At 45.1% G+C, this 140,546-nt stretch overlaps 10 protein-coding genes and 2 long non-coding RNA genes across 18 annotated transcripts in view; 7 read left to right on the top strand and 5 right to left on the bottom strand.

Moving 5' to 3' along the window:
• zeb2a (zinc finger E-box binding homeobox 2a) overlaps positions 1-5,768 on the bottom strand; it is a 44,061-nt gene extending 38,293 nt beyond the window's left edge. The window contains exons 1-2 of one of the 4 annotated variants that reach the window (XM_069154496.1): positions 5,554-5,768; positions 4,558-4,690 (exon numbers count right to left, since the gene is read on the bottom strand). In XM_069154496.1, coding sequence (XP_069010597.1) covers positions 4,558-4,630 — 73 coding nt within the window. In that variant the 5' untranslated portion in view covers positions 4,631-4,690; positions 5,554-5,768. Of the gene's footprint in view, positions 1-4,557; positions 4,691-4,804; positions 4,838-5,553 lie in introns of those variants that run through there. The other 3 variants (XM_069154498.1, XM_069154497.1, XM_069154500.1) reach the window with 3 other exon arrangements.
• A 42,323-nt stretch (positions 5,769-48,091) lies between these two features.
• acvr2aa (activin A receptor type 2Aa) lies at positions 48,092-57,969 on the top strand. 2 transcript variants are annotated; one of them, XM_069154446.1, is made up of 12 exons: positions 48,092-49,211; positions 50,324-50,561; positions 50,941-51,056; positions 51,403-51,557; positions 53,115-53,138; positions 53,527-53,670; positions 53,771-53,914; positions 54,148-54,293; positions 54,382-54,496; positions 54,624-54,762; positions 54,918-55,048; positions 55,776-57,969. In XM_069154446.1, exons 1-12 carry the CDS (start codon positions 49,157-49,159, stop codon positions 55,968-55,970), a joined length of 1,602 nt encoding a protein of 533 aa, XP_069010547.1. In that variant the 5' UTR covers positions 48,092-49,156; the 3' UTR covers positions 55,971-57,969. The 2 variants fall into 2 exon arrangements, with proteins under 2 accessions (XP_069010547.1, XP_069010548.1); XM_069154447.1 differs by lacking the exon at positions 53,115-53,138 and having other exon boundaries at positions 48,098-49,211.
• LOC138201200 (uncharacterized) lies at positions 57,021-59,052 on the bottom strand. Its single transcript, XR_011178475.1, has 2 exons — positions 58,944-59,052; positions 57,021-58,107 (listed from the first exon to the last, which is right to left on the bottom strand). It is a non-coding gene; the product is annotated as an uncharacterized lncRNA (long non-coding RNA).
• A 22-nt stretch (positions 59,053-59,074) lies between these two features.
• epc2 (enhancer of polycomb homolog 2 (Drosophila)) lies at positions 59,075-68,441 on the top strand. 2 transcript variants are annotated; one of them, XM_069154445.1, is made up of 14 exons: positions 59,075-59,435; positions 61,553-61,712; positions 62,188-62,333; positions 62,460-62,666; positions 62,855-63,003; positions 63,237-63,366; positions 63,615-63,800; positions 64,000-64,083; positions 64,538-64,671; positions 64,768-65,087; positions 66,422-66,546; positions 66,748-66,904; positions 67,014-67,248; positions 67,343-68,441. In XM_069154445.1, exons 1-14 carry the CDS (start codon positions 59,283-59,285, stop codon positions 67,410-67,412), a joined length of 2,256 nt encoding a protein of 751 aa, XP_069010546.1. In that variant the 5' UTR covers positions 59,075-59,282; the 3' UTR covers positions 67,413-68,441. The 2 variants fall into 2 exon arrangements, with proteins under 2 accessions (XP_069010546.1, XP_069010545.1); XM_069154444.1 differs by having other exon boundaries at positions 66,419-66,546.
• A 2,797-nt stretch (positions 68,442-71,238) lies between these two features.
• On the bottom strand, positions 71,239-74,038 carry LOC138200738 (heat shock 70 kDa protein 12A-like). Its single transcript, XM_069153610.1, has 4 exons — positions 73,757-74,038; positions 73,313-73,537; positions 72,963-73,134; positions 71,239-72,342 (listed from the first exon to the last, which is right to left on the bottom strand). Exons 1-4 carry the CDS (start codon positions 74,036-74,038, stop codon positions 71,309-71,311), a joined length of 1,713 nt encoding a protein of 570 aa, XP_069009711.1. The 3' UTR covers positions 71,239-71,308.
• Positions 74,039-75,023: 985 nt separating this feature from the next.
• LOC138201196 (uncharacterized) lies at positions 75,024-78,819 on the top strand. Its single transcript, XM_069154443.1, has 8 exons — positions 75,024-75,306; positions 75,633-75,680; positions 77,225-77,272; positions 77,615-77,662; positions 77,786-77,963; positions 78,088-78,189; positions 78,262-78,339; positions 78,422-78,819. Exons 2-8 carry the CDS (start codon positions 75,643-75,645, stop codon positions 78,593-78,595), a joined length of 666 nt encoding a protein of 221 aa, XP_069010544.1. The 5' UTR covers positions 75,024-75,306; positions 75,633-75,642; the 3' UTR covers positions 78,596-78,819.
• A 614-nt stretch (positions 78,820-79,433) lies between these two features.
• LOC138201194 (kinesin heavy chain-like) lies at positions 79,434-94,607 on the top strand. Its single transcript, XM_069154441.1, has 26 exons — positions 79,434-79,691; positions 82,231-82,318; positions 82,588-82,661; positions 82,735-82,839; positions 83,291-83,339; positions 83,442-83,497; positions 83,577-83,664; positions 84,143-84,267; positions 84,491-84,595; positions 84,732-84,880; positions 85,652-85,800; positions 86,945-87,114; positions 87,195-87,263; positions 87,338-87,544; positions 87,680-87,826; positions 87,915-88,103; positions 89,152-89,269; positions 89,522-89,598; positions 89,824-89,933; positions 90,314-90,415; positions 90,678-90,738; positions 90,825-90,896; positions 91,397-91,501; positions 91,877-92,093; positions 92,187-92,357; positions 92,847-94,607. Exons 1-25 carry the CDS (start codon positions 79,560-79,562, stop codon positions 92,348-92,350), a joined length of 2,928 nt encoding a protein of 975 aa, XP_069010542.1. The 5' UTR covers positions 79,434-79,559; the 3' UTR covers positions 92,351-92,357; positions 92,847-94,607.
• On the bottom strand, positions 94,589-104,483 carry arhgap15 (Rho GTPase activating protein 15). The gene is made up of 13 exons (XM_069154442.1): positions 104,397-104,483; positions 101,509-101,683; positions 101,364-101,435; positions 100,316-100,456; positions 100,104-100,193; positions 99,668-99,766; positions 99,338-99,473; positions 99,057-99,191; positions 98,702-98,800; positions 97,712-97,789; positions 97,193-97,327; positions 96,444-96,549; positions 94,589-95,963 (listed from the first exon to the last, which is right to left on the bottom strand). Exons 1-13 carry the CDS (start codon positions 104,468-104,470, stop codon positions 95,780-95,782), a joined length of 1,524 nt encoding a protein of 507 aa, XP_069010543.1. The 5' UTR covers positions 104,471-104,483; the 3' UTR covers positions 94,589-95,779.
• Positions 104,484-106,508: 2,025 nt separating this feature from the next.
• On the top strand, positions 106,509-119,240 carry LOC138200737 (uncharacterized protein KIAA2012 homolog). Its single transcript, XM_069153608.1, has 23 exons — positions 106,509-106,514; positions 108,051-108,209; positions 108,284-108,415; positions 108,560-108,706; positions 109,398-109,554; positions 109,644-109,795; positions 109,895-110,030; positions 110,113-110,171; positions 111,244-111,400; positions 111,595-111,768; positions 111,999-112,106; positions 112,199-112,273; positions 112,504-112,571; positions 112,939-112,993; positions 113,072-113,288; positions 114,204-114,302; positions 114,377-114,551; positions 114,669-114,795; positions 115,452-115,810; positions 115,973-116,169; positions 116,957-117,096; positions 118,355-118,550; positions 118,667-119,240. The coding sequence occupies exons 2-23, from the start codon at positions 108,099-108,101 to the stop codon at positions 118,833-118,835; spliced, it is 3,210 nt and encodes a 1,069-aa protein (XP_069009709.1). The 5' UTR covers positions 106,509-106,514; positions 108,051-108,098; the 3' UTR covers positions 118,836-119,240.
• A 1,918-nt stretch (positions 119,241-121,158) lies between these two features.
• Positions 121,159-128,367, top strand: LOC138201192 (uncharacterized). Of its 2 annotated transcripts, none has more exons than XM_069154439.1 (10): positions 121,159-121,414; positions 121,906-122,348; positions 122,428-122,619; positions 122,853-123,049; positions 123,178-123,294; positions 123,392-123,479; positions 123,594-123,778; positions 124,156-124,236; positions 124,481-124,553; positions 125,276-128,367. In XM_069154439.1, the coding sequence occupies exons 2-10, from the start codon at positions 121,949-121,951 to the stop codon at positions 125,512-125,514; spliced, it is 1,572 nt and encodes a 523-aa protein (XP_069010540.1). In that variant the 5' UTR covers positions 121,159-121,414; positions 121,906-121,948; the 3' UTR covers positions 125,515-128,367. The 2 variants fall into 2 exon arrangements, with proteins under 2 accessions (XP_069010540.1, XP_069010539.1); XM_069154438.1 differs by having other exon boundaries at positions 123,172-123,294.
• LOC138201193 (transmembrane protein 50B-like) lies at positions 128,270-136,838 on the bottom strand. Its single transcript, XM_069154440.1, has 7 exons — positions 136,734-136,838; positions 135,316-135,551; positions 132,260-132,372; positions 131,785-131,852; positions 131,085-131,177; positions 129,567-129,624; positions 128,270-128,980 (listed from the first exon to the last, which is right to left on the bottom strand). Exons 2-7 carry the CDS (start codon positions 135,412-135,414, stop codon positions 128,935-128,937), a joined length of 477 nt encoding a protein of 158 aa, XP_069010541.1. The 5' UTR covers positions 135,415-135,551; positions 136,734-136,838; the 3' UTR covers positions 128,270-128,934.
• A 948-nt stretch (positions 136,839-137,786) lies between these two features.
• On the top strand, positions 137,787-140,142 carry LOC138201191 (uncharacterized). Its single transcript, XR_011178474.1, has 3 exons — positions 137,787-137,933; positions 138,881-138,973; positions 139,518-140,142. It is a non-coding gene; the product is annotated as an uncharacterized lncRNA (long non-coding RNA).
• Positions 140,143-140,546: the final 404 nt, after the last annotated feature.

Below are 140,546 nucleotides of genomic sequence, written 5' to 3'. Positions count from 1 at the left end.
AAAACATTAAATCATAAAAGAGCTAAAAAAATAAAAAAAATAAAAAAAAACAATAAAAAAAAAAAAAACAATAAACATCATCAATAAAAAGTATTACTGACAGATCAGTTGGGGGAGGGGCTTAATGTAGGCCGCAGATACATACACCTTCTGTCCAACTTCCATCACCCTCACTCCTTTTCACCCCCCCCCACTCCCTCCTCCTCCTCACTTTCCTCCCTCTCCTTTTCTCTCTCCTCCATCTTTTTCTGGAGCCCTTTTCATCTGGGACGCCGGCGAGCTGAGCGTCCCCGGCGGCGCTCCGAGGGTCTGAATGGTGATTAAGACGGAGCAGAGGAGCTTTTCTTTGTTCTGCCCTCAGGGAGGTGTTTACTGAGGAGGGTGGGGGTGGGGGGTGGAGGGGGGGGGTGCAGATATGAAAGGCATTCAGGTCAGAGACGCATCAGAGGACACTGAGGGGATTACAGGGACATGGACCTGTCTCACACAGGATTACAGGGACATAGACCTGTCTCACACAGGATTATGGGGACATAGACCTGGTCTCACACAGGATTACGGGGACACGGACCTGGTCTCACACAGGATTACAGAGACATGGACCTGTCTCACACAGGATTACAGGGACATAGACCTGGTCTCACACGGGATTACAGAGACATGGACCTGTCTCACACAGGATTACAGGGACATGGACCTGTCTCACACAGGATTACGGGGACATAGACCTGTCTCACACAGGATTACGGGGACACGGACCTGGTCTCACACAGGATTACAGGGCCATGGACCTGGTCTCACACAGGATTACAGGGACATGGACCTGGTCTCACACAGGATTAAAGGGACATAGACCTGTCTCACACAGGATTACGGGGACATAGACCCGTCTCACACAGGATTACAGCGACATAGACCTGTCTCACAGGATTACAGGGACATAGACCTGTCTCACAGGATTACAGGGACATTGACCTGTCTCACACAGGATTACAGGGACATAGACCTGTCTCACACAGGATTACAGGGACATAGACCTGTCTCACAGGATTACAGCGACATAGACCTGTCTCACACAGGATTACAGCGACATAGACCTGTCTCACACAGGATTACAGGGACATGGACCTGGTCTCACACAGAATTACGGGGACACGGACCTGGTCTCACAGGATTATAGCGACATAGACCTGGTCTCACACAGGATTACGGGGACACGGACCTGGTCTCACACAGGATTACAGGGACATGGACCTGTCTCACAGGATTACAGGGACATGGACCTATCTCACAGGATTACAGGGACATGGACCTATCTCACAGGATTACAGGGACATGGACCTATCTCATACAGGATTACAGGGACACCGGTGGTTTGGCTGTTTTGGTTCCGGGTAGACGACCAGAAATCAATGAAACAAAAACATTTCTTCAGCATAAAAATGTTTGAAAGATAAAAATTTCTCCAACAAACTAATGACTTTTGGAAGCAGGAGGTTTCTTACAGAGTGATTTTAGAACATTCTGACTCTAACACCAACAACCAGCCGCCTCTGTTCACTAACATCTGGATTCTGGCTTCAACATCTACACAAATGAAACTGTCAGGCCTGACGGAGGAAAACGACAAGTCACTTCAGGAGGAAGTAAAAACCCCCCAAACCAACCGCAAAGTGCTGAGTCATGCAGACGTCACAGTTCACACAGCTGAGGCGAATGCTCAAATTATCACTGAGGAGACAAGAGACAGGAGGAAACAGGAGACAGGAGGAGACAGGAGACATGAGTCTGACCTCCTCCTCGGTGCTTTACCCCTCTGAGAGCAGGTGAAATCGTCTCACTGGTTTACACAAACAGCTGCAAGAGTTTTCCTCGCAGCTCTTCATCCTCATCATCATCATCACTGAGACTGTCCACAAACTAGGACATGATGTCACAGCTGTTTCCTGTTTAAAGTCAGTTTAAATCTGAGACTTCAAAAACATGAAAATATGACAGAAACAATAGAAAACACAGTCACATGGCCTCCGTAAACAACAGGAGTCCCATGATGTGATGTCACATCCTTGAGTCTGTGTCCTGTTTAGCCCTTTCAAAATAAGACGCACACAGGCCCTGATGTTTGAATCAAAGACTTTAAAAGACGCTGAGTTGTCGCTCTGCATCCTGCTGATCAGATCTGAGTCCGGACAGACTCCTCCCCCCTCCACCCAACCAACCCAACATCCAACCAACCAACCAACCAACCCAACGTCCAACCAACCAACCCAACATCCACCCAACCAATCAACCAAACTTCCAACCAACCCAACATCCAACCAACCAACCCAACATCCAACCAACCAGCCAAAGATCCAACCAAACCAACATCCAACCAACCAACCAAACATCCAACCAGCCCAACATCCAACCAACCAACCGGACAGCTGACCGAATTAACATCCAACAGAACAAACATCCAACCAGACATCCAACCAGACATCCAACCGAATTAACATCCAACCGAACAAACTGGATGTTAAGACATCCGACCGATTTAACATACAAAAGAACAAATATCCAACTGGACATCCGACCGAATTAACATCCAACAGATCAAACATCCAACTAACCAATCATCTAACTGAACTGCTTTAATATCAATGACTTATGATAAAATGTTTCCTGATCAGTAATTTTCTGTTTCACAAAGAAAAACAAAGTTTTCACATTAACGTGTCGTCACAAACAAACACACCTTCATCCTGCTCTTCATCAGACAATGAACTCTCCACAGACCTCCATTATCATCATCATCGTCATCATCATAGACCTCATCTTCATGATCATCATAGCCTACATTATCATCATCATCCAGAGACCTCAATCATCATCATTATTATCATTACAGCCTCCATCATCACAGCCTCCATCATCATCATCATCATCATCATCATCAGCATCATCACAGATCTCCATCACCATCACTATCATCATCATCACAGCCTCCATCATCATCATCACCATCATCATCACAGCCTCCATCATCATCACCACCATCATCATCACCATTATCATCACCACAGACCACCATCACCATCATCATCATCATCATCACCATTATCATCATCACCATCATCACCAGCATCATCACCATCATCACAGCCTCCATCATCATCATCATCACCATCATCACAGCCTCCATCATCATCATCATCATCATCATCACCATCATCACATCATCACAGCCTCCATCATTATCGTCACCATCATCACAGCCTCTAGCATCATCATCATCATCATCATCATCATCATCATCGTCATCATCATCCACAGACCTCCATCATCTTCATCATTATCAACCAAAGACCTCCATCATCTTCATCATCATCATCATCACAGCCTCCATAAACCAGAACCACTCAGATTTGTTCAAAGTCTCTGAACTCAGAGCAGCTGCAGTTTAAACAAAGATCCAAACACCAAACTTCATCCAGAAAACAGAGGATTTAAGAAAAAGCAGCTGGATGTGACAGACAGGCTCTCAGATCCTGTTCCACCCGGCCTTCATCGGATCCCCCACCACCAACCCCCTCCCCCCCTTCGGGACCCCGAGCAGAAGAGCCGCATCCCGAGAAGGGCAAAAACCACGACGGCGTGAAGCCGAGACAGAAACTCGTCTAGAAAAATTCTGGAAAAGATTTGAACCTGAAAACATTTCAGTTCAGATTGTAAGAATTTAGTTCACAAATGAAAATTATTAAAATGAAATCTGACTCTGTTTCTGAGTGTAAAAGAAATAAAATCAACTTTTAACAGAAAACATTAAAAGTCATCATTTAAAGGACGGACTGCGCCTTTAATCCGCCTGAAAAGTGTTAATGAGGCTGTAAAATGTATTTTTAGTGTGCGGACATTTTATTGTTTCTCAGAGAAGAAGAATGAAGCCGCGGAGAAGAAAAACAGACAAACTGCAGCAGACGGACGTTCAAGGTTTCTTAAATCAGCCGCTTTTTAAACGGAATCCGGAACGCCACAATTAATTCACATTAAAACTACAAATTAATTTTAATTTTCTTGATTTAAATGTTTTTGTTTCTGTCCTCCTGCAGAGGAAACAAACAAACAAACAAACCTCTGAAAATAAAAACTCAGTGAGGATTTTAAAAGAATCAAACTGCAGAAAATGTTAATGTTTTTAATTTAAACTGAATAAAAATGTATATTTTCGGTTCGTTTTTAATTTCTAACTTTAGTCTGTGACGGTGTGTTTGTGTCTGAGCCGCGCGGAGCCACAGGTCCGCACGCGGAGCTCCGAAATAACGGTTTTCCTGTCAGACCTCCACCCGGCGGGTACCGGCGGGTCTCGGATCCGCTCCATCACACACCGGCCCTGGGACGCTCCCCACGGTCGCCCCCACCCCTCCGGACCTCCCCGGAGTCCCGGTATAAAACTTTTTGTTCGGTGGCGGACTCCCGGGCAGCCGGGCGGGGACCTCCGGGCCGGTCGGGCGGGGACACGGCGGGCGCTGCTACGGGCTCGTTGCGGGCTGTGTGTCGGTGTGTGAGTTGTCTTACCGTGCTTCCTCCGGGGGTTGGCCTGTTTCCTCCTCTTGCAACGGGGACCCTCCGCCATGATCTCCTGCTTCATTGATAAGTCTCTCCGGTCCGCATGGGCTCCTCGATCCGGCTCCGCTGCTCCTCCCGCTCCCTGACAACCAGCACACACAGTATAAATCCCAGACCGGGTCCTCTCCCGAACCTCCACTCGGCACTTTGACAAACTTTCTGAAATCCACTCCAGCCGCAGACAAACTCTCCGCACTTTCTGCGCACTTTTCTCAGTCACTTTGTTTAGTGGCGCACCGAGCGGTCCTCCGCCCCGCGTCCCGGTCCCGATCTGAGCCGAGAGGAGTCTGAGCTGGTGTGACAGAGGAGGAGGAGGAGGAGGAGGGCGGACACACACACACACACACACACACACACACACACACACACACACACACACACACACACACACATCGACTCTAAACTGAAACAATAAACTTGTTGATTTGTGGCTGTAAAAGAAGTGAAGAGTTAAAGATCATCATCATCATCATCATCGATCAGTCATCAATAAGTGGATCAGAGCTGTGGGACGTTATATAAACTCAACATTCAGGCCTGCAGTTGTGTAACCGACTCGGAACCGGATTATTTTCTGATGGAGACCATCAGAGTTGCGGGTCTCTGCGGGTCTCTGATGCTCCGGCAGCGGGGCGCGTCTCCGCAGCCCGCTGCAGACCGGCTTCCCTCCTCCGGGTGTCTAAGCAGGGAGCGGCAGCGGCAGGACGCCGGGACAGACCTCCTCCTCCCCGGCCGGCCGGCCCGCCTTCGCCCGCTGTGCGGGCAGAACACCTGCATCCCTCCATCCAACCACCTGGAGGCGGGAGCGCGCGCTTCTCTCCCTCACCTGTCCGCTCAGGTAGAGCAGCACAGGTAAGCCCGCGCTTTGATTGGCTGCGGAGAGAAAATAGGCAGCGGAGCAGAGAGGAGGAAGAGGAGGAGGAGGAGAGGAGGAAGGCGACCTACCGGAGAGGCTCCGTGTTTCCCGCTGGAGGAGAAGCAGCGACGAAGAAACGGCAGAAAGAAACTGCTGACCCCCTAAAGGACCGGAGTCCTGCAGAGACCCGGACCCGGTGAGTCGCAGTGCTGGAGCAGCGTGCAGTCCGGGAGGGGAGCGTCGGTCCAGGCAGCAGGTCGGGACTGATCCGGTGTCTGTGCCGCCTCCCGCCGCCTGTCACCGTTTTTCTTTCTTGCAACATAAACAGGCGCGAGAGCTTCAAGCAGCACGCGCCACCTATCTTCACTAGAAGGGATAATTAAGCCCCCCCCCCCTCTGATCCGGGTCACTTTTGTTTCTTAATTGGAGGTCTGAAAGCGGCACCTCGTGCGGCTCACCTGATTGGCTCACAGGTAGATTACCTGAGCAGGTGAACCCTCTAAAAGGCAGTGCGCGCTCCACAGAGGAGGAGATCAGGAGCATGCGCGCTCGGTGCTGTGCTCCGCCTATGATCACAGGTGTTCCTCACCTGCTACAGGTGACAGCCCGGAACTGACCGTCAGGTGTTCGTTTTTATTTTGATTGGCAGGTGAAACCTATGGTCTGATTTTAAAATATCAAAAACTGATGACGTAAAATAAAAGAGTGGATAAAACATTTAAAATATGCTTAATGAAATTATTTTATCAAAATAAACAAACTTTAATTATGTAAAAGATGAAAATTACCTAAATACAATTTTAATGAAATAAAAACAAACTTAATAAAAATATAAAACTTAAAATAAAAGATATTAAAATGGATGTCTGATGAAATTCTCAAATATAAACTAATTAATTCAACAAACGACTAAATAAATCAATAAATATAAACAAAAATGTACTTTTTAAAGAATAAAATGTTAATAAGATTATTTATTCATTGATAGTTAGAAAACTAATGTAGAACACACACAAACACACACAGCTGCTGTCCCTCCATAAAACTAATCGATCAATAATCTGATAATGTCATTGGATCGATCATGTGACAAGTATTTCCTCCTCAGACTGTGACATCATAAACAGCTGGACTGAAGAAGCCAGACACAACATACAATACTGAAGTACACACAAATAACAACACAAATCAATAAACTGTCAGTCAGAAAAGTAGAAAGTAAAGGTCAAAGGTCACACGACTGCATGGTCAGGTGAAGCTCACCTGTCAGAGGAGGCAGAGGTCATATGACTGACCCCCCATCACCGATGAATCACCAGAAACAGGAAGTCTCATCAGCTGTCCAATCAGCTCCTGCTGTTATCGTGATGTCATCGCCTGCAGGAGGAAGTGGTTCAGTTAGTTTGTTGTTTAATAAACAATAATTAACTTTATTTCTAACAGAGCTGCTTCATTCAGACCAACTCTGACCTCTGACCTCTTCATCTGCATCGGCCATCAGAACACCTGCCATCCCGTGACCTCAGACAGGTGGATGATAATCTGTGATGAGACATCTGGATTACCTTAATCTGTGTTGGTTTCAGGGGCTGTGGGGTTTAAAGGGGTATTACACTAATCACAGTGTAAGTGTTCCCATTAGGCTTACAGCAGCGGGGTGTGGTGGGGCGCGGGGAGGAGGGTGGGGGCACATCTGGCTCCACTTACTGTCTGAACCCCTGAACCTCTGAGACTTGTTCCTCTTCATTCTAGCTGCTGTTTCCAGGACTGTAAAGGTCAGAGGTCAGCAGTCAGACTGACGTTGACTTGCAACCTGCAGAGATTCAGGTAGACGAGGTGGAACAGGGGACAGCTGGAGACAGGTGTGATAGGTGGAGACAGGTGTGGCACGTGGAGACAGGTGGGACATGTGTGACAGGTGTGAAAGGTGGAACAGGTGTGAAAAGGGGGACAGGAGAGACAAGTGAAACAGGTGGGACAGTTGGGACAGGTGTAGACAGGTGTGAAAGTGGAGACAGGTGTGACAGGTGGAGACAGGTGAGACAGGTGAGATCGGTAAGACAGGTGGGACAGGTGGGACAAGTGAGACAGAGGAAACAAGTGAGACATGTGGGACAGGTGAGACAGGTGGGACAAGTGAGACGGTGAGACAGGTGAAACAGGTGGGACAGGTGAGACAGGTGAAGACAGGTGAAACAGGTGGGACAGGTGAGACGGGTGAAGACAGGTGAGACCCATAAGACAGGTGGGACAAGTGAGACAGGTGAGACAGGTGGGACAGGTGAGACATGTGTGACAGGTGGGATAGGTGGAGACAAGTGGGACAGGTGGGACAGGAGAGACAGGTGAAGACAGGTGAAACAGGTGGGACAGGTGAGACGGGTGAAGACAGGTGAGACCCATAAGACAGGTGGGACAAGTGAGACAGGTGGGACAGGTGAGACATGTGTGACAAGTGGGACAGGTGGGATAGGTGGAGACAAGTGGGACAGGTGAGACAGGTGGGACAGGAGAGACAGGTGAAACAGGTGGGACCCATAAGACAGGTGGGACAAGTGAGACAGGTGGGACAGGTGAGACATGTGTGACAGGTGGGATAGGTGGAGACAAGTGGGACAGGTGGGACAGGAGAGACAAGTGAAACAGGTGGGACAGTTGGGACAGGTGAAACAGGTGGGACAGGTGAGATAGTTGGAGACAAAATCACGACTGTTTGCTGTCCTGGCTCCTAAATGGTGGAATGAGCTCCCCACCGACATCAGGACAGCGGAAACTCTGTACATCTTCCACCACAAACTAAAAACACACCTCTTCTGACTTTACCTTGAACAGTAGAACTTTAGTAGCACTTAAAATGACACTTACTGACAGAACTTTGTAGTTTGGCTTTCTTGAAGAAATTGTATTTTCTTGATTCTTGTTGTTCTGGGTTTTGTACCCTCATAGTTGAAATGCACTTATTGTAAGTTGCTTTGGATAAAAGCGTCAGCTAAATGAAATGTAATGTAAAAAGTGGGACAGGTGGAGAGAGGAGAGACAAGTGGGACAAGTGAGACAGGTGTGACAGGTGGAGACAGGTGAGACAGGTGGGGCAAGTGAGACAGGTGTGACAGGTGGGATAGGTGGGATAGGTGGGACAGGTGGAGACAGGTGAGACAGGTGTGAATCAGACCTGATGTTTTTATGTTTCAATAAACATTATTGATCCTCAGCAGGAACTTCAGCAGCTGATCAGTTTCCTGTTTCATCATTACTAGGTCGTTGGACATTCTGACAGCAGAAAGTATTTTATTTTGAAACTCTCCACAGTGACATGTTATCAGAGCTGTGAGGTCAATTTAACCCTGCGGCGGCACCTGCAGGTTAATTAAGACAGATTCCGTGGAGGCGGTCGTCTCAGGAAGAGGACAAATAAAAGTTAGTGATTTATCTAATTGGTGAAGTTGAATAATCACAAACACAAACAGCTCAACACCTGGAAATGGAACAAGAAGATGAAGAAGAAGAAAATGAGGAAGATGAAGAAGAAGAGGATGATGAAGAAGGAGAGGATGATGATGAAGAAAAGGATGATGAAGAAGAAGAGCATGATGATGAAGAAGAGGAAGATGATGTGGAGTGTTCATCTGAAGCTTCACTAATAAAAGCAGCTCCTCCTGTTAATCCTCCGGACCTCATGTGTGACCTCTGACCTTCATCACAGGACCAACCGGGTCTTTGTTGTGGAAGAAAAGCAACAGAAACAGTTTGACTTCCAATCAGAGGAGGATTAACTGTACCTGTGAAAGGGGAGGGAGTAAAATGTGGGAGAACCCTGTTGCTATGGCGCCACAGTTCAGGTGGTTTTCAGTGACCGTTTTCCCTCCGAACATCCCAGTAGAACTTAAACACAAACGTAAATCCACCTGAAACGTCTCTGAAATGTTTCCATCTTGAAAATCCACAAAACATTCAGATCAAAAAACTTGATTATGATGATGAAGATGGTGATGATGATGATGATGATGGTGATGATGATGGTGACGGTGATGATGGTGATGATGATGAGTGATGATGATGATGGTGGGGATGGTGATAGAGATGATAACGGTGATGATGGTGACGATGATGTGATGATGATGACGGTGATGATGGGGGTGATGATGATGATGGTGGGGATGGTGATAGTGGTGATGACGGTGACGATGATGATGTGATGATGATGACGGTGATGATGATGATGATGATAGTGGTGATGATGGTGACGATGATGATGGTGATCATGATGATGGTGATGATAATGGTGATCATGATAATGGTGATGATGATGATGATAATGGTGATGATGGTGATGATGATGACGGTGATGATGGTGATGATGATGATAATGATGCAGTTTTAGGTGAGAAGGTAGGTTAATGAGACACGTCACATGAAGGATGTCTTGAAGTAATAAATAATATTAAAATGTTTGTGATTTGAGTCTGTGAGGAGAAACGCTGTCTGTGGGGAAGATTCAGTCTGTAGGAGTCACAGATTAACAGCAGCTCAGGTGTTCCTCACAGCGTCGACCTGACGAGGTCTGAGTGGGCAGATGAATCCTTCACGGGGGGGGGGGGGGGGCAGGTCGTACTGTTTCACCTCAGTCTGCTTATTTTACAACCCTGTTTTCAGTTGTAAAAATATAAATTAAATAAAAACCTACTTGGATGATTTTTAAATGATTGAAACTCGTATTTATAAACCAAAGACAACATATCAAATGTTGAAGCTGAGAAATTTGATTGTTCTTTGTGAATTTGATGTCAGCAACACGTCTCTATAAAGTTGGGACAGGGTCATGTTGACAACTGTTTTTATCACCTCTTCTTTTAACAACAGTCTGTCAACGTTTGGGAACTGAGGAGACCAGTTTCTGGAGTTTTGAAAGTGATATGTGGTCCCATTCCTGCCTGATACAGGATTTCAGCTGCTCAACAGTTCAGGGTCTCCTTTGTGGTATTTTTCATGTCATGATGTTCCAGATGTTTTCAATGGGTGACAGGTCTGGACTGCAGGAGGCCAGTTTATCAGCGGACTCTTCTACTACGAAGCCATGCTGTTGGAATACGTGCAGAATGTGGTTGGACGTTGTTCTGCTGAAATAAACAAGACCTTCCCTGAAAGAGACGTTGTCTGGATGGCAGCATACAGTATGTTGCTCCAAAACCTGAATATATCATTCAGCATTAATGCTTTCTTCCAGATGTACAAACTACTCATGCCATGTGCACTAATGCATCCCTGTACCTTCACAGATGCTGGCTTTTGAACTGAGCGTTGCTAACAAGCTGGATGGTCCCTCTCCTCTTTAACCTGGAGGATGCAGCGTCCACGATTTCCCCAAAAAATCTCAGATTGTGATCCATCAGACCACAGGACAGTTTTCCACTTCACCTCCATCCATCATCAATGATCTCGGGTCCAGAGAAGGCGGCGGTGTTTCTGGATCATGTTTCTACCTGGTTTCTTCTTTGGAGAGTTTTAACCTGCATTTGTGGACGCAGCGATGATCTGTGTTCACAGACGATGGTTTTCACAAGTGCTCCTGAGCCCACGCAGTGATTTCCACTCCAGAATAGTGTCTGTTTTCAATGCAGTACTGTCTGAGTTGATGTAGGAACCAGAGTCTGGTCGTGGTCAACCCCCCTCGTACTGTTCGGACTCCCGGAGGATCGCGAGGAACGAGACTGTACGTGACAGAAAGTTGTCGGCGCTGCTCTCTCGTCCGTCTGAAGCGCCTGCGGTGGTTCTTTCTCTGCATAAAACACGTCCACCCACATGTTGGTCTGACAACAGTCAGCGGAGACAATGAGGACGTCCCACATGCTGAATAAGCTGTCAGGCTGAGGATGGAAGAAGAATGAGGAACATTGCAAACAAATGCAGTAGCAGGAAGTTGCTGGAATATTTAGTGCAGAAGAAGTCTCCCTCCAACAGGATCGGTTTTAATCAGACGGTGCGGGTTCAGCAGGGAGGGGGGTGGGGGGGGGTTACACAGGAAGTGCTGCAGGGTCAGTTCAGGTGGAGCCGCCTGGCCCGGTTTGATCTCTGTTTATTAGTGTATGTAAATTAAGGTTTGATCATGTTCAAAGTTAAAAAATTTCCCCTCAGGGATTAATAAAGTAAATACTTACCTACCTACCTACCATGTTCATTAATGTGTAATATTGTGTATTCATGTATAATAATGCGTATCACACTACCGACTAACAGATATATTTTACAGTGTGTCCGGACTTCTTATTTTTAACAGTGTAATGCTCTTGTTTTTGGAGCCAGGTGTGTTTTTCTGGATTAAACTCAGTGTGAGGGCGTCTACGCTGATGATGATGTCACGGCGAGCTGCTGTGTGATGGGTGGGGGGGGGTTGATGATCAGTCAGTGTTGACATAAAGGGTGGGTGTGGCCTGAAACATCAGAGGAAGAAACAGAAAATATAGTGACAACACATTAAAGCAGTTTGACATGATACCAAAGAGGGTGGGCGGAGCTAATACTGATACCAGACACTGATACCAGAGAGGGTGGGCGGAGCTAATACTGATACCAGACAATGGTACCAGAGAGGGTGGGCGGAGCTAACACCGATACCTAAAACTGATACCGGATACCTGATACTGGACTCAATAAAAACCACAGAGTCCGTCTACAACACGGCAGCCACAGAATGGAGGGTGGACTGGACCGGACCGGACCGGGGAATCTGGGTTGTTGCCCACTTTGCCCAGCTGGTGGTCCAGTTCATATGAAAAACTCTTCATATGAGACCTTTAAAGATCCGCTGGGATGCCAGGTCTGACATCAAGAGTGTGTGTGTGTGTGTGTGTGTGTGTGTGTGTGTGTGTGTGTGTGTGTGTGTTTTTGAAGTTATTCAGAGATGTTTGTTGTTTGTTTGCTGTTTGTTGTTGTTGTCTTGCCGGCAGCACATGGAGCAGGTGGGTCAAACATGTCCATATGGAGAACACACACACTCCATGGTTATATGGTGATGAAGAGGAGGACCTGTTGGTTATAAAGTGATGAAGAGGAGGACCTGTTGGTTATAAAGTGATGAAGATGAAGTTCTGTTGATTATAAAGTGATGAAGAGGAAGTCCTGTTGGTTATAATGTGATGAAGAGGAGGTCCTGTTGGTTATATGGTGATGAAGAGGACGACCTGTTGGTTATAAGGTGATGAAGAGGAGGTCCTGTTGGTTATATGGTGATGAAGAAGAGGACCTGTTGGTTATAAAGTAATGAAAAGGAGGTTCTGTTGGTTATAAAGTGATGAAGAGGAAGACCTGTTGACATAAAGTGATGAAGAGGAGTGATGAAGATGACCTGTGAGTTGAGGTTTCCTCGTGGCAGCAGCAGAACATAAACTCTGTTCAAACAGCAGACCTCTTGGTCTGATCTGGGATCTGCAGCACATACGGTGCCGCCGCCGCAGCACATGCAACCTTTGAAGACGGGACCATCTGCCCGCCGCCTGCAGCCTGCGCTCCGTCAACACGCCGTCTGTTCCCCGTGTTGACTTCACCTGTTTGAAGCAGTGTTGAAATGGAACAAACACAACAGGAAGCTGTTGTACAACTCAGTTCCACAAACCGAACGCACAGCTTCTCACAGGTGAAGTCTATTGAAGAGGAAGTTCATCTGACGGTTACCTCGTTTCAACACACAAGGTGTCCCAACACCGGTCGCTCAGCATCCTCATGTGCAGGACACCAAAACAGCTGAACACGGGACCGACTGGACATGTGAGGACGCTCGTCCTCGGAGGTCCGCTGGGCTGCAGACGGCAACATGAGAAGGAGGAACCTGACGAGTCGGCCTGTTGTTCGGTTGACCATGAAGATCATGTGACCTGTGGGAAACTGTGATGACATCATCGTGACCTCGTGAGAAAGCGACCGCGCTCACAGACGGGGCCGTTTGTCCTCTGGTGTCAGGTCAGAGTCCTGTGCTGCCTTTAACAAAACTTGAAATAATACCTTGGGGTCCTGAAACACGGCATCCGTGATCACAGACCTCAGGTTCTGACTCTGAACACTTCCTGACTCCACATGTTGAACACCTGACTGACCAGGTGAGGAGGAGGCGGAGTCATTGAGGCTGTGGTTGTTCTGTAGAATCTGTGTGCTGAAACACGTGATCTGAATTCTAAAGACATGAATCTTATTATTTCTATTTTTCTTTGTGTTTGCTGACTCCGTCGTTCAGATGTGCTGACGGAGACAGACGGGGACGCTCTAATTGTTCAGAGGAGGAGGGGGAGGTGGAGGAGGATGAAGAGGTGGAGGAAGAGGAGGAGGAGGATGAGGACGAGGTGGAGGAGGAAGAGGAGCAGGAGGAGCAGGAGGAGGAAGAGGAAGACTTCACCTCAGGTTTGAGGTTCTTGCTAGTTTGGAGCGGTCTGGAGCAGGAAGTGACCATATTTGGACAAGCTGGGGGAGGAGCCAGCAGTGGACCTGACAGATCTGATTGGAAACCTGACGATACTACGTCGCGCCCACCGATAGATGCACCACAGGCCTGTCAATCAAACAGACACGCCCCCAAAAACAGGTCTTTTTGAAGCTTATTTTCTAATGAATGAGGGATTCTTTTCAGATGGACCTCCAGAAAACTAAGAAGAAGGAGTGACTTTAGCTAACAACACCGAGATAACTGCTGGAGACATTTTATTCACTTTGTATTTGATGAGAGAAGTTGAATGGGAGTCGATGGAGCCGGAGGCTTTTTGGAGCCGACCTCTAGTGGCACTCGGTGGTATTGCAGCTGTCTGCAGCAGGCACTTCTGCATCGGCCTCATTGTTCAGACCTGGAAGGTCACCTCTGTGACCTCTGTCCTCTGACCCGCAGGATGAAGCCTAGGTCCGACGGTCGAGAGCCTGTCCTCTGACTGACTGGCTCGTCATTGTGTGTGACAGGTTACTGAGCACGCTCAGACCGCCTCCTCTCTACTGGAGGCTAACAGAGGCTCATCAGAGGAATTCTGGGGGAATTTATGCACCGTCTCCCGGCTAATTGAATTAGACGCATGGTGTCGACAGTGTGTCCATTGTGGAGCTGCACAATGTCGGGCTTCATGCGTCCAGAGCTCAGGGTGGAATTCTGTGCCATTTAGAGACACACACACACACACACACACGCACACGCACACACGCGCACACGCACGCACACACACACACACACACACACACACACACACACACACACACACATACACACACACACACATACACACACACACCACCAACAGCATCGCGACCACTGGCTTTTTATTGTGCAGCAGTCAGTGATCTGCCCGAGGCTCCATCACTAGACCATCATTAACCAAAGGGCGGTGGGGGGACCACAGGACCAGACCGGGGGTGGGGGGGAGTCACCTACAGGGCAGGAGGGGGGAGGGGGGTTTGACCGTTGGTGGACATCTGAATGTGACTGAATGATGGAGGAATTTTAATTAGTTTTAGAGTTCAGAGCTGATTTTTATTATTGAATAAAACACCAAATACTAAGTCAATAAAATGTCTCCAGCAGCTATCTTGGTGTTGTTAGCTAAAGTCACTCCTTCTTATTAGTTTTCTGGAGGTCCATCTGAAAATAATCCCTCATTCATTAGAAAATAAGATTCAAAAAGACCTGTTTTTGGGGGTGTGTCTGTTTGATTGACAGGCCTGTGGTGCAGTCAGGTTACAGCTATCGGTGGGCGGGAGGTAATATCGTCAGGTTTCCAATCAGATCAGTCCGATCCAACGCTGGCTCCTCCCCCAGCTCGTCCAAATATGGTCACTTCCTGCTCCAAACCGCTCCGAACTAGCAAAGATGGTGACGGACAGAATCTGAACTGGAGAATTCATAACGTTCACAAACCAACGATGACATCACTGATAGTTGACGCTTACTGTGAAGTCTTTTTGATACGTGTGATGTATCACGCCAGGTTCTGTGACTATAGACATACACGTATGTTTAATTTATCTGTATGTTGGCATTAGTATTTGAACCTTCTGTGCTGAACGCTGACATGTGTTACGTGTTTGTGTCACGTGTTCGTGTCCCGTATCCCATGTTCGTGCCGCCAATCATCGGGTCTGTCCCAGTTCTGGAGGATGTGTTCTGTCCCGGTTCTGAAGGACGTGTTCGACCAAAGCAGCAGCAACAACAGACGTCTGTGTGCGACCCGTTTGCCTCCCGGCTCGGCACCAAAACCACTAATGAGCTTGACTTGTGGCGGCGAGCAGTCACAGGACGCTCATGTGATGGCCATCATTCCAACACGACACGTCAGAGTCTGCTCCGTGTTCGTCCGTTAGTCCAACAGGTGTGACCTCTGACCTCTGACCCCCAGACTCAAAGCAGCACACGGATCTGTCGCCTCCTCGCCAGCTTCACATCCAGAATCACAGATTCTCTGAAGTTTCTAAAAACACAAACCGGACTCAGACCAGATCCCGTTAGATTCAGACGTTCACGCAGTAAGAAGAACCGGGAACCAGGAACCAGCGAATGTTTTCCTTCAGATGGCTCAGAAGGTCAGACAGACAGACAGAGAAACAGACAGACAGTGTGTCATGAATTCCTCGTCTCTCTACAGTCGAGACTTTATTTCTGCTCAAACTTTGTTTACAGATTCACAAAAACCCTGAAATCCAGCGGTTGTGTTGAAAGGACTTGTGAGACCTCCAGCCATCCCTGAGCGGGGGACGGCGCCAACAGACGCTCTTTTGTGTGGTCGGGGTCCGGGCCGGGCCGGGCCCGGCCGGGCCTCGGGGCTCTGATTCAGAAGGCGTCTGGTCTTCAGTGATGAACATCACAGACACGCACGGCTCGGCTGATCGTGGAGCGCCGCGGGTCATCGTGAGGAGGAGACAACCTCTGACCCCTCATCTGACCTCAGCAGCTCCGACCGACCCACGCTCAGATCGCTGCTCAACAACACCATCTTCAGTCTGGACCTGGACCACGACCAGAACCATGACCAGAACCATGACCAGAACCACAACCAGACACAGATGTTCTGATGTGACCAGGTGGATGCACAGTTCACGTCCTGCAGCAACACAAACAACTGAACTCTGCAGTCAAACAATCACACGGTTAAAACACGGAGGGACACCGATGGACACGCAAAACAAGTGTCTGAAAGCATCGGACCAGGTCTGGACTGTGAAAGGATTCTGCAGGACTACGGCGTCTTCTCTGGGTCGGGGTCTTGGATCGTCCGGTTTGACGGACAGAAGAAACGTTTTCCTTCCGCAGCAGGAAACAACAGAATCATGAGGTTCATATTTTCAGATCAAACACGGAACATCAAAAGACTTCAATTAACTTCACTTTGATGAGAACTGTGATTTCATTATTATTTAGATTTAAAAAAGGGGAATTCTGCCCAGCAAACTAATAATTAACTAACATGTGTCCGTTATAAACACGGATTTCCACAACATGTTCACAAACGTGAAGAGTCTCAGCTGAATGAAAGTCCGCTCGTGTTTCTTCAGTTGAAGAATTGATGTTAAATTTAATTTGTTACTTCGACATGTTTCCGACAACGTTTCCGAAATAGTTGGACGCTGTTTAAAATGGAAATGAAAACAGAATGTGATGATTTGTAAATGACATAAACTCATATTTAAGTTAAAAAAGACCAAAGACAACATATCAAATGTTGAAACTGAAAAATATGATTGTTTTATGAAAAATATTTGCTTATTTTGAATTTGAGACTATGAAAGACTGTGTGGGAAAATAGTGCAACAATCTCAGAATAATGTTCCTCAACGTAAAACTGCAAAGAATTTGTGGATTTCATCATCTACGGTTCATAATATCATTAAAAGATTCAGAGAATCTGGAGGAATCTCTGAACACAAGGGACAAAGCTGAAAACCCATGATGGATGGTGGTGATCTTTGGGCCCTCAGGCAGCACTGCATTAAAAACAGACACTATTCTGGAGTGGAAATCACTGCATGGGCTCAGGAACACTTGTGAAAACCATCGTCTGTGAACACAGTTCATCGCTGCATCCACAAATGCAGGTTAAAACTTTCCAAAGAAACCAGGTAGAAACATGATCAAGAAACACCGCCACCTTCTCTGGACCCGAGATCATTGAAGATGGACTGAGGTGAAGTGGAAAACTGTCCTTTCAGCAGAACAACGTCCAACCACATTCTGCACATATTCCAACAGCATGGCTTCGTAGTAGAAGAGTCCGCTGATAAACTGGCCTCCTGCAGTCCAGACCTGTCACCCATTGAAAACATCTGGAGCATCAGGACATGAAAAATACCACAAAGGAGACCCTGAACTGTTGAGCAGCTGAAATCCTGTATCAGGCAAGAATGGGACCACATATCATTTTCAAAACTCCAGAAACTGGTCTCCTCAGTTCCCAAACGTTTACAGACTGCTGTTAAAAGAAGAGGTGATAAAAACAGTTGTAAACATGACCCTGTCCCAACTTTATAGAGACGTGTTGCTAACATCAAATTCAAAATGAGCAGATCATTTTCTTTTAAACAAAGTTTTTCTCTGTTTCAAAATTTGATATGTCTTTGGTCTATTTGTGATTTAATGTGATTTTAAATGGGTTTACTCAGTTTACAAATCATCAGTGTTTTTATTTCCATTTTACACAACTGTCCTGGAGGCAGATTTTCAAAAATAGACTGTTTTGTTGTTCAGGTTGTAAAAACCTCTCAATGTGATTAGAAATAATTAGATTTTTTTTCTGGAAGCAGAATGTAATGATTTCTGCTGCTCACAGATGAGTCAGGATTACTGGTGGTCATCAGGGCTCTGTTTTAGGACCATTAAAAACTCCTCCAACATATTTTTACATCTGCAGATGATGTATCTTCATCTTTTTTAAATTAAATTAAATGGACTCCACTTGGAAAGTAAAACTTTCTCTGAACAGATGTAAGATTTTGATTCTTTGAAAACTATAAAAGATTTTCCAAAACCAGAAAGATAAATGTGGCAGATAAAAATACAGAGACTGAAATCTTGTTTCCGAACAGCCTCTCAGCTCAAGTGGGACTGACAGGAAGTGGTTGCTTCACCTGACCCTCTCAGGACAGTCTGGCTGGAAACCTCTGCCAGTGACCACATGGGCAGAAGAGGCGGGCCTACAACACAGAGGAGGCAGAGCTAAGACACAGAGGAGCCAGGGCTACGGCACGGAGGACCCGTCACATCAGCGCTCATTAGAGAGATTTAATCACAAACACAAGACACTGCTGTGATCCAGATTTACTGAGATAATCAAATTGAGAAGTTTCTGCATGAATCATAAAACAACTAGTTTACTCTTGTCATGAAGGAGGAGGAGGAAGGAGGAGGAAGGAGGAGGGAAGAGGAAGGAGGAGGAAGAGGAGGAGGGGGAAGAGGAAGAGGAGGAGAAAGAGGAGGATGAGGAGACTGTTTTCTGAATTCTGCTGGAGATCCAGTGAGGTCAGGAAGACCAGGTGACCTCAGGAGGTCAGACAGGTGAGCTGTCCTGTATCGGATCAGCTGAGTGGCCGTGGAGCAGCAGGACTGTAAATCCTGCTCTCTGATTGGATGATTAAAGACTCAGTGGAATCAATGAGGACGTCCTCATCTGAACGTTACAGTCGGATCAGTGATGGAAACACAGATCACACGTACGGACCTCTTCAGGTTCTTCAAGTTTCTCAGGGGTTCCTCAGGTTCCTCTAGGTTTTTCAGGTTCCTCAGGGTTCTTCAGGTTCCTCTGGGTTCTTCAGGTTCCTCAGGGGTTCTTCAGGTTCCTTAGGGGTTCTTCAGGTTCCTCAGGGTTCTTCTGGTTCCTCAGGGGAACTTTGTTTTGTGACACTATGATGAAGCTGATGTGATGAAGCTGATGTGATGAAGATGAGTCAGTAACAGGAAGTGGTTTCACCTGTCTCCTGCTGGACAGTCAGATGTCTTTATGTGTTTATTATTATGTGACTGACAGTTTAATCTGAGTTCAGAACCCCTCCCCACCCTCACCCCCCAGGTTTTTATGAGGATTACTGTCCACAGATGAAAACAGAGGATTAACAGACTGAACATCAACATGTGTCGACTGTGTGACAGTCTGACATCACACACTGTGACATCACACACCACCTCAGCTTCACATGTGTTATCCAGCATCATCATCATCATGTTCTCATATTTAATCAATATTTCATCATCTCATCATTGAAGTAAATTAAAGTTTGTTTGTATTAATCGTTCTGATCAATAAAGTTTGTTCAAACTTCGCCGTAATTGAAGTCTGTTGACATGAAGCTCCGCTCAGCCAGCCTGAAGGGCAGACCAATCAGAGACCAGTGGGCGTGGCTACGTTACATTTTCTTATTGTAGTTGCAGCGGTGGAGCTCGGCCCACACTGCTTGGTTAAAGCTGGACCAAGACCCGATAAAGTTTATTTGAATCTTCAGATGATGAAGATTAAACAGCTGTCTTCAGGTCCACTGCTTTACAAAATAAAAGTCTGATTGTTTCCAAAATAAAAGTCAGAGGGCCTGATTTATAAAGATTTGCGTGTGTAAAACCACATGCAAACTCGCTGATCCACTAACATGCAGTGAGGATTGAGTCTTTCAAATGTGCAATTTAGCACTTGTCCATTTTGCGTGTTTGCCTGCATGCATATGTAATATTGGCCGTTTCTGCTTGAAGTTGCAAAATACTGGGAGGGAACTTGCAAATAGAACAATTTAGCACCCGCAACGATATTTATTAAACCTGAAAGTAGAAACAGGAGAAGTGATTAATGTGTATTTTAGTCCGACTGACGGTATTAATCAGATGAACATCAGGAGAGACGGCTGCTCTTATTGTGAAGGAGACGCGGGAAACCCAAAAATACGTAGAGAACGTGTTTTACACCCGTTAAACATTTTTGAGATGACAGAGGGAAACATTATTCAGACATATCGTTTGTCCAGCGATGACATTTCTGAGTTATTGACTGAACTGAATGATGATTGACAGACAAACCAACCAAAATACCAGCAATTAAAAAACTTCTTTCGACTCAGCATTTTCCTGCCTCTGGGTCGTTCCAGCATATCGCTGCTTGGATATCCCACCCAGTCCCGTTATTCAGGTGAGCTGTCACAGGGGCTGAAAGTGTCCCACAGAATTCACAGGACGCTTCATCAGGTTCACGAGCACTCACGAGGAACTGAATGAAACTAATTCACCTGCTCACCACAGAAAGATATGGACCTGCTAATCGGTGTTTGTTAAAGGATCTCATCCACTTTCTCTCCTCTTATGAAGCCTTTTTGTTTTTCTGCTTTTTGTTTTTCCCACATTGACTTTCTTGCTAATAATCTCCTATCTAGCGTTTTGTTCTTGTTATATTTCTTAATTTCAATGGGATCAGATTTCCTTTTGCGGTTGCTCTGTTTTCCATTGCTGAAATCACTTTAACACGCAGACCCCTCATTTAAATACAACGATTTGCACCCGATATCAGTGATGCAACTACTCAGTAAATCACCCGCAAAACGGGTGCAAAATATTTGTGTTATTTTGGAAAAAACGCGCAATTTAGTAGCTTTATTTGAGATCTTAGTAAATCAAGCCCAGATTGTTGCCGCTGCTCTGAGCTCAGTGTTCAGTTGGTGGTTCAGAACGTCTGCAGAACACCTGAACCGCTCCAAAGCAACGGAAACCTCGTAAAGTCAACTTCACTACCGGGTGCTCCAATAAAACGTGGTGTCTGCGGCGGCTCAGCAGGAAGCCCCGCCCACCTCATTACCGCCCCGTTAACGCAGAGGGTTATTTTAGAGGACGGGGACAAAAGACATGTAAAACGAACATTTGTAGTGGATGTGAGGACATTTCTGAGGACATGTCGTCGGTGAGGCACGCTTTGGAAGGCTGATTTCAGGGACATGTGAGGACTCTCAGGACAGTGTGTCTCCATGAATCCCAACTGTCTGTCTCTCAGCCTGTGGAACCTGAACTGCGTGAGGAGGACCATTGAGTGAAAGCTGTCAGGTCGGAGGACTCCAAGCGGTGGTCCTGTGGTTGCCGTCGGCGACAGTTGTCCTCAGAGTGCAGCCGGGTTTATCTGCCGCTGACGCGGCGTCCTGCCGAGCGCCATGTTGGCTGCGTGGGTTTGAATCCCGGCCAGAGGAACTTGGCAGCGGCGGCTCGTCGGTTATTAATATTCCTGACTGCCTGAGAAAATAAACTTCCTGTGAGAGACGGTTGCCATGGCGTCTCAGAGTTGACACAGCAGAGCGACTGTAGCGTCATTGTTTGCGATCAGAAGCCCGGCCGCTCATTATATTTCACACTTTGTGCTGCTTGGAGAGGCCGTCTGTGGAGGACAGGGGACAGGAAGTGTCCCACTGAGGGACACAACAGCATGTTTGTCTCTCGGGGACATTTCTCACAAACCCACAGGCCAAATCTCTTCTGCTTCCTGACACCGTGACCTCTGACCTCTGACCGGCTCACCGGCTCAGTGTCAGTCCCGTCCCTCCAGTTGGATCGGGAGCTGCAGACGCTGTCCGTGTCCACAACGTCTACTGCAAGGAGGGGAGGGGGGCGGAGCCAAGCACAACTGTATGGAAACACAGCAGGATGAAAGGAGGCGGAGATGTTCAAAAACATCTGTAACGTTGTGTTTTCTGTCTTCATGGAGGATGTGGAGCTGTGGGACGGGACAGAGACGTGAGACGTGAGACGTGAGACATGAGACATGAGACACATACACAGGCATAGACATGAGACATGAAACAGAGACATGAGACATGAAACAGAGACACAGACATGAGACAGACACAGGCATAGACATGAGACATGAAACAGAGACATGAGACACAGACACAGGCATAGACATGAGACAGAGACATGGGACATGGGACAGAGACATGTTGAAATCGTGATGCGTTCAGGAACACTCTCTACGAACTTCATCAACTGCAGTCTTTGGACTTCACTGATGGACAGACAGCGAGCGGAGGGGACGTCTCATGCTGTCCACGTCCAGCCGAGTGGACATGTGCTGACTGGATGTGAGGACAAGCAGAAAGCTGCTTCGTGACCTCTGAGACCGACTTCCTCCTGCAACAACAACAAACATTCATATATTCCAATTAGAGCGTTTCCCTCCAGCGCTTCTGTCCGCGTCGGCACATTCAGGACTTCTGCTCTCTAATTGGCCGACGTGGCGTCACACTCTGTTTGTAAAGCAGCTGATCCAAAGACACCGCAGAGCACCACAGAAGAAGAGCAGCTTGACCTCCAGGCTGATGGTACCGTTTCTCAGACCAGACCTGTGTTTTAAACTACCCAGCATGCCTCAGTGGGGAGGGGGTGGAGGGGAGTGGGGGGTGTCTCTCAGCCTGTCCTCAGACAGACGACTAAATTACAGCCGAATTTCACCTAGAGAAACGATGACGCCTGAACGCAGCACGGCAACCAGCACTTATCCAGCTTCAAGGAAACCACGGGGACACGAGGACGGACACGGATACAGAGAAGGAGACGGAGACGGAGACGGGATGAAGGAGACAGAGACGGGGATGAAGGAGACGGAGACGGAGATAGAGACGGATAAGGAGATGGAGATGGATAAAGAGAAGGAGACGGGGTCGGAGACGGATACAGAGAAGGACAAAGACAAGGACAAGGACAAGGTGAAGGAGAAGGAGACGGATACAGAGAAGGAGACGGGAACGGAGACGATAGAGAGATGGAGATGGGGATGGACATGGAGAAGGAGACAGTGATGGACACGGAGACGGACAAGAAGACGGGGATGGACACCGAGACGGAGAAGAAGGCGGGGATGGACATGGAGAAGGAGAAGGAGCAGGAGACGGAGATGGATACATAGATGGGGACGGGGATGGAGAAGGAGAAGGAGAAGGAAATGAGGACGGACACGGAGACGGACACAGATAACCTGAACCAGAACCTGAACCAGGTGTCACCCAACTTCACTTGGATGTTCACACCTCTGGAACCAAACCTGTGTGTGTGTGTGTGTATGGTGGACCCGTAGACCCACACTGTAACAGGGTCAGCAGTCCGTTGTCTCCAGATTAAGGACCGTCTGTCTCCTTGCTGCAGATTATCTGTCTCTGACACTCAGGTGCCGTCCTGCTCTCAATCCTTCCAGCTGCAGAACAACATCTGTCTCTGATTGCTTTTTTGTAAGAACTGATTAACACAAAGCCTCCGCTGACCGTCCTCCACCTCCACATCAAAAGTAAACCTCAGAGCTCACACACACACACACACACACACACACACACACACACACACACACATACATATATATATATACACACACACATATATATATATATATACACTTACATATACATACATACATACACACATATATACATACACACACACACACACACACACACATATATACAAACATATATATATATATATATGAACCACGGAGGTTGCAGCATGAATATTCAGGCCACGGGCCGACCCGTCTGATGTGAACCTCACCGGGACGCATTCATGTGCACACATAGAAATGAAGCTCCACTGATCTGGTCCCGCCTTTTACTCAGGTACTCAACATCTGGATTCTGGATCAGATCCTCCACATGTGGATTCTGGATCAGGTCCTCCACATGTGGATTCTGGGTCAGGTCTTCAACATCTGGACTCTGTATCAGGTCTTCCACATCTGGACTCTGGATCAGGTCTTCAACATCTGGATTCTGGATCGGGTCTTCAACATCTGAATTCTGGATCGGGGCCTCCACATCTGGATTCTGGATCGGGTCTTCAACATCTGGATTCTGGATCAGGTCTTCAACATCTGGACTCTGGATCAGGTTTTCCACATCTGGACTCTGGATCAGGTCTTCAACATCTGAATTCTGGATCGGGGCCTCCACATCTGGATTCTGGATCCGGTCCTCCGCATCTGGACTCTGGATCAGGTCTTCAACATCTGGATTCTGGATCGGGTCTTCTACATCTGGATTCTGGATCAGGTCCTCCACATCTGGATTCTGGATCAGGTCCTCCGCATCTGAATTCTGGATCAGGTCTTCAACATCTGAATTCTGGATCAGATCTTCAACATGTGGATTCTGGAATCGGGTCTTCAACATATCGTGAAGGCTTTCTCAGGTGTTTCAACAATAACACCTGAGAACAAAATGCTAACAGTTACAAACACAACATTTAATCACGGAACTGGCACCGGAAGCCTCCCACGGGCCGTTTGACGTTTACAGTTGGTACTTGTCGTGTCAGACATGTTCGTAAAGATCCTTGTGATTTTATGAATATAAACCGTTTCATTCGGTAAACCACCGAACAAACAGCTAATGACGTCACTCACCGGTAAAGCCTCGTAGTTCAGCAACGGTCCATAAACGTCCACAGAGCCAGTCCGGTTTGGTCAGCAGAGGTCCAGTGAAGTTATTACATCCATAACAAACACAAACCGCTGCATCGTTTCAAATCTCCCGGCAGACGTACATGTTAACTGGCGTCTGATTGACACCTCACTGAGCCAATAGGAGCTTCCGTTTCCTGTCTTTAGCCTTCATTAGTCAATCACAGTCCGTGTCGAACAGAGGTGGCTTCCTTCTTCTGTTTAATTACAGATGCAGCCAATCGGAAGTGACGCTGATGATGATTGATGCTTTGTATAGCCAATAAGACTCAGTAATGAGGAGCCTCGGCTTCAGTGGGCGGGGTTTATACCGGAAACAAAGACTATCAACATAAAGAGTACTCCCTGTCAGTCAGGCCTGTAGTTGTGTGCTCTGAGTTTAGTTTGCTGGTTTATATCATGAAAATAAAGTCTGGCGGACATTTTACAAACTTCATGGTGCTCATCTGTGTTGCTGTAAATAGTTTGATGTGTCCTGTTTTATTTAAATGATATTTTTTCATCACACCACTTGTTATGACTCCAAACGTCCTCTTTTTGAAAACCCTAGGAAAAACAAGTTTCCTTGTTTTCTAAATATGGATTCTCTTTGTCCCACAAAGACCTGAGTCGAATTAAAGGAGCAGACGTGATGCCATCAGCTGAAAAATTTGATTTAAATCTGTGAAAATGTCCATGAAGTTCAATTTGCTTGTTTGTTTGTTTGATCTTTTGTTTGTTTATTTGTTTGCATAAATAATATTGAACGGAATAGATTTAGAAATCAGAAAGGTCAGGTTCTGTGGTACTGAAGCGACACAGACTGGACTTGAACACGTGGCTGAGACACCATATTACCTGGAGAACCTCCCCGCCGATCCGTTCTGGGATCTTCCAGCAAACGCAAACATGTCATCAGTCTGGAAGCAGCGTTTGGTTGTTCCAACACAGCAGCACTCTTATTGGCTGTGAGGTGAGTTAGAAGTGAAAAGGCTCACTCATCATTAATTCATCACGTGTGATTATGAAAAGCTTCATTAGGATGTGATGTCATCAGAAACAAACAGCAATAAAACAACAACATTAAGCCGCGAGACAACACGAGTCAGACGGAGGCTGAACGAGCTGCTGCCGTGTTAATTAACACTCTGTTAATTGAAAACAAGGTTTGTAATCGTAACATTAGCAGCATAAACAGCATTTCTTCCTCCTGCGTATGAATAATGCACAATCAGTTGTTCCTATTAGTAATTCTTCTCATCTGGAGTTAATTTCATTATGTAAATTAGCTGCAGGCCTCGTCGAACCTCCACTTTGATCCGTCCTAATTGTCCCGATCATCAAAGACGGAGTCACCGCTCACTGGGAATAAATCTACACTCCTCCTCTTCTTCTTCTGCTCTCCTGGAATCAAATGCAAATACGGAGAGGTGATTAAAATTTGATGTGTCTCGGTATGTTCAGCTGGATGCATATTCATCCCGGAGTCTGGAGGAAAGACTGAATTAAAGAGGAGAGATGAAAGAAAAGTCTGAGCTGAGCAACTCCGATCACATTCCTATTCCTAATCCAGATTCAAATCCAGATTCCATCAAATCCAGTTTACATCAAATCCAGATTACATCAAATCCAGTTTACATCAAATCCAGTTCACATCAAATCCAGATTACATCAAATCCAGATTACATCCAATCCATATTACATCAAATCCAGATTACATTAAATCCATATTACATCAAATCCAGTTGACATCAAATCCAGTTGACATCAAATACAGTTGACACCAAATCCTGATTCAAATCCAGATTACATCAAATCCAGATTCAAATCCAGATTCAAATGCAGATTCAAATCCAGATTCAAATGCAGATTCAAATCCAGATTAAATCATAATCCAGATTCAAATCCAGATTTAATAAAATCCAGATTCAATTAAATCCAGATTCAGTCGAATCAACAATCGATTCAATCCATCCATCATCCATCATCCACCATCCATCATCCAGCATCCATCATCCATCATCCACCATCCATCATCCACCATCTATCATCTATCATCCATCATCCATCATCCACCATCCATCATCCACCATCCATCATCCATCATCCACCATCCACCATCCACCATCCATCATCCACCATCCACCATCCATCATCCACCATCCACCATCCATCCGTATGTAGAACCAATGGTTGGATGCTCTGCTGGCTGCATGTTCCTGTGTTTGTTTCCTGTGTTTGCTTCCTGTGGTGTCACATGTCTTTTTTCCAGCTGAACATCAGACTCTCCGGGGGGAACGTTGCCCCAATTTCCTAATCTGATTTCGATGCAGCTCGTCTGTCTGAAAGGCTTCACTTTTAATTTCACCGTTTGTGGCTGAAACCACCTCAGAAAGGAAGAAAAAAAATAAAACAGCGGTGGTAGAAATGAAAAATTAAAAGAAGGTGTTTTCACAGACTGGAAACCCCGACAGTGTTTATTTACACATTTAATCTTCCATGATCGGTTTGTCTGACAGCTTCTATTTGCCTCGTGGCCGAAACCTCGTAACTCCTCAGCGACAAGTTTCCAGGAAATAAAGATAACAACAAGAAAACCTTTGTTTCCTCAATGACCATAAAACCTCTGTGGATTCTGTAGGAAAGTCTCAAAAGCATAAAAAACAAGTTGTTTCCAGCTGCAGAATATAAACATAGTTTTTATTCAAACAGAGTGTTTCATATGGAGAAAATAACTAATGTAAAACAATGCAAACATGTATCATATATTAAACCATGTTTTAGTGGAGGTGATGACGGGATGACACCAAACCATACAAGATACATACAAATCAGCCCCATTCAGTGTCCACATACTTTTGGCGGGACTCACTTTAAGCTGCTTCCTCAAAACCATGCCAATCAGATGAACTACGTGTCCAAAAGTATGTGGACAGCTGATCCTCACACCGACGTGAAATAGATGGGGATTGTCTTGAAGGGTGTCCACTTATTTTTGGACATATCTAAAAGTACATAAACCCGCATTAAAAAAGTATGTCGACACAAACGTCTGCATACAAATATGATATTTATAAGCCCGCATGCATAAGATTTCAGCATAAAAAGCTGGCTGTGATCAGCAGCATCTTTCTGATAAACAGATTTTCCCATCATGCCCCTGTTTGTTTTGGCCCTTGATGACATCATCAGGTGAACAGCAGCAGCAGATTGTTTTTTTTTTTTTTACCTTTTAAGTCGGCATTAGTATGAAAATAAAAGCCTCTTATAGCCTGAAATGAAAATCCTCTGAGTGTTTGAGCCGCGGCCAACAGAGCGTGTTCAGGTATCAGTTCGGTTTCAGCCCCACAGGCCGACACGAGGATGATGATGATGATGAAACATCCTCCCCCTCCTCCTCCTGCTTGGACACACAGCTTCTTGGCACACTCACTAATTAATTAAAGAGATGAATGTTGGAGTTTACGTGGGAGCGGAGCTGCAGGCGTCGCTCCGCGTGCACTTCACTGTGTTTTGGATGTGCGGACGGAGATAAATCCCGATTCTTCCTCCACTCGGACAAATACATGAAATGTATCAGAGAGCAGGTTTGCGAGTGGAGAGGTGAGCTCACGTAGAGCAGCTTAAAGCATGAAATCCTCTGTGAGTGGGAAGCACTCTGCAGCAGCGAAGGTATAAATAGTGCTCGCGGTGGAAGTGGACGGCGGCGCGGCGGCATTAGAAGCGTATTAAGTGCAGTGGAAGCAGATAAGCTCCAACAGATGTGTTTGGGTGTTGACATTGTTTGTATTTGAAATCTGATAGATCAAAAATGTTTCACTCCACTAATAGGCTTTTATTTTTGAACATTTTGGATTTACACCCCCCTCTCCCCCATGATGTCAAAGGACCAGTCCGCAGATTTACACAAACTTTACAGTTCATCAGCTCCAGTGTTTCATCAACACTCTGTCAGACGCTCGTCCTCACGACCTCCTGCAGGGGGAAGATAAACCGACGTGGACTCATCCTGACGGCAGAGCGTCCGGCCTTCAGACACGATGCTGTTCCTGAGGACTTTATCTCAGACACACGAGTCCGTCCTCCGACATGCAGCCGGTTATCTCTCCACTGCTTCGGGTCCGACAGACTGACAGCCCCATCCGCCTGTCAACCGCCCAGAAAACCACAAAACCATCTGTCCGCACACAGGACCTTCGTCTCCAGTCGTAAACTACAACTCCTGGCTGCACATCCGACTCAGCCGGCAGCTCGAACCGTGAAAGGAATCGAACCGTAGAGCAAAAGAAACTAAACACAGCGACCTGTAAGAACAGCGGAAGTCGAACTGAAGACGTCGTCTTTCACCGCCACGATATACAATCAGATCAGAAACGGATGAAAAGCAAGCGTATGAAGTCATGTGACAGCAGAAAACATAAAGGACCGCCTCCAACACACTGACCTTCATTTCACAACCTTGTTTCAAGAGGAGTTGGGACGCCGTGTAAAATGTCAATAAAAACGATGTGATGATTTGTAAATCATGTAAACTCATATTTCATAAAAGATATTAATGTTGAAACAGAGACATTTTATTGTTTAATAAAAAATATATGCTCATTGTGAATTTGATGTCGGCAACACGTCTCTATAAAGTTTTGGCAGGGTCATGTTCACCACTGTTTTGATCACCTCTTCTGTTAACAACACTCTGTAAACGTTTGGGAACTGAGGAGACCAGTTTCTGGAGTTTTGAAAGTGAAATGTGGTCCCATTCTTGCCTGATGCTGGATTTCAGCTGCTCAACAGTTCAGGGTCTTTGTGGTATTTTTCAAATTTCAGGATTTATTTTCGAGGAGCAGAACATTTCGAACACCGCCGCTTTAAATCCTCTCACAGACGCGTCTGTTTATGACCCAACGGCTGCATCACCGTGGAAACCGCTGACAGCGGATCATGTGACTCAGCGGTCAAACACAGAGGGTCGAAGGAGCGCCGCATCAGCATCTCTCAGCCGATCTGAGTCTCCTGACATCGGCCCTGAGGTCGCCATGGTAGAGATCAAAGGTCAGAGGTCACATTCAGCTTGGGAAGTGTCCGTCAGCAGAGATCTTCATCCTGACGGCCAGAACACTCTTCATCAAAACGAGCAACTTTATTTACACTTTGCAATCAGACAGGAAGTGGAGGGGCAGACTGCGGTGTGTGTGTGCGCGCGCGTGTGTGTGTGTGTGTGTGTGTGTGTGTGTGTGTGTGTGGAAGGCGGAGCTCCTGAACGATGTTAATCTCTTCCTCTAATTAAGTGAAGCAGCCGAGCGCAGAGGCTGGATGTTAATGAGCAGCTCCGCCCCTCGCCGCTGTAATGAGCCTCATTAACACACACACACACACACACACACACACACACACACACACACATACACACACACACACACACACACACACACACACACACACACACACACACACACACACCTCGCTCCGCTTCCTGTCAGTCTACCTGTCAGCACTCGTTCACAAACTCGATCAGCATCAGACAAGAAAGAGCAGCGAACACTGACTGCTCCTGAACGCCTCACCAAGGACATCCTCTAAGCTTCATCGCTCCTCAGAACAGGAAGTCCTCCTGTCTGCAGAGTCACCACCACTTCCTGTTTCCTGTAACGACTATAGAGACTTTATCAATAATTAATAAACGTCCTGTCACTCAAACAACTAAAACCTGCGGGACAGACTGGTAACCCCCCCTCCCCCTCCCACACACACACACACCTCCCTCCCTTCCTCTCCCTCCCTCCCTCCCCTCTGGACAGAGACAGGGACCTAAACGCTGCCGTTTGTTCAGATCGAACATTGTGCAGCATCGTCTGTTGTCATGGCAACTTCCATCAGGAACCAGTCACTACAGATGTTGTGTGAACAGAGGTCGAGGACGGACTCTGGTCCTCATTAAAACTCTGAGACTGATGAAGAGCAAACTGCTGCCAGCTCGTCTTCATCACTGGAACACAGGAATCATTAAGAAACTCTGATCTGCAGCCCGAAGACACCACGAAGCTCACGAGTCCATGAAGGACAGAGGACGCTTCCACTGAACATCCACCAGACCCCCGGTGGCCCCCCACACCCTCCGGTAGCCCCCTTCCCCCCACCAACGGTGGTCCCTGTCAGCAGCGTTGCAGATGAGCATTGGTCCTCAGATGGCGACCCCTGAAGAAGAAACTGAACTTCAGACTCTTTAAACTTTCATCTCTGATTCGACTCATTTAAAGAGGTGATTGTCACAAAACAGTCGCTGCAAAGATAATAAACACAAACAATGAAATTAAACAAACACATTAAAAATGAACAAATACATAAAAAATAAACAGATACATTAAAAACATGCAAATACATTAAAAATAAACAAATATATTAAAGAAATAAACAGATACAATGATAATAAACAAATACATAAAAATAAGAAAATACGTTAAAAATAAACAGATACATTAACAATAAACAAATACATTAAAATAAACAAATACATTAAAAAAATATACAGATACATTAAAAAATAAAGAAATACGTTAGGAAAATTAAAAGATACATTAAAAATAAAAATATATTTTAAAAATAAACATACACTAACAATAGACACACATTAAAATATACAGATACATTAAAAATAAAAAGATACATTAAAAAATAAAAGATAAATAACAAAATTAATAAATTAATGAAAACAACAACGACCTCCAGCTGTTACTGTTTAGTTTTCTTCTGTTCATGAACCTCTGCCCACTTCTGAAGCTGCACATTCACCTGTTCATCCATCAGAGGAACCTCACCCCCCCCCACACCACCTCGGACCCCCTCACACACACACACACACACGCACACACACACACACACACGCACACGCACACATTCACACACACACATGCACACACGTTCACACACACACACACACACACACACACACACTAACATACACGCACACACACACACACACACACACACACGCACGCACGCACGCACGCACGCACGCACACACACACACACTCTGCAGCTCACACAGCGTCCTCGTTGTCATCCGTCTCTTCTCTATAAAAAGACATCCAGAAGAGACAAACAAATGTGTTTTTGAGCAGCGAACAGATACAGATTTGATCTTCGGGCCCTGAGGAGGCGCTCTGGGAGTGAAAGGAGCGCCGGCACGGCGGTTATGAATGTGCGTTTGATTTCATAAAGGACGTGACCACACTGAGCTGCTTGTTGCGTGTCGTCCAGATGTGCTGCCCTTCAGATGGAGCCCATCAATGCCGCCCTGTTCGCCTTGTTCCCCGCACACTGACGGGCCTCATGCTCACCGCGGCCCCGGAGGACAGCGGGCCCTGGTGGGCACCGTCGTGGATGGACCCGACCGTCCAGCAGGGTCACGGACAGAACACATCAACCGGTCCTCTAATGGACCCGATCATAGTTGATGCTCCACGTCCGAACCACAGACGGTTTATGAAAGAGTTTGTAGCTTCAGCTGCAATACCACCAAGTGCCACTAGCAGTCGTCTTTAAAAAGCCTCCGGCTCCGTAGACTCCCATTCAACTTCTCTCATCAAATACAAAGTCAATAAAATGTCTCCGGCAGTTTTCTCGGTGTTGTTAGCTAAAGTCACTCCTTCTTATTAGTTTTCTGGAGGTCCATCTGAAAATAATCCCTCATTCATTAGAAAATAAGCTTCAGAAAGACCTGCTTTTGGGGGCGTGTCTGTTTGATTGACAGGCCTGTGGTGCAGTCAGGTTGTAGCTATCGGTGGGCGGGACGTAGTATTGTCAGGTTTCCAATCAGATCGGTCGGATCCACTGCTGGCTCCTCCCCCAGGTCATCCAAATATGGTCACTTCCTGCTCCGAACTAGCAAGATAGTGACGGACAAAATCTGAACTGGAGGCTTCGGAGCAGCAGGTGTTGCTGCACCTGTTCCCACCTGGAGCTCCACTTCCTGTCAGTGCAGGTGTATTAACGACAACCACCTTACTCCGACACCACGTTCTTACACACTAACACTGTTCTGAGAGCATCACCGGTTCACTCTGTCACCATGGAAACATGCAGTGCACTATGCCTACTGGATAGTGAAACTCTTCGTGGCTGCAGCAGAAAGAACCAGCTGGCTGTTTTCAAATAGTTGCAGCTGCTCCTGAACGCAGCACGACTCCAACACAAGCGTTTACATTTCACTGAGAGTCTCCGTCATGGCCGTGAGACACCATGACTGTCCACGTCCACGATCATCCACGTATTCAGGTTTTCTTTCTGTCTGAAACCCCCGCGTCACCGTGACGACACCTGTCGGTTTGAAGCCTCGAGTCGGTACTGGTGCCTACTGGTGCATACTGGTGCATACTGCTGTGTACTGGTGAGTACTGATGAGTACTGGTGTGTACTGGTGTGCACTGGTGCCTACTGGTGTTTACTGGTTTTTACTAGTGTATACTGGTGTTTACCAGTTTTTACGTGTGTGCTGGTGTTTATTGGTGTTTACTGGTGCGTATTGGTGCTTACTGGTGCATACTGGTGTTTACCTGGTTTTTACTGGTTTTTACTGGTGTGTACTGGTGTTTACTGGTGCTTACTGGTGTGTACTGGTGTTTACTGGTGCTTACTGGTGTGTATTGGTGTGTACTGGTAGTTTGAATGGAGGAATTGTTCAGTGGATCTTTGTGGATCTCAGATGTGGATTAAAGTCCCCCTCAGCTCAGCTCGGCTCTGCTCGGCTCCTGTGTGTGTGAAGATGAGTGCGGTCTGATAATCTTCATCCTAATGCAGAGACACCTGTCACAGCTGCAGAGTGCATCCCATAATGTCTCTGTAAGCAGATTAGGTCCTCTAATGCCAGGTATTTGAGGAATATTCATGCAGCTAAGTGCTTATGTAATGATGTAATGTCTCCGAGCCTCCTGCCTTTTTGTTTTTGTCCCCCCCCCACCCTCCTCCTCCTCCTCCTTCATGGACTGAGGAGCCCCGAGGCCTCCTCACCCACATCAAAGCCTCCGAATCAGAGCGGGAATATCTCACACACACACACACACACACACACACGTATTTACACATGTAGAAATCTCCTGATCAACAGCAGCCTGACTCTGTTGATATTTGTCTCACTCTGCTCAGAGATTATCTGCTGCACACAAACACAATATATAATTTACATCAGATAAAAGCTTTGCTGAGCACGTTCTCCGTCAGGAGAACCCACTTCAATAAGAACGTCTCCGGAGATCTTCTTTCAGTCTGCTGCAGACGTTCTCAAATCTGCAACTGGAACTCATCATTTTAAGAGTGAATCGTACTCGAGGGCACTTCAGCACGCAGACAGGAGGAACCGGAGACTGACTCTGGACCAGCTGACACATGAAGGAGTCTGCTTCCTCATCAGCCGGACTCCGCTGTGTCTCCATAAGGAACGTTCTGGTTCTGCTTTGTAAACCAGGATTCACCACTTCCATCAATTTGTTGCTTCACCATAGCAACGGACTTTTGTGTGTTGTTCCTTCAAAGTTTGCTAAAATTCATACCAAACTGATATGAAGGAAAGTTCGTTGTTTCTTCAGCTGATCACCAAACTTCAAATAAGACACACCCATTGATAACATCATCGCGGTTAAGTTCCCAATATTTTCTGGTTCCCAACGACAAAGTTTGATTCCAGATGTTAAAATGTTTAGAACGGTTCTAAATCCAGTTCAGGAACCAGAACTGAACCGGGTTCTAAAGTTTTCTCCAATATGTCAAATTTAAAAATTAAAACTCTTAAAACTAAAAACTCTCAAACTAAAAGTCTCAAACTAGAAACTCTCAAACTAAAAACTCTCAAACTAAAAACTCCTTAAATTAAAACCTGTCAAACTGAAAACATTCAAACTAAAAGCTCTCAAACTAAAAACTCTCAAACTGAAAACTCCTCAATTTTAAAACTCTCAAACTACAAACTCCTCAAACTAAAACTCCTCAATTTTAAAACTCTCAAACTAAAACCTTTCAAACTAAAAACTCTCAAACTAAAAACTTCTCAAACCAAAAACTTTCAAAACTAAAAACTCCCCAAACTAAAAACTCCTTATACTAAAAACTCTCAAACTAAAAAGCGATCAGATGGTAAAACTGCTTGTGGGAAATAAAAACAGAGGTTTCTTTGGGAAACATTTAGTTGTTCCGTCTGCTGCTCCGATGTGATGGTGCAGGACACGATGGTGTTCAGGTCTGGATCAGGGGATCGTATTTACTGGGTGGTGCCGGTCCGATCGGACCCGGCTGGTCTCCGATGGCGACTCGTCTCTGATTTATCGCCTGTGTTGAGATTTTGAGCGCACACAGTGGTCTTCTTCACTTCAGTGTACAGCGTCGTCAGTGTCCACGCAGCTGTGACCAACACTGTCGCCTCTCTGCCGTCCCACAATGCCTTGCTTGTGACGGCCAGTGGGGGGAGGGAGAGAACGAAGGGGCTGGGGGGGGGGGGACTGAGGAGGCCTGTCTTCAGACTTCAGGCAGGTAGAGACTCAGAGACAGACGTGTTCACGTCCACATCTGGTCGCAGCGTCACGTATGTCGGTGACGAGCTGCTCCACCTGCGACAGACAGGAAGTCTGAAGAGCTTTTACTTCCTGGTTCTCACCATCACTCTGCTTCAGGTGAGTCCAAACACGTCCAGGTGCATCCTCACCGAACTGTCCTCCAGACGTTGGACAGGCTGAAACGTGTCTGATAATCAGATGTAGAAATGATCTGGAGGACACGTGGAATCAAAGAGACACTGATCTGAGATCAGACTCCACTTCAAACCTCGAGCTGCAGCCGAGAATCAGAAAGTCGGAGAGACGGAAATATTGATGCAGGAAGTTAAACACACAGAAGTCATAAAAGTTTCATCATAACGAGAACGAGAGTTTCATAACCAGCAAACTTTACACACGTTCAAGGATTTTATTGACAAATGACCGAATAAACAGGACAAAAGTTTCACGGTTTCATTCAAATATTGTTGGACTTTTTAAGTTTGAACAATATTTGTTCTTCATCAGATATAAAGATTATTTATAGAACATGCTTCTGCAGACGTGATCAGCGCAGGTGCACCTAGTCGCAGGTGGTCCGTCAGTCAGGAGACGTGAACAGAGGAAACCGCTGAGACGGTGCTGATCTCTTATCAGATGTTCCTGTGAAGATTCGTTCTGCTGGATAAACCTCGTCTGTTTGAACTGAACATTGTGACCAACAATGAAACCAGCAGAGCTCTTTGTCTCACTGTGTTGACGCCTGAGGAGGAGATCCAGGACTGGTGGAGGAGGAGGAAGGCAGGAGGTGACAGAAACAAAAAGAGGATGAGACGAACAACAACAAACAGCAGCAGTGATGAAACAGCAGCGACACAATCGACCTCCTTAAATCTCCATTCAGAACGTCGGCTGGCGTCTAATCCAGGATCAGGAAACAATGTGGAGACCTCACAGAGCAAACCCACACAGCAACATCTGGAACATCTGGAGAGAGGACGCGGCAACATAGGCAATATCTGCAGAGAGACGCAGCAACATAGGCAACATCTGGAGAGAGAGACGCGGCAACATAGGCAACATCTGGAGAGAGAGACGCGGCAACATAGGCAACATCTGGAGAGAGAGACGCGGCAACATAGGCAACATCTGGAGAGAGAGACACGGCAACATCGGCGACATCTGTAGGGACACAGCAACATCTGGAGAGAGGCGGCAACATCTGCAGGGACACATTTGGTTATAAAGACAGAAGACTCGGGGAATCTAAAAGGTGCGACAGGTGAAGTCGTCTTTGTCTTTTCGTCCCCCCCAGAAAGTAGTTCCACGTGTCTGACTGTTGATTGACAGCTCTGATTCCTCTGAACACCGACAGGAAGGACGTTTGAAATGATGAGATGCTGCAGCGTGAGTGGATCGGATCAGCGGCCTGCTGCCGAACTCTTAAAGGACCAGTACACCGTTCCTCTGGACTCGGTGATGATATTCGGCCTGCGATCACCGCCGGGTTCCCGCCTGTCACTCACAGCCTCGCTCCGTCGGCAGCGTTTGAAGTCGTCTCCACAGAAAGCGAGTGAGACGAGTGTCAACCGATCCGACGGAAAGTGCATTTTAGATTGCAGTTAAAGTTTGATCATGCGCGTCGTTTTTTTTTTTTTTAACACTTCTGGGTTGAAACTGAATTTCTTGTCTCGACTGTCGGCTGCAGATTTCCTCCTCAGCAGCAGATAACTCGGTCGCCAACATTCAGCTGATCGATACGTCTGATCGGCTGATCAATACCTCAGATCAGCTGGTCAATACGTCTGATCAGATTCAGTGACGCTGCATCAGATCTGCAGGAAACACGTTGGAAGATGTTCATGAAATAATAAAAAGTTTTTTATTTTGTTCTTCGGTCGACACGTCACACTCTAACTCTCCTTATTGTTGTTTATTTGTTCGTGACAATGATAAACAAACAAACAAAAATGTAAAAAGTTTCTGAGTCTGAATCTGATGTTTGTGTCTTCATTTTTAACTTTTACTTTTTTTTATTCAATTCTTAATTGTGAATAATTCTTATTTTTTTTTACAATATTGTGTGTATCTGAATTTAAGTGTTGTTTTATTTGTTTATTTAGTTTTCTGTTGTTTAATAAACTAATGTCATATTTTTGTGTCTTAACTCATTTGAATTTCAGTTTCATGTTTTTATATTTTTATGGTTTTTTTTTTCTGTCAGACCTAAAAATGTACCTAAAATCTTTATATTTTTAGTTTGGATGTGAAACATTAGCGCCCCCTTCAGGACAAACGTGGCATGATGAACACAAACTGGTGATTTGGTTTAGAACCAACATGTTTCTGTATTTTACTAAAGATTCACTGATCAACAGGATTATTCAGAACAATCTGCTAGAAAAAGAGCTCGCAATGTTGAACTTCCTGGATTTTCCCAGCATCCTTTGAATCTCAGCGCACACTGCTACAATAAAACTGCGCCCCCTGCTGTCCAGACTGAAAACCCACAGAGGAACACTTAATTTACTATGGACAGAACATCTAAACTCTGGACCGGGACACGAGGATTAAAGAACTGTACTTACATGAAAGAAAACAAATCCAGGAGAACCAGGAAGAACCAGATCAGTCCAGAACACCAGGAGAACCAGGAGGAACCAGAACAGTGCAGAACACCAGGAGAACCAGGAGGAACCAGATCCGTCCAGAACACCAGGAGAACCAAGAGGAACTAGATCCGTCCAGAACACCGGGAGAACCAGGAGGAACCAGATTCGTCCAGAACACCAGAACACCAGGAGAACAAGGAGGAACCAGATCCAGGTACAAACCATAATCCAGGCACTGGTAGACTTCTGTAGACCAGCTGGGTGACTAACAGCAGCTGGGACTGATTGTTAAACTGGGAGCAGTTGTAGTGGGCGTGGCCAGCAGGTCAGCAGACTGAGGAGTCACACAGTGACCTCTGGTGGGCGGAGTTAGAGACACAGGAAGTGGAACAAACTAAACTCAAGCAAGCAAACATTCATTTTTTAATTCCTGATTCTTAACTCTTTTCACCACAGCAATGTGTTGCCGGTTGCGTTGCTGGTTGTATTATTTGTCGTGTTGCCGGTTGTGTTGTCGGTTGCGTTGCCAGTTGTGTTACTGGTTGTGTTGCCGGTTGCCGGTTGTGTTGCCGGTTGCTGATTGTGTTGCTGATTGTGTTACGGGTTGTGTTGCCAGTTGCATTGCAGGTTGCTTTGCTGGTTGCGTTTCTGGTTGTGTTGCTGGTTATGTGACTGGTTGCGTTGCCGGTTGCGTTGCTAGGGTCCTGCTGCGGTGGCTGTGTTGCTGACCGGAGGACACGCCTGCCGGTCGTCCCCGGCGACGCTCAGAGACAGCTGAGCGCAGACGTGCTGGTTGGACTGGATCGGGGGATTAGCTGTTCCAGGGAGGGAGGAGGGTTTGTTGGCTCCCTTCGTCCCCCAGAGGATTGTGGGAATGAGGAGGGAGGGCCTCGAGTAAAAACAACCTCCACCCCCATCATCTCTCTCTCTGTCTCTGTGTCGCTCGCCCATGTTGGTATGCAGAGCGATGGCAGCCGACCAAACTCGTAACCCGGCTGACATCCGAGCAGCACGAGACGTACAGAGGACCGAGACCAGGAAACAAACTCAAGTTACAGCAATGAAAAATGAAAACTAACAGAAACATTAAATTAGATAAATGTCACCTCATGATTGGAAATTCATTTCTCTCTTGTAAATAGTTCTAACTTATAAACTAATAATTTATTAAATTAAGTTTTTTGGGGTTTTTTTAAAGATACGACATGTAATAATAATTCACATTTATGGATAATTACTGAAGCAGTTTTATGGAAATTCATGACACGTTTTCCTTCAAGTTTATTTTTATGTAATAAACAACTAAATTGCATAAAGTCTGAATTAGTACAGACGAGTTTTTATCTAAATATAGTTTTTACTCCGACTGCTTTTGTTTATCTTTATATTTTTGGCATGAATGGGCCTCCATAGTGATCCTGGTGTGTAAAGAGCAAAGAAACAAAGAGCTGTTGGAGAGGAGGAGGAGGAGGTGGAGCAGGAGCAGCTGATGGAGGACAGACCGATGAACAGAGAGGAGGAGAAGAGCTCCACCTGCAGGACAGACTGAGCAGCAGCAGTCCGGGACACCAGGAGGCTTTAAGGACTTTTCTCTCCTCCTGAAGAAACATCTGCCAGCAGGCGGAGATTATCTCCATCCACATTTTAATCAAGTTTGACGGAGCTGCAGGTTCTTCGAGTCTTCTGAACACCGACTGTCAAACAGGAAGTAAACACAACGGGATTAAAAGTCCTGACGGTGTTACACTCAGAGCTGCTCCTATTATTGAAATGAAAACGTTCGACAGTCTTTTATAATTTATAATAATTCTCTTTCTGTTGTTCCCTGCAGGATTAATAACGTTTTGTTTATTTTCTTCAATCTCTGGACTGTCAGGAACCACTGAACGCAAACTATATGTCTTGCAGCAACACCTTTTCAAAATAAAAGTCTGTCTGTCTGCCTCCCAGCAGGTTGAACTGTCCTCCTCGGTCTGATCCGTGTTCAGTGAGGTTTGACCTCTGACCTTTGACCTGAAGGCGTTTCCTGTTTAGCTGTGTGTGTGTGTGTGTGTGCGTGTGTGTGGGAGGGGGGGTTCTATCTACAGTAGAAACAGTAGAAACACAATCCTGTCCTTATAGTCGCACACACACACACACACACACACACACACACACACACACTGTCCTAATCCGTCCGACCATCTGAACTGTTATCAGCTCTAAATATTTTGATTCCTCCTAATCTGACCCTTTTATCAGATTAACACAGATTTGCTCTCTCACTTCGACTCTTCATCATCTCACACACTTTTTGTCTCGTGACCCTCCCCCCTCCACTCCCCCGTCCCCCTCCCCAGCAGGTTAATGGCATCATGGGAACATAAACAGCTCAGTCTTCTGCTGGTTTGATAGATTTGAGATCTGATTCCTTTAAGCACACGACGTGATGACATGAAATCCCTTCAACATGCAGGTGCAGGATTAAATCCGACCGACATGAAAACATGAACACGCGAACACACAATCACACGGACACGAACACACGAGTGGGAGCATGAACAGAGAAAGACAGCAGCAGAATGGAGGTGTGGATCAGACCAGAGTCCGGATCAAAACCGTCCCCCGTCAGCTCCGTGACGGAGTCCCGACGGCCGAGTGTTTTTGTTTGAAAGTCAGAAGTGCAGCTCGGCGTCTCCTTCCTGCGAGTGTTTGTTGATCGTCAGAGCGCCTGCAGGCATCCCGCTGGGTGAAATCACTACATCACACTCACAGGACAACCTGTACTCTGTTTGGGCTCATGTGGAGAAGTGCTTCCACTTAACTCGGATGATGATGAAGCTCTTTCTGCTGCCGCGTCTCCGCCCCCCAAAATAAAAACCGCCGACGCTCCTGTTTCATGGTTTTCAATAAAAACTGCACATTTGAAACTAAATCTGATGAGAAGAGTGGAAATCGGCAGTTTAAACCCATGAATGTCGTCTGTTCATCTGAACTCTGAACACAGATATATACGATTTTACTGTAACTGTTGTTAGAATGTGTAGAATCCTTCGATAACACGACATGTTCAGCTCGCTTTAATTCTGACGTTCACATCTGGGTTTAAAAAGTCTGCAGTGATTTAACAAATTGCCATGGTCTTCCCCCGCAGAGGGATGATTCGTGGTCCAAAAGGACCCAGATCAGTTACTTAGAACCAAGACACTTCTAACCTGCAGCTGAGACCATCAGACCCGGCCTGACCCGGTCCACAGAGTGCTTCAGAACCATGATCCGGGTTCTCGCTGCTCCAAACTTCTTCCGACTGATGAAGAGCTGTTATCTGATTCATTTAAAAACTGTTTTACAAACTGAATTTAAATCACCCTTATCGCCGCCGTTGCTCTTCTTTTTCTTTTTTTTTTTTTTTAAATCAACATCCTTTCAGAGGCGATTCTCATTTCTGATATGAAAATATTCCAGTTTTTTTTTTAATGATCAGGTCAGTTCGACCTTCTGTGTTGAGAAACAGGACGTTTGAGCTTTGAGGGAGAAGAAAGAAAAAGAGCAGCAACAATCACAGAGGGAGGAAAGAGGTGAGAAAACAGTATGAGATCAGAGAGTTTACATGAACACCAGGATCACCAGGATCCGGGTCGGGCGCCGACTCTGCTGCACATCAATAACAGCTGGAGGGAAGTGTTGGTCTGGTGTTCTGCTGCTCTCCGCGTCCCTCAGAGACGTTCAGCTCTGAAGTTCACGATCTGAGAGGAGGAGTGTGATAATACTCATTTCATGGGCGCAAACGCAGAAAAGCAGCGTCTCTTCTAATCATAGCGTCCCGCCGGGGGTTCACTCAGCATCTGCTCCACTTTGATTTCCCTGAGCAGAGCCGCAGGACCTGCGCCGCCTTCATGTTCGAATACATTATGAGATTAGAGTGAAATAAAAAGAAATAAACTCGCAGTAAAAAGCTCGCATCTGTTTAATGTGAGCGCATCGTCCACGTTCCAAACATCACTGACTGTAGCAGTTTATTACAGTAGAGACGCAGTAGAGTTACAGTAGAGTTACAGAAGAGTTACAGTAGAGTTACAGTAGAGTTACAGAAGAGTTACAGTAGAGTTACAGTAGTCGCTGGAGAGTCGCAGCAAAGTTGCAGCGACCTGCAGAAGGGTCGGGACTAAGTGTCTCCAACCAGTAGCTGCTGGTTGAATATGTTTGTTGACTATCAGTTTGTTATTGTTCTCATAAGAGAAGTTGACTGAGCGGTTTCGGTGGAGCTCAGGTATGTGAATAATAAATGTTCCTAAACATAAGCAGCTCTCGGAGGATAAAAGGTCGCGGATGGAGGACGAACCTTTGAGTCCGTCTCCGAGGAGGACGGAGGACGAACCTTTGAATCCGTCTCTGAGGAGGACGGAGGACGAACCTTTGAGTCCGTCTCTGACTGGAACCTGCAGAGATTTCAGCTCCTCCCGTGTTTCATTAACTGAGTGATGAAGAGGCGCTCTGTCTCCTCCTCTTCCTCCGGCGCTCTTTAATTTCACGTTTCTGTGTTATCGGGGCTCGGAGGGTGAGCGGAGCAGATCGCGCTCTGATTGGACGACAGCTCAGAGTCAACACAAAGAGCGGAGACGGACGGCAGCTCCTGCGATAATGAGACAGCTGATCGGGAGCCGCAGGAGGTCAGGAGGTCATCGATAACGTCTCCGTGTCCCGACACTCGGCCGTCTGCGACGTTATCGACACTTCCGACACAAAGCTCGACCTTCAGACCTTCATCACCTTCATCGTCTTCGTCACCTGCTCTTCCTCTCCCACTGAAACTTCTAAAGCTTCCTCACACTTTCAAATCTTCTGCTGTGTCTTGTCCTTTTGTCCTCCATCCAGGGAAGTTTGGATTCATGTTGTCCCTGCAGAGACTGTGGAGACAGCGCCCTCCGTCTGTCTCTGATGTCCTCCTCAAAAGAAATCTGCAGAGAAAATAAACTAAAGCAGATTCTTCTTCAGATGGAGACAGAAAGCCAGGAGTGTTCTCTCAGTGTCCTCTCAGTGTCCCCTCAGTGTCCCCTCAGTGTCCTCTCAGTGTCCTTTCAGTGTCCTCTCAGTGTCCCCTCAGTGTCCCCTCAGTGTCCCCTCAGTGTCCTCTCTGTGGACACTCTGCATCTCTGTGGACACTCTGCGTCTCTGTGGACACTCAGTCTCAGCTCATGGACTCGCAGCCATTCGTCCTTGGAGGATAAAGACGCCACAGGACGTCCCCTCGCTGCCAGCTGTCTTAAACAGACACCAGGTCTCTTGTCGTCCTCCTGACTCGGTAACAAAGGCGGCGCTCAGTGAGAGCAGGTCCACACGAGGAGGACAGTGTCTGCGGCTGAAAGCCACTGAAGGACCTCCCGGGCGGCGGGACACAGGAGCAGGAAGCGGCGCTCAGAGAAGACGGGTGTGTTTGGTTTTAATGTTGGCTGCAGTGCTGGGCGGCCGGCGGGGAGGAGACGCTTCCACTGCTGAAGCAGTGTCGCTTAGCAACAGCACCTTCTAGGGGGATAAAAGCTCAGGAAGTCCCCGACGGCAGGACGGACGGGACGGACGGGACGCCAGCGGAGACGCGGCAGCGTCCAACAGTAAGATTAATACGAAGAAATATTATTAACTCTTCACGGACACGGGGACAGAAACCATCCTCAGAGTCACTGATGAAGATGAAGAACAGCCTCCATCTCCTCCTCTTCTTCCTCTTCCTCCTCCATCTTCATCACCATCTCTATCTCCATCTCCTCCTCCTCCTCTTCCTCCTCCTCCTGCTAATTGTTCCGTGTTGAAAGGACCACGAGATAAATGTTCACCTGCAGCTCAGACATCTGTCAGAACAGCTGGTGTCTGAAGGAAGGGGGCGGAGTCAGGGACACACCTGAGACCCTGATTGGTTCCGCTTGTTTACCCCGACAAACATTTAAAAGAGTTCTGAGCGGGATCAGACCTCCACATGTTGGTCCGTTAGTTACTGTTGATTTCACCCACTTTAAAACAGACAAAGACGAAGAAAGGAGGAAGTGAGACGTTTTATTTTTTTGTTTTATTCTTGAAGGAAATAAAACCAACAGTTCAGCAGGACACAGTGATCCTCTCTTAAAACGCTGACATGTTTTCACTCGCTGAATGAATCTCTGTAATAAATCAAACATGAATAATTAACAAAATAAAAGCCTCCACATGAGGTCAGGCAGAGAAACAGCCTCCCTTTGGTTCCCATAATGCACTGTGTCATAATGTTGGCAGCCTGAGCCGGGCGTCACAACAAAGAGAGCCGACCTTCACACTGTTTTATTCATCTGACGTCGGATCAGTGTGACATCACAGCTGGAGTCACTTCCTGTTCACACGTCAACTAAACATCGTGGAAACGCTCGACAATCAGCCGGAAAGTTACCGCCACCAGGCTTTTATTCTGATAGGATTCGCAGATACAGGCTTTTATTCTGATAGGACACAGATACATGCTTTTATTCTGATAGGATATGCAGATACAGGCTTTTATTCTGATAGGACACAGATACATGCTTTTATTCTGATAGGACACAGATACATGCTTTTATTCTGATAGGATTCGCAGATACAGGCTTTTATTCTGATAGGACACAGATACATGCTTTTATTCTGATAGGACACGCAAATACAGGCTTTTATTTTTAGGACAAACAGAAATGCAGGTTCAGTCCAGCTGCAGCTGTCTGCTTGTAATCGGGTTCTGGACCTGCAGCTGTCGCTGTGTGATCTGGTTCTGTACCTGGTTCTGGACATGCAGCTGTCTTTGTGGGATTGGGTTCTGGACCTAGTCCTGGACCCGGTTCTGGACCTGCAGCTGTCTTTGTGTGATCGGGTTCTGGATCTAGTTCTGGACCCAGTTCTGGACCTGTAGCTGTCTTTGTGTGATCGGGTTCTGGACCTGGTTCTGGACCAGCAGCTGTCTGTGTGTGTGATCTGGTTCTGGACCTGGTTCTGGACCTGCATCTGTCTGTGTGTGATCTGGTTCTGGACATGCAGCTGTCTTTGTGTGATCGGATTCTGGATCTAGTTCTGGACCCGGTTCTGGACCTGCAGCTGTCTCTGTGTGATCGGGTATTGGACCTGGTTTTGGACCTGGTTCTGGACCTGGTTCTGGACCAGCAGCTGTCTGTGTGTGTGATTTGGTTCTGCACCTGGTTCTGGACATGCAGCTGTCTTTGTGTAATCGGGTTCTGGATCTAGTTCTGGACCCGGTTCTGGACCTGCAGCTGTCTTTGTGTGATCGGGTTCTGGACCTGGTTCTGGACCTGCAGCTGTCTGTTTTATTCTTGATGGTTTCTTCTTCTTCTTCTTCTTCACCTGTTTTCTGTGTCGCTGAGTCAGAGGGTTCCAGATGTTTCCAGATGTTTCCAGCTGTTTCCAGATGTTGTCAGACAGGTGCAGTAAATGATGACGTTTAATCCTGGACAAGATGAAGAGTTCAGTCTGACTCATAAAATTACTGCACCTGAACGCCATAACCATCATCATCATCATCACCATCCTCACCATCATCATCATCACCATCATCATCCAGTCCCATTTATCAGCTTTATTAAATGCTTTATTGCAAAGTAAAAACCAAAAAATATCAAAAGTATTTCATGCCCTACAAGTAGAAAAGTAAAAGTGCTCATCATCTTATTTAAAGTGTTGGATGTTTATAATTTGTATTATTAATGTGTTCACATGTACAAACCAACGGACCAAAGACAACATGGTCCAGCAGGGGGCGTCAGTGGACCACAGTCAAAGAGAGCAGACCAGCAGACCTCAGAGCACTTTGTTCTATCTTCAGCACGACACAGTTTGAACGTTCTTCACAGAGACGATGAACCAGAACCGCTCAGAGAATATTTGGACCGCCATCTTTAAACTGGCGCAAAGGCTCATTCCACCCAAAGTACAAAAGAACAACGAGTGACAAATATATGTTTATATACAGTTTATATTAGTCCTTTAGGTTGGTTCCTCTGGTTCTTCAGAAGGTTCTCGTGGTTCTTCCAGAGATTCAAGTGGTCTTTTAAGAGGTTTTTTTTAATGTTTTTTTTTTTTTTTAAGGTTGTTCTGGGGGTCATTGGTCTTCTTCCAGGAGGCTCTCCTTGTCCTTTAGGGGGTTATTGTGGTTCTTCAGGAGGTTCGGTGGTCCTACTGTTCCTTTAGAAAATGTACATGGTTCAAGAGGGTCTTGTGGTCCTTTATACAGGACGTGTCGGGGAGGGGGGGGGGGGGGGGGGACAGCTGAGGCCCCATCTGTTCACCTGCTGTATCTCACGCAGCTGCTCATCCTGCACGCAGCCGACACGCTCTGACACGCAGCAGGACGCCGGACCCTAGAGGATCATCTCGTCTCGAAGCTGGAGAGCTTTAAAATGAGTTCTCCGCTCACATCCGTCCGGTCTCTGACGTCCTTTCACAATAAAAGCTCCAGAGAAACAGACGGTTCAGAAGCTGCCTGATAATCTGTTGGATATTTAAGTTCATTCATTTCAGTTTTTACGTTCAGCCCTCGGACGTCCCGACACCGTCTCAAACAAGCCTGTCAACAGATTTCCCAGCATGCACTGTGACGTTAGAGTTTTACATGATGGGAACCTGCTGCTCGTCTTAAAGTAAACAAAGTCCTTAAAGTTAGAGGTGGTGCAGGTTTGTGGGGCTCCGATGGTACAGCAGAGTTTGACGGGTCGGAGGGGAGTGGAGGAGGAGGAGGAGGAGGAGGAGGAGGAGGAGGAGATATGCGGTGAGATATGCAGCAGGATAATCTCTCAGCTCACCGTCACATTTAGATCTTTAATTTAAAAGTTAACGAGCCGAGGAACGCGGAGCAGCTGAGGAGGAGTTTCAGTGTAGTCCAACACCAGCTGCGTGTTGTCTGAATCATTAAGAAGTAAACAACAACAACGGGAGTCACGTCGCTTGTGGACAGCGGTGGAGGTCTGTTGCCATGGTGACAGTGGACGGCTGCGAAGCTGCTCTCTCCGTGTGTTTGTACGGTCGTTGACCTTGAAGGGATCCTCTTGTGTTGGTGTCACCTGACCAGAGAGGTCAAAGTTCAACACGTTCCAGCAGCTGAACTCCCGAGACGCCCACGCGGCGCTCAAACCTCCCGAGCAGCAGTGAACGCAGCGTCACTGCGGATTACTGTGGATTATAGAGGGATTATCTATGATGGGTCACGATTGATCTGGAACGGCCGTCAGTGATCAGATGCAGGTCGCTCTGTCACGGAAATCTGCTCGCTTCATTTACACAGTGTGAGAGGGAGCTCAGTGTCAGGCTTCAGAGAAAATGTTAGCTCCAGTGCTAACTGTTAGCTCCAGTGCTAACTACTGCCACAACCTAATAATCATATGGATTGAACTATTTCATGGAGCTAGGCTAATAATCCCCCCCACCTTCAGTCTTTGTGCTAAGCTATGCTAACCATCCCCCCCACCTTCAGTCTTTGTGCTAAGCTATGCTAACCATCCCCCCCCACCTTCAGTCTTTGTGCTAAGCTATGCTAACCATCCCCCCCACCTTCAGTCTTTGTGCTAAGCTATGCTAACCATCCCCCCACCTTGTCTTTGTGCTAAGCTATGCTAACCATCCCCCCCACCTTGTCTTTGTGCTAAGCTAGGCTAACCGTTCCCCCTGTCTCGTCTTTGTGCTAAGCTAGGCTAACCGTTCCCCTGCCTTCAGTCTTTGTGCTAAGCTAGGCTAACCGTTCCCCCTGTCTCCAGTCTTTGTGCTAAGCTAGGCTAACTGTTCCCCCTGCCTCCTGTCTTTGTGCTAAGCTAGGCTAACAGTGTTCCCTTCTCCAACAAGTTAAATAACTGTAATTACAGGTTAACTGTTAAACAGCGTCTGCGGTTTTGCGGACGTGTTTTTGGTCTGAACTTTTCCCGGTGTGCTCCGGGTGACAAACCGCGGTGACACCGCAGGTCTGCGGGTGAAGGAACCGCAGATTGACAGCTCACTGTCCTCTCTGACGTGGGGGCGGGCCTTCTCCCTCAGAGCGGCTCAGGATTGGTGGAGAAATACGGGTCGAGCTCCTGTCACGCATTCTATTGGCTACTGCTCGTGTCACTCACCGTGTCCTCAAAGCTGTGACACAGAGGATGAAAAAAAAAAAAAAAAAACCCAAAAACAAACTAATCTGAGTGTGGCGGCCATCTTGCCTCTGCTTCCCGTTCAGTCAGAGAGTGGAAGTGAAGCCGGAGAAGAGCCCGGCGGCAAGGCGCAAACCGCGGATATTTACGCGTATTCAGTCCGGGATAATTAACACGGCGGTTCCACCACCATCCAGAGGAGACGATGCGCGGTTGCGGTCTGTGGCTCAGCTCCTCGTGTGTATTTAGGAAACCCGCTGCGTAGCTATGCTAATGGTTAGCCGGGCAAGCTAGCTGTTCGATGGCCGAACTGGGGTCGTCAGAGGCGGATTGAGGACTTGAGCTCCGGCCGGTGACAGCGCGGCTGATCGTGGACGGATTCCGGTTCCCACCGCCGTGAGGCTGCTGGAGCGGCTCATTTTGCACGCTAACAATGTTGTGAAGAGTCCGGTTAACTTCTCTCCTTCGATGTTGACGGTCGGTCCGGTGAAAAGTGGAGGATTTTGTAAATAAAAGGAGGACTTTAACGGCAGCCGGAGCCCGACGTGACCCCGCTGTGGAAACGCACAAAATCACTGCAGGTCGATGAAAACGTCCTCAATCGTGCCTGATAACAAGTGATTTTTTTTTTTTTTTTTTTTTTTTTTTTTTGCGCTATTTTGGACCAATTTCGACTTCAATGCTAGTTGCATAACCGGCCCTGACATCACCTGCAGGTCCCCGGTGAGCCGGCCTCTCGGCTGCCAGTGGTCCCGGTGAAGACACCTGACAGCCGGACGATGGTTCGTGGTTGCTCGGCGGGGCAGTGTGTGAGCAGATCCACCTCTGTGGCCGGGCCTGTGCTCACCTAACCGGGTTGTCCCGCAGCTCTCTGCTGACGGTCTGCCTTCACGGGGCATTCATGAGCCACGGTGAGCCAGGTCGGGCCTGAATCAGCTGTTCGGACCGGGACATGGTGCCAGGGACTCTGTGTCCTCCGTCCGAGTCAGAGCCGGTGTAAAGGGACGTTAATCCCGGTCTGTGTTCTCTGCGGGATTAGAACTCAATAAAGGATTTTATTTTCGGATCCACGATGGGATCAGCGACCAAACTGGCCTTCAGTGTTTTCCTCATCTCGTGCTGCTCAGGTGAGTGTTCACACAGGTCCCAGGTGTGATGAACCTGCTGATATCTCTGATCGGTCTAGTGTAAACACAGCTGACACACTAACGCCAGGAGTACTTCAGTACTGACCCGAGTGTCCCAGTTCACATTGTAGTGTTATCATTCATCAGAGGTGACGTAATGCGTGATGAGGTGATCGCGTGTTTGATCCTGAATGTGACTGAACGTCCTGTTCAGATATTAAACCTCTTTCACTCTTTGTTCATGTGTTGATATCCGAGTGAGTTTAAAACCAGTTTCCACTACGGCTCCATCCCTACATCCTGCTGACTTTTCACAATAAAAGCCTTGAAGCGAGGCTCCTAAGCAGAACATCTGGACATGAAGCTGCTGCAGTAAAACATCTGGATCACAGCTGCACTAAAATATCTGGATCACAGCTGCACTGCCCCCCTTCCCTTCCCCCACTGTGAGCTGGATAATGCACACTTCAATCATTCATGCTCTGTGTGTGTGTGTGTGTGTGTGTGTGTGTGTGTGTTGCGTGCAGAACACAGTTCATACATGTTTGATAACATAGGTCACATTTAAAGGACCATTCCCCTGTTTTCTGACAGAGTTATTCCCAGTGCGGTTCCCAGTGTTGTCACCTGCACAACATGTTCCTGATATCATTCACGCTACAGAGATAAAGAACGCGGCCCTGCAGACTGGATCTGTGTTGAAGAATAAATCAACAGACTCCAAGGGAGAGATTAACTCTGTGGGTGGAGAAAGAGTTTCCACAAGAACTTCAGTGTGTCTGAGTCTAGAACATTACAGCTCATCCAGAACTTTCATCAGGTTTCATTGGTTCTGTCAGGTTTCATAGAAGGAGAGAACTGATAGAACCATCTGTAGAACCGTGAAGGTTCCACAGAATGTTTCCTGATGATGTCAACTGATGTTAGCATGAATAGTGAGAACAGTATCGGGCCGAGTACAGAACCCTGTGGAACTCCAGAGCTAATTAACTAAAGAGATGTTACTGATGGTCGGCAGAGGTCGGGGGTCAGCTGGGGATTCAGGCAGCTCCTCAGCATGTCTCCATGTGGAAACCTGTTTGTTCCCTCTGACACACCTGTCTCCTCCGCAGGTGCCATCCTGGGCCGCTCAGAGACTCAGAAGTGTGTCGACTACAACTACAGCCCTTCCTCCTCCTCCTCCTCCTCCTCCTCCCTGCTCGGGGGTCAGGGGAATGTGAGCGGGGTGGTGACCTGCCCTGGGAACAAGGATAAGAGGGTCCACTGCTTTGCCACCTGGAGGAATGTGTCAGGCGTAGTGCAGGTGGTCAAACAGGGCTGCTGGCTAGATGACCTCAACTGCTACGACAGGTAGGTGCAGGACACACACACACACACACACACACACACACACACACACACACACACACACACACACACACATTCAGTCCTCTCTGGAAGGTGTGTGTGTGTGTGTGTGTGTGTGTGTGTGTGTGCGTGCATGTGCGCGAGCCAAGTGTGTTTCCTGTCGTGTTTCCACACGTTGTTAAACTTGGAACGTCATTAAATAGAGTCTGAATGAATTCTTTATCCATCCTCAGAACGGATGATCATGTTCTCCTGTTCTACTGTTCTCTTCTTCTCCTGTTCTCCCATTCTACTGTTCTCCTGTTCTACTCTTCTCATGTTCTCATGTTCTCCCGTTCTCCTGTCCTCATGTTCTCATGTTCTCATGTTCTCCTGCTGACAGGACGGAGTGTGTGGAGAAGAAAGATTCTCCTGGAGTGTTCTTCTGCTGCTGTGAAGGAACTTTGTGCAACGACAAGTTCTTCTACAGTCCCAACAGCAGCCAGCCACAGATCCCCAGTAAGAACCACCTGTCCTCCTGTCCACCTGTCCTCCTCCTGTCTTCCTGTCCTTCTCCTGTCCTCTTCCTGTCCTCCTCCTGTCCTCTTCCTGTCCTCCTCCTGTCCTCCTATCCACCTGTCCTCCTGTCCTCCTCTTGTCCACCTGTCCTCCTGTCTGTTGTTTTTAATATAATTCTGTTTACATTTTGAAGCCTGATTAAACTATAAATATATTTATATACTTCCTCCCAGTGCTGTGACCTTTAACCCCAGAGTGACATCACGTCTCTGTATTCTGCTGTTGTTCAGACTTTATTCTGACTGGTGTCTCTGTACTCTACCTCTGTCCACGTGTGTTTCCGTAGCGACGAACATCCCAGTGACAGCGAGGCCGTCGGCAGTGACCACTCTGATGTACTTGCTGGTTCCCATCGTGGCCGTCACCGTCATCATCCTTGTGTCCTTCTGGATGTACCGACACCACAAACTGGCCTACCCACCTGTCCTGGTGCCCACACAGGTGAGACGCCTCACTGAGCAGAGGGGACATGTTGGACACGAGATGAAGACGTGAAGCTTCATCAGCAGACATGAACAAATCATTGTCAGTCAGGCCCCTTCCCCTCTCTGAGACTCCACCCCACAAACAACATTATTATCAGTCAGGCCCCTCCCCCTCTCTGAGATCCCACACACATTATTATCAGTCAGGCCCCTCCCACTCTCTGAGACTCCACCCCACAAATAATATAATTATCACTCAGGCCCCTCCCCCTCTCTGAGATCCCACACACATTAATATCAGTCAGGCCCCTCCCACTCTTTGAGACTCCACCCCACAAACAACATTGTTATCACTCAGGCCCCTCCCCCTATCTGAGACTCCACCCCACAAACAACACAACATCATTATTATGAATCATGCCGCCTCACATGCAGATGGTAGGTAGACACTACAATTTACATACGTCCCCTGAATGGCTCACGTTTCTTGTGGCAACATAGATCAACAGCGGTCACGGAGGGCAGCGAGTGCATCTTCCCCACGTGTACTTCATTGGTCACGTATCTCGAAAATGATGACATCATCTAAAAGAGGCTCGCGTCACAGCCTGATTGGCCAATCCACTTGCACTGTGTAAACTTGAACTGGCCCGGTGCCGGTGATTCTGTCGGGCCTCGCTATCAGAATCGGAAAAGATTCATCCGTTCAGGTGTGACAACGCTGCCTGGTTCTGGTTCAACCGGGTTCTGGTTCTGGTTCAGTCTGGTTTGGTTCAGCCCGTTATGTCTGCCTCTGATCAAACATACTGTAGACTGGAGATCCCTCTCTTTCTGAACAACGTTTGGTCCTCAAACCGTCAACAAGTGAAGTTGGCTGCACTCTGCGGGTCATGTGACCCGCGCTGACTCGGGTGTGTCCAACCCACAGCCTGTTAATAAAAGTGTTCGTAGCGTCCAGGTCTGAAAAATGGTTCCGATGCAGAAGTGTCTTCAGCTGCAATACCACCGAGTGCCACTAGAGGTCAACTCGAAAAATCCTCCGGCTCCATAGACTCCCATTCAACTTCTCTCATCAAATACAAAGTCAATAAAAGGTCTCCAGCAGTTGTCTCGGTGTTGTTAGTTAAAGTCACTCCTTCTTATTAGTTTTCTGGAGGTCCATCTGAAAATAATCCCTCATTCATTAGAAAATAAGCTTCAAAAAGACCTGCTTTTGGGGGGCGTGTCTGCTTGATTGACAGGCCTGTGGTGCAGTCAGGTTACAGCTATCGGTGGGCGGGACGTAGTATTGTCAGGTTTCTAATCAGATCGGTCAGATCCACCGCTGGCTCCTCCCCCAGCTCGTCCAAATATGGTCACTTCCTGCTCCAAACTGCTCCAAACTAGCAAAGATGGTGACGGACAGAATCTGAACTGGAGAATTCATTACGTTCACAAACCAACGGGTGACGTCAATGCTGGCTGCTGATTGGTCCAAACAGAACAACATGTGACGCTGTTTGTGCCTCCGAGTGGTGCTGTGCTGCATCAGTCCTCTGTCTGACTCTGACCTGTTTCTCTCTCCACCTCGCAGCACGCCTTCCATATCATGGTCGAGGTAAGCAAACCAAGCGCCCCGCAGCCTCCCGGAGAATGCTCCATCACCTCTTATTTTCCTCCTCTCCCAGTTTCTGCGTTTGGTTTTTGCATCCATATGACGTTTTCCTTTGAAAACACGCGTCACCGTTGGTTCTTTGAGTTCTCGTTGGGCTCCGTCATGCCTGTTGTGTTTTGTGAGGGACGGATGGTGTCCCCGCGTCCTGCCCATGGACCGTGATGCATGAGCGATGTGGGCGGGACCGACACGGTGTGGAGGGGGAGGGGCTCACACCTCACCCTCCACCCCTCCTCCCGGTCCACACCGGACGTGTCCTGCCACCGAGCCACCGAGCCACTGAGCCCTGGCTGTCACTGACATGTTGCTATTTTCACGTATGTTCCTGCAGGACCCCGGTCCCTTGCCCCCCTCCCCCATCCTGGGCCACAAGCCGCTCCAGCTGCTAGAGATCAAAGCCAGGGGGCACTTCGGCTGCGTGTGGAAGGCTCAGCTGCTCAGTGAATACGTCGCTGTCAAAATCTTCCCCATACAGGTCGGTGTCCCCTCTCTAACCTCTGAATTGTGTGTGTGTGTGTCTGCTGTGTCCCCTCTTTGACCTCTGACCTGTGTGTCTCTCTGACCTCTGACCCCAGGACAGACAGTCGTGGCAGATCGAGTACGAGATCTACACCCTGAGCGGGATGAGACACGAGAACCTGCTGCACTTCATCGGAGCAGAGAAGAGAGGCGGGAACATGGAGCAGGAGCTGTGGCTCATCACCGCCTACCATGACAAGGTAACACTGCCCCCCGGTGGACGGACGCGGAACTGCAGCACACACATTCCATAAGAACTCCATTTACAATTAATACATTAGATCAATAAATTAATGAAAGTGATGGAAACATCACGTCGTAAATGAAAAGATAGTTTGTCCTGAGTTTACTTCTCTTACACTCTGTCTTTTGTGTCTCTTTGTGTCTGTCCTCCCCGTCCTCTGTCTGTTCTCCCTGTCCTCCCCATCCTCAGGGCTCTCTAACAGACTACCTGAAGGCCAACGTCCTCTCCTGGTCTGAACTGTGTCTCATTGCTCAGTCCATGTCTCGAGGTCTCGCCTACCTGCACGAAGACATACCTGGACACAAAGATGGACACAAACCTGCCATCGCACACAGGTACACACATGCACACACACACACATACGCACACAGATGAGAGATGGAGTCCTGTCTGACAGGATGTGCCTCTCTGTGTGTCTTTCAGGGACTTTAAGAGTAAGAACGTCCTCCTGAAGTCCAACCTGACGGCCTGTATCGCCGACTTCGGCCTCGCTCTCCGGTTTGAGGCGGGAAAATCTCCAGGAGACACACATGGACAGGTGAGTCCACCTGAGACTTTGGATGTCTCTCTCACAGCCACAGACAGACCTTCTTCAGATCTGGGGACTGGACCTGAGATTGGACCCGTGACCCAGTGTGACAGCTGTGTTCCTGTCTGTGTTTCAGGTGGGGACCAGGAGGTACATGGCCCCGGAGGTCCTGGAGGGAGCCATTAACTTCCAGAGGGACGCCTTCCTGAGGATCGACATGTACGCTCTGGGCTTGGTTCTGTGGGAGCTCGCTGCACGCTGCAAAGCTGCCGACGGTAAGACACATGTAGGATGTCCTGCTGGAGACAGACGGACGAGCTGCTCCTGGTTCAGGTCCGACCCTCCACAGCACAGACCAGAGAGTCACTCCCCTCAATTACTAGTCTCTGTGGTCCAGGTCTAACTGTCTCTGATGGTCTCTCTGGTCCAGGTCCGGTGGATGAGTATATGCTGCCGTTTGAGGAGGAGGTAGGACAACATCCGTCCCTGGAGGACATGCAGGACGTGGTCGTCCATAAGAAGCTGAGACCGACACTCAGAGAGTGCTGGCAGAAACACTCTGTGAGTCACACTACATTACCCACAATTCACCACTGCAGTCCCCAGAATGTAGTCTGTGGAAACCGTGGGGACTACATTACCCATAATGCACTCAGCAGGTGTTTCTTGGTCTGATGGTGTGTTCATGCAGCTGGAATTTTAGAACGTCCAATATCACCCAAACCTCGTCCGTCCAAACCAACACGGAACCAAACGGACCTCAGCGGCTCCGTCTTGTTTGGACCCTATACGTGTAGTCTTCCCAGCTAACTGCAAAGTATAGGCAAACCTTGTCTGCCCGTTTCAGATTTCTTCTTCAGTGTCACGTGACGTCACACTAAGCCTCTGAAACTCCTCCCACTTTCCTCCTGCGATATTCGTTCAGGTGAATTATCCCACTCAGAGGTCCGAACGTTTTCACTTCCCAGCTACGCATGAACGCACCCTGAATCCTGATCCAACTGTTGTAGCTGTCATTGTGACTGGAAATGTGGCTGGTTTGGTGACTGGTGATGTGGTTGTCATGGTGACTGGTGATGTGGATGTCATGGTGACTGGTGATGTGGTTGTCATGGTGACTGGTGATGTGGATGTCATGGTGACTGGTGATGTGGTTGGTAAGGTGACTGGTGATGTGGATGTCATGATGACTGGTGATGTGGTTGTCATGGTGACTGGTGATGTGGTTGTCACGGTGACCGGTGATGTGGATGTCACGGTGACCGGTGCTATCCTGGTGTCTCTGCAGGGTCTGGCTGTGCTCTGTGAGACCATCGAGGAATGCTGGGACCACGAGGCCGAGGCTCGGCTGTCGGCCGGCTGCGTGGAGGAGCGCGTCGTGCAGATGCAACGACAGATGAACATCACGGCGCCCGAAGAGATTGTCACGGTTGTCACCATGGTAACCAATGTGGACTACCCACCTAAAGAGTCGAGCCTATGACGAGGCTCAGGACCAATCAGAGCGGAGCAGGGACTCCAGTTTCTCTCTGAAAGCAGACTGGGGTGACCCGCTGGGGGTCAGGTGACCCGCTGGGGGTCAGGTGAGTCAGACTGATGAGGGTGTCTTTATGCTGGAGAAGAACGTGGCAGACAGACTCCACCCTCTGACATCAGTTCCTGTTTTTTACTACAAAATAAAAGACTTTTTTTATGATAATGTGATGAGGGTCAGTATAAAAGGGCAACTTCCTGCTGAATGATGCCAATATGAAGCAGCTGCTGAATGTGTGACTCCGTGCTGTGTACATACAGATTATTACTGTGATCATCAGGTTATTGATCCTGCTGACGTTTATGTTTCAGTGAGATGAAGTCAGAGGAAACAAGCAGGATGGATCACCTGTAAACCAGGTCAACGTATGACTGTGTTGATCCTTTAACGGACAATCAAACACACGTCTGTCTGCTGCACCAAACTCCATTCAAGAATCGGTGCATTTAGCGTCCGAACCAGGAGAGACGTCCCGCGCTGTTTTACTGATACAATGATGTGGATCAATATCCATCGATCATCACTTTGACCTGTTTTAGTCGGAAGTCTTGAATTTGGCTCCAGAAGACAATCATTTGAAAAGTTTATAGAACCAGAACCACTCGGCCTGCTGATCAATAAAAACTGATCAGGAAACTGCTGATAAATCGTTTTTTTGACCACTACGGTTTTTTTTTATTGAACAGGAACTTCCAGAGGAGATTCCGGTTCCTCAGCTCACTTGACAGCTGCAGCCAGCGTCATGTGACACCCTGTGATGTCACTTGCTGCTGATTGGTTCATTACCAATGTGGTGCCGACACAACGTGATGTCACGTGTCAGATAATGCGACGCAGCGTCGTATCGGCAGTAAAACGAGACATTCAGGGTCACACAGCAAGCGTGGGACGGTAGGATGCTTCATGTCTGTTTCTTCTGACAAGAAATGGATTGGACGGTTCGATACTCCGCCAGAAATTGGATCATGTTTGTAAATATGAATGTTTCAGACGTCAGCATGATAGAAAAAAAACTTTTTAATGTTAAAAATGGTTTTATATGAAAACAAAGGCTTTTATGTTGAAAGTTCACAACACTAACTTCCTGTAGAGGAAGACCTGTGTGTGTGTGCGTGTGCGTGTGCGTGTGTGTGTGTTCGATACCTCAGACGACCCTACTGGTGCTCAACACTAATCATGACATCATCATGACATCACAGTTCTGCCTGGTCGTCACGGCGACCTCAGACGGCAGCAGCTGACTCTTCTGTTCATGATTGATCATCCTGCTGATCAGCTGATCAAATGATGACTCGACTATCAGGATATTTTGATACAGTCTTTGGATGGATCAGCTGATCGTTCCAGATGTTATGGATGGATGGATCAACAGAACCAATAAGCAGCTTCGATCTTTGATTGTTTGTTTGTTTGTTCGGGATGTTTGAATAAAACAGGAAGTGTGACCAACTGATCAATAATGTTCAATCAGATTGATAGCAGACGTCACACAGCTGAATTCTCATGTTTCCATCAGTCAGTGAACGCCACAGCATCGGTCTCAGCTCGTCCATCAATCGGCCCGATCAGAGACCGTTCCGTTTAGAACCGAGATGGTCCGTTTCAGAACCGAGGTGTTCCGTTTATCCCCGAGACGTTCCGTATCAGAACCGAGACGTTCCATTTAGACCCAAGACGTTCCGTTTAGACCCAAGACGTTCTGAGTCCAAACAATGCCGGTCCTGCGCTGCTGAATGAACCTCAGTAAAGTGGAATGTTCCTTTAAAGGCTGCTGGACTCTGCAGCTCTGTGTCTCTGCTGTTAGGTTCTGGTTCCGGTTCTGTTGAACATGTCAGGTCCAGTAGACCCTGAATGGGCTGTGCTGCGTTCACTGTCTGTCCTCTGAGGATGTGTTGGACACTGTACAAAAGACCTTGTTGTGCTGTTTGAAATAAAGTGATTGACAGCTCTGCGTCGCCTCGGCTCGTCCGTCAGGATGTCTGCACACACATTGTCATAGCAACAGCTCAAATCCTGCGTCCCGATCACACCTCTTCACGTCCTGACGCAGAGACACATGCAGCTCCGCCACTTGAAATGCCCCGGCCTGCAGGTAGGAGGACGACACCCAGTGTGAGACAGGAAGCAAAGCTTCAATCAAACAACAACAGGAAGTTCACCTGGGAGGAAGTCTGAGGATGTGACCCGCCCTCCAGGATGTTATCAGAACCCACACAGGAAGCACAACACCGTCCACGCCAGGAGTCATGTGACCCTGACGACTCGCAGGAGGCCAGGTGGTCTCACATGTTAACGACCGGTCTAGGGGGCTTGGGCGAGCGACCATGCAGTGATTTCCACTCCGGAATAGTGTTTTTAATGCCTGAGGGCCCGAAGATCACCACCATCCAATATTGGTTTTCAGCCTTGTCCCTTGTGTTCAGAGATTTCTCCAGATTCTCTGAATCTTTTATTGATATTATATATACAAATTCTTTGTAGTTTTACGTTGAGGAACATTATTCTTAGATTGTTGCACTATTTTCCCACACAGTCTTTCACAGAGTGGTGAACCTCTCCCCATCTTCACTGCTGAGATTCCGCCTCTCTGAAATCATCTTTTTATACCCAATCATGTTACTGATCTGTTGCCATGGTAACCTCATTAGTTATCAGATGCTCCACCAAGTGTTTTTTTTAAACCTTTAAACACATTTTTCCATCTTTTGTTGACCCTGCCACAACTTTTTTGAGACGTGTTGCTGCCATCAAATTCAAAATGTGCAGATATTCTTCATACATTTTCTCCATTTCAACATTTGATGTTGTCTTTTTTGTTTTATTTTTCATTTAAGATGAGTTTACATGATTTTCAACTCATCGCATTGTGTTTTTATTTACATTTCACACAGTCCCCAACTTTATTATTAATACTTTCGTCACCTTTAGATACGAACGTGTCTCCAGGGGCTGCGCGCGCACCTTCAGACTCCGGTTAGCTCGGGTTAGCTAGCTGTGCTGCCGCGGTGGCCGACGGGATTGCTCCACCGCTGGTGTGGACATGTCCGCCATGTTGTCGGCGGCGCGGGGAGCAGCGTATCCCGGAGAAGCTGCCGTTCGTCCCGTTAAACCCGTTCACTGATGAGTCCTGCCGCTGGGCACCGGAGCAGTGGACACCGATGAGCTCTTCTACGGCGGACACAGCGGATTCACGTCGGTATCGGTGCGGGTTTGTGGCGGGAGTCACGGTTCCTTCGGATTGACGCAGATTTGGCGCAAACAATGAGTAAACTCTCGTTCCGGGCGCGAGCGCTGGACGCAGCCAAACCGCTCCCGGTGTACCGCAGCAGAGACGTGCCGGACCTGACGGACTGCGTGTCCATCAGCCGGGCCGTCCCGCAGATGCCCACCGGGATGGAGAAGGAGGAAGAGCTGGTACGGACGTGTTGGAATTTAAACTGACAGTTAGCTGTTAGCATTAGCTCTGTGACACGGCGGGATTCATGACGTGTTTACGTACGGTTCTGTCCGTACGCTGTGTGCAGGCGCGGGCGGACACATGTGTGTACGCAGGTAACGTGAGGTCTACGTTGAGAGTACGTCGTCGGCGTAGCGCCGGTGAGGTTTGAGCGCCTTGTGTTGCTGTGACGTTCAGATTTGTACATAGTTGCCATGGCAACGAGCGTCACAGCCGGCTCGATGCTGGCTAACTGCTACAGTTCGCTGCTAACCCGAACAGGTGCCGGTAGTTCTTTAATGTGACGTCACCAGGCGGCCAGGTGAGAGAACACACGGAGAACAGTGATCAGAAGCGGGTCGACATCAGTCTCTGCTGCTCACAGATCTCGGAGCGGCTTCTGAACCGGCAGTTTTTCTTCTAGCTGTGCAAGTTCTGTTAAGAGTTCTCTGAGTTCTGTTAGAGTTTTGTTCTGTTAGAGTTCTGTTGGAGTTTTGTTCTGTTAGAGTTCTCTTAGAGTTCTGTTAGAGTTTTGTTCTGTTAGAGTTCTGTTGGAGTTCTGTTGGAGTTTTGTTCTGTTAGAGTTCTGTTGGAGTTTTGTTCTGTTAGAGTTCTGTTGGAGTTTTGTTAGAGTTTTGTTCTGTTAGAGTTCTGTTGGAGTTTTGTTCTGTTAGAGTTCTGTTGGAGTTTTGTTAGAGTTTTGTTCTGTTAGAGTTCTGTTAGAGTTTTGTTCTGTTAGAGTTCTGTTAGAGTTTTGTTCTCTTAGAGTTCTGTTAGAGTTTTGTTCTGTTAGAGTTCTGTTGGAGTTTTGTTCTCTTAGAGTTCTGTTAGAGTTTTGTTCTGTTAGAGTTCTGTTGGAGTTTTGTTCTCTTAGAGTTCTGTTAGAGTTCTGTTGGAGTTTTGTTCTCTTAGAGTTCTGTTAGAGTTTTGTTCTGTTAGAGTTCTGTTAGAGTTTTGTTCTGTTAGAGTTTTGTTAGAGTTTTGTTCTCTTAGAGTTCTGTTAGAGTTTTGTTCTGTTAGAGTTCTGTTGGAGTTTTGTTCTCTTAGAGTTCTGTTAGAGTTTTGTTCTGTTAGAGTTCTGTTGGAGTTTTGTTAGAGTTTTGTTCTGTTAGAGTTCTGTTAGAGTTTTGTTCTGTTAGAGTTCTGTTAGAGTTTTGTTCTGTTAGAGTTCTCTTAGAGTTCTGTTCTGTTAGAGTTCTCTTGGAGTTTTGTTCTGTTAGAGTTCTCTTGGAGTCCTGTTAGAGTTTTGTTCTGTTAGAGTTTGCTTGGAGTTCTGTTAGTGATCTCTTGTGTCTTCTGTCCTCTTGTGTCTTTTGTCCTCTTGTTGTTCTCAACGAGTCCTTCGAGACGTCAGTGTCTCTGAGCATCAGAGGTTTTTACACAACGCTTTATTTTGAAAGGACAGAATGAAGACTTGGCAGTCCACATGTTTTACCACAGACTGTATTTAAAAGTGTTCATAGTATCGTCAGGTTTCCAATCAGATCAGTCAGATTCACCGCTGGCTCCTTCCCCCAGCTCGTCCAAATATGGTCACTTCCTGCTCCAAACCACCCTGAACTAGTAAAATGGTGATGGACAGAATCTGAACTGGAGGCTTCATAACGTTCACAAATCAACGATGACATCACTGCTGGTTGATGAGTGGTTTTATCTCACAATGTTCTTGAAAGTGAAAAATAATCGGTGGCTCCGCCCCCTCAGGTGGGCTCCAGAATTTAGTGGGTTGTTCTTCAGTTCATGCTACGAACAAACAAACCAGAACCAGACCTTGGTGCCGGACGTGGTCACAATAGAAATACTTATTATCTTATTGTCATTAGACCCTGTACAGGTCCTGGATCAGACACTGTCCTGGTCCTGGATCAGACCCTGTACAGGTGCTGGATCAGACGCTGTCCTTGTCCTGGATCAGACCCTGTACAGGTGCTGGATCAGACCTGGATAAGACCCTGTCCTGGTCCTGGATCAGACCCTGTCCTGGTCCTGGATCAGACCCTCTACAGGTTCTGGATCAGACCCTGTACGGGTCCTGGTTTTGCATCGGACTGTGATTGAACCTGGTGTGGGTGTTCATGTGTCTGCTGTGTTTCAGGAGCACCATCTGCAGAGGGCGATCTCCGCCCAGCAGGTTTTCAGGGAGAAGAAGGAGAACATGGTGATCCCCGTACCTGAAGCAGAGAGTAACACCACCTACTACGACCGCCTGTACAAAGGAGAGGTCAGGGTTCCCAAACAGTTCATCCACATCCAGCGTGAGTACTACACCTCAGCTACACCTGTACTACTCCTCAGTTACACCTGTACTACACCTCAGCTACACCTGTACTGCACCTCAGCTACACCTCAGTTACACCTCAGTTACACCTGTACTACACCTGTTACATCTGTACTACACCTGTACTACATCTCAGTTACACCTGTACTGCACCTCAGCTACACCTGTACTACACCTGTACTACACCTCAGTTACAGCTGTACTACACCTCAGCTACACCTGTCCTACACCTCAGTTACAGCTGTACTACACCTCAGCTACACCTGTACTACACCTCAGTTACAGCTGTACACCTTAGCTACACCTGTACTACACCTCAGCTACACCTGTACTACACCTCAGTTACAGCTGTACTACACCTCAGCTACACCTGTACTACACCTCAGTTACACCTGTACTACACCTCGGTTACACCTTTAATGTGTGTGTGTGTGTGTGTGTGTGTTCTGCAGCACTGGGTCTGGACCTGGAGCAGCCAGACTACGACATGGATTCTGAGGACGAGACGCTGCTCAACAGACTGAACAGAAGGATGGAGCTAAAACCTCTGCAGTTTGAGACCATGGTGGACCGACTGGAAAAGGCCAGCTCACACCAGGTAACACGCACGCACCCGCTAAGCTGGATTCATGAGCAGGGTTCTAACTGTAGTATCTAGTGGGCGGTCTGGATGTTTGTCTGTAGTTGCTGGTTCTGACCTCTGCGCTCCTGGTTCTGGTTCCAGCTGGTGTCGCTGTCGGAGGCGAAGCTGCTGCTGAACGAGGATGACTACCTGCTGAAGTCCGTGTATGATTACTGGGTGAGGAAGAGGAAGAACTGCAGCGGTCCGTCTCTGGTTCCTCACATCAAGCAGGAGAAGAGAGACGGGTCCACCAACAACGACGCCTACGTGGCCTTCAGAAGGAGAACCGAGAAGATGCAGACCAGGAAGGTCTGTCTCTGATGTCTCTTTAATGTCTCAGATGTCTCATTAATGTGTCTCTGATGTCTCTTTAATATCTCTGATATCTCTTTATGTCTCTCTTTGTCTCTCGAATGTCTCTTTAATGTCTCAGCTGTCTCTTTAATGTCTCAGATGGTTCTGCAATGTCCCTCTAACGTGTCTTTGCTGCGTCTCAGAACCGTAAGAACGACGAGGCGTCCTACGAGAAGATGCTGCGTCTGAGGAGAGAGTTCAGTCGGACCGTCACCATCCTGGAGATGATCAAGAGGAGGGAAAAGTCTAAGAGGGAGCTGCTGCACCTCACTCTGGAGGTCCTGGAGAGGAGGTGAGGAGAGAGGAGAGGGGGGGGGGAGGGGAGGACTCCCCATTAAAGAGCCCCTTCACATTAACACCATGTTTTTTTCCAGTATTGATAACATCACATGTTGTTTGTCTTAATACAGAGAAAATCAATAATTGTGTCCAGTAGAGTTTAAATATGTGATTAGAGCTGAGAGGCTCTGTGGACCCTTCATCACCTCCTCCTCCTCCTCCTCATCAGCTGGTGTCTCTGTGCAGGTATCAGATGGGAGACTTCAGTGGAGATGTCCTCAGAGAGGTGTCGCTCCCCCTGCTGGAGAAACCAGTGTACAGCACCCCACTGACCCTGAACAGCAGCAACAGACATAGAGGAGACTGTAGGACCAAGGTACACACAACAACGCACAACAACATACACAACACCACACAACAGCAGACACAGAGGGGACTGCAGGACCAAGGTATACACAAAAACACACAACAACACACACAACATCAGACACAGAGGGGACTGCAGGACCAAGGTACACACAACAACAAACAACACAACACACCACACCACACCCAGACACATTATGAGGACATGTCTGTACTTCAGTGTGTCTCAGTGTCTCTGTCCTTCATGTCTCCGTTCAGACTCACAGGAAGCAGCTTCCAGACGAGCTTATCAGACCAAAGAAAAAGAACATCAGGAGGGACAGACTATGTCCTCCACAGAGACGTCCCGGCCGACCGCCCGGCCCCTACACCGTCAACCAGGGGGACATCAAGCAGTACGACTTCCACAGCTCAGGAGAGGACGAGTGTCCATCACCACCGCTGGTCAGCATTTCGTCTGTCCAACATGTCTCACTCTGTCCTATCTCAGTCCAACAAGTCTCACTTTGTCCTATCTCAGTCCAACATGTCTCACTCTGTCCTATCTCAGTCCAACATGTCTCACTCTGTCCTATCTCAGTCCAACAAGTCTCACTCTGTCCTATCTCAGTCCAACATGTCTCACTCTGTCTTATGTCTACAGTCCCCTCTGTCGTCCTCTGAGGAGGAGAACACCCCTGATGGAGTCTTTGTCTTCAGGAGGACAGCCGGCTGTCAGTATCTGTCTGTGAGTTTCTCTCATTTCAATCTAACGGTGTTCACGCTCGGTCATCTGAGACACACCTAGGTCAGAGGACAGAAACACAGCAGCGGTGGAGCTCCGCCCACAGTGAGACACACAAAGGACAGAAACAAAGCAGAGCTGGAGCTCCGCCCACAGTGAGACACAGAGGTCAGAGGACGCAAACACAGCACAGACTCTCACACTGAGCTGGAAACAAACGGCTGCTCAGAAATCCGGTCAAATAACATAAATAGAATATTTTCAGCTGAACTGCTGAAACAGGGGGCGGAGCTATAAAGAGTCACTGACAGAGAGATCAAAGGTACACCGCAACTTTTCAGAATAAAAGCCCTAGTTTAAATCTTGAATGATGATTGATAATGTAATGATCGATCACGTGATGATCGATGAGCTGTGTTCTGACCACCTCGGGTTCTCCGTGTGTTTGTTTCTGAAGCCTCGTACAGAGCAGGTGGGCGGAGACGACGGTTTGGAGTTCCTCCCTCTGCGCCTCCGTCACTCTCTGACTGAACTGTCCCTGCCTCCTCATTGGACAGGACTGAGCCGTCGCAGGACAGGACGGGGGGGCAGGTAACATGATACAGTCTGGTCCACATTGTCTGTCCAGTCCAGTTGAAGCTGAACCCATTTGTCTTTCGCCAACACTACCTTCTTCCCTCTGATCAGGATCATTCTGGACCGAGCCTCCTCAGGTCTTGATCCGGTTCTGAAGCAGCTGGACTCATTAACACATCCAGTGTGCAGGACCAGGATCGGTACCTGCCCTCTCGGTGACCCAGTAATCCTGGACCAGAGGCCTCCCCTGACCTCCGGGACCAGTCGCCCCTCCCTAACTGACCTTCTGAGCAACATCCAGAACCTGAGGAGGTTCTGCTTCAGACCCAGACCAGATCAGGGGCTTAGGGAGGCCAGCAGGACCACAGGGGCCCCGCTGGAGGAGACCCGACTCACCTGTCGTCTGACACCTGTTCACCGCTCTGGAGCAAGTGAGTCACCGAGCTCGTCCTGAATCACCTCTGATCTGTCTGTCAGAGACCGGATCAGGTCCTGGTCCTCAGGTCCTGATCCTGTTCCTCAGGTCCTGGTCCTCAGGTCCTGGTCCTCTGGTCCTGGTCCTCTGATCCTGGTCTTCAGGTCCTGGTCCTCTGGTCCTCTTCATGCGCACGGACACCTGCACGCAATGTTCCTTTTATAAATCACAATCCACGTGGAAATGTTGCACGTAGACCAGGTGTTTGTGGACCAGGTGTTTGAGGAACAGGTCTCGGTGGACCAGGTGTTTGTGGACCAGGTCTCGGTGGACCAGGTGTTTGAGGAACAGGTCTCGGTGGACCAGGTGTTTGTGGACCAGGTCTCGGTGGACCAGGTGTTTGAGGGCCAGGTGTTTGTGGACCAGGTCTCGGTAGACTAGGTATTTGTGGACCAGGTCTCGGTGGACCAGGTCTCGTTGGACCAGGTTTCGGTGGACCAGGTCTCGGTGGACCAGGTTTCGGTGGACCAGGTTTCGGTGGACCAGGTCTCGGTGGACCAGGTCTCGGTAGACTAGGTATTTGTGGACCAGGTCTCGGTGGACCAGGTCTCGGTGGGCCAGGTTTCGGTGGACCAGGCCTCGGTGGACCAGGTTTCGGTGGACTAGGTTTCGGTGGACCAGGTCTCGGTGGACCAGGTGTCTACACACAACAACAACATTAAACTATTTCTGCACAATATGAGAAAATATTAAAAGCTGACGTTGTGTTCTGCAGCTCTTTAACTGATGCTGTTTGATGTTATTTGGATTTTTAAAGGATGATGATCAGTTTCAAACGTTAACGCGGTGAAAAGCAACGTGTTGGTGAGAAGACGTATGATATAATGAGCGTAATTAAATGAGAGCGATATAGATTTGCTTCTATCATTTAAAGTTCAAAGTTGCTGATGGAATAATTATAGGACACGAGCAGAAATGATCCTGCTGGTTAGAAAGTTACTGAGAAGGTGGACTCGTCGGAATAAGATGAGATATTAAGTGCGAGAGGCTTCGCTATTCGTATCAAGTCGTCTGTCACACTTACTTTCTACAATCTGGCTTCAGTCCACCACCTCACCGTCCGTCTCCTGAACATGCGTACGGATTCGTTTACACAATATTTACCGTCGGGTTTGTTTCTATAAATCCAGAGTTTTGGGGAGCGGCGGACGCCTTCTTCAGGCTCGGCATCGGTTCTAGAGGAGGCCCCGCTTCTTTTCTGTCCTCCCCACTTCCTTCTCTCGTGTCCTTGTTTTATTGTCATGCTTCACGCGTCATACATGTACATGTGGTTCCCGTGTGTACCAGCAGGGGGCATCACAGAGGAGCAGTACCACAGTCACCAGCAGCAGCTGGTCCAGATGCAGAAGCAACAGCTGGAACAGCTGCAGAGCAACACGTGTGTTTACAGACACACAGCAGAGCACAGGACGCAGGTAACATGTTAACAACACACGTGTTCGCTGTTTCATGTCATCATGTATGTTATAAACAAATAAATAAACAACAGGCAACATGTTAATAACACCTGTGTCAGCTGCAACCTCTCCACATCTGTATGAATACTAAAAACCTGTTGTGGTCCTGGTTTCGTCCGTCTGTTTGGACTGATGACGTGTCCTGGTTCTGTCCCCCAGTCCACCAGGCCCGGTGAGTCTGGTTCCAAGACTCTGGACTCGGCCAGCGCTCAGTTTGCAGCCTCGGCTGTGATCACTGCTCCTCCAGCAGCTCGGGGTCACATGACCAGCGAAAACAAACCCTACAAGAGCAGCGTGAACGGAGTCCATCCTTCAGGTGAGCCTCTGACCTCTGACCTGTCCATGTGTCCTCTACCCTCTGACCTCTCTAATGGTCACGTGACCCTCAGGTACGAATGTTTGATGACGTCATCGTCTCTCCTCAGGTCCCTCCAGGCCTCCGTACTCCTCCTCTCTCAGCAGGCCGGGGCTTTCAGCTCGGGGGTCATTGTCCTCTTCGTCCTCCTCCCATCAGTCTCTCCCCAACCAGAGGAGCCAGGTGGGGGCCATCTCCCCCGCCCACCCCCACGCTGCTCGGCCCTCTGCCCCCCCAACATCTGCCTTAAAGCTCGCCACCGTCGCCGCCAGCCTTGACCGAATGCCCAAAGTCTCCACCGCCAGGTAAACACCGCCTACGTACACCTGTGCAGATAAACTCCACCCACATACACCAGACTCCAACGCTCTGTTATAAATCTATTATTTGTCCTGACAGAGATTCTAATGAGCCGGAGAGACTTCTGAACGGACTGTCAGAGACCACGCTGCCCATGGAGGTCACATAACACCATCTCCCATCAGCCCCTGCTCCTCCCATCAGCCCCTGCTCCTCCTCCGTGTATGACCGGTGAATGTGACAAGCCGTGACCTCCAGAACAAGAAGAAGGCGTCTGAGTAGAACCAGAACATTTTACCGAGTGTGGATATTATTGTTGTTATTATTATTATTATTATTATTGTTATTATTGTTGTACAGTTTGTAAATGTCTCCAATGTAAAATAGTTTCATCAAGTTTAGTTTCTGAATCAGATTATTATCATGTGACTGCAGAACCAACTCCAGAATGCTCTGTACGCTCGCTCTGATTGGTCCATGAGGAGACCTATACGCTCGCTCTGATTGGTCCATGAGGAGACCTGTACGCTCGCTCTAATTGGTCCATGAGGAGACCTGTACGCTCACTCTGATTGGTTCATGAGGAGACCTGGCTCCGATTGGTTATTTATTTCTCATGTTTACATTTTATATTTCTTAAAAAAAAATCTCCTCAATGAAAATCAGATTCATTTGAAACAAATTTTTTGTGACGTCTATCAGGATTTCATTTTCATTTTTTTAAGTGTTTGTAAGAGTCTTCATGGCCTTCTGATCATTTAAACTCATTCAAATAAAAATCTGCATCTTGTAAGAGAGCCATGGATCTGCAGCTGAAACAGGAAGTCCATGATTCTGGCGCTGAAACGGCGACAGGTTTTATTCTTCTGACGTCGTCGTGTGGAGATGCAGACGGACTTCGGTTCAATTCTTTGTTCTCTTGAATCATTTTATTTGGAAATGAATTTCCTGCAGAGTAAAGGAGTATTTCCTGCAGTGTAACGGAGTATTTCCTGCAGAGTAATAGAATACTTCCTGCACAGTAACAGAGTATTTCCTGCAGAGTAACGGAGTATACCCTGCAGAGTATTCTTTTTGTTTTTAAAGGGAAAGATCAAAGTTTATTGGTGAATAAAAGATGGAAATGATTTCTATAAAGTGATGAACACATGAACATCAATAATTATGATGCAGCGAAATTAAACACTTTTATAGATTTCATGCTGAAGTAATTTTACTTTATTAAAGTATCCGAGTACTTCCGCTCCGACCGACTGTTCCGTCAGTGAAACACTGATCGATGAAGTGATGACGTGCAGGAGGACTACATCTCCCAGAGTTCCTTTCGGCTCGGTGCTCCAGGGTGGACCTGTGTGATGTGGGTGTGTTCATTCAGCCTCACAGGAGACACACTGACCGCTCATCGGACCCATCCAGCGGCGGGGTTCGGTGTCTGCTGCCCGGTGGACGAGGCGTCGGTTCGGGCTGCTGTTCGTGGATCCGGACGGTGTGTTTTCCTGCGCGTTTTCCCGGACGGTGTCGGTGATGGACGCGGCGGAGTGCGGGGTGTGCGGGGTGAAGGTGATGTGCCGCTTCAGGCCGCTGAACGACGCGGAGCGGAGCCGCGGAGACAAATACATCCCGAAATTTAACGGAGAGGACACGGTGGTGGTGGCGGTGAGTCATTACCGGCACTTCACCGGAGACAGCGGCACACAGCAGCAAACTTTTTTGACACGTGTTCCAAAGTGAGCAGATATTTTTCATAAAACAATCAAATTTGTCAGTTTTAACATTTGATATGTTTTCTTTGTCTATTTTCAATTAAATGTGGCTTTATGGGATTTGCAGATCATTGCATTTTTTTCAATTTATATTTTACACAGCGTTTCCAAAATTTTTGAAAGTGGGTTTATATTATTAAATATATAAAATTAATAAATGCATCAATTTTACAACATTTTCTATCGAACTTCCTGGAAACAGTGATTCAGATTGTAACCACCGTTTGGTGCCGATCGTCAGTAAAATGGAGGAAGTGTCCTTTTCCTGCTGCTTCTGTTTGATTTTAAAGGACAATTAGGATGAATTAGTTCAGTGAAAACTGAAAACTATCCTTTCAAAAAAGACACTCTTTTATTGTTGAAATATTTTAAAATAACTTAACATGAATGTCTTCACGACATGAGTGTGTTCTGTATTTCTTGTCTGTGTACACAGAAACTGAGCTTCTGTTTATGGAGAAATAAAAGCTTCAATTTTAACACCAAAACTTGACTTTATTGGATAATTCCTTCACCATCAGTTCAGTTGTACATGTTGCATGTTAAAGTTACATTCAGGTTATTATTCATGGAGGTTTATCGTGTGACATTTTTCTGTGTGATTTCCACCAGTTCCAAAAACCAAATAAAACAAGTCGAAGTTTTCTCCTTTTAATTTGAACTGGACTGAGAAGATCTGTGTGACAGATAAACTTCAGTTCAAATCACACAGCTACTCGATCCAGAAATACAAGTGTAGAAAGGACACGCAGACGTCTGGAATAAAGTCCATCAGGTACATATGTTAACATCACATTTCCATTTATCTGTTTATACACAACACAAACAGAACATTTCTTACACTGCTGCCTTTATTCAGTCCCTCCAAGAGGTTGTTTTCTGATTGTTTTGATCAGAAGTATTAGATTTGGTGATTTCCTTTAAAAAATTCATTATAATTTGTAGAGTTTAGAGGGAGTTTTTGGCAGTAAAATTGCTAGAGTTAGAAAAAAATTGCAATTTGAAGTAAAATAATTGCGATTTTTTTTTTTTTTTTAAAGAACTACCTGATAAAGAGATAATCTGACTTCCTGTGATAATTATCCTGTTGAAATATCTAATGTGTGATGTGTTTTTCTTCCTGTGTTGAACTTAGAGAACCATCACGGAACTTAAAGTGATAAAAAGAGTGTAAAAGTGACGTATCTGTCCAGAACCTGTGATTTAATATAGAACGAAGACGTAGTCAGGTTAAGATTATAGTGCTTTGAAATAAAGTTAATGTTAAAAGACAATTCATTCAGTTTATTAAGGTAAAAGATGCCTCGTAAATATACTGTTAAAAACGCAGAGGAATAAATAGGTTTTAAAAAGTTGCAAATTCATAGTTGCAAACATCCTGTTTTATTGTGAAGGAAAAAGGAAGTTGGTTTGCGTGTGAGTTTGACACTTGTCGCTCATCGTTTGACGTGTGAGCCTGAGGAGATGTGAGAGAGAAGAGAGATGATGGCGCGAGACCGGAAAAGTCTGCTCACCTGGACCCACAACTCTGAACTAAGTGGCGCACTTTTATTGTTCTTGCTCGTTTTGAGTGAAACCACCGAATAGTTTTGGGATTATTTTCATTTCTGCCTGCTTGTGTGTGTTTTTGGTCAATTTGAAATCGGAGGTTAATCTATTTCATTGTTGATTGTTTTGTTTGCCAATTGAAAAGGACACTATTTCCTGTTTGTATGATTATTTTGACAACTCGCTGGGCTACACAAAGATTACATCTGCCTTCAAAATAAGAGCTTTAGATTCTGTTCACAATGTTTTTTTAAGAAAAAAATTGCAGGAATTTTGCAAATAATGAGGAGATTTCTTGAATTTGTGTTCATTACTGTGATTTCTTGGAGGGACGGATTATTTTACATCTCTGAACATTGTGTTGAGTTTATGTTTAAAAAGACGTCCTCACCACGTCCACAGAGGAACTACACTTCAATCAAACCGAATCACTTGACCAATCAAGCCTGTTCACATCTGGATGCCACAGCCTGGGCTTTCAATCATTTGGGTTGAATAGAGTTCATAAGTCTGCATTATTTAAAAAAAAAAAAAAAAAAAAAACCCCGTACAAATAAAATTACAATTATTAAAATGTGTCGGTGATTAAAATCGTAATTCAAGCAGTTTGATCAAATATAAATAAAAACCCTGTTAAACAGATGAATAAAAGTGAAGCAGGTTATCGTCCGGACTCTTCCTGTTGAAGGAGAGCTGCAGGAAATATATAATATATAATAGAACTTTCTTCTACATCAAACTACTCGTTTCTTCTCTACGTTGTGGTCATGAAGTCAAGCTCAATGGATTCTGTTGATCCAGAATCTTCGTCCGTGGCAGTGGCTTTAATTTCTGTGAAGCCGAACGTGATTTTCAAAATGACGTTACGGTTCAGGTCACGTGTGGTGTCGGGCATGCTAACAGCAAACGAGCCAAGTTTTTCAACTCCCCACTCGTCCACGTACAGCGGATCTTTTCTCTCCGTGCGGTAAAATGTAAAGCTCATACTTTTCTGCTTAAACTGTGCTGGACTGAACCTCAAGTCTTTGGTTTCATTCCACTTCACATCGGCTTCAACATCCACCAGCTTCCAGAAAATACAACACTTCTCCCCCACGTCAGTTTGGATCTTCCTCTTTGCTTCATGTTTGGATGCATCAAACGGCACATCGACATCGACCCCGTATGTGAACGCGCTTTTGCGGCTCGCCACCGCCGCTGGGTTTCTACCAAACATCACGGCTCCCTTCATGACGGCCTCTTGGGGCCCGAGAGGACACAGAACTCTACACTGACCATCAAACTGACTGCGGATGTGTTGACGCAGAATCTTGCTCTGAGAGTAGCCGCCCACCAACACAATGTACTCGATGCGGAAATCTTTGCTTAGGATTTCTCTGAGACTTTTAGTAATTCCCTTCAGGCTCGCATCAAAGAAAGACCTCATCTTCTCTCTAGAGAGTTCAATGCACCCGTCCTTCCACGATGCACTTCGCACGGTTCCAAAGTAATCTGCCATGTCTCGCCCCCCCTCCTCCCTGACCTGCTCCGATAGGTTATACGGACAGCTGATATCCACAGCCTCATCATTTTCTTTTAAAATCGTGAAATCATACAATATTTCCTGCAGCTCTCCTGGATAATTTTTGATATATTTGCCCCAGACAACATCACCAAAGATTTCATTAAGGAACCTTTTGAATTCTCTGTTCACAGTTTCTCCACCCATGTCATGCCCGGAGGCCTTGTGCAGCTCCTTCAGGGCTCCTCCATGCAGAACTTCATGTACAGTGATGTCAATGGTTCCACCTGCAGCACAGAGGACGTGATTCAAGTTTACAAACACATTTCATTACAGCAAGAACCATGATATCAAACTCGTATCAGTGTGTTTCGGTGCTTTCAGACCGGAGGGACTATTTCACCGTCCCAAGAAAGTCTGGAGAACTGTTTGGTCCGAAAACGCCTTTTGTGTTCATTTTATTTGCAACTATTCTCCACTGTTTCAAATATTCAACCCAAAGCTGAGCCAGAAATATATGAACATAACTAGACCACATCTGCACCTTCACATCTACACCAAACCTGAAGCTTGGTTTGAACCTTTGTCTGAACTTTCAAACCTGAAAACATCCTTCGTGGAACTTGGTGGCAGAAGATCAAAACAAAAAGAGTTGTTTAAAAGGCGACGATACCATCACTGAGTTCTGGTCGCAGTCTTGCTGGTTGACATGAACACGTTGTGACACATGAACACGTTGTGACAGCAGATCACGATATCAGAGAGCAGCTGTGATTTGATCGTAAATGAACGCTTCGTGTCATATTCTGTCGGTACTCAGAAGACTGAGTCTTGTAAACCAAACCGTGAGGCAGAAAGTGAGTAGAATCTGAAAAGCACGAGGTGACCTTTAGAGCGAACACTGTACCTCCACAATCAACGACGATGTACTGTGTTCCCAGAGACTCGTCCAGACAGACTTTCCCGTGGTTATCAGAAATGAAACCGTCAGCTGGCAGCTTCCTGCACCAGACCGAGGCCGCCTCCGGTTCCAATGCGATGACGAACTTGAATTCCTCTCCTGTGTTTGTGAAACCAGCCTAAAAGTGAAAGGATAAATACGTCCTGGTCACGTGAGAAAACCTGCACTGCTGAACCCTCTCCCCCCTCCCTCTCCCCCCTCCCTCTATCACACACACACACACACACACACACACACACACACACACACACACACACACACACACACACACACACACTTCATGGTATTCATCTCACCGAGCTTGCGGCTTCTCTCATGAAGTGCTTGGCTGAATGATCCCAGATGGCCGGTACCGTCAGCACCCAGGTGAAGTCCGAGGCGATGAACTTCTTGCCCTCTGTGTTTTCTGCGATGGTTTTCAGAGCGTCGTCTTTGATGAATCTCAGAGCTTCTGTGAACACTTTCAGGGCATTCATTGACTTCCCATTTACAGCTTTAATGTTTAAATCCCTGTTCGGTTTCTGGAAGTAATAGATTTAGATATTAGTTCATAAGATGGGACTTTGTTTGTAAAGACTGTCTGACTGCAACTGAATCTGTTACTGTGGGATAAATGTCTGAAGTTTAACTGGGCAGATTTATTATAGATACAGTATATTTTATGGTTTTAACACAAAACATGTGATGCAGACCACACAGTCTTCCCAAAACTAAAACATATCATCAGATCATTTACTCACTGTGCCATAGAGGGACATTTTGAAGTTTTCGAAGAAGAAGAAGCTTCTGGCTTCTTCGCCGCGCATTTTAAGATAAGCCTTCTGAGCTTTGTAACCAAAGCTAACAAATTCTTCATGATCATTAAAAAGGATGCAGGTCGGCGCTTTCGAGGTCCTCAGTGAGACCTCTGAACCCCACAAGTGTACATGAGGATCAACGTCTGCCTGTCTGGAAGTCAGGCTGTAAGCATATCCACTGTACGTAGTGCCAAAGTCTATCGCGATGATGTACGGCTCAGCCATCGTTCAAACTCTGCTGCAGTGCAGGAAGTGCAGCGCATTTATTCAATTTTATGGGTGGTGATCTCTGGACTCGAGTTCAGGCGCTGCCCATAACCTCCACGAGTTCAGGCTCTCTGGTCTCCGCCTACAGCCTCCGTGTCTTCAGTGCTCTGTTAGTCCTGGTGTCTGACTGACTGAACGTCGTCACCAGACAAGACATCAGACATTCAGCAAGATGAGTTTTCTTGGAGGCCACAGGTAAATTCAGTTTCACCTGCACATTCAAACCTCTGTTCAAAGCGTTCAACAGGAACAACACTGAAACCGAAGTACATGTTTCTTCAGTTTGATGTGATCTGACAGGACGAGTCGTGACTGTACGAGATGGTTCAGTATTTTATGTAACCGTAATGTTTCCTTTTTACCTCAGAAATCCTCGTCGAGAACAAAACCTACAGGAGCCGAGGCGAGACGACGAAAGGCAAGTTAATTTGTACAACACGTTTCAGCAGCGAAGCAAGTCAGAGTGCTTTATAAGACCCATTAAAAGCTGAAGTAAGCATTCACGGTCTCCTATGTGATGTCTTTTACGAGATATCAGAAAGCTGCTGTCACTTCACTGGTTTCACAGATGAACAGATTACATGGATCAGACTGTGTTCAGCTGCACTTCGACTCTTCAAATCATTTTACACTTTTAAATCGGTTCCAGAGTTATATTTTCTTAAATTCACCTTTTTTATGAAATAGATACACAGGAGGAGATTTGTGGCTTGCAAGATGTTTAAAGGTCATCATTTTGGGAAATGGCTCACGGAGACATCAGTTTACAGAAAAGTGATAGGAGGAAGTCCGAATGTGTCTCTGTGTTATATGAACAAAATGAACTGGGACATGGATGTGTTTGTACGTCTGAACATACCAGTAATGCACCTGACTGGCAGTTTAGAAAAGCTCTGAATGTTCAACAGTGATTTCAATCATTCATCTGTTTCATCACAGTAACTTCTGCACAATGTTTTTAACAATTGGGATGAAATGGAAGAAAAATTCGGCCAACAACTTCAAATGGCAAGGTAAACTATTTGACTATGACACTCAGACCAGCCATCTTATTGTAAGCACACTGCATGAAGTCTTCCGGCTCAACCAGTGAGTTTTATTATTGTTGGGAGTGTTTGTAGATATTTATTGAACTTGTTCAGCAAGAACTTTTTACGTGCTGCATTGTTTTTGTTCAGATCTGCTGTGGATAAGGAAGAGGAAAACCTGGAATTAGTCAAAAAGAGGTAAAGATCACATTTACTGTCCAAACTGCCTCCAAATAATGAAACGTGTAATCAGGTTTTCTTAAGTCATCCAGTTTCGTCTTTTTTTATGCAGCGAGGGAGGATAGCTATCTGATCACATCAAATATATTTTTATGGTTTAAGAAAGACAAATGTGTAACTTCAGCTACCAGAAGGACCCATTGGTTTCTATCCATTCTAAATTGTGGACAGACACATTTACACAATCATCCATCTGATAATGTTCACAGGATCAGTGATTTAATTACCAATTTTTGGTCTGAAGTGTTAACCTAGTCTTATTTATGTTGTTTTTTGTTTCACAGACTGGATGAGATGGAAGCATTTTACAAAGTGCAACTTCAAAAGGCGGGGTAATTATATTTCCTTAAATAGTTAGCAACCACATGAAACGGGTATAAATCAACTAAAGCTCAACAAGCAAAGTGTGGACACGGAAAGACCTGGATTAATAAAATGCAGCCCAACATTGTGTTATTTCAACTGCATTTTCAAAAAAGTTGGTTTAAAATGTAAATATAAACAGAATGTTTTGATTTGTAATTCACAAGAACTCGTATTTAACTAAAACAAAAAGACCAAAGACAACACAAAATTTTGATACTGAGAAATTGTATTGTTTTATCCAAAATATCTGCTTATTTTGAATTTGATAGCAAGGGGTTCACCACTCTGTGAAAGACTGTGTGGGAAAATAGTGCAACAATCTCAGAATAATGTTCCTCAACGTTAAACTACAAAGAATTAGTGGATTTCATCATCTACGGTTCATAATATCATTAAAACATTCAGAGAATCTGGAGAAATCTCTGAACACAAGGGACAAGGCTGAAAACCAATATTGGAGGGTGGTGATCTTCGGGCCCTCAGGCAGCACTGCATTAAAAACAGACACTCTTCTGGAGTGGAAATCACTGCATGGGCTCAGGAACACTTCTGAAACCCATAGTCTGTGAACAGAGTTCATCGCTGCATCCACAAATACAGGTTAAAACTTTCCAAAGAAGAAACCATAGAAACATGATCCAAAATACCGCCGCCTTCTCTGGACCCGAGATCAGATAGATAGATAGATAGATAGATAGATAGATAGATAGATAGATAGATAGATAGATAGATAGATAGATACATAGATAGATAGATAGGTAGGTAGGTAGGTAGGTAGGTAGGTAGGTAGGTAGGTAGGTACTTACTTACTTTATTAATCCCTCAAGGGGAAATTTTGTCGTTACAGCAGCGGTATGTACAGGGCAAGTTTAAATTTAAGATGGATTGACGTCTGGTGGATCACAATCTGAGATTCTTTTTGGAAATCATGGATGCTGCATCCTCCAGCTTAAAGAGGAGAGGGACCATCCAGCTTCTTATCAGCACTCAGTTCAAAAGCCAGCATCTATGATGGTACAGGGATGCATTGGTGCACATGGCATGGGTAGCTTGCACATCTGGATGGAAGTATTAATGCTGAATGATATATTCAGATTCTGGAGCAACATATGCTGCCTTCCAGACAACGTCTCTTTCAGGGAAGGTCTTGTTTATTTCAGCAGAACAACGTCCAACCACGTATTCCAACAGCATGGCTCTGTAGTAGAAGAGTCTGCTGATAACCTGGTCTCCTGTAGTCCAGACCTGTCACCCATTGAAAACATCTGGAGCATCAGGACATGAAAAATACCACAAAGGAAACGCTGAATTGTTGAGCAGCTGAAATCCTGTATCAGGCAGGAATGGGACCACATTTCACTTTCAAAACTCCAGAAACTGGTCTCCTCAGTTCCCAAGCGTTTACAGAGTTTTGTTAAAAGAAGAGGTGATAAAAATAGTGGTGAACATGATCCTGTCCAACTTTTTAGAATCGTCTGTCTCACTCACCTTTTTTTGTATTTTTAAACAGTTTGGCTGAGATGGAAAAATTTTACAAACAAAAACTTCAAAAGGAAAGGTAAATATATTTAAGAAAATACTTTTCAAGACACATTAAACAGGTTTTCAATCCACAGTAGCTTGATATACTCAGTGCTGACACAATGACACCTGGACAATTTAATGCAATCTAAAAACTGTGCCGTAACTTTGACCTCCACAAAACCTGTTTTATTAAAGCTGTGATTTACTTTCTGATCTTTCACTAAGCTGGATCTGTTACTAACATTCCCACCAAACCGAAAGACGTGTCTTTGTTCCAAACATCATGGAGGGAGCTGTATTTCTAGAAAAAGTTCAGGAAATTATTCAGTTTTGTGCAACAACAGCATTCTTACACGCAGCATTATTTCCTCCGCAGATCGGCTCTGAAAGACAAAGTCGAAGAACTGAAATCATTCAAAGACAGGTAGACAACATGCAGCGAGTGCAGCGAATGTTGCCTCACAGACTTCCAGTGTTTTCTTTTAGAAGTAGGAGGAATCTCTTTTTACACAGTTATCAAATCAAATGCTACCTTTTACTTTCACAGAATGGCCGGGGAGGTCGCTCTTCCAATAAAGACAGGAAACTCTGAGAGTATGAACAGCCCAGTCATTGAAACCAGACTTAAAGAGATGTACGAAGAGCTGTGGCAGGAGTGGCCGAAGATCAAACCTTTAGCAGAATCAGAATGTCCTGATGTAGACAGGGTCACACGACATATTCAGGTACGTATTTTCTTATGCCGAGACTCCTCAGTAGCACCGACTTCATTCTTCTCCAACCCCTCTAATGTTCAACTGAAGTCACGGTTTATCTTGTCTGATATTTGGTTTACACTGATGACCGTAGGATAAGTTTCGACAGGCAGCAGCGAAAATGAAGGAAAAGATGAAGCTGATAGCGACAGTGTTTGAACTGGAAGAACAAATCACTGGACCAACATCTCAGAAGGTACTGGACCAGAACACTTTCAGTACTGCAGCTTCTGCTCCACGGATCACTGAGACGTTTCCTTTGTTCCAGGTTACACAGTACAGACGACTGACAGTCCAGAACCTGCAGCTGGTTCTGTACCACAGCAGGAGGGGCGATGCTGCTCAGGTTCGTTGTAGGATGTTAACCTGTTCTTGCGTTAAAATCAATCCTGTTTTACATGTAAAGGTGAATTATTTGTCCTCCACAGACTGAACATGAAGATGACAAAACACTGCAGTGTTTCCTCTCTCGATGCTACTGGTTGGCCGGCTTGATGGCTTTAAACAATCCTCCTCTTCAACCGGACTGGGAGAGTCACCGTCCTGGGATGGGCTGTTGGAACATTTTCCCACGAAACCTCAGAGCTGCTTCTGCCCTGTAGAGGAAGAATATTCACGGATCACAAACTGCAAAGTTGATTTTCTGTATTTTTCAGTTGTGAATTAGATTTACAGCACTTTATTTTTTTAGTTTTCAGCTCTGATGATGTGAATCAAACGCTGAAGTATTTCCAGTTTTAATTCAACAGTTGCTTCAGCCTGAAAGAAATAATGGATCTCATCATTTACTGCTGAAGTATTGATGAACTTGATTCAGATATTTGTTCTTAAAACCACATTAAATAAATTTCATTTATAATGAAGAATTCTCTCGCTCCTTTTATCAATGCTTCAGTTTAACTTTTTAAAATCCTGTTTTTGAAAACTCCTCATAGTGGCTTTGATTCAGCTTTTGTAGTTTCAGGTTGTGATGCTCTTGTCAAAAATGTAAAAAAAATACTTTAACATTTTTTTTTTTTTTTTTTTTTTTAATGATATCAATAAGCTCAGTTTCACAAGTCTCACTCTTCTTACAACCCCCATTCAGGATAGCTTTGTGGTTTCACTTGAAGCTGCGTGGTGAAGGGTTGTGCCTGGCGCATCACAGTGGTGCTTTATACTATATTATTATTATATATATATCATATTGTTAACAATAATAATAATAATAATATTTCATGCTGAAGTAATTTTACTTTATTAAAGTATCCGAGTACTTCCGCTCCGACCGACTGTTCCGTCAGTGAAACACTGATCGATGAAGTGATGACGTGCAGGAGGACTACATCTCCCAGAGTTCCTCTCGGCTCGGTGCTCCAGGGTGGACCTGTGTGAGGTGGGTGTGTTCATTCAGCCTCACAGGAGACACACTGACCGCTCATCGGATCCATCCAGCGGCGGGGCTCGGTGTCTGCTGCCCGGTGGACGAGGCGTCGGTTCGGGCTGCTGTTCGTAGATCCGGACGGTGTGAACCGGAGCTGACCGCCCGGTGTGTTTCCCTGCGCGTGTTCCCGGACGGTGTCGGTGATGGACGCGGCGGAGTGCGGGGTGTGCGGAGTGAAGGTGATGTGCCGCTTCAGGCCGCTGAACGACGCGGAGCGGAGCCGCGGAGACAAATACATCCCGAAATTTAACGGAGAGGACACGGTGGTGGTGGCGGTGAGTCATTACCGGCACTTCACCGGAGACAGCGGCACACAGAGCACCGTGTTTACCGAGGCGTCACACCCTGTGTGTGTGTGTGTGTGTGTGTGTGCGCGCAGCAACAATAGAAACACCATAGAAGCAGAATCCGAGTCTCCGGAAGCTCTGAAATGTAAACAAACTGCTGTTTTTCCGGTTAAAATGTATCAGATTGTTGAACTGAAACATTTCTTTGTCGATCATTTTCACTTCATTGATAATCAGGTGAAGATCAAACAGGAAATCAGGAGGCAACATTATTATTATTAATGCATCAGTAAATAAAAAAAATACTGAAATCATTCATTTCAACTGAACAAAGAGGACAATTATCTTATCTTGCTTGTTTCTATATGATCATTTAATTTGTATAAACATAATCATTTCATCCAGAATTTTCTGGTTTCATTGTTCTATAACTGTAATCGGCATTTTATTTTGAAAAATGATAGAAATGATCAGAGCGGTTTAGAATGAATATTATTTGATATGATTTGATTAATCGATGCGTCACGTCAGCGATCAAAAATCACCTGGTTAAATGTTGTGGCTTTGATTTTGAAAGGAAGTCCCTGTTTTGGGTCTTTTCAATAGATGTGTTGTATTTTGATTGAATGAATTTAAATCTGCTCTGCCATCAATCAATCTTTCACATTGTCAGACAGGAGGGGAAGTAACTGTCAAAATAAAAGTCAAATATATTTCAAAAAAGAAAACAACAAAAATCATTCAACATTAAAAAAAGAAAGAAAATGTATTAAATAAACATTAAATGGGCGAAAAGATTTTTCGCTAAAGTTTATATAAATAAAATTAAAGTACAAAATAGAAGTTCAGAAACTGTAAACAAAGAGCTGCAGTGACAGAGCATCTTTTTGAAGTGAAAACGTAAAAACTGTCAGTTAAATAGAAATTGAAATAAAGTTGAATTACTATTTTAATCTAATGAAACTAATGAATAACACGACTCTGGTTTTGTCCTGATGGAGGTCACATGACTTTGACCCAGTTTTATTCTTCAGGTTTCAGTTCACATGATGATGACGATAAAAAACACAAAAACGATTTATATTAAATATAACGATGTAGATTTATCGTAAATATAACGATGTAGATTTATCGTAAATATAATGATGTAGATTTATATTGAACATAATGAGGCTGCTGCGTTATCCGTGTAAGGAGGAGAATCTTTTCAGTCTGTTGCATCTCTTCTTTAACAAGGCGTCATTATTTTGGGAACGGTTGACAACGACGTTGTTTGTTTCTAAAAGTTTTTGTCTGAAAAACCTCAAAATGACCAAAATGAGCAGCGAGAAGACGAAGACGACTTCGTTCATCCTGAAAACATCAGCAGAGTTTTAATTTGATACAACAAACATTTAGAAACACTTTAAAACAACAACATCCAAGTCCTCCCTAATTTTAACATTAATTACCCAGAATCCCGCTGGTCACCCCGAATAAAACATCTCTTTGGATTTCTCGTCGTCTTTATTTCAGTCGGGTTTTGTGTTTCCTGTTTTATTTTGAAGCCTCTTACACCCTGCGTCCAGGTTCACTTCACTTCCTGCTCTGGTGTGTTTGGCCCTCCTGGCCTGATTGGTTTCACCTGTCCCTCATTGTCCTCCTCTCTGTCAGTTTGGCGTTTTGTTTGATTCTCTGTTTGTGAGTTTAAGCGTCGTAGTTGTGATGAGTTCTTCGTTTAGTTGTCTTTGCGTTCTTTTGATTGATTTCCAGACTTTCACTGGTTCACCCTGGGGGAGGGAGCTGTTGCAAGGTCTCATGGGAAATATTCTGTCTCCATGACAGCAGCAGCTGATAGAGGTCATGTGATTGACAGCAGAGGATCAATATACGTCTTCAGGCCCAGATGTAGCTGTCAGAAGAAGAAACACTGATAAACGTTTTAGTAAAAAAACATTAAAAAAAAAACAGCTTCAAAGACACGGAATGAACAGGTGTGTGTTTGTGTGTGTTTGTGTGTGGTTGTGTGTGTGTGTGTGTGTGTGTGTGTGTGTGTGTGTGTGTGTGTCCTGCATCATTCAGCAGCAATCATCTTTCTTCCATCTGATTGGTTCAGTTATTCCAGTCGTCTCCCAGAGGGTTGCAGTCACCATGGCGACAGTCATCTTATTGAAACAGACTCATGATCAGTTTCTACACGACGGAACACTTTACAGATCAAACGGCAGCTTCGTGTGTGTGTGTGTGTGTGTGTGTGTGTGTGTGTGTGTGTATGTTTGTTGTGCTGACATTTTCCTGCTCAGTCTGAGTGGACGCTGATAAAACCGTCCAACTGTCCTAAGATCAGTTTAATGTCAGCAGGATGTCTCACTCTGACCGTTTTTATCAGACTGATTATTTTCATGCCGAAACACGTGAGTGTGAGCGGAGGTCTGTGTCACGTTCGGTTCGGTTGGACTCCTTCACAGCAGGAGTGGGCGAGGCCAGGACGCTGTGGTGATCTGACAGATGTTAAAACAGAGGCTTTTATTTTGGCGGTGTGTTTCAGGGGAAGCCGTATGTGTTCGACCGAGTCCTCCCTCCGAACACGGAACAGGTTCAGGTGTACGACACCTGCGCCCGCCAGATCGTCAGAGGTCAGTTCATCACACACTGGGCCACCTTCACATGTTGTTGCTTACTTCTTGCTTACTTATTTATTGTTTATTTATTTATTCATTCGTATTCAGGCTGACGTTGTTCATAATAATATTATTATTATTGTAGAAGTTCATGTTTACTGAGTAAACATAAACAAAAATGATGTCATCTGATTTTGAAGAAAAAATGTTTGAAACAACAAGCAGTCATGTTTTTTTGTTGTGTATTGCTATGTGTTTGTTTATTGTATATTGTTGTGTTTCAGATGTGTTGGGAGGATATAATGGCACCATCTTTGCTTACGGTCAGACGTCGTCAGGAAAGACTCACACCATGGAGGTCAGTCTGTGTGTGTGTGTGTGTGTGTGTGTGTGTGTGTGTGTGTGTTTATCTTGTTGTTTGTTGTTGTCAGGGGACCCTCCACGACCCTCGTCTGATGGGGATCATTCCTCGTATCTCCAGAGACATCTTCGACCACATCTACTCGATGGACGAGAACCTGGAGTTTCATATCAAGGTGACAGTGATGATGTCAATGATGACATCATCACTCAAAAAACATAAAAATATGAAACAAGAATGAATGAAACCTTAAAGTGGTTTAAAAACCTGTTTGTAAAAAAATGTATCAGTCAGTTTATGAAAACATATACGGAATAAATATTATGAATTTGGTTTATAAAATATATATATATACTCCGTAGTGTCGTCTGTCTGTGCAGAAGGAAGTGAGTATGAAGGGTTAATGGGACCTGAATCAGTCCTGCAGAGAAGCAGTGATGCGTTCACTGACCCACCTGCTCTCCATATGTTCACCGTTCACCCGCTGCTGTCGACACAAACTGTTCATCAGCACCTTTCTCAGTCTCTACGTCGCTGTAGCAACAGTCATGCTGTTTTATATATTATTATTATTAGTTTCAGATGATTTCTAGAACTCACATTCTGTGCTTTGTTTCTGTCTGCAGGTCTCTTATTTTGAAATCTATCTGGATAAAATCAGAGACTTACTGGATGGTGAGAGACATCTGACACACTTCCTGTTTTCAAATTAAAAGACAGACTGTGTTATTGATGTGATGATATGATCAGCTGTTGATGGATGACTTCCTGTTTCAGTGTCCAAGACTAACCTGTCCGTTCACGAGGACAAGAACAGGGTTCCCTTTGTCAAGGTACCTGTCACATCAGCAGATAAATACATGCAGTATCAGTACTGCAGTATCGGTACTTTAATGATGTGTTTGCTGTCAGGGCTGCACGGAGCGGTTTGTTTCCAGTCCTGAGGAGGTGATGGATGTCATCGACGAGGGGAAATCAAACAGACACGTCGCCGTCACCAGTGAGTACAAATACTGCTGTAGTACTACTGATAATACTGTAGTACTGCTAATACAGCTGTAGTACTGCTAATACTACTGTAGTACTGCTAATACAGCAAGAGTACTACTAATACAGCTATAGTACTACTAATATTGCTATAGTACTAAAAATTCTACAGTAGGATTACAAATATTGCTGTATTACTACTAATACTGCCATAGTACCACAAATACTGGTACGACTAATACTACTGTAGTACTGGTAATATTGCTATAGTAGTACTAATACTACTGTAGTAATGTCGTCTAGTCTTTGTCAGGGAGTTAAAACATGTTCCGTGAGGACACTCCAGGACCCGGTCCAGGTTCTTCTCGTGTTCTTCTCGTGTTCTTCTCGTGTTCTTCTCGTGTTCTTCTCGTGTTCTTCTCGTGTTCTTCTCATGTTCTTCTCGTGTTCTTCTCGTGTTCTTCTCGTGTTCTCCTCGTGTTCTCCTGCAGACATGAACGAGCACAGCTCTCGCAGTCACAGCATCTTTCTGATCAACATCAAGCAGGAGAACGTGGAGACGGAGACGAAGCTGTCGGGGAAACTTTACCTGGTCGACCTGGCAGGCAGCGAGAAGGTCACGCTGCTCCAATAGCTGTCAATTACTGTCGTCTGTTTCTGCTTCAACACAATGTTGTCCTCTCTGTCCTTTCTGTCCTCTCTCTGTCCTTTCTGTCCTTTCTGTCCTCTGTGTCCTCTCTCTGTCCTCTCTGTGTCCTCTCTGTCTTCTCTGTCCTCTCTGTGTCCTGTCTGTCCTGTCTGTGCTTGCTAATGTCTTGTTGGTGGTCTTCCTTGTCCAGGTGAGTAAGACAGGAGCCGAAGGCGCCGTGTTGGACGAAGCCAAGAACATCAACAAGTCTCTGTCCGCCCTGGGGAACGTCATCGCTGCTCTGAGTGAAGGAACGGTCTGTCCTCACTTCATGTCCTCACACTTCAGTTCACTAACAAGCTAATGTGCTAACGAAATGTGTTGTTGTCACCTGTGGGTCACCTGTTGATCACCTGTGGGTCACCTTCCGTGTCTCTTGTGTCTGTCCTCAGAAAACCCACGTGCCCTACAGAGACAGTAAGATGACCCGGATCCTGCAGGACTCTCTGGGAGGAAACTGTCGGACCACCATCATCATCTGCTGCTCGCCTTCTGTCTACAATGAAGCTGAAACCAAGTCCACCCTCATGTTCGGACAGAGGTACCGTACAGGAACATACCTGAGAAGACCCCAGTTATTTAAGTAGAACCAAGTGTTATAAAACTCCTAGAAACTTCCGAAAAAATTATCAACATAATTTCCTTCACAGTGAATAAATGCTCTTTTTTTTTACACTTTAACTCTCCACTAACTGCTAACTGGAACTGCAGCAAGCCGTGTTTCAGAATAATAGGTTAGGTTAGGTAGTTACTTTATTAATCCCCGAGGGGAAATTTTTTCGCTACAGCAGCATACAGAAGCAATAAGATAATAATAGAAATAATAGAATAAAATAATAGAATATAATAGAATAGAGTAATAGAAATAATAGCGCACTTTGTTCAACAGGTTGAGAACAAAAATATATAAATCATGATATTAAATCGCAGCATTTAAAGGGTCAAAGTATCCACAAAGATTCCTCGGACTAAAAGTTCCTCCTCGTGAAGAACATTCTGTGACGTTTTCTAAGAATTTCCCAGAAAGTTCAGAGTAGATCCTTGTAAAGATAAAAGTGGACCTGGACTTGTCCGGCGGGTGGGTAGCGACCGGGACTCGGAGGCTCAGCAGTATATCAGATAAATGGTCCCATGTTTAGGCTCTTCAGTGTAAACAAATATTTTTAAACTTCCTGTCAGCATTAAAACACAGTTGGCTTCAGTTCAGCAGGTTTTGACGTCCATCAAACAGCATTAGAAACTAGCTCCGCCTCCAAGCAGACGACACTGAGATCGGTGGGGCTGAAGCTGTTTGTCGTCTCCTGTGTTTCAGAGCTAAAACCATAAAGAACACGGTGTCTGTGAACCTGGAGCTGACCGCTGAGGAGTGGAAGAAGAAGTACGAGAAGGAGAAAGAGAAGAACCGCAGTCTGAGCGTCATCATCCAGAAGCTGGAGAACGAGCTGAAACGCTGGAGGAAAGGTAAAATACAGTGAGGTGAGGAGGACTGTGGAGGTCAGCGTGTTGTTCTCACTCTGACGTGAACCATCAACAAAGTTTAGTCCAAGTTTTGGGTCGAATAGTTGGTGAAACCCTGCAGTTGGTATTATTTTCATACTTCGACAGAGTTTTTTTTTTTTTTTTACAGGAATTATTGTACAACCCTGTTTCCAAAAAAGTAATGACACTGTGTACAATGTAAATAAAAACAGAATGCAATAATCTGCAAATCCCATAAACCCATATTTAATCACAAATAGACCGAAAGACAACATATCAGCTGTTGAAACTGAGAAATGTAATTGTTTTATGAAAATGATCTGCTCATTTAGAATTTGATGTCAGCAACACGTCTCTATAAAGTTGGGACAGGATCATATTCACCACTGTTTTTATCACCTCTTCTTTTAACAACACTGTAAACGTTTGGGAATTGAGGAGACCAGTTTCTGGAGTTTTGAAAGTGAAATGTGGTCCCGTTCTTTGTGGTATTTTTCATGTCCTGATGCTCCAGATGTTTTCAATGGGTGACAGGTCTGAACTGCAGGAGGCCAGTTTATCAGCAGACTCTTCTACTACGAAGCCATGCTGTTGGAATACGTGCAGAATGTGGTTGGACGTTGTTTTGCTGAAATAAACAAGACCTTCCCTGAAAGAGACGTTGTCTGGATGGTAGCATACATTGCTCCAAAACCTGAATATATCATTCAGCATTAATGGTTCCTTCCAGATGTAGAAGCTACCCATGCCATGTGCACTAATGCATCCCTGTACCATCACAAATGCTGGCTATTTAACTGAGCGCTGATAACAAATTGGATGGTCCCGCTCCTTTTTAACCCTCTTCTACACAACAGCAGGAGCATTAAGAAACATATAAATAAAAATTTAGTGCGTCAGATGGCAGTGCAGACTGCAAAACTTGGTTTCACAGAGTCTTTAGTTCCCAGGTGAAGTTTTGAACCAGCAGCTCCGTCTCTGTTCCTGATGTTTACTGATGATCCACCTGCTCAGCTCTGATTGGACAATGGATTTCAGGACTTTAGTTTTTTATTTCTTCGATGTGTTAAACTCTTGAACTTCCCTCTGGGTTTTCTGCTGAGTGAACCTCTCTTAACTCCTCCAGGTGAGTCTGTACCTGTGGAGGAGCAGCTGAGCGGCAGAAACAAGAAGACCACCAGTGAGACGGCAACAGTGATTGACAGCTTGGCCCCGCCCCCCGCCCCTCTGTCCCATGAGGAGAAGACGCAGTACGAGACGCTGATCACCGACCTGTACCAGCAGTTGGACGACAAGGTGAGTCTCACCTGTTTCACCAGCTGGAAGGTGACGTGTCCACATCTGAAACTTACAAAATCTGCCGACTCATGTTTCAGGATGACGAGATCAACCAGCACAGTCAGACGTCGGAGACGCTGAATCAGCAGCTGATGGACCAGGACGAGGTGCGTCTCACGCCGCCGTCCGTCAGTCGTCTGTCCGGGAGTCTCAGGTTAACTGTGGACCGTCTCCTCCTCAGCTGTTAGCCTCCAGTCGCCACGACTACGAGCGGGTGCAGGAGGACATGTCCCGGCTGCAGAGGGACAGCGACTCAGCCAAAGAGGAGGTGAAGGAGGTGCTGCAGGCGCTGGAAGAGCTCGCCGTCAACTACGACCACAAGAGCCAGGAGGTGGAGAACAAGAACCGCTGCAACGAACAGCTGAACGAGGAGCTCGCTCACAAAACTGTGAGTCCATTGACTGAGAGGAGGGAGGGAGGGAGGGAGGAAGGACGTTAAAAAGGAAGAAAGGATGTTAGGAAGGAAGGAAGTTATGATGTTGTGATGTTGTGATGGTGTGATGGTATGGTTGTGTGTCTCCAGGTGAGTCTGGAGGCGGTCCAGAGGGAGCTGTCCACTCTGCAGGAGATCAGCTCTCACCATAAGAAGCGCTCGGCAGAGATCATCAGTCTGCTGCTCAGAGACCTCAGTGACATCGGCAGCGTCCTCGGAACCACAGAGCTCAGAGCCGTGAGACTCCGCCCCTCCTCGTCACACCGAGCCGTCATGTCTCCGTGGAAAGTCGCCGCCCGTGTTCACAGCATGTGTGTCTCCCCAGATGACGGAACTGAGTGGAGTGATGGAGGACGAGTTCACCACAGCTCGTCTCTACATCAGCAAGATGAAGTCGGAGGTCAAATCTCTGGTGACCCGCAGCAAACAGCTGGAGGTCAGCCTGACCGAGAACACCTGCAGGATGGAGGCTGACGAGAAGGAGCTCAGCACCTGCCAGCTGCTGGTCTCTCAGGTAAACACACCTGAATTCCGAACGCAGCTGGACCTGAGGTTACCATGATAACTTCAGGTGTAACTCTGGGGTTTCAGTACTACGATGCCGGTTCACTTCTCCCCGGGATACGTCGCCACGGTAACGGATGCTGCAGAGCTGACCAGGGTCCAGAGCAGCTTATGTTAGAGATGTCAGATCAGAACGTATCGAAGCTCCGCCCACTGACCAGTTAGTGTTCTCAGAAAGACGTCTTCACTGCAGTCAGATCTCTGAGGTGATGTCATCAACCTTTCAACTGAGACTACACATCCATGCAGTCAGAGGCAGTAAGCCCCACCCCCTTCATGTGACGCTCAGCGTGACCTCATTGGTTCGGTTAAGTGAAGCCAGATAACGGAGATATCCTGGATATGAAGCTGCTTCAGACCTCAGCTCTGTAAACATCAGAGCACGACTGTACTGATGTGTTTTATAGCCGCAACAATAATAATAAACTGTACTGGGGAGGTTGTTGTTTGTTTTTATCATTGTTATTGTTTATGGTATTGTTTGTGTTGTCTTAGTGTTTGTTTATTTGTTATAGTTTATGGTTATCAATGTTTGTTTGTTGTCCATTCTTGTTTAATTTGTTACTGTTACTGTTCATGGTATTGTTATTGTTTTGTATATGTGTTATTGTTTATATTATTGTTTTCATTTGTGTTACCTTAGTGTTTATTTCGTTTTTGTTAGGGATTTTGTGTTGTTCTTTTTTGTTTATATTGTTGTTTGTTTTATTTGAGTTTTGTGTTGTTTTTTGCTGATGTTTGTTATTATAATTTTGTGTTGTTTGTTTTTGTTGATTTCATCGTTTGTGTTATTGTAATTTTTTTGTTTTTGTCATATTTGTTTTATAGTAGTTCTGTGTTATTTGTTTTTGTTTATGTTGTCATTTTTGTTTGTGTTATTGTAGGTTGGTGTTGTTTGCTTTTGCTGGAGTTGTTGATGTTTTGTGTTGTTTGTTTTTTGTTGATGTTTGTGTTGTTTGTTTTTGCTGACTCTGTTGATGTTTGTGTTGTTTGTGCAGCTCCAGGCGAAGCTGATGTCTCTGACTGACGACCTGCAGAAGATGGAGCAGAAGAAGAGGCGGCTGGAGGAGAGTCAGGACTCTCTGATGGAGGAGGTCGCCAAGCTGCACGCTCAAGGTAAGACATCATCACCGTGGTAACAGGAAACACTGTTCTCTGATTGGCTGTCAGAGTCGAGACGATAACAGACGCTCAACTGTAAAAAGAGCTTCAAGTGATTATATCCCAAATAAGAGTGTGTGTGTGTGTGTGTGTGTGTGTGTGTGTGTGTGTGTGTGTGTGTGTGTGTGTGTGCGTGCGTGCGTGCGTGCGTGCGTGCGTGCGTGCGTGTGTGTGTGTGTGTGTGCGTGCGTGTGTGTGTGTGTGTAGGTCATATGCAAGAGGTGACAGTGATGGACAAAGAGAAGGAGCACATGAGCAGACTGAAGGATGCCGTGGAGATGAAGGTAAACATCATGTCTGTTGGAGACCAGCGTGTCCTGCTAACACGTATGATGTCTGTAACACGGCGTGTCAGCCATATCTTCGTTCGTCCTGAAACACGTGGTGAGCTGCTTTAAAGATGCAGACAAGAAGTCAGAGTTACGCCAGTGGGAGGAAGCAGCAGACCGACCGTTTAAAGTCTTTAACAGCGAGCAGGTGAACTGAAGCCCTGCTGCTGTGTTCCACAGAGAACATTGGAGGAACAGATGGAGAACCACCGAGAGGTTCATCAGAAGCAGCTGAGTCGCCTCCGAGACGAGATCGAGCTGAAACAGAGACACGTAGACCAGCTCAAAGAGTACGTTAGTAATTATTCTGCGTTAGTGATTATTCTACGTTAGTGATTATTATTCTACGTTAGTGATTATTCTACGTTATTATTCTATGTTAGTGATTATTCTACGTTATTTTTCTACGTTAGTGATTATTCTACGTTATTATTCTATGTTAGTGATTATTCTACGTTATTTTTCTACATTAGTGATTATTCTACGTTATTATTCTATGTTGGTGATTGTTAGTCTACGGTAGTGATTATTCTACGTTATTATTCTATGTTAGTGATTGTTATTCTATGTTAGTGATTACTCTGCGTTATTATTTTACATTAGTCATTAGTCTACGTCAGTGATTATTTTGTTTTTATTCTACGTTAGTGATTATTAAATGTGTTTTTAGCGTGAGTCAGGCTCTGCAGCTGGAGAACAGGAAGCTTCAGTCCGACTTCGACAAACTGAGAGCTGAGGATCAGAACAAAGACCAGAAACTCCAGAAACTGCAGTAAGTGCTCACCGTGCACTTTCTTAATTTCGCTGTCGTTACGTTTCCTGCTTTTGTTCACGTCTTCAAAATGTACGTGAACGAGAAGAGAACGTGACGTGTTACTGTCGGGATAAGCGTCACATTACAACATGTTTTCTGGTTTCTTTTTCACCGTCGGAGCATTTTTTTTCTTGAGATTCAGGTCCTTTTGGATGTAAATGTGACGTCCCGTCTTCTTCATCATCGTCATCATCATCAGTGTTGTGTTTGTGTGATTCAGGTTCCTGAACGAGAAAAAAGAACAAGCCAAAGAGGACCTGAAGGGTTTGGAGGAGACAGTGGTACGACTCTTTTACATCCATCGTATCTTCTCTGTGCAGCGGCGACACATCTGACATCAGCTGACGTCTTCTGTTTCCTCCAACAGGCCAAAGAGCTGCAGATGCTGAACAACCTGCGTAAACTCTTCATCCAGGACATCAGCACTCGAGTCAAGAGCGTAAGAAAGTCCGCCCGGCTGATCCGAGGAAACGGTTGTCCTCTGTAGCTCCTCCGGATTTCAGTGTCTGAGCTGAACTGATCGTGACGGTGCAGATAAACGTGGTTATTTCACACCGTGTTTCTTATGTGACGAAGCACGTATTTTTTTAAAAATTGCTGAGTCATACAGTATCCCACAAACATGGTTCGGATATTTCCAAATTCTAAACAATCTCCTTGACACAATTTTAAAGAGAAATCTCTACTGACAATATTTCATGGTGAGATACAAGACGAAATGATTTTTTTTTTTCCCCTCATATAAAGATAAATATACAAAATCTCTGAAGTATTATCTGATTAAATGATGATAGTTTTGGATAGCCTGGACTGTCCTGAAAAACCAAGATCCAGCATGAATGGTTCGCCCCAAGTCCTCGTCCAGGTGGTGGGGACTTTGAGGCATTTAAAGGATCAGTGATGAAGATGAACATCAGCTTTGTTCTCCGTTGTCAACAGAGTTCAGAGAACGACAGCGACGAGGCCGGCGGTAGTCTGGCTCAGAGACAGAGAATCGTCTTCTTAGAGAACAACCTGGAGCAGCTCAGCAAGGTTCACAAGCAGGTCAGTGAGGACAGCATCGTCTGGTCACCAGGCCCCGCCCACTTCATCTTCTGTTGCTCACCTGTCAATCTTCACATCCACTTGAATTCACAGCGTTTATATCTGCATATTCAGCTAGACGATGTCTGGGCGCTGCAGGTTTATGATGTGTGTAGTATTCATATCACAAATAGATGCTTTTTCTTGCTTTATTATTTTTTGGCTCATTGCAGCTCTCCGGATGTTTTATAGTGCGTCTCCGTTTGTTTCTCCACCATGACCTTGCTCTGTTTACGGTCTCTTTTATCAGCTATTATTGACTCCTCCCCTCCTGTGACCTGGTGTCGGATAAAACTCAGAACCTGCGCGGTACATTTAACCCTTTGTGTTGTCCAGCTGGTTCGGGACAACGCGGACCTTCGCTGCGAGCTGCCCAAGCTGGAGAAACGTCTGCGGGCCACAGCGGAGCGAGTGAAAGCTCTGGAAACGGCCCTGAGGAACGCCAAGGAGTCGGCGGTGAGGGATCGCAAACGCTACCAACAAGAGGTGGACCGCATCAAGGAGGCTGTCCGCTCCAAGAACGTCTCGAGGAGAGGACACTCGGCTCAGATCGGTGAGGACCGCCGCTCACAGGAAACCGAGCAAGCAGCTGAGTTTGACCTTCAATGTATCACGTTTAACTCACCTGTCACCTGTCTCCATGCAGCCAAGCCAATCAGAGCCGGACATCAGCACCATCAGCATTCGTCCTCCTCGCCATCCATCAGGCCGAGCATCAGAGGAGGGGGGGCGGCGTCCAGTCCACGTCACCACTCCGCCCGACAACAACCACCTCAGCAGCCACGCCCCCATCAGAGCCACAGCAAGTAGGCTCCAGGTGAGACGCAAGTAAAGCCATGGCAACCACACGGCAACCGCACGGCAACTACATCAGCCACACGACAACCACAGCAGCACACGGCAACCATATCAGCCACAGATCACATTCACATTTCTACACAGGACTCAAACGTCGTCACGGTGAAACTTTATTTACCTGTTGCCATGGTAAATCTTTATTTACCCGTTGCAATAGTGAGTTATTATTTACCCGTTGCCATGGTGACTCATAGCGTTGGTGCTCCACTGTCGAGGCTGTTTTCATGAACTCGGAGTGAACAAACAAGCCGTCGACTGAACTCGGACTAGATTTCTAAACTTGAATATAAATGTCAGGTTACATTTCACCGTGTCTGCTGTAACTTTATTCTAAATGTCCAGTAAAATGTTTCAGATCTGCATTCTGCTGTCAGTATGATAAACAGTTCGATCCGTCGTATTGACTTATTGACTTATTGACAGTCTTTATTACTTCCTGTCTCCACAGGCAGCAGCTCCTGTTCTCACCACTCTGCCTTCACTGGAATCCGACTCCTCGTTTCCACAACTCTCCTCTGAACTGCCAACAAGTGCTTTCTGTCCTCTGACTGTCTTCTCTTCTCTCTGGTGCTCCGAGTCTGTCTGACACATTTAATGAAGGTTTCTCTCTGCAGTCATAGATGAACACATTTTAATATTGTTCTCTGCTTTTAGTTAGAAATCATAAAAATAAAAGCAGCAGAAACAACATGACAGCATGAGTTAAACAGTTTAACTTATCAGCCTCAACTTTAACTTTACACTCGAGAATGTTTACACTGAAATTCATCATTTTGACGTAGAATTCAAGTCAGAATTTTCAGAATAAAATCAGACTCAGCCCAGTAATGCACACAGAAAGTATTATATTTCCTGCACAGTATTTATTCATCAGTCACAGTTAGTCGACGTGATGTTGAAACTTCTGATGTTGTTTGACATCATTTAACAATTTAAACACACTGATAACTCCAAAATAGATTCCCAGTGACTTCCTGTCCAACACTTTTTAAAGATTAATGAAAAATGATCTCAATGAACTCAAAATAATCTCCAGCAGAGATTTTAGGAGTCAGTCATAATTTAACAAATACATTTATTAGATAAATTTGTTGCTCTGAAAGACATTGATGTTAGAATAAAATGTCAGCATATTTGGAAAATTTACTTAAAACTAAAATAATTATAAAATTTCTTTTACATTTTTTTTCTCCCACTATATTTTTAATATTCATTCCATTCTGAAATATTAAACATTTTTCTCATAAAATAACAAAATATTACAACTTTATTTTAAATTAATTCAGTCAATTTGTTTATTGTATAGTTTACAAGGTTTATAATAATCTCTTTATAATAATATTGTGAGGTTTCTTAAAAAAAAAAAATACAACTTCTTTCAGTTGCAGTATCAGTCCTGAGAAGTTAAATGTTTTGACTTTATAAACCAGAATTATGATCCTGACTTTGAATGAATGAAAACATCATCATTTTAAATGGATTTTTAAGCAGTATGTTCAGTATTGTTATTATTTCATGAGTTGACATTTTCTGATCTGAATGGTTTGTCACACTGATATTGATTGTGTTTTCATTTATATTATTTCTATTTATAAATATAAATTTCATATTTATTACTGAACTTTTATTTTATATATTTAATTTATGGAAAGTTTTTTTTTTTACTGTAATATTTGGGACAGTATTGATTGCTGAGTAGATTTATCGCAGTGAAAACAGTGTTGCATCATGAACATGTCGACTGTGAGAAGCAGCAGTGTTTGTGTGTCTGTGGCTTCATGTGTTCACAATGCAGTTGTTGTGAAGTGAAATAATTCTGCTCACTTCACCTTGTTGGGCTGTTTATTATTATTATTATTATTATTGTTGCTATTATATTACGACTGACACATCTTAAAGTGACAGTATCAGCTGATGGCTCTATGTCTGCCAAATATTGTGAAGGGGTAACAGGAAGTTACTGCAGATCAGCCAATCAGATTGTTGTTGCTGTGTTTATGGTCCCTTTGCTTTAACCCCGCCCCCTCTGTGACGTCTGTAAACCGTAGATTGAGCGTTCAGGAGAACCGATGGAGCATTAAACAGAGACGTTTGTGTTTGGTAATGTTTTAATAACACCTGTCAGTTAAGTTGACATCCTGCTGACATGTCGAAAACATGCAAGTGTTAAACCTGACACACATTGATGAAAATAAAGTGTTAACTGACAGGAATCACAAGTTTGGGTTCTTCTTCTTTCACTGTTTTGAAACTCTGAACTCTTTCTGCTTGTTTTTGTGCTGCATTCAATTTCAATTTGTTTCTATTCACACAGGTTATTTCAAGGCACTTAACACAGTAAAGTTCTTACAACAGAACGTTGAAGCATTATACAGAGGAACCCAACAATTCAACAATTCCCACGTAAGCTATATAGGAGGAAAACACTCCTCTTTAAAGGAGATAAACCTCCAACAGAAGGAAGAAAAAAACTCTTTTAACAGGAAGAAATATCCAACAGAAGGAAGGAAAAACTCTTTTAACAGGAAGAGACCTCCAACAGAATGAAAAACTCTTTTAGCAGGAAGAAACCTCCAACAGAAGGAAGGAAAAACTGTCTTTTAACAGAAGAAACCTCCAACAGAAAAAATGAAAAACTGTCTTTTAACAGAAGAAACCTCCAACATAAGGAAGGAAAAACTCTTTTAACAGAAGAAACCTCCAACAAATGGAAGGAAAAACTCTCTTTTAACAAAAAAAACCCTCCAACAGAACATCCTCAAAAAGCCACGCTGAGCCGTCCTCCACAGGTTCAACATGTAAGCTGCACATCTTTGTTTGTTTTCCCCAGCCGGCAGTTCTTTGACATTTAAAGCTGCTAAATGATGGAGGAATGACCAGATGAGGAGGCCTTCATGACGCGGGCTGTTCAAGGTGGATGGTTACTGACGTCTCTGCTCTTTCTCCATTTCTTTTAGTGAAATGTGTTTATCATCTTGGTTCGGTGGGACTCCAGACACGACGCTCAGCAGCTGAGCCAGGTATGGATCTTTGTTTACCACCCAGGTGTGCACATTATAAATATACAGCTGCATGATATGAATTTAATCTGCACGCTGTAAATACACTGTTGAACATGCTTTATTCAGGGTTTTTGACCCGTTTAAAACCAAAACCGTATTTTAGAGTTTGGTTTGGCAGATGCTGATGTACAGAGTCAATAACGTGTCATTGATTAAAAACCTGTTTGTGTTGACAATAAATGAGTTGCATCATTAGTTCTCATCAGAAAACATCCATTTATTTTTTACAGTTCAAATAAGAAACGAAAGACTTCTATTGCTTTTAGTTCAGATGTGTAACCGTGAGTCCGTCCGACGGTCTGCTCCAACTCATGACCTCTCACTTCTTCTCTAGGTTGAAGATCTCTTGGCTCTCAATGAGGATGAACTCCACAATCTGGTTCTGATACACCATATTGACTGCCATGTTTCCTGCGTCCAGCTCGGGCCACATTAGCGTCGGGCCGAACACGATACTGATTCCCTGAGTGGACATCAGGTTCTTCTTGGAAAAGGCCAGAACTCTGAAACAGAAAGTAAAGCTTAAAATCAAAGCCAGCAGGTCAATGGCCAACTACGGAGGACCTAAGGGTCAATCCGCAAAAGCATTTCAATAACACACAAAAATTTCACTAAATGCAAAAACATTTCACTAAACGCAAAAATATTTCTCTAAATGTGAAAGTATTTAAAAAAAAAAAAGCTAAAACATTTTACTAAACGCAAAAGAATTTCACTAAACACAAAAATATTTCTCTAAATGCAAAAGAAATTCAAAAAAATACAAAAGCATTTCACCAAATGTGGAAAACATTTCTCTGAACGCAAAAACATTTCATAAATGCAAAACACATTTCACTAAAAGCGAAAAACATTTTGCTAAACTCAAAAATCCTGAATCGGTGACACTGCCACAGCCAGCAGTTCACACTGATAAAACAACGTGCCCACTTGTTGTCTTCCTCAGCTTTGATAGCGTTTGTAGTTCAGGTGTGTCAGTGTACCTGAGCAGGTGACTGAAGAGCAGCTTCATGGTGTCATGGTTGGCTTTGGGCAGCTGCTGCATCAGTTTCTTCACCGCCTGAACTTTGTGTTCAGATTCTTTGATCTCTGTTCAGACAAACAGCAGCATCTTCAGTATTTAGTGGGAAACAGATGTAAACTCACAGTGACTGTGACCTTTGACCACAAAAATGTTATCAGTTCATATAGTTCAAGTTAAATTGAACATTTGTGACAAATTTGAAGAAATTCCCTCCAGACATTCCTGAAATATCGCATTCATGAGCATGGGCCAATGTGATAGCACTTCGACCTTGACCTTTGACCTTCAAAATATGATAATTTCATCGTTGGTACAAGTGAATGTTTTTTGCCAAGTTTAAGGAAATTTCCTCAAAGCGTTCTTGAGAACGGGACAGATGGATGAGAGGGATATGAGGTCACTGTGACCTTCAACTTTGACCTTTGACCACCAAACTCAAATCAGTTCATCCTTGAGGCCGAGTGAACGATTGTGTCACATTTAAAGAAATTCCATCCTGGCGTTCCTGAGATATCGTGTTCACGTGAATGTGTGGAATTGAGGTCACAGGGACCTTGACCTTTGACATTTACCCCACGGATGTTCCAGAGTTTAAACTCTGAGTTTCCAACTTTGAAATGTCAAAGTAGCAGATTCATAAACCAGTTGTAAATAACTGGGTGATCTCTGATGGAGGTAGAAACCTTCCCTGAGTCCCTGTTTACTCACTGATGACATCCACGAACGACTGGAAGAACCTGAAGGGGAAAAGCGGCTCCGGAAGCTCCCGGAAAAACATCTTGAGGGCTCCGGTGACGACGTGGATGTCCTCCCACTGACTGTGGTCCAGGTCCAGGGCGTCCTCTGGGGGCCGGACCACATTACTGATTAACACAAAGCCTCCGCTGACCGTCCTCCACATCAAAAGTAAACCTCAGAGCTCACACACACACACACACACACACACACACACACACTGACGTTAGCAGGGACGTTAATATTTCTCATGTTTTCTACATGATAGAAGCAGCACGTTCGTCTCAACAAGCGCAGCAAGATTTGTTACTGAACTTTTCATCTCAAACTTTTAACACATTTATGTCGTGTTTTTTTCATTCAGTTTTAAAGGTAATGATCATTATCTGGATCCATACGTTCTGGATCCATATGTTCTTGATCCACATGTTTTGGATGCATACGTTGGGAACAGTTATCATTAAACACACAGAACTGATGTGTTGAACTGACCCTGATCGACAATGAAGCGAAGTTTCTGGATTGTGGCCAGATTCCCGCTGACTCTGTAGATCCCATCAGCCTCCAGACCTGAAAACAGAAACACACTTTAAGTCAAAATCAGGAACTGATGTCAGTCAATAGGTCCAGATGTAGTGACTGGAGCCATATGTTCTGGATCCATATGTTCCAAACCATACATTCTGGATCCATATGTTCTGGATTCATACGTTCTGGATCCATATGTTGTAGATCCATATGTTCTGGATCCATACATTGTAGATTCATATTTTCTGGATCTATATGTTCTGGCTCCATACGTTGTAGATTCATATATTCTGGATCCATACGTTCTGGATCTTTATGTTCTGGATCCATACGGTCTGGATCTATACATTCTGGATCTATACATTCTCAATCCATATGTTCCGGATCTACATGGTCTGGATCTATATGCTCTGGATCCATACATTCTGGATCTACACATTCTGGATCCATATGCTCTGGATCTATATGTTCCAGATCCATGTGTTCTGGATCTATATGTTCTGGATCTATACGTTCTGGATCTATACATTCTGGATAAATATGTTCTGGATCTATACGTTCCATACGGTCTGGATCTATACGTTCTGGATCCATATGTTCTGATCCATATGTTCTGATCCATACATTCCGGATCCATACGTTGTAGATTCATATGGTCTGGATCCATATGTTGTAGATTCATATATTTTGGATCCATACGTTCTGGATTTATACATTCTTGATCCATACGGTCTGGATCTATACGTTCTGGATAAATACGTTCTGGATCTATACATTCTGGATCCATATGTTCTGGATCTATATGTTCTGGATCTATACATTCTGGATAAATACCTTCTGGATCTATATGTTCTGGATCCATACGTTCTGGAGCTATATAGTCTGGATCTATATGTTCTGGATCCATCTCATCTCTTCTTTTCACTGTGAGGGATGTTTCGTTAGTGAACATACCTCGTTTCTCGACGGCATCCAAACACACGTGGATGAACTTCGGTACTGTGGTTCCTTCACGTTCACAGAGAGTCAACAGATGGCAGCCGAACACTCGATCTGAGACCAACAGAGAAACCGAATCAGTAATCATTCACGTTCTCCAAGGTTTCAGAAACAGATTAAAAAAAAACTGATCGATTTTACAGCAGATTTGACCTTTAATCAGTTTAATAAAATCCAAATTTCAAATTTTAATTCCTAAATTGACTTGAGACATTTTTAACACTTTGAATTACACAACAGAAGACACACAGAGACGTTGAAGCGGCGTATGAAAAACAAAACGACATCTTCAGGTGAAATAAACAGAAACCTTTGATGAGGCCTTTCTCCTGCAGCGTTTTCATGGACGGACGTCTGCTGATGAACTTCTTAAGTCTGTTTTTCACTCCAGTCTTGTCGGTGCTGTCCGAGGCGCTGTGCTTCAGCTTGGAGCTGCCGAACATGTCTACAAAAAAAATGTAACATGAAAGAGCTCCATTTTGGTCCGCTTGTTTTCAGCACCACCACCTGTAAATATGTCTGACAATCATCTTCTATACTCTACCGGCGCCAAATGATCCACGATGTTAGAATAATAAGTGTTTGACTCACTGATGGAGCGTCTGTGGACCGGGTTACTTTGCTTGGGGTTGGGGGAGGCGGAGCCATATGCAGGAAGGGAGCTGTGTCTGGGCAGGTACTCTGTGCTGTTTGATCTCCGCAGAGGAAAACCTCTGTCTTCTTTGGTCTGCACAGAAAAGAGTGACAACCAGTCAGAGGAAGACTATCACTAATAATCTGAGTTGCATCGCTCACGATTTCTGTTGGGTTTCAAAATGAGACACTGACATGGACATTTTCTACATGATGAATCCAAAAGACAAAGAATACACTGATTTCTAATGAAAGTGATGATCATTTTAAAATGTAGAAAGTTCTTACTGAGGCGTCGACACTCTTTCTGATTGCGTCGTACCATTTTCCGGCTGTGGAGTAGCTGTCCGCCTGGACGAGGTACTCACTTCCTGTGTTTGTTATGATCTGGGCCAGATGAAAATGATGAGTTAAGTCAGGGACCGACGACAGACTGTCTATAAAAGTGGACGTAGTTTCCGGCTCTGAAAAATGAGAAAGTGTCTTGAGCTGCAATACCACCGAGTGCCACTAGAGATTGGCTCCAAAATGCCTACGGCTCTATAGACTCCCATTCAAATACAAACTGAATAAAATGTCTCCAGCAGTTATCTCAGTGTTGTTAGCTAAAGTCACTCCTTCTTATTAGTTTTCTGGAGGTCCATCTGAAAATAATCCCTCATTCATTAGAAAATAAGCTTCAAAAAGGGTTCATTGTTAAGTTTGACAGGTTTGTGTTTGTTACCTGGAACACGTTTTTCCTGCTCGATTTCTCCGTCGTCCACTCGATAACAGCTCCATTCAGCTGAACCACATCCGTCTTGCTTCCTGTTTTCTGAACACAGACGGTGGCATCGCGGTCACACAAACCCCGCACCCCCGAAAACCATTAGACATGATGAAACTAGAAATCAAACCATCAGCTGGAGAGGACGTAGAGGTGGAGTAGTTTCATACCTGAGCAGTTTCTTGTTTGTCTTTATTAAACAGCAGCTGGTTGGCGTTGAGCATGGTCCACACTGTAGCCCAGTTCTTCCGCTGCTTCTTCCCACTCTCTGAAATTTTAGCCATGTTCAGTTGTTCACCTTTCAACTCCACCTGGGAACACACTTATCATGAGAACATACAGGAACCCCAGAGAGGATCTCAGACTTCTTCGCTTTGTGCACACTTCAATGTGTTGTACATTTAATTTGAGCTGATGTAATTTCTCATCAAACTCATCCCAGTAACCCAGAATGACGAAGTGAAAACAGGTTTTCATAGTTTTTTTTTTTGGCAAAATTGATCAAAAATCAAAACCTGAAATATGTCATTTTGAAAAGTATTCAGACTCTTAACTGTGGCTTTAACCACAGACTGGATATAAAACCACAGACTGGATATAAAACCACAGACTAGATATAAAAGTGTTCGTAGCCTACAGGTCTGAAAAATGGTTCCGATGCAGAAGTGTCTTAAGCTGCAATAACACCGAGTGCCACTAGAAGTTGGCTCCAAAAAGCCTCTGGCTCCATAGACTCCCATTCAACTTCTCTCATCAAATACAAAGTGAATAAAATATCTCCAGCAGTTATCTCGGTGTTGTTAGCTAAAGTCACTCCTTCTTATTAGTTTTCTGGAGGTCCATCTGAAAATAATCCCTCATTCATTAGAAAATAAGCTTTAAAAAAACAAACATGTTTTTGGGGGCGTGTCTGTTTGATTGACAGGTCTGTGGTGCAGTCTGGTTACATCTATCGGTGGGTGGGACGTAGTGTCGTCAGGTTTCCAATCAGATCAGTCAGATCCACCGCTGGCTCCTTCCCCAGCTTGTCCAAATATGGTCACTTCCTGCTCCAAACCACTCCGAACTTATAAAGATGGTGACGGACAGAATCTGAACTGGAGGCTTCGTAGCGTTCATAAACTAACAGGTGACCTTACTGCTGGTTGATGACCTCACTGCTGGTTGCTGATTGGTTTGGAGACATGAATGTTGTGATTATAAAAGTTTTGTACTAACCAGCGATTCAGACATGGCCGGTCCTGCAACAGTGACGTTGTGCTGAGACTGATTCCTTCGATGTCGAGAGATCTACAAAAGAAAGATATAAATTAAAACCTGAACTGAAGCCCTCTAGGGTGGCGGTTCTCTGGGTTCTACGTACAGGGGTCTGAGAAAGGTCCGACTCCTTCAGCACCATGGACTTGGACTGACTCAGCCTGTCTCCGGAGCTCTGACAGTTCTTAATGCGCATCTGAACGGCTCCCGGCGCTGCGGTGCTGCGCTGTGGACGCTGACTCAGCAGTGACTGTTCAACGGCACTCTGGAGGTTTGTGATTCTGTGAGTGACCAAACAAAAAGAAGTCTTTGTCGGATTTTCATAACTTTGTGGTCCATTTATCTCTTGCTCAGTGTGTCCACCAACACTTTGACCATCTGGGTTTTAAGGAAATGCCTGCAGCCTTCAAATCAAGAAAACAAATCAAAATTTCTCAAGATAATTCTACTTATAGACGTAGTTTGCAGTATTTCAAACAGTTTCCAATAAATATCCATAGTATGTGTATACTTTCGTAATATACCCGATGTAGACACTTTTGTTGTAAAAAAAAAAAGAGTACATTTTTATGCCCCCACACAGCCTTGATCTCAGCCTCATGCAGTCAGTCTAGATTACAAACAACCTTAGACAGAAAACTTTAAGGTTTTCTATCTATAAATGGCAGCAGAGATCAAAATAACTGCTGGAAATATTATGCAGATGACACCAAACAAAGAAGCTCATCCCTCCTTTATTGATTTTACTTTTATTTAAATTGTGTGGTTGAACATTCAGTTAAATTAGCATCCCGAAGAGGACTGTGACTTTTTCCTGTTTGGGTTCCTGTTTGCAACTTTGATTGCTTCACTTCAGTTACACAACATTTGTCCTTCTGCCCGTCAGCTAGAAGAAAACAATCTCAGCAACGAAAGGCAGGAAGTACAAAAATACAAATGAGACAGAGCTCAAAAGATAAAAATAATAATAAATAGAAATATAAACGTGAAAAATCGGTGATTAAAGATTAAAAATACCTAGAAATAAGAAGATGAAACATTTTAATTGCACATTTTACTTTGTCGGTTAGCTCCAAGGAAAACATAATATAGCAATAAAATGCACATAAAAAGAAGACGTGTTTCAAAGTGGTAAAAAAACCCAACAATTAATCAAAAATAAAAACACTACAAGGTTTTAGAGTTGTTCTAATATCGGCCCTGAAAAGAAGTTTAAAACAAAGTCACATGTTTTCATTTCCACCTGAATGTTTTTTGAAACAGATGACTGTAGCTGTGTTTTATTATTTGGACAGTATGATGTGACCACAGTGTGATGAAGTCTTAGCTCATCCAAATTTCAATGCAAAACAGCACCACAGAAACAGATTTTTTTTTTTTTAAGGTTATCTCAAGGATTCTCCGTCACATATCTGGTATAAAAGGCTATGAGTGTTGACGGCTTGTCATGATTACGTCATAAATTTGGGCACTAATGAAAGGTGACGCAGCAGTCGCTCATCTGAGGGGAAACGTCTTTCATCTTGCATTTGAAGTGTAACCGATGGTCCTATTTTAAACAGTCCGCCGGTGTCTGGCAGTAATGGAACATTCATTCATTTAAACTGTCCTCCTGTATAAAGGACAGATACTACACGAGGTACGTGTGCAGACAGCTGAATAATGGATGAGTTGAAGTTGGATCTAAAAAATGTAAATTTGTCATACAGTCGTTAAAATGAAGCAAAATCTGTCAATTTGCAAATTTAGTAGAGTCTGAATTTCAGTATTTACCCAAATTTTCCACTTTTTTTTAAAGCAACGCATTTTTACAATAATGAAACAGACAGTTCAGTGTTTGACAATAAATATCCTCATGACATCACACCCTGCTCATCACTAGAAATATCACTCCGCCATCTCCATGGCGATCTATAATTAGAATAGAATTTCATATAATATGTAATATAATGTAGTTTCTACTTGTTATAGGTCTATTAAATGACCCATCTGGTGAAGCTCTTTTGGTCCTTTTTGGTCGCTCCGAGCACCCGTACCGTAACACCATGGATAGTCGCAAACTTACAATCCTAGCGGCGGCTAGCTGGACCGGTTTGGTTTTAACACACGACATGGTCCTAAAATGTTAAAAACACATGAGTTCATGGATATCTTTGTTCATCAGATGTCTTTGTTCATCAGATATCTTTGTTCCAACCAGACTGAGCTAGCTGAGCAGTTTAGTGTTTCTGTGTTCTGTATTTATTCAGTTAGAGACTAGAAATCCTCTCTGTTGCTAGGTGGTTACTCAGGGTCTGACTACTTCCTGGAGTAGTGAACATTGTATACATTACATAAGAGACTGCTGACGCGACTGATTGTTTTTATTACCATGTGTTGCCATGGAAACGTAGATCACACTAACAAAAAGTTTTATATTTTGAGACTAAATTGCTCCACAATGTGAACACATTTAGATTACATGTTTTATTTAGTTGGTAACTTCTTGTATGATCACAATATAACGCTCGAGGGTGTGTTTTAACGTTGTCATTGGCACGGCAGTGATTTGGTCAGGACCGAGGCGCTTGCACTAAATTATAAAACAGCCGCTGTCAAAAATATGAACGTACCTCCTGAACTAACACGATGAAAACTGAAGCTTCAACAACCGGAAACAAACTGAAACCCTCCAAAAAAAGGAAGCTGAAGCTTCAGTCATAACTGAAGTCTCATCACAGACACACGCTTTCTTTTACTGGAAGAAGTAACTCTAGGAAAAATATTCAAACGAAAACAATAAGCTTTTTTAGTGGCGTGTATCAGGAAATGTTCCACCTGTTCCTACGCACTCAGTGAGCGGAGGCCGACACATGAAGAAATACACAACTTTTAGTCGACTTCAATAAAATGGAAAAAATTTACAGACAGACAGAAACACAAACCGACCATGAAGTCGAGCAACTGGCTGAAAAAGTCAGGACTAAGGAAACAGACGGTTTCCTCTGATCTTACCTCGTACCCGCCATCTCTGAGTGTGTGTGATCGCAGAAGAAGAGTGGAGGCCTGTTAGAGGAAGTGTGATTCATCACGTGGTTTCTTCAGATCAGTCGTCTCTCACTGCTGCAACCTCCCCGTTTCCTGACAGAAGAGAAATTTAACCTCAGTCTCAGTTTGTGAGGTTTGTCACTTCTGTGTATATTTGTGCACACATGTGAAGTAGTTTTACAATGTTGCCACCCAGGAGCGCTCGTCAGTATTAATCTCATGCAAATTCACTGAAACACGTCTTGGTTCAATGTCAAAGAGCCCCAGGGAGGTATGAAACGTGAATAGTTCCACACTGCGCAGCTTTAAAAAGCACTTCCTGTGTGCGTCAGTCAAAGCTTTGCTCAGTCAAAGCTTCAATGAGGTTTAAAAGAACTGTGATCAATACTAAACTCTACATGTTAGTGAGAAGAGATGCAAACTGTCACACCATCAGCACATCCTGCTGCTACGGGTCGCTGGGGTTCACCTGTTTGCATCATAATTACAGATAATAACAGACTGGATATAAAAGTGTTCGTCGCTTCTGGAAAAATGAGGCCGATGCAGAAGTGCCTTAAGCTGCAATACCACCGAGTGCCACTAGAGGTCGGCTCCAAAAAGCCTCTGGCTCCATAGACTCCCATTCAACTTCTCTCATCAAATACAAAGTCAATAAAATGTCTCTAGCAATCTGTGGTCACACCGTGCCATGTTGGTTCCTCACCCCGCCTTAAACAGCTCACTTTTCCCCACAAACAAACTCTGCGTCAACACAAACAACAACTCACCTAATTGGTCCAGGCCATGGTGATGATGGCCGAGTTTACATCGTCATGTTGGAACCTGGCAGACCTGCGTCTTCTGCTTCCTTGGCCGCAGCCCTGATACAACGTTGAAGACGACACAGATGAAGACACAGTGGAGAAAATCAGCTCAGAGAAAAGAGCTTCTTCATAGCTGACATACTTAATCCTAATCACAGGACAGACTCCGAAACTACCCATGCCATGTGCACTAATGCATCCCTGTACCATCACAGATGCTGGCTTTTTAACTGAGCGCTGATAACAAGCTGGATGGTCCCTCTCCTCTTTAACGTGGAGGATGCAGCGTCCATGATTTCCAAAAAGAATCTCAGATTGTGATCCATCAGACCACAGGACAGTTTTCCACTTCACCTCAGTCCATCTTAAATGATCTCGGATCCAGAGAAGGCGGCGGTGTTTCTGGATCATGTTTCTATCTGGTTTCTTTGAAAAGTTTTAACCTACATTTGTGGATGCAGCGATGAACTGTGTTCACAGACGATGGTTTTCACAAGTGTTCCTTCGCCTACGCAGTGATTTCCACTTCAGAATAGTGTCTGTTTTAATGCAGTGCTGCCTGAGGGCCCGAGGATCAAAGATCAAATTTGTTTTGAACTTGGTTTTGGACCAGTTTGAGCTGGTTTTGTACTTAGACATTTCCCTGAGTGATTTAATTAATCAAACAACTGAACAGTGATTTAGTGAAAACTGAATAAAGCAGTAAACTGCTTTTGATTTGTGTTTCAGACTGATTCATAAGAGTAAATTTCCCTTGTCAGTGATAAAGAGCAGGTTATGGATCTGCCTGTCTTCACTTCCAGTATTCAGGTGTGTAATTTTAGTAGCAATAGGTCGTCTGCTGTGACCTCTCTGGTGTGACAACTCAAACTACAGCCACACTTCACACAACTCATCACTGTATGACCCAACGGCCTCATGGGATATTTGACCAACAAACACCTCAGGAAAACAAATAAAAAAATTCAAACTCTTTGTTAAAGTTGGGAAGTTCATGGTTTGGGGTAAAAAAAAAAAAAAAAAAAAAAAGCTGGGTAAAAGCAAATAAACAAAAATTGATCCCATCTTTGGCGATGTGTGCATCTGTATGGAGTGTGTAACCTGGAACATGTGTGTGTGTGTGTGTGTGTGTGTGTGTGTGTGTGTGTGTGTGTGTGTGTGTTCAATCCTTGATCCTCGGTTGTGTCCTGAGTTAGTACTTTGTGTTTCTGTTGCCGTGGCTGCAGCAACACACATTTTAAAACACAGACAGAGGGGTAGTGTTTGAGGCCGACTGCAGGTACGTCCAGTGTTTTGTCTTTTATAAAACATGACGAGGAGCAGATAAACTAGATCTCTCTTCCTCACTTTTCTTTTCCTCTGGCAGTTGTTTCTCAGGATTATTTTCAGGCTTCTGATCCTCGAGCGCTTCACTGTGAGCTCCTGGTGAGCTTGTAGTGTTCCCTCTCTGAGTTTGAACGGCAGAACGATGCAGTGAAGCCTGCTGATTCCTGACCGTCACTGGATGTCCGGTTTGACACCGAGTGCTCCTCGTACTTTCAGTACAATGTTCCTTCAGTGGGCGTCTGTGTTTTTTTTATATCCAGCTGTTGCGTTGAAAGCAGTTCTGTAAACTGGTATGTCGTAATGTTGAGGCAAAATGATGAACTCTGCTCCACAACGATCGTTTTCCACATCGTCTCCCACAGCTCTCCTGTTTTCTGCCGTGAATGTTTGAGCCTCTTTGAGGTTTTTCTTGCTGTTGCCTCGATGGCGGTCTCTGGTGGACAGAATATTTACTGCAGCCGGCCGACTTCTGTCACCTGCTTGATGACCAAACTGCAGGCAGGTGTATGTAAAGACTCTATGAGAGACTTGAAGCTGCAGATCTCTCTGCTCTCCACCAATACTCTGCTGAAAATGTAAGCATGTAATGTTCACTCGTATTTAGTTTCATTTTCCTTAACACTGTTAATATTTTTATCTATACATTAATCAAACTTCAGTTCAGTTGGTAATTGTTTCATTTAGAACTTCGTAATTTGGATTCTGTTTGTGCTGCAAGAAAAAAGATTAGAGGGAAAACGAAGGTTCAAGCCGGTTCAGAGAAGGCAGCGGTATTTCTGGATCATGTTTCTATCTGGTTTCTTCTTTGGGGAGTTTTAACCTGCATTTGTGGATGCAGCGATGAACTGTGTTCACAGACAATGGTTTTCACAAGTGTTCCTGAGCCCATGCAGTGATTTACACTCCAGAATAGTGTTTTTAATGCAGTGCTGCCTGAAGGCCCGAAGATCACCACCATCCAATATTGGTTTTCAGCTTTGTACCTTGTGTTCAGAGATTTCTCCAGATTCTCTGAATCTTTTAATGATATTATGAACTGTAGATGATGAAATCCACTAATTCTTTGTAGTTTTACGTTGAGGAACATTATTCTGAGATTGTTGCACTATTTTCCCACACAGTCTTTCTCAGAGTGGTGAACCTCTTCCCATCTTCACTGCTGAGAGACTCCGCCTCTCTGAAATCTTTTCATACCCAATCATGTGACTGATCTGTTGCCATGTTAATAACCTCATTAGTTGTCAGATGTTCCAGCAGGTGTTTTTTTTTCATCTTTACACAACTTTTCCAGTCTTTTGTTGATCCTGTCTTGACCGGCTGCCATAAAATTCTAAATGAGCAGATATTTTTCATAAAACAATAACATTTCTCAGTTTCAACATTTCATATGTTGTCTTTGGTCTATTTTCAGTTAAATATAGATTTAAGAGATTTGCTCACATTTAACATCAAAATCATTGCTTTCTGTTTTTATGTACATTTTACACAGCATCCCAACATTTTTGGCAACGGCCGTCCCCGAAAATTAAATGTCCCCATGAAGGACATGTCTCTGTCCCTGCTGAGTCGGGGTTGGGGTCGACTGGTCTCGTCCGGCAGAGACACCGGGAGACGCGATGGACGGCTGGACGTCTGCTTCACACCGCAGGTACACTGTCAGATCTTCTCCTTGTGTTACCATCAATCAATCATTATATAATAATCAATACCATCCATCAAAAGGACTATTACATCTGGAAGTCGAAGGAGTCTCTGCTGCGTCTGTCCCACAGCGGCCGGCTGCTTGTGGAAGCAGAGGCGACCCTTCCAAAGACTTACAGCACTCGCAGGGGGCCACTTCTGCTCTACTCCCAGGTGTGTGTGTGTGTGTGTGTGTGTGTGTGTGTGTGTGTGTGTGTGTGTGTGTGCGTGTGTGTGTGTGTGTGCGTGTGTGTGTGTGTATATACATGCAGATCTTATACAGTGAACTCGGTTTTCACGTTGTTCCTTCTGTCTCAGGACTTGGTGACTTTGGAGAGCAGAAGTCACCCAAAGACCAGAGACGAGAAGCAGCGGGTGGTTCGACGGCAAACTCGACAGGTGGAGCAGCAGCTGAGCACCGTGAAGGATCTAACGGCGGCCATTTTAAAGTACAGCAATAATCAGGTAGGTGGTGCAGACCTAGAATATCCTTTTTAGCTTTACTGTACACAGTATGAGGTGCAATCAGAAAGTTCAGTGTTCCTGTTGAACGCAGCACAGCGATGCACACGCAGCAGCAGGAAGCAGCAACCTTCATGAGGAAGTATTCAGAGTTCAACAGCATCACCTTGCCTGGCTGCTTCATCGCCGTAGACTTTCTGAAGCATTTCAAGGGTCTCTGTTGACCGTTTACAGAGTTTAATATCAAATCTGATGTTTTCTGTGATCTTCGGGCCCTCAGGTGACACTGCTTTAAAAACAGACTTGATTCTGTGGTGGAAATGACTGCATGTGCTCAGGAACACTGGGCTTTAAGCGGGTGAGTTGAAGATTTTCTGTTCCCCAGAAATGTCTCCCAAAATCTGCTGTTTCTCTGCTCCAGTTTCAGGTCCTCCGTGAAATCACAAATGTTCACGTACCAGCGGTCACAAAAACACGTGGAACTCAGGTGTTGCTGCTGAGCGCCGTTTTCCACAACAGGAGCCGTTCATGAACTTTTTGATTGCACCTTGTATGTGTGTTGTATAATGTGCAGACCCCACCTGGTTTCACTTCAGATTTAATGTTTGTTTCGGTGTTACGCTTTTATCCATCACCTGCAGCTTTGTTGTTGTTTTTTAACGGATAACCTTTAAGTACATTTCTTCTCCTGCAGTTCAGCTCCTCGAGGCCCGCCCCACCACTCCTACCTCCCCTTCACTTACCTCCAGCTCCAGACCCTCAGCGTCCAGGTCCGGAGCTCAGTGTGCATTTGAACAGCCCGTTGCTTCCTGCGGAGAGAAACAGTGAAGAACCAGAGAACCATCTTGAAGGTAGAAAGATGGCAGATGGATTGATGCAAACTGGAAATTCAGCTTGAAACATTGTAAATGTACCCGTCTAAAAGTACACGTCTCCGCAGATGAAGATGGGGAGCACAGCAGCAGGAGAGTCAGGCTGGACCTGTTCCTCCACGTACCCACCCCACCGACGGAGCCTCGGCCCCGGGAGTACCGTGCAGCGCTGACCCCCGAGGAAAGACGCAGACCTGTGGTGACGAGAGAGCGACTGCAGGTCCATCCGAAGCTTCTTTGTCTTTGGAAACGGATGCGACTTGTGGGTGTGATGCTGCTTTATCGATGTTAAATGAACAGTGTTCGGTGCCGCCTGCAGGCTCACTTGGAGGCGAGTCCGCGGCATGCCGAGATCGACCGCCACGGCACGGGAGTGAAGCTCCGTCATCTCAACCGGAACTGTGTCGGTGACGCGGCAGGCGGCGGAGGCAGCAGTGACAGACGTGGGAGGACAGGTGTGATGAGAATAATAACGGAGCTCGCTTCTACTCAACATGTTGATAAACACCATGCTCTGATTGGCGTCCCTCTTCCCAGGCTCCTTCCTTCCTCCTCTGGAAGTCTGTCCCGGATCCAGCTGGGAGGACACCGACCAGGTGAGACAGCAGTTTCAAAGAAAAATAGTCACTTTATTAGGAACAGCAGACTGACTCTGGGTCGGCCTCCTTCGGCTCGCAGCTCCTAAACCTTCCTCTGAGGTTCTCATCCGTGTTGCTTCATCACATTCTCTCTGCTCATCTTCTGTTCTACCACATCCCAAAGGTTTTCTTGCTGGATTCAGGTCGACTGACTGTCTGACTAAAACTGTGACATGTATAAATTAGGTTTGGTACATGAAACTAGGAGAGGGCATGACTTTTTTTAATGACAAAATTTTGAATGCAGTCTGGTGGTATCTGATCAAAGGATCTCAGCTTTTGGTACTCAGTGCTGTAGAAACATTTCAACAGTTGAAGTAGAAACTCAGACAGGCTGTGATGTTCAGACCAGGAGCCAATCAGCATCCAGCATCAGCGTTACCCCTTGGTTTGTGAACATTATGAAGCCAGCGTTGGATCTGACTGATCTGATTGGAAACCTGACGATACTATGTCCCGCCCACCGATAGCTGTAACCTGACTGCACCACAGGCCTGTAAATCAAATAGACACGCCCCCAGAAACAGGTCTTTTGGAAGCTTATTTTCTAATGAATGAGGGATTATTTTCAGATGGACCTCCAGAAAACTAATAAGAAGGAGTGACTTTAGCTAACAACACCGAGATAACTGCTGGAGACATTTTATTGACTTTGTATTTGATGAGAGAAGTTGAATGGGAGTCTATAGAGCCGCAGGCTTTTTGGAGCCGACCTCTAGTGGCACTCGGTGGTATTGCAGCTTCAGGCACTTCTGCATCGGACACATTTTTCAGACCTGAAGCTACAAACACTTTTATAAACCGCTTGTGGTTGGATTGTTGGCGTTAATGAGCCCGAAGTGTTCAAGAAAAACAGCAGGAGGTTGTCTTAATGGATTCATGCTGCTGATTCTGGCCGACCAATCAAAATCTTTGTCTTTGTCGGTCACTGCTCACCTGAACCCCCCTCCCCCCATTACTGTTGGCTTCTGTTTCTGAGCTATTGTTGCTACTTAATGAAAGAGGAAAGTTTTGTTTTTGATTATTGCAGGTGGGACATGAGGTTCTGGGCGGTTCTGACCAGCGTCCACTTCCCGCAGCAGAGAGCCGGACTGTTGTCTCCAGACAGGAAGTCCAACCTGAGGCAGGAAGAGCTGGACTCCATCAGCAGCCTCAGTGTCTTCCTCTGCTGTTTCCTTGGATGGAAGGTGAGGAAGAAGCTCAGTGAGGAAGACCTGATTTAGCAGATTCACTCACTCCCATTCATTAAAAAAAAAAAAAAAAAAAAAAAAAAAAATTCCCAAATCTGAGGAGACAGAACTTAAACAAAACAACTCTGCATCAGTCTGAGTGACCACCAGGTTCATCACGCTGCCTTCTCTCCTGCTGTCCTCTCCTCCAGAGTCTCCTCCTCCTCCTGCTGGAGTGCTGGCTGGTGTTGCAGGACGAAGAGGTCTGGGCCGGCTGAGCTCTGTGGCCTTCTTACAGGACCGACTACTGTACTTACAGGATCCCCATGAATCCAGCGGTGCTAACAGAGGCGTGATCAGGGGCGTCCTGCCGCTGGAGCTGAGAGGTAGGAGGAGCTACAGACATTCTGGGTTTACTGTGAACCGGACTGTAGGGGGCGTTTAATGCAAACTGACCATCATTTTTGTGATTGTGTTTTCTATTTGTTGTTGTGCTTTGCACCTCGGTGCCACCGTACATATGACTCTTCTTTGCTTCTACCTATGTGAAGCACACTGGAGGGCCCTTGTGTACGAAATGTGCCGTGCAAATAAACGCTTGCTTGCTTCATGACAGATTTAGTAGGCAGCTTGATTCTGGGTCCTGACGGGGAAGTCATTCAGCTGTCACTCTATGACAACAAGCAGCACCCATCGCACACCGGCGGTGACACGCAGAGGAAAGGTACACCGCCCGCCCTCGAACATCCCGAACACTGCTCACTCAGGTTGTAGCTGGTGTCCGAACGTCAGAGCATTCGTCTGTCTGCCTTCCAGCTGTCCGGGTTCTGTCTGCAGAGGGGGAGGAGTTACCGTGGGTCATCGTGCTGCAGCCTGAAAATACACACACAGGTCTGCACACGCACACGCACACGCACACACACACACACACACACACACACACACACACACACACACACACACACACACACACACACACACACACACACACACACACACATTTGTAGAGATGGAGGGGTGTGTGTGATGTGCAACACCAAGACAAGGCGACACATACGGGATCCAATCAGTGTCAGAATAAATCAAGTGTCAGAAATAAACAGCTGGTACTTTGTGTACAGAGGGAGGGGCGGAGCCGAGCACAGACGCTCCCGAGGGCGACGATCAGCACCATCGGTCCGGTCACAGGGTGAGTCGGTGTTTTTAGCGGGGTTTGTTCAGTGATCCGGAGCCGCTCCTCAACGACTGTCACGTCTTTTTCTTTTTTTTTTTTCAAACTTGGCACAAACGTTTGCGTTTCTTTCAAGAATAAATTGATTAGATTTGGTGGTCCAAGGTCAAAGGTCAGTGTGACCTCACCTACCTCCCAGTCCCCCGTCCGGTCCTTGTGACCGTTTGGCAGAAACATTGGTCAGTTGTGTCGAGCAGTGATGCAGTCAAAGGGCTGCATTTACATGATGAGTTACATCTTGAATCTATCTGAATCACTCCAAAGCAATCTGGGGGTTCAGTTGGTGAAACAAAGACTCTAAGCATCATTTCTGTTCTCCAACCAGCTCCTCCATCTGTCCCAGCCTCCTGCCCGCTCTCCCAGCAGCCACACAGGCACAGGTAAGACTCACCTACTAAATGTATCATCCTCCAACTTTGAGCTCATTTGATTTCGTCTTAAATATTTTTTTTTTCCAGCAACCGTGACCGAGAAACACACAAAGAAGGAAACACGATGGACACCGAAAAAAGACGCTAAACTCAACGTCAGGCTGCCGCCGCTGATGGAGCAAGGAGGGAAGGAGCAGAGAGGAGGCGAGGAGGAGCAGGATGAGGAGGTTGAGGAGGAAGAGGAGGACCAGGAGGAGGAGGAGCAGCTGGCCACTCAACAGCTATCTGGATCACTCGTACCACAGTTTGTTGACTTTAAGTTCATTAGGGCCCGAGCACCAAGTGGTGCGAAGGCCCTAATATCATGCAAGACTTAATTGTTATAATTCTGACAAATAAAAAGCCTTTTTAGCGGCTTTAACATGCTTAAAAACTCATGAAAATTTGCACAAAAATCAGCTTCAGTGGAAATTGAAGCGTTTCATTGGTCTTTGGCGTCGCAAAATGGCTCGCTAGCGCCCCCTAACGTGAGATCTAAAGGCTGCTTTCACCTCCATGAATGAAATTCAATGTGTATCAGGCCGAGATCTAAAAGAAAAGTCTCTTGGCACCTAAACACAACAGGAAGTCCGCCATTTTTAATTTGTGGCATTTTGGTGATTTGCACGTGTCGTACTTTAACGAACTCCTCCTACAGATTTAATCAGACCGGCTTGAAATTTGGTGTGTCTCATCTAAAGACCTTTGGAATGAAAACTTATCAAAATAATTTATTTTCTGAGAACGGTGTGCCCGTGGTGTAACGGCCATTTTCAGTGTTTTGCCATGAAATTAAAGTTGCTATAATCTGATATACATTGTCCGAACTTAACATGTATGATAACAGTCTGGCCCTGAAGACATCTATATGTTAATATTTAGTCATAGTCATAGCGCCTCCTGCTGGCAACAAGAAAGGAAATTTTTCACACTTTTATGTGCATACATCCGGCGTGTTAAACTCCATGCTTTAATTTCTTAATTATAATTGTTGTGAAAGTTACTGAAAATTTATAATTATTTTCTTGTTCTTTCCAAAGTAATTGACAGAACATCAATGTGCTGTTTCTACACATACTGCTGACTGCAAACTAAACATGATACAGAATGCTCCTTTAAAGTAGAAATGTGAAACATGCGGAGTCCAGGAGGAGTTTAAAAACGATGACGTCTCTCACAGCCAGCAGAACGTGAACACCACCGAGGCAGCAGCAGAGGAGTCCGTGGACGAGAGCAGGAGGAGGAGGACTGTGAGGACGGTCGCCGCGGCGACTGCAGGGTGAACTCCTGTCACATGCCAACTTCATCTCCTGCTCATCAATCTGCACACACTCACCTCCCTCATCCATTCAGGGAAAGGAACATGACAACAGGGAACAGAGCAGAATCAGACGGACAGAAGACATCAAGGATGAGGAGGGAGGCACGATGGAAGGGACAGAAGACAGGAAGTGCTGATCCACCAATCAGTAGCCAGAAACCAGAGGAGAGGACAGACGGACAGCGAGCGGAGACTCTTCCCTTTGTGGTGAGGACTGCTGCTAAAGTCTTCATCAACATGCTTCCTAACTTAAAGTTCATAATTAATCATTGGAATAATAACAGAAATAGGAAGACATGTGACTGCATGAAATACTGTGAACAGAGAAAGAAGAGGGGAGGAGTGAAGAAGAGTGAGGATGAAGAGGAGCGAGGAGAAGGGGCGTGGCAGAGGGAGGAGTCTGCTGGGAGGAGGAGGAGAGAGAAGCTGAAACACAAAGAGTTTACTGATGGTAAGATATTGAAAACAAAATGGTCTCCTGAGTGTGGAGGAAGCAGGAGACGTTTTTATTGAACGTGAAAATGTCAAATCCAAAAAACACACACAGTCGTCAACACATTTAAAACTTTTTGGAAATGGTACCGACAGATATAAAGTGCGTCCCAGCATCACACCAAATGTGTAAAACACTTGCCAGTCCACTAGAGAGCACCGTGTCAGCGTCGCGCTTTCATTCGCCGAAGCATGAAAAAGAAGCTGCCTGAGATTTATGCACCTAAAACCACGAAGTGAAGGCCTGATTTACTAAGAGGTACAACTCCCAGGTCCTGAATGTGTCCCAGGACCTGGGACAGCGACACGTTCAGGACCTGGGACAGCGACACGTTCAGGACCTGGGACAGCGACATTTCATGCTGCACGTTGTCAGTTGATCAGCTGAGACATTTTTCCGGGTGGTGTGAAGTTTTCACATTTTTACACACGTAACATCAATCATTAGTAAATCAGGCCCATAGTTTCTGTTCAAATAAGTAATTTTACGTCACAAACATCTCGTGATGCACACGTCATAATATGCATGTATAGCATGTCATGTCAGTTCCATTAAAAGAACTCCACGTTGACCTTCTTATTAAATCCATTTTCATGTCCTTCCTCTCCTTTCAGTGAACCCCGAGGGTCTCCTTGAGGAGGAGGAGGCTGAAGAAGAGTCTCATTTCAAATCCACCAAAAGCTCCTCGGAAGAACACCAGAACAAAACCAGAACAAATTCTAAGAAAGACGCCAAACATCTTCCCACCAATGACAATGTCCCGCAGGCTGATGAGCCCAGCAGCGTCCAATCAGAGAGCTCGCTCAGGTCTTCGTCCCGGTTCAATCGGGGGGGCTCGAGGAGGTCTGCGGCCTCCTCCTGTGAGAGGTCCACGGCAGCCGTTGGTCTTGCCTCGTCACGCGGCCGCCTGTCGTCGTGTTCCGTTGTCATGGCAGCAGATGAACAGCTGAAGCTGAACCCAGTGAAGCTGGAGGTTAGCAGGATGCTGCTTGATTTACTTTTTTGTGACTTTTTTGATATAGCTCTTCAGAAACTCGTCACACTGCATGTTGGGACGTGACAAACTCAAAGTATCTGCTTTTAAAGAGCATTGTGTGAATATTTGGACCATGTAAATGTGTTTCTGTGTTTTTAGTCGTCCAGAAGGAGCCAGAAAGAGGAGGAGGATGAGGAGGAGGAGGAAGAGGAAGAGGAAGAGATGGAGATGGAGAGGAGGAGGAGGAGTGAGCGGGAGGAAGAGGAGAGGAAGAAGCAGCGGGAGAAGGAGCAGACAGAGGAGAGGATGAGGAGGGAACTGGAGGAGGAGAGGAGGAAGAGGAGTGAGGAGCTCAGGTCGGCCGTTTTCTTTTTGTTACAACGTTATTTAAATAAGATTTCAGTTGTGTAAAATGATCGCTCGGCAAATAACAGAAAGCCCGTTAAAAGCAGCTCCGATCAGAAGCTGAGGGATCGTAAGACCCAAACAGGAAGTCTGAATGTTAACAGGAGAGGAGGAGTCTGAACTGCATGCGTGAGATAAAGGAACTAAATTGATGGAAGATAACTCCACTCTGTGGTGGATAACAAGTGGCCATCACCGTAGACTTTAATGAAAAACAACGGTATAAAACCAAACCATTCGAAAAGTTAAATGAGTTTATATAAATGACCCAAAAACTAGATAGATGAAATAAAGCGTCACGGTGTTGTCGCTTCCACGGAGCGCTGCCGTGTCGTCTGTGAGGATCTTTGTTTTAGGACGTGACAAACCGGAGATACAAGTTTTTCACATCACTGTCGCTGCAACTAACTGCGCAGCAACTCTTCGTCAGGGCGTCACGGTTTAAAGCGGTCAGTTTTGGATTCTCCGTCGCTCGCGACAAAATAAAATGTCACGAAACATCTGGCGTCATAGAAACATAGACGTGTGCGTCGTCTCCATAGAAACATAGACGTGTGCGTCGTCTCCATAGAAACATAGACGTGTGCGTTGTCTGCATAGAAACACAGACGTGTGCGTCGTCTGCATAGAAACACAGACGTGTACGTCGTCTCCATAGAAACACAGATGTGTGCGTTGTCTGCATGGTGTCCGTGAGAAGGAACGGGAGGCGGCGCTAAACTCTGTCCACATCCACAGACTGAAGAGGCTGGCCGAGGAGGATGAGAGGAGGGGGCGCGAGGAAGAGGAGCAGAGGGAGACGAGGAGGAAGGAGGAGAGGAGGAGACAGACGGAGCGACGGCAGAGGAGGAGAGAGGAGGAGGAGCAGAGGAGAAGAGGTGAGAGGAGGAGGAGGAGGATGAGGAGTAGGGGGAGGAAGAGGAGGAGGAGGAGGAGGGGGAGGAAGAAGAGCAGGAGGAGGAAGAAACCTGCAGGTTGTTTCTGTAATTTATTTATTTATTATCCAATCAGCCAATCATCTGCTCTCAGAGAGTTTCCCCAGAAAACCTCCGATGGAAGGCAGGAGGATCCTGATCAGATTCCCGAACCACCGAGGGTGACTCCTCCCTCCTCCAGGTAGTAGCAGCGCCGCCTGAGCTCCTTCACCTCCATCTCCAAGGCACCGCCCACCCCGCCGAGGAAACAGTGATGTCATCGTTGGTTTGTGAACGTTATGAAGCCTCTAGTTCAGATTCTGTCCGTCACCATCTTTGCTAGTTCGGAGCGGTTTGGAGCAGGAAGTGACCATATTTGGGCGAGCTGGGGGAGGAGCCAACGGTGGATTTGACCGATCTGATTGGAAACCTGATGATAGCTGTAACCTGACTGCACCACAGGCCTGTCAATTAAACAAGACACGCCCCCAAAAACAGGTCTTTTTGAATCTTCTTTTCCAATGAATGAGGGATTATTTTCAGATGGACCTCCAGAAAACTAATAAGAAGGAGTGACTTTAGCTAACAACACCGAGATAACTGCTGGAGACATTTTATTGACTTTGTATTTGATGAGAGAAGTTGAATGGGAGTCTACGGAGCCGGAGGCTTTTTGGAGCCGACCTCTAGTGGCACTCGGTGGTATTGCAGCTTAAGGCATGTTCTATTTTTTCGGCACCCCGTCCCCATCAATCCACCATCTTCCTGCAGAGCACCACGGCCTCAGACTTCCAGGTGCTGACTCTCATCCCCGACCACGTCACCAGCGTTACGTCCTACGCCTTCCGCTCCACCACAAAGCTTTTCCCTGCAGGTGGCAGCTCCTCCAGTTTGTTTCTGTCAGTACCAGACTGGACCCGACGGGTGAAGGCCCGCCCACCAGACGCTCGCCAACAGCCTCATCTGATCATTTCAATTGTTTGTTAAATCTTTATCTGAAAAGTCATGATGAACTCTGACTGTTATGAAATACTCTGAAATGTGGAGTTTGAGGTGTGACGTGACTTAAAATAGAAATACTGCCTGAAATTATGACTCAGGTGCAATATGTGGGTAAATGTACTTGGTCACTTTCCACCACTGTGATTGTTACATCAGTGAAACAGCTGCACGTCTGTCGAACCGCTTTAGTTTGATGGAAACGTTGTCTCGTCTCCTCCAGCTGAAAAGGAGCGTTTGCAGCTGGAGGAGACGAGGAGGCAGGAGGCGGAGAGTAGGATGCTGCAGGAGATGGACGAGAGTGAGAGGAGGGAGTACCTCCGCAGGAAGGAGCAGGAGGAGGAGGACAGGAGGAGTGAAGAGGAGCGGCGACGGAGGAGAGACGAGGAGGCGCGGCTGCAGGCGGAGCTGCTCTCCAGGTACTCTTCATCATTAGCCTGTAGCGTTTCCGTGTGTCACCCGAAACACCTCCGATCTCGAAAAGGAAATAAGAGAAACACACATCTGTCTCTCTCTGCTTGTGTCCTCCCTGCAGACAGGTGGCGCTGTTGCAGCAGCGGTTGGCCTTTAAAAGGGGTCTCTCATTGGAGGCTGGAGGTCTGGAGAAGACACAGGGAATCTCCAGGCCGTGGATCTCCTCCTATTTCACTCTGTTACAGCTTCTAGGTGTGAATAAAGCCCAGAGCTCGGCCGCTGAGCCTTGACCTCCAGGTGCGACCCTTGACCTCCAGGTGCGACCCCGACGCTCCCAACATTTATCCAATGAGTCGTTCCAGTGTCGAAGATGAATTCACCTGGAACACTTCGTGAAGTGAAAGACGAGTAAAATCCTCTTCTGACTCTTCGTCTGTTGTTTCTGCAAAAGATGCAACAAAAGACGTTTTTGAAAATGGTGGTTGGGTCCCATTATCGTTTTATTTTCCTTCTGGATCACCTTCAGTTCAATTGTCACGTTTCTTTTTTGGGCCTGAAGAGACTGAAATCCAGTCACAGTCGCTGTCCTGTGCACAAAGTACGCATTGAAGTGCCTCAGAGAACAGACCTCGTTTACAACATACATCAATATCTTCTAAAGTTATAAATATATAAAATATATATATATATATATATATATATATATATATATATATATATATATATATATATATATATATATATATATATATACATAACCACCTCCTCCCAGATATACAGTATATAGATTTAGATTAGATTTAGACTTTATTAATTCATTCCCACAGTGGGGAAATGTTGTCGTCACAGCAGCATAAAAACAACAATAAGGTGCACACAATATGAAAAAATTTACAAACACGTTTAAGATCTAAGAAATAAAGTAGATAAAAAAATAATTATTTTAGAAAAAAAAACAAAATAGATATATATATATATAGTAGAAATAGAGTCCGCAGCTGAGCAGGACTTTGATTGAAAGAAAATTATGAATCAAACAGCGACATGAGCAGCTGCCGTGTCCCAGCCAGTGATGGCGCTTGTTATGCGGTGCTGTGGACAGCAGGCGGCGCTGTTGGTCTAGGGCAGTCAGACGGAGTCCCGTGTTTCACGCTGCGTTCACAACCGCAAACTGTTTTTTTTTTTTAATTTATTTTCAGCACGTACCGCTGCATGTTAGCACGTGTGTGTACGACCGGAACAATCTACGTCATGATGAATAAAAAAATATAAAAAAAAACCGCCTTGACCTTTGACCCACTTTGTCACAAACGTCGCGAGCCGCAGCGCCGTGTTTCAGTGCTCGTGTGCGGCTGCGTCAGCTTTCAGCTCATCCCCTGAGCTTCTTCGTGAGACTCAGTTACCCAGAACACACTTCGTCTTCTTCGAGAGCTTTGTGTGATATGAAGCTCATAATGTGTCTGGGGGACAAACAGTCCTCTCCTGCATGGACTTTGGGACACTTTCTGTAAGACCTTTTTTTTTATTATTATTATTATTATTTTTTTTTTTTACTATATTTACAAAAAGCGTCCAGAACAATGACAGTCTCGCTTCTTTACATGTCAGTCGAGTCCTCAGGGTCACACCTCCTAAAAATGTAATACGATATATATATTTCACGAATGGATGTCAATATATACCAAAGTAAAAAACAACAACAACAACAACAGCTAAGGAGTAAACAAGTGGTTAGATTAAATCATAGTCAGGGTTTGCTTAACTTTTCTTCTACATTTCTTTTGGTGTGAGTTCACTTTTAAGAGGATTTAGCAAATCCACATTTATGTATATAATATGTGGTTATGGTTGAAAGGACATCAACACTAACTGCTCTTTCTGTGGAATTAATACTGAAACTACCACACAGTTGTTCTAGAACTGCCCCTATACCGTTATATTATATAGAAAATTATATAGAAAAAATGTCCCCTCGGGGATTAATAAAGTAACTACCTAACCAAACCTATATTTTGGAAGGATTTTAGCCATTGTTATTCATTGTCCCGTTTCTGCTGTTTTTTTTGTTTTTTTTACTGTACAAAGATGTACTCTTTGGTTTAAAAACAATGCTTAAATCTTTTGATAATACTGGAAAATTCCATATTCACAAAAGTACATCTTCCAGCAAAAAAACCAACCCTATTTATCATTTTTATAACTGAAAAGTCACACTATATACAAACCATCCAATCCAAAAGCCTTAAATACATGTCAACTATTTAATTGCCTAAACTGCTGAACTGTTTTGTCTTTTTTTATTTTTACTATTTTATTTCGCCATGTATATATCTTTTTATTTTTATTTTTTTTACCCCTAGCAGATATTATCGTTGAAAGATTAATTGATATTATGTATGCATATTTCCAAATGCATTGTATTATTTTGCACTGCGATATGCAATAAAGTTAGTTAAAAAAATCAAATAAAAAAACCTGTTAGAGGAAGAATAAATATGACGTTGTGTTTTTGTTTTTTTTCCACAGTGCGCGGTTACTCCGAACCAGTAGGAGGCAGTAGAGCGACTTAAAGTCTACTTCCGGTTAGCCGTTTGACCCCTCCCCGGAAGCGCATCAAGTGTTGTGATGCTAACGGTGGCTGTTTTCAACTTTGTCAGAACAGAAACAGGTTTTATGAGCTCCTATTCGGTTTTATTTTGTGCCTGAAATAGCCAGAAAATAGCTTTCAACAATCTTCAAAGGGAAACTGCCGCTGACTCGAGGTAGTTGGATAACTGCAGATTTTATTTAGGTTATGTTAGAGGAGGCTTCGCGCAGCTCCGGTTCCTGTTAGCTTTCAGCTAACCGGCTAATACCAGAAAAACAAACGGTGAGCAACGTGTTTCTATCTGGAAGTTCAGGTGACCTCGGTCTTCCTTTACGTTTCTACGTCATTGAGTTTGTTTTAAAACGCCGTCGATCTTTTTTTCAGGTCGACAAACGCACTAAAACCTAAAAATGTGCAGCGGTGGTTTTTATTTACATTGATCTAAATACCAAATAAAAGAGATGATCTGTGTCCCGCTCAGTTTCGTTAAAGTGAAGGTTGAGGTGATTTAAAAAGACAAAAAAAAAAAGATGTGTGATGTGCCATGAAAATGAGGGGACTTAGTTTAAATGTATTTTTCAAGGAAAAGTCATATCTGAAGTGTCTTTGTCTTTGAATGCACCACAGAGGAAAACAACAACAGCAGCAGAATACAACTTTTAACAGAACCTCTGAACACCTCATTTATTGTTGTTGTTGTTTTTTGTTTGTTTGATTGTTGTATTCAGTTGTTGTTTTTGATTGTTTTTGGCCGATCAAACTCTGGACTGCAGGTGAAACCCGGGAGAGCAGATCCGGGATCAGTTCTCTCTCCACATGGACGTCAGCATTGCCGTGTCGCTGATTCGGGGCCAGATGGGCACCGTGGTGGAGCGGGCGGTGAACGGGGCGGTGGAGGCGGTGCTGGCCGAGATGCTCAAAGTGGTCGGAGTGAAGTTCGAGGAGCTGAAGGCGCAGGTGGTGCTGATGAAGCGCGACGTGGCGGCCCTGCAGAGCGAGAAGGCCCTCCGCGAGAAGGAGAACGACAACATCCGGGCCAAGCTGCGCTACACCGAGCTGAAGCTCAAGTACTACAGGCAGGGCGTGGAGGAGGAGTTGCAGCAGAGGGCATCGGCCTCCGCCCTGGTCCACGTCCAGCCGCCCTCCTTCCCCCGCACCCGCAGAGACGGAGCAGCCGCCGACGCCTCCCTGTCGGCTCCGACGAGAAGCAATCAAGGTGAGGACCCAATGAAATGACTGAATGCTGCTCGCTCGTCCACTTCTGTCACTCTCACTCCTCCTTCCTGTGTTCGTAGTCCCAGAATGCACCGCTTCGCAGAGCTGGCGCGCAGTCAGGGTGCGCTGTTCGTCCGACGTGGCGAGCTTCGACTCCTCCGAGCCGCTGCTGCCCGTCTCGCTCGCCGTCGACCCGCCAGCCGAGTCGGTGGACGTTTGTAACCGACCCCTGAAGGACGCTTTACGATGTGAGCGTTCCCGGGAAGCTTCAGGTATGTTGTTAAGAATCATTTTTAAACTGTATTAAATATATATATATGACGGTAGAACCAGCTCACCTTCATCAGTTTCCTGCTCAGCACACACTGACCTGCTCTCTGAAGGAACCATAATTTTAATCTGATCGGAATGTCATTTTAATCTTATTTTGATTTAATGTGAGTAAATATGCTTTTGCTGTTGAAGTGAAACCGTTTCTTAGGTTCAGTTCTGTTGTGTTCTGCAGGGCGAGATGTCAACCAGCAGGGGGAGGAGTGGCCCGTCACCCTGCTGCCTCACTCAGAAGGAGTGGAGGCCCTCGTGGCCCCGCCTCCTCTCCGGGCCCTGCCTCTGGAGGCGGGGCAGCGGCCTGTGGCCAGCTCTCCGTCCTCACGGGGATCCGCCCAGGCCCACAGCCCCACGCTGCCCCCCTCTGCTCCACAGGTGACACTGCAGCCCCTGAAAGTTCAGAGTAGATCCTTGTAAAGATAAAAGTTACTCACCAAACATCCTCAGAGCTCCTGATGTTGGTTCACCGTCCTGAGTCCTGACTGTCTGCTGTGAAGCTGCAGGTGAAGCAGGAGGAGGAAGAGGAGGAGGAGGAGCTGATCTGCATCAAGGAGGAGCCAGAGGAAGAGCGGGACGTGATGGCCGCCCTGCTGCAGCCGGCCCGTCGTCCAGAGTTCCAGGTGAGGATGGACTGAGTCCCGGTTCTGGACAGTGAGGTGTTCTGTAAACAGTCGTGCAGCTGAACATCTCGGACTGTTTACCTGTTTGTTCCTGCAGGGTCAAAGGTCGGGGATGGAGAGGTCCAGACTCCCAGCGGCTCAGAGCCATCACCCTGCAGCCGTCGGCTCCGGCGGATCAAGCTCCTGTGAGTGGACCGGTCCTCCACGGTCAACATGTTCTGATTCACACAGGAATCCTGTTGAAATCGATGACCTCACTTCCTGTTTGACTGGATCTTATTGGTTCTCTGTGCTCTCAGTTCCAGGACCTCAGCTCGCTGCCTTCCCCCCCGGTGACCCCACCCGGCTGGGAGTGTGTCCCTGGACCAAAGACCTGAGCCTGTATGAGGAATACCGACTGCGCAGGAACGAGCTGCGGCGGAGGAACATCAGCAGACGCAGAGAGCTGGAGAAGACGCTGCCGCAGCCGCTGCTGGCAGACCTGGTCAGTAATTAATAATGTTAGTAATGTCCTACAAGGACATGTAGGACCTCTAGGACCTCTAGGACTTGTAGGACCTGTGGGACCTGTAGGACCTCGAGGACTTGTAGGACCTCTGGGACATGTAGGACCTCTAGGACTTGTAGGACCTTTAGGACATCTAGGACCTCTGGGACATGTAGGACCTCTAGGACTTGTAGGACCTTTAGGACATCTAGGACCTCTGGGACATGTAGGACCTGTGGGACCTCTAAGACCTGTGGGACCTGTAGGACCTCTGGGACATGTAGGACCTGTGGGACCTCTAAGACCTGTGGGACCTGTAGGACCTTTAGGACCATGTACACAATGTGAACTATAATGAGAACGTTGTGTTAAAGGTGAGAGAACGTCGAGAGAAGACCAGACTGAGAGTCGCCAGGTGGAGGGCCAAGAGGAAGCTGCAGGCCTGTCTGGACCAGGTGAGGAGAACCTCTAGAGAACCTCAGCAAGTCAGAGAGAACCTTTAGAGGGGAACGTCCCAAGGTTCTATTTGAGTGAGTGCACTCGTCCTGTCAGTGATGCGTTCACTTCCACCAGGATTGCGGGTCATTAGAGGATCCAGTCCACCGTGAACAGCTGACGTCCACCTGCAGACCTGCTGGATGTGAAAGAAGGAACCTCCCTGACAGCAGAGCTTTAATCCATGTCCTTTCTCCCTGTCAGGCACATGGTGGCGCTGCAGCTCTGTCTCAAACCGCCTTCCCCGTCGGCAGTCAGCAGCTCACAGCTCCTGGTGGTAAGATCAAACGCACCTTGGTTCTCAGGTTCTGGTTCAGTTCTTAAGGGGAAAGTTAAGGGAAACCTTACTCAGATTTGAGACATGCATTGTCCGTTTTTTGCACCTCTTCATGTTAAACAATGTTTATTGTATTTGTAAAAAATAAAACAAGACATCCTCTAAAACAGGGGTGTCAAACTCATTTTAGTTAAGGGGCCACATACTGCCCACTTTCATCTCAAGTGGGCCAGACCAGTAAAATCATAGCATAATAACGCATACATAACGACAATATTTCTCTATGTTTAAATCATTGGTGAAGGTTTTTTGGATGATAAACTCCATTTGAAGGTCTTTCTACAATAAACTAGAAACATAAAGACCAAAAACTCAGCTACTGTTTATCTGCCTGGGCTCTCCTCTGCAGATTCCCTAGCAGCGAGTGCTTCTTCCTCCGGAGCAGACGTTGCTTTTACGCTGTTTTTGAAGCAATTACTGGATCAATTAAAAACAAATTACAAAACATTTGTACTCATAAACCTCCATATTCTCATAGAAATGCAATTTATGTCTTTCTGTAATTTTCACACTTTGCAAAGTCATCTGGCGGGCCGATCTGGACCCCCTGGCGGGCCGGATCTGGCCCGCGGGCCGTATGTTTGACACCCCTGCTCTAGAATGACTTGTTTTTCATATTGTTCATAAATTAAGTTGTTGAAGAAACGTTTGTTGTGTTTCAGGAGCGCTGCAGTCCAGCAGCTTCCTCAGCAACGCGTTGCCAGGAAATGGCATCTCCTCCATCCTGCCCTTCATACCCTCCTCCTCCTCCTCCTCCTTTCTCCTGCGAGGCCCCAACATGGCTCCACATGAGCACACTGTCACCTCCTCCTCATCCTCCTCTTCCTCCTCCTCGTCCTACCCCTACAACCAGGTCAGCCTCTCGCAGCAGAGCATCTCTCTGACAGACATCTTACAGTGAGTCATGAATCGCTCTTCATCAGGAGAAGCTGGCGAGCACCTCATCACGCGTTAGGATGACTGACAGATGATGTCACTGTTCTCTCCAGCAGTTCACCTGTCCATCAGAAACCTGCTCCACTTCTAATAAACACACCTGAAGCCAGCGACCAGCTCGTCTTTTTCTGGTCATGTAGGTCACATTAGAACTCATCAAAGATCATATTTTAGACATGCCATAGTATCACTTTTTCTTCATATTTCAGTCGACATGCTACAGTATGGCTTTTTTTCATATTTTGGATGACATGCATAGTATCACTTTTTTCACATTTCGTTTAAAAAATTTCCCATTTTTCTGACTCTTTTTTTTTCATATTGAAGACGACATGCTATTGTATGACTTTTCTTTCATATTTTGGAAGACATGTTATAGAATGACTTTTTTTCATATTAAAGACATGCTATAGTATGACTTTTCTTTCATATTTCGTTTCAAAATTTCCAAAAGAGGGAAACTTTCCTTTTCAAAATTTCCCATTTTTATGACTTTTTTTTTTCTTCATATTTTGGACATGTTGTAGTATGACTTTTTTCATATTTTGGAAGACATGTTATAGAATGACTTTTTTTTTTCATATTAAAGACAACATGACTTTTTTTTCACATTTCATTTAAAAATTTCCAAGAGAAAATTTCCAAAAGAGAAAAATTCCCTTTCAAAATTTTCCTTCCAAAATGCTATAGTAAAAGTTTTTCCTTTAATTGACAAGCATGTCTCTAGTGGGAATTGAACCAATTACCTTCTCAACGAAAGGCACCAGTGGTTAGCCACCACACCATTGTACTTGTGATGCTGTGAATTTCTTTGGTGCTTTTGAGGACATGCTACACTATGACTTTTTTTTCATATTTTGGAAGACGTTATAGAATGACTTTTTTTCATATTAAAGACAACATGCTCCAGTATGACTTTTCTTTCATATTAAAGTCGACATGCTATAGTATGACTTTTTTTTCATATTAAAGACATGCTGTCACTTTTTTTTCATATTTCGGACGACATGTTATAGTATGACTTTTTTTCACATTTCGTTTCAAAATTTCCAAGAGAAAAGTTCAAAAAATGGGAAAAATTCCCTTTCAAAATTTCCCATTTTTATGACTTTTGTTTCATATTAAAGACGACATGCTATAGTATGACTTTTTTTTTAAAACATATTTCGGACGACATACTATATGTAGCGTGACTTCTTTTTCATATTTGGGACAAAATGCTAAAGTATGACTTTTTTTTCATATTTTGGACATGTAGTATGACATTTTCCACATGATACAATTACAAGTGGCCGTGCCTCAGCTGGTAGAGCGTGTACCCAGTAATTGGAAGTTGGATCCCCAGCTCCTACAATCTTAAAGTGTCTTTGGGTAAGAAACTGTGGACCCCAAATTGCTCACGTTGGTGTCATGTCAGTATTTTTTGATATCTTGGACAATAGTATGATAAGAAGGTCCTATGACGACATCGGGGGAAACTTAGGGTTCAATGTCCCAACCAAGGACAACTTAAACATACAGACAGGAGGAGGTGCTCTACCAGCTGAGCCAGATAATTGTAACTGTTTCCTGTCAAAAATGTCATACTATAATTTGGCGTACAAAATGGAAAAAAAAACTATCCAACTACAATGTGACTCCATCAGGAGCAGTTTTGGGTTCAGCGTCTTAAACAAGGACAACTAGAACTACAGATGGGAGGTGTTTGGGATTGAACCACCAACCTTCTGATTACTGTGCAAACCAGTCTACCACCTGAGCTACAGACATTCTGCTGGTTCCTAACTGTCTAAAATAAGTCATAATATAGCATGTCGTCTAAAATATGGAGAAAAAAAAAAAGCCCTACTATAGCATATCGACGAAATAAAAAATAAAAAAAGTCACGTAAAAGTTGACGTATGTCGTCAAAAAAAAAAAGAAAAGTCATACATGTCATAAAAGTCTGCATGTCTTCAAAAAAAATATTTAAAAAAGTCACAGCCACCGTATGAATCATCACAACTCCAACAGGCATCTTGAAATCCTGCCGTTAGAGGGACGTGGACGTTGACAAGGAACCTGGAAGAAGTATTTTAGGTTCAGTGAATCAGATGAACGTAATCCGGTTGAGCTCTCAACAGAAAACCACCACGTCTTCCATTCAGAACATGTGCAGGAAACGATGTCGTGTTCGAACACAACGTTCCTCTTAAAGTTCGGACATTTTTCCCAAAACATTCTAAACATATATATAAAATGTCGGCACTTAACATTTGTTAATAGTTTTTAACGCATGTTATCCACGTTGGCATCACCAGGACACCTGACGGTCCACTTTAACGGGACGGAGTTTGGTTTGTTTAAAAAGGACAGAGTGTGAAAACACCCTCAACAATGGACTCATTGACGTGACGCCGGCGGGCTGAGACGGACCAGAACTGTTCCTGAGGCGTGGGTTTGGTACCACGGAGACCTCCGGTTCCTCTGCTGCCTCCGGGCTGACACACATTAATACAGACTGTCAGACATTCTCCAATAAAACATTGTCTTTATTTTCACATCGAGGCTCTCGGCGAGTCAGAAAACAGATTAAAAAGGTGTCGGGAGGTTGGAGGGTGACCTCGCTCTCATTGTGTGATGCACGTCGAAGCTTCGGGACGGAGACACGTCTGATTAGATTGAAAGATGTCTCCGCGTGCGGCGTAAAGGAGTCTGTTTAGAGTCGTCACGACAACGGCAAGAGGACAAATAGTTTTAATGAAAAAAAAAAACGCAAATACATCCTGAGGCGAAACGACAGTCGCTAATCTGTCAACAGGAAACTGAAACAATCTTATCGTTCAAATCCAGTGTTCAACATACAAGATCAATATGAGCAGCTTCAGAGGAGACAGCAGAGACGTTCCCTTTGTGGTTCCTTCCCTTTCAGACCCCCCCCCCCGCCCCCACGTATTTAGCAACATACGACATTAATCAACACTGGAGATAAACCCAATACGACGACACCAAATGAAAAGTGTCCTCGTTAACAAACAGGAAGTCCCTCATTTAAAATACAAACCAATTAAAACAGAAATTGGATCTGAACTTTTTTTTAAATTTTTTACATCAGGAGACATGAAGACGATCCAAAGCTCGTAAAAAAAAGCTACGACACTCTGTGTCTGTGTGTAGCAGCACTAACGTATTTAAAAAGCAATGCAAATGCTAAAGTTATGTGTGTGTGTCTGTGTGTGTGTGTGTATGTGTGCGTTCAGGGTGGAGGATCTACAGCTTCTTAATTTAAAACAACTGGTTACAAAACATCTTAAAGACTGTGTGTGTGTGTGTGTGTGTGTGTGTGTGTGTGTGTGTGTGTGTGTGTGTGTGTGTGTGTATGTGCGCGCGTGTGTGGTTGACCTTTCTAACCCCATAAATCTTCAGTCCGGCCGAATTTGTAGATGAGAGTGCTGCAGACAGAAAAGAAGGAGGAGGGAGGAGAGGAGGGGAGTTAGTCTAGTTAGTTTTCTGGTTTTCCATCTGAAAATAATCCCTCATTAATTAGATATTAAGCCTCAATGAGGGCTACATTTGGGGGCGTGTCTGTTTGATTGACAGGTTTTAGCCCTGTTGAGTTCACATCATTTGTTGGTTTGAACCTCAGACTGGATATAAAAGTGTTCGTAGCTTCCGGGTCCGAAAAATGGTTCCGATGCAGAAGTGCCTAAAACTGCAATACCACCGAGTGCCACTAGAGGTCGGCTCCAAAAAGAATCAGGCACCATAGACTCCCATTCAACTTCTCTCTTAGAATACAATGGCTCCTCCCCCAGCTCGTCCAAGCATGGTCACTTCTGACTCGAAGAATAACAAGATGGTGACGGCAGTTTACAAACGGACAGCTGAGTCCCATCTGAATAAGTTCAGAATTTATAATATTATTACGACTAAAAAGGTGGATCCTAATTGGCTGGAACGTGCAGAGTAGACGTGATTGGGAAGTAGAAGAGAACGAGAAGCACTTGTTTTTTTCGTCCACTTCCTGTTTCTACTCACCTGAAGAAGATGAAGGCGTTCTGAAAGAACACGGCGAGCCCCGGCGCCACTTCCTTCTCTGAGGAACAGAAGGAGAACAGGAAGTGATGGTGGGGTAGAGGGGGGGGGAATCAAAGTAAAACAAAGATGATGATGAAAGAAGATGCAACTGCCTTCGTGTGCTTTTTCAATCGAAGGGAAACGTTTGAGAGCATTTCGTTGAGTTGCTCTGAAAGGTCAGATGGAGTCCACCTTTAATGTTCAGGTATTTTAGGCTCAAATGATGAAACCGTTTTAATGTCTGTGTTTCTACAGAACGGACCGCTCTAACAGATCAGGACGATATATATATATATATATATATATATATATATATATATATATATATATATGTGGACTCATATATTAATAACAATAATTATTATTATTATTAATTCTGGTATTAATCATGACCCGTTAGGCGTTTTCTTTTTTTGTGTGTCCAAAGAGCCTTTTAAGTCCCTATAACTCTGTTTTGTGGTACTTTTTACATTTTTTGCATTGCTCCTCCCCCTCGGTAGGTACTCTCCCCGTAGGAACTGCGCAGTGATTGGTCGAACACAGAAGCAACCTGCCATGTTTAAATGAATAAAGTCCAGACGTTATTAAATCTACACACACCGCGACTCCTGTTGGTGCTGTGAAGGCAAACGACAAAAGTTTAGTTCTGACAAACTATTTCGTTGTTTAGCTCATTAAATGTCCACATTTTTGGTGATAAATGCTTCGTATTAGCTTTTTAACGCCAACGATGAGCTTCGTAAGCAAAGAAGAAAAAGAACTGCTTTACTTGACTCAGCATCGTGTTGTTTGACAGTAACGTGGTTTTAATTCCCCGAAGGCTCCGTCCTGCTCTTCTGTTCTGTTCTTTTCAAAATAAAAGAATTCAGGTTGTTTGATTAATTTTTTATTTATTTTTTTGCTGTGGGATTGAAAATATTGGATTTTAGGGAGTATTAGTATGATATGACCTTAGTTCCTCCATCCCGTCCTCTGAGGACCAGACGGTGTGTGTGTGTGTGTGTGTGTGTGTGTGTGTGTGTGTGACGATCTGAGAGCAGGAAGTAAAACACACCTCTCTCCTTCTATTCATGTTTTAATCTTAGTCTATCTTTTAATTGCTTTTTACAAAATGTAATCCTCTTATTGACTCCATCTAATCTTTCATCCAAGTTATTAAACTGGTATTATTATTATTACCATCCTTAGTTTTTAATGTTCTATTGCATTTCATTGACTTTATTCTCATCCTCGTTTTGTTTTGATCTAGTTTATTAATGTAGCTTTGATTTCCCTCTATTTTTCTCCTCTTACTGTTATTTCATCTTCTTTTTTTTTTTAAATCTTCATTTGTCTCAAAAAAAGTTTAAAAAAAAAAAATTGTTTTCATTATCATTCATCAAGTCTCCGCTCTGATTATCGGCCTGTCAATCATCTGTGAAACGCTTCAATCTGCCGCGACCTGTGTGAAAAGTCTGGTCGAGGTGAAGTCGGACTCACTCTGCACCACGTAGCCGCCGAACAGGATCCAGATGGAGGCGATGAGCGAGCCGAACATCATCATGAAGCCGATGAAGAGCCAGAGACGAGCGCCTGAGGACGGCAGCTCGTTAGTCGCGCATTAAAAACAGCGTTTCAGACCGCAACGTGTGAAAACAATACTCTGCCAGCATCAAATCAGAAATCCACATAATTACAAACACCTCGTGTGGCAGGAAGTTCTTTGAATGTAACATTGAATAACACAGACGGTGTCGTGTTAGAGAACAGCGGCTCCATTAACCCCCGACAGCCCGGACAGGAGGATTCACTGCTTCTGTTAACAGACTCTGATGGAGACTCGGCTGTGAGTCTCCATTATTATTTTATTATGAATCCAGAATGTGAAACGTGACACCTGTCGGCTGTGACAGGTGTCACGTGACCAGTACGTGCGTGCGTGCATGTGTGTGCGCGCTGAGACACTGACCTGACGACAGCAGCGGATACAAATTTCTTTTTGTCTTTAAATATTTGACATCTTCCGATCAGAGTCATTAAAAAACATTTACATGTAAGAGAGTAGTAAGCTCATTGTGCTAAAAAACCTGCAGCACGATTCACTGCTACACAAAAACAACCATGTGCACAACGTCCGTGCACAACCAGGTGTCCGAGGAGACACGTGAACATCGTCATGAGTGAACACGCGTGAACGCACCTGTCCGGCCGAGCCAGCCCTCTCCGTACGCGTCTCCTCTCACTTGGCCGTTAGACACCGCGTTGATCCTACAAAATAAGAGCATGGGGTTTTTATTTATTTACTTAAGTCACTGCAGCGTTTCCAGTTGTTGAAGCAGAAATGATTCTCAACATGATGCGCTGAATTAATAGCAACGCGATATCCAGAGAAGCCGGACGCCTCGATTCACTCCGTGTTCTCCGCCTCTGCGGGTGGGTGTGTGTGTGTGTGTGTGTGTGCGCGCGTGTGTGTGCGCGCGGCCCTAGATGTGAGTCAGTTCGAGGAGCAGCGGCTCGTTTCATCCGACTCTGCTGTCGACCTGCAGACGGACGAGCGGCTGAGCAGCGCTTCTCTTTTCTTCCCAGCGCGGGTTCTTCTAAACTGACCGGCGGGTGGCGACGAGGACGCGACGTCCTCCCGACACGGACTCTAACAAAGGTGTCCCAACACTTACATGAAGAAGGCTATGGTGGAGAAGACGCCACACGTGTGGAAGGCATGGTTCATCTGCTCCTGTAACGGATACGACACGGCGGCGTCGATCATGATCCACCAGCCTGAGAAGAACTGGAGGGAGAGAACGTTGTTGGTGTCTGAACAGATGAGCTGCGGTTCCCTCTGACTCTCTAAATAACTATTTCACATCCACTGCGCAGGTGTCAGGTGTGATTTTCTCATTTTAAGTTTGAATGTAGCCGACTATTATGCTGTATTTTTTTTCCCCCCAGACATTCTGGGCCATAAATGCACGTCGTGATTAGGTCAGACGGGCTGCCGGTCGGCTGCGAGAAAGTTTTATTGTTCGGTATTTCAGCGGGGGACTAAAGTCTCGACTCAAATGTCCTGAAACTGCAGCGGTGGACGCACACTGGTGTTACACAAAAACAGGACTTTACATGGTGTACTGTTTATGTGAGGGGAGGAACAAAAGGGAAAAATATACACTGTGCACACAGGGAGGGAAAATACACAGGCCAACCTCTTTAAAATAAAAATTAAAAAAAAAAAATAATAATAAATATATATATATATATATATATATGTATATGTATATATACATATACATATACATATATTAAAACTAACCTTTTAGTTTTGTACAACTGAAAGTAAAAGCAGCAGAAAAATCTAATTCTACTGCAATGAAAAAAAAAAAAAAGCATTTCTCCTCCATCTGACAGAAATTCATTCTCATTGATTTGTGTTGGGCTTGAGAGAACTCCATCTTATTGTGATCAATATCAAACTAAACATGTTCAGGGCAGATAAATGTTGTGTGATAACTTCCCTGTTGTGTTTTCCTGCAGTTTGCTTTTTTTTACATTTCTTTCACATGAACACTTAAAACCAGCACAAACGTCTGCAGCATGTTGCATCGCATAATCAGCTGAAACTGCATTATCCAAAGAATAATTACATTTTCAAATTCAGCCACCAATATATAGTGCATCCCTAATAAAACAACGACAAATCTGTAATGGCGGTTGAAGTCTCCGAAAAGCATCAATACAGCTCATCCGGTAGATTATTTCCCAACATTTTGCACCTAAATGTGTCGCAACCGCTGTCCGAGGTGCTGATCATGAGACCAAAGGGATGAAGGAGCTGTCCAAGGTGCTGATCGTGAGAACCCCAAAGAGGAAGGAGCTGTCCGAGGTGCTGATTGGATGACTTATGCGGGTGAAGGCGTTGTCCAAGGTGCTGATTGTGAAAACTCCAAAGAGGAAGGAGCTGTCCGAGGTGCTGATTGAATTACCTATGCAAATGAAGGAGCTGTCCAAGGTGCTGATTGTGAGAAAGCCAAAGAGGAAAGAGCTGTCCGAGGTGCTGATTGGATTTTCTTTTCATCTTGGTAATCGACTGATGTCCCCTCCTGATGTGTCTGGTGGACCAAAAGTCACTGACAAATAACATTAGTCACACGCCGCATGAAGTCATTTTTTTCCACATCAATGTTGCCTTTGAGAAAAACACTCAGTTTCATGATGTCAGCTTCTTTTTGTATTAATTTCTTCGGCTTAAAAGGCGCTCCGGGAACCTCAAAGTTTCAAAGGAGAAACCTTGAGACTGTGACAACAACAACGATCTGAGAAGGTCGGATCTCCTGAAGCGGGATTCTACATCTCCTGTGAGGTTTTTGTGGTTTGAGACGAGAATAAAAAAAGGAAAAATGTGCATGAAAATGTGCTGAAACTCAAGCTTTACTTTGCTGTTTTCTGTCAGTCGGTGTGTCAGAAAAAAAAAAAAGAGGAACTTCTTTGACTGCTGAGCAGAGGGCAAGAAAAACACATAATTTACTGCAGTGATATTTTCCTACTCAGTCCTGACCGACACCGGAGACGTGGACTCATTAAACTGCTCTGAACATGTTATCTGAACACCAGTGTGACATTTTTCTAAATCCGTGTGGATCTGGACCAATCCAGGCGAGAAATTCACTTCTGACTTCATGTAAACAAGGATGGATATTTAAAGCAAAGCTGTGATGTTCACCGGGAACCTTTCGACAGTTAATTAAAAACTCTGCACGTCCAAAACTTCATCTTGTGACAAAGAAACCCACAAAAGATCTACTTCAGTGGGTTTCACTTGATCCCCGCGATATCCAGATAGATCTTCACTATCGTTTTTATATTTTAATTGGTGGCTAAGATGGCAGAACATGGTGCCCACTAATCAAACGGTTGGCGGTTCGATTCCCCCGGGCCGCCGTAAGACCTTTAAGGTAAAAATAAAGAGACGCTACGTAACTGCAGAACATTTTAACTGGATGCTGCGACAGGACGGGAGACTCGACCACCAGATGGAAGAGAAGGATGTTGGTGACGGGAGACAAAAAAAACCCAAAGAAAACAACTTCCAGATAGATTTAAGCAAAACTTTAAGGTCACATCAGGGTGTGACTGCAGTGGGACGACTCCGCCGTCGGAAGAAAGAGGGAAAAGAACCAGCTGGGATTTGCTGAAATGCATATTGACGATGCTTCTGGGAGAATGAACCCGGACCAAACTGGATGTTTGTGTCCCATCGTCTGTGTTCACAGTCAGAAAAGATGAAGTTCTCCAAGGACAGAACATCACGCCTGCTTGTGGATCACGGAGGAGGTTCGGTTCTGTTTCCGGCTGCGTCTGAACAAAATCTGAAGACTATAAGGGAATTCTCCAGCCAAACAAGTTGCCAGATGTTACTGAGCTCCGTCCCAGTCATAGGTCATAGGTCAAAGGTCCTCCAACAGTAATCAAGAGCCAAAAACACACCGCTGAAAGTAGCCAGAATGGATCAGAACCAAACATCGGACTGCTGTGAAGTTGCCTGATTTGAAACCTGTCCAACATCTACAGAGCTGAAACGTGCCGTCTGCAGGAGGCAGCGGTTGGTTCTGGGGGAGTCGACCAGACCGACAGCTACACAAGTCATTTATCGTTTTTTTTTTTTTAAAAAACCTGTTCTTGGAGAAATATTGAAGTGCTCATCTGGAAGACTGAACCTGGAGCCCGTCGGACCACTCACCAGAACTCCGGCCACGATGGAAGCCGCGGCGTTCCTCCGCTCGCCCCAGTCGACGCATTCGCACTCTGGCCAGCGGAAGTTGTCCAGGAAACCGGCCATCTGCAGCACTTTGACTCCTCCTCCTCCTCCTCCTTCTTCTTCTGATGCTCCTCTGAACAGGCGACTCGGCGCTCCTCCTCCTCGGACGCTTCGTGTCAACTCCTCCGGGGGGAAATCAGTGGCTCTGTGGAAGCTGCCTGCACAGGACACGTCCCCCCCAGCAGAAGGGTCTTTAAAGCCCAGAAAATGTGCCGTAACAAGACTTTTCTCTTGTTTTTTTATTTTTTTATTTCTCATCATCTAATACTTAAATTTCTATTCAGCAAACAATCGTTATAACGAACACTTTACTTTCTAGAAACTGAGAGCGTCGCAAAACACGTCAAACTGCTTCATTTCTTATATTTATACATGAACTACAATCAAGAGAACTCACGAGAATAAGGATCATTCTTCTGAAAAAGTTACGATGCAGCAAAATCCAGATGTTTTTTCATAAATCCCTGAACGCTTATATTTACATACATATATATGTATATAAATATATATATGTATTCATTAGATCTCCTAATCCAGTACGAACCCACCGGACCTCCGAGGTCGCCTGGTTTTATGATTATCGTTTTTGTTCCCAGAGTGAAATCTAAACATTTCAGGTTTTTCCATCTTCAGGCCCCACTGGAGCTGAATCGATGTAAAAACAAAAAATCACAGCTAAAAACTGAGTGTTGTTTATTTATTAGTTGCGTGCGCTTTTCCAACATTTTGAGAATTTTGTACACCGTAAAAGATGAACAACAACAAAACAAAAAATCGCTTATTTTTTTTTTATAATCGAGACAAAGTTCCCCCGAAAATACAGAAATGAAGGAAATGAAACTGAAATGTGAAACAAAGATTTTTCAATCTTCCAACTAAACGCCTGTATTTATTGTTTGAACTCTGTGAAGCTCTTTGTGTTCGCGGCAGGTATGAAAGGACTTTATTATTATTATTATTATTATTATTAATAAACTGTGAATAAACACGACGTTTTTAATATGCGAAGACCCGAGTTCACGTCACTGAACAGCTGGATGAAGCTCTGACGTCAGCATAACCGTATTAATAGTCATGTTAAGTTCCAGTTCATTCATTTAGTAAAAAAAACAACAACAAACGATCCACTTTTTATCCTTTGACTGACATGAACACACAAACCTGCTCAGCTAACGGGAGCTAACGGCGCTAGCACAACGGCTACAGCTTTTTTTTTTTTCTTTGCAGCGACACTAACGGTTAGCAAACCTCACGAAGCAGCTGAGTGGACGCGCGTCAACAAGCAGGTTATAAATCCGCCACGGCGACGTTTGCGTGCAGAGAAACGTACATTTTCCCACCTTTTTAAAAGCCCGTAATTGCTTTCACTTTCCATTGAGAGGCGAACGGCGGCACTTCTTCTTCGTTGGTCTGCTTCTTCTTCTTCTTCTTCTTCTTCTTCTTCTTCGTCTGCTTCTTTTACGGCAGTTTACGCACGACGACGTGACGCACTGCCGCCGCCGAGCCCTTGCGGTACGGAAAAGTATTACACCATCAAAAATGTACAACACTGCACTAATACAATATACATATAATCAGCGGAGGGATTAACTAAGTACATTTAATCAAATACTGTACTTAAATACTTGTAATTTACTTTTGTATTTCCCTTTTATGTAGCGGGAAATCTATTGTGTACTTTTTACTGACGACATTTGACAAAGTTTAATTTTCAGATTAAAATGTGTCGTATACCTTTCTGTTCAGTAAAAAAAAATGTTTATCTCCAAAAATGGGGATTTCACATTTCTAGTCAAATTTAATGAATAAATGTTCCTTTTGTGAGCTGAGAATATTCTTCTTCTTGATCTGAATAAAATAATTAAAAATCTCTCTGGGATCAGCTGTCAAACTTCACAAAGATGAAAACAGAGCTATATTTTACAGATTTGAGATTATTTGCTGCAGTGAAATGCACATTATTTTAATACGACATCCAATATGACGGTATAAGACGGACGGGGAGCATTTATTACTGCACAATGTGAAATGTAATAGGTTACATAATAATAGTTAGATGTCAGATTCTTGTTACAAATGTTTTAAACTGGGCAACGAAGCTAAAAAAAAACAAATTTAAAAAAAAGATTAATATAGGGAGCATAAACAAAATAAGTAGAGAATAAAGATAGATCAAACGAATGATACAAAACAAAGAGACAGTTCCTCCTCTGCAGTACAGCTGCCCTCTTCATGTCTCAGGGCAAAAGGGAGGATCCAGGTATTTTTAGATGGGCATGGCCAGATTTGAAAGAGGGGAAGAGTCCGATTTTCTTGGGGAAGGGGCCAGGTTTATGAGCGGGGAGGGGCCAGGTTTATGAGCGGGGAGGGGCCAGGTTTATGAGCGGGGAGGGGCCAGGTTTATGAGCTTGCGACCAGCTGCAGACAACAGCTGAGCGCTCTCCAAGACGGACAAAAACAACTTTCCTCCCTCTGATTTATTCACTTTTCTGACGCTTCACTTTGAATCCGGAGAGAAATGGTGTGATTGATCATCAACGGTGAGTCCTCGCTGTGTAAAAATCCAAAGTTTTACGCAAGTTTCAGTTACTTCCGGTCAATTCATTGGACTCAAACAGAGAAAATAGAATATTTTATGAAAGAAAGAAACGGAAATGTTTTATTTTCTGTCAAATTCCTGTTCATTTTGCTTTTACTTGGTGGAACAACTGGCCTTGCAAACGCAGGGTCATCATAACAAAAATAAACCGAGGCTGTCACAGTGACTCGGCACTTTTCCATCAGGAAGTACAGACCTGCTCCTGCAGAACGAGGAAATGAAAGGCCTCAGAACATAATGACGAAACCCGATGAGCAGCTACAATAGACACATGACTGTGTGTGTGTGTGTGTGTGTGTGTGTGTGTGTGTGTGTATGCATGCATGCATGCATGCAAGATAGACTGAAGCAATTTCAACAAGGGGTCTATTTCAAACGACAATAACTGTTTTGTTCCACTGCTGCAGTGTTTGTGAATGTTAAACCGAAAAAAAACCGTAATATTTCAAAGCAATTTAAATAAAATCTTTTATTAAACTTGTCCCTTTTTTTTTTTTTTTTTTTTTTGAACCTCTTGGTAATAAAAATGCATCTGGATTTCTTCTTTTTTTCCCCTCTTATCGTAAAAGAGATGCTGCAGTGATTTATTATTAAATCTCCATGAAAAGGAATAGAGAGTGAAATTGTGGCTGAGATATTGTGAACGACATGCTGAACTCCAGCCTGAATTTTATTCAAACTCCGTATCTGATGTCCAAACAGGTTTCTGTTATAAATAGTCTCTGAGGCCGATCTTGGCTCAACCGATTTCCAGACGTTTCACCGTGCTCTGACCTTTTGTGTGTAAAGTTCCCATCGCTGTTGGCCGCATGTCACGTATCTAAAATTCAACGTGAAAGGAGATCATCTGTTCTTCGACTCACATTCGGTGTCGTTTTTTTCTCGCAGCCTGCAGGTTCGTGGTGCGGAAGATCCGGGCTGCCACGGGAGGCAAGTCGGAGCCGGAGAAGACGAGCACCACGGCCTGCGGTCAGGCGAAAGGTGGGTTCGGTAGCGAGAGCTGAAGGGGTTCAGGAACAGAGACGTCTGTGGAGGCTGCTGGTGGACAGATGAACACCTTCAACTTCTTCACACAGACGTGACATTAGAAGAAGACTGAGGCCTGAATCGGGTTGTTTCCACGGTTACCATTTTTCAACGGGCACCTCACCCGTGTGTTAGATGGGAGGTGCTGCAAAAGGTTTAGATAGATAGATAGATAGATAGATAGATAGATAGATAGATAGATAGATAGATAGATACTTTATTAATCCCTACCTTATTTCTTATATTTTATACGTATTTGTAAATTTGTTCATATCGTGTGCACCTTTTAGTTTTTTCTATGTTGCTGTGACAACTAAATTTCCTCACTGCGGGATTAATAAAGTCTAAATCTAGACAAAGGCAAATCTTTATTTTAGGACTGTAAGAGCTCAATTCACTGTTGGGGAAATCTGGAGTAAATGTTCGAAAGGTTTGGGGATGATGAAACTGAAGCTCCTTCGTTATAATAAAGCGTCCTCTTGATTCTGTCTCTGTGCAGCACAAAAGGACGACGGGATGAGCGGCGAACACGCCTTGATTCCCGCCCCGACGCAGGACATCGATGTGCTGCGGAAGGAAGACTGCAGATCCTGAAAGTAAACGGAGAGCTGGAGGGCAGACGAGGAGGGTCCGTGATGAGGAGGCACATCCTCGTCTTCAGCTTCTTACCAAACTGCCGCCTGCGAGGCTTCTTCATCTTTTCAAACCAGCTAAACTTGGAAACTAGTTTCAGACATGCTGGAGTTTTGTAGCTTTTGAATTTTTCCACAGTTTCACCGCGACACACTCAGACACACACACACACACACACTCAGACACGCACACTCAGACACGCACACACACACTCAGACAGGAAAACAAAGCGACTCGGCTCCGCATCAAACTCCCGCCTGCCTCCGGCTCTCCGAGCTCTTTCCCGCACGTCCTTCGTCCTGTCAACGAGCAGCTGGCAGAGAGAATGAAAGGCTGATTACTAATTCCTCCACGAAGGAACCGATCAGTCTGGAAAATACTCTGCTGGTGAAGCTGCAACAAGTCCTGACATGTATTCATGTCCTAAAATATTTGTTCCTTTCTTTTATTACTCATAACTGTCAGTAAATAAATCAGAAAGTGTTCTCTAAGTGATTTTTCTTTTTTGTCTGTGTTTGAGATTCTTCTATTCTTTGTGTCACATGAATTCAAAAACATGACAATCATAACAAAAATCCTGAAGAAACATGAACTAAAAAAAAAAATGGAGAAAAATAGAATCCCTGCACATATTTCCACATCCTGTCCTGTGAAGTTAAAACTGATTTTTAAATAGTTTTCCTTGCTGGCATTATTTTACATGAAACAACTTGTTTTTTTTATAACTTTAGATACTGTGTATGTAATATTTTCTTTATTTTCTTTTGTGTTTGTTCCTATAGAAGGCAGCATTACTCTGTGTTTTACTGTTTAACGGGTGTTTCAGCCATCAAAAAAAACATTCGGTTCAACCTGGTGACCATTGAGATTAAAAAAAAGAAAAAAAGTGAAACAT

Source organism: Embiotoca jacksoni, unplaced genomic scaffold (assembly GCF_022577435.1).
Source record: "Embiotoca jacksoni isolate LCO1_2020_lvr unplaced genomic scaffold, fEmbJac1.0.p SCAF_2, whole genome shotgun sequence".
In the NCBI taxonomy this organism is placed as follows: domain Eukaryota; kingdom Metazoa; phylum Chordata; class Actinopteri; family Embiotocidae; genus Embiotoca; species Embiotoca jacksoni.
The sequence above is the reverse complement of the archived record's forward strand: the minus strand, read 5'-3'. Positions and strand labels throughout refer to the sequence as shown.

Bases quoted from the DNA above. Each gene is read 5' to 3' on its own strand.
- acvr2aa (XM_069154446.1), top strand. From the start codon at position 49,157: ATGGGATCAGCGACCAAACTGGCCTTCAGTGTTTTCCTCATCTCGTGC. The intron at 53,671-53,770 runs GTCGGTGTCCCC...CTCTGACCCCAG, and splicing joins TCAAAATCTTCCCCATACAG to GACAGACAGTCGTGGCAGAT. The intron at 55,049-55,775 runs GTGAGTCACACT...GTGTCTCTGCAG, and splicing joins AGTGCTGGCAGAAACACTCT to GGTCTGGCTGTGCTCTGTGA.
- epc2 (XM_069154444.1), top strand. From the start codon at position 59,283: ATGAGTAAACTCTCGTTCCGGGCGCGAGCGCTGGACGCAGCCAAACCG. The intron at 63,367-63,614 runs GTACACACAACA...GTCTCCGTTCAG, and splicing joins GAGGAGACTGTAGGACCAAG to ACTCACAGGAAGCAGCTTCC. The intron at 67,249-67,342 runs GTAAACACCGCC...TTGTCCTGACAG, and splicing joins CCCAAAGTCTCCACCGCCAG to AGATTCTAATGAGCCGGAGA.
- LOC138200738 (XM_069153610.1), bottom strand. From the start codon at position 74,038: ATGGCTGAGCCGTACATCATCGCGATAGACTTTGGCACTACGTACAGT. The intron at 73,135-73,312 runs GTGAGATGAATA...TTTCACTTTTAG, and splicing joins TGAGAGAAGCCGCAAGCTCG to GCTGGTTTCACAAACACAGG. The intron at 72,343-72,962 runs GTACAGTGTTCG...TCTGTGCTGCAG, and splicing joins CATCGTCGTTGATTGTGGAG to GTGGAACCATTGACATCACT.
- LOC138201196 (XM_069154443.1), top strand. From the start codon at position 75,643: ATGGAAGCATTTTACAAAGTGCAACTTCAAAAGGCGGG. The intron at 77,663-77,785 runs GTAGACAACATG...TTACTTTCACAG, and splicing joins CTGAAATCATTCAAAGACAG to AATGGCCGGGGAGGTCGCTC. The intron at 77,964-78,087 runs GTACGTATTTTC...TGATGACCGTAG, and splicing joins GGGTCACACGACATATTCAG to GATAAGTTTCGACAGGCAGC.
- LOC138201194 (XM_069154441.1), top strand. From the start codon at position 79,560: ATGGACGCGGCGGAGTGCGGGGTGTGCGGAGTGAAGGTGATGTGCCGC. The intron at 83,498-83,576 runs GTACCTGTCACA...GTTTGCTGTCAG, and splicing joins ACAGGGTTCCCTTTGTCAAG to GGCTGCACGGAGCGGTTTGT. The intron at 92,094-92,186 runs GTGAGGACCGCC...GTCTCCATGCAG, and splicing joins AGGACACTCGGCTCAGATCG to CCAAGCCAATCAGAGCCGGA.
- arhgap15 (XM_069154442.1), bottom strand. From the start codon at position 104,470: ATGAATCACACTTCCTCTAACAGGCCTCCACTCTTCTTCTGCGATCAC. The intron at 97,328-97,711 runs GTCAGTTCAACA...TCCGGCCCCCAG, and splicing joins TCGCTTCATTGTCGATCAGG to AGGACGCCCTGGACCTGGAC. The intron at 95,964-96,443 runs GTACACTGACAC...TTTCTGTTTCAG, and splicing joins CTCTTCAGTCACCTGCTCAG to AGTTCTGGCCTTTTCCAAGA.
- LOC138200737 (XM_069153608.1), top strand. From the start codon at position 108,099: ATGAAGGACATGTCTCTGTCCCTGCTGAGTCGGGGTTGGGGTCGACTG. The intron at 112,572-112,938 runs GTGAGTCGGTGT...TTCTCCAACCAG, and splicing joins ACCATCGGTCCGGTCACAGG to CTCCTCCATCTGTCCCAGCC. The intron at 118,551-118,666 runs GTACTCTTCATC...TCCTCCCTGCAG, and splicing joins CAGGCGGAGCTGCTCTCCAG to ACAGGTGGCGCTGTTGCAGC.
- LOC138201192 (XM_069154438.1), top strand. From the start codon at position 121,949: ATGGACGTCAGCATTGCCGTGTCGCTGATTCGGGGCCAGATGGGCACC. The intron at 122,349-122,427 runs GTGAGGACCCAA...CTGTGTTCGTAG, and splicing joins TCCGACGAGAAGCAATCAAG to TCCCAGAATGCACCGCTTCG. The intron at 122,620-122,852 runs GTATGTTGTTAA...TGTGTTCTGCAG, and splicing joins GCGTTCCCGGGAAGCTTCAG to GGCGAGATGTCAACCAGCAG.
- LOC138201193 (XM_069154440.1), bottom strand. From the start codon at position 135,414: ATGGCCGGTTTCCTGGACAACTTCCGCTGGCCAGAGTGCGAATGCGTC. The intron at 132,373-135,315 runs GTGAGTGGTCCG...CTCTCCCTCCAG, and splicing joins CCATCGTGGCCGGAGTTCTG to TTCTTCTCAGGCTGGTGGAT. The intron at 131,853-132,259 runs GTAAGTGTTGGG...CTTATTTTGTAG, and splicing joins TCCACCATAGCCTTCTTCAT to GATCAACGCGGTGTCTAACG.